The 121896-nt window shown below is 45.4% G+C and overlaps 15 protein-coding genes across 15 annotated transcripts; 8 read left to right on the forward strand and 7 right to left on the reverse strand.

Moving 5' to 3' along the window:
• Positions 1–12929: 12929 nt before the first annotated feature.
• Positions 12930–15758, forward strand: LOC128310673 (synembryn). The gene is made up of 4 exons (XM_053047372.1): positions 12930–13180; positions 13258–13619; positions 13692–13866; positions 13942–15758. Exons 1-4 carry the CDS (start codon positions 13100–13102, stop codon positions 14956–14958), a joined length of 1635 nt encoding a protein of 544 aa, XP_052903332.1. The 5' UTR covers positions 12930–13099; the 3' UTR covers positions 14959–15758.
• Positions 15759–15927: 169 nt separating this feature from the next.
• On the reverse strand, positions 15928–17596 carry LOC128310435 (NADH dehydrogenase [ubiquinone] 1 alpha subcomplex subunit 9, mitochondrial). The gene is made up of 3 exons (XM_053047079.1): positions 17478–17596; positions 16280–17349; positions 15928–16209 (listed from the first exon to the last, which is right to left on the reverse strand). Exons 1-3 carry the CDS (start codon positions 17515–17517, stop codon positions 16114–16116), a joined length of 1206 nt encoding a protein of 401 aa, XP_052903039.1. The 5' UTR covers positions 17518–17596; the 3' UTR covers positions 15928–16113.
• Positions 17597–17987: 391 nt separating this feature from the next.
• LOC128299267 (polyribonucleotide nucleotidyltransferase 1, mitochondrial) lies at positions 17988–20667 on the forward strand. The gene is made up of 3 exons (XM_053035171.1): positions 17988–18157; positions 18227–20219; positions 20284–20667. The coding sequence occupies exons 1-3, from the start codon at positions 18018–18020 to the stop codon at positions 20500–20502; spliced, it is 2352 nt and encodes a 783-aa protein (XP_052891131.1). The 5' UTR covers positions 17988–18017; the 3' UTR covers positions 20503–20667.
• LOC128299266 (cytoplasmic dynein 2 heavy chain 1) lies at positions 20517–34555 on the reverse strand. The gene is made up of 15 exons (XM_053035170.1): positions 34519–34555; positions 33928–34426; positions 33733–33863; positions 33433–33665; positions 33260–33359; positions 32662–33187; positions 31068–32577; positions 30912–30994; positions 26442–30853; positions 24430–26059; positions 24194–24364; positions 22181–24129; positions 21832–22112; positions 21025–21768; positions 20517–20958 (listed from the first exon to the last, which is right to left on the reverse strand). The coding sequence occupies exons 1-15, from the start codon at positions 34553–34555 to the stop codon at positions 20668–20670; spliced, it is 12597 nt and encodes a 4198-aa protein (XP_052891130.1). The 3' UTR covers positions 20517–20667.
• Positions 34556–34958: 403 nt separating this feature from the next.
• LOC128299270 (multiple epidermal growth factor-like domains protein 6) lies at positions 34959–36797 on the reverse strand. Its single transcript, XM_053035174.1, has 7 exons — positions 36676–36797; positions 36458–36597; positions 36237–36372; positions 35997–36140; positions 35601–35918; positions 35184–35324; positions 34959–35124 (listed from the first exon to the last, which is right to left on the reverse strand). The coding sequence occupies exons 1-7, from the start codon at positions 36734–36736 to the stop codon at positions 35042–35044; spliced, it is 1023 nt and encodes a 340-aa protein (XP_052891134.1). The 5' UTR covers positions 36737–36797; the 3' UTR covers positions 34959–35041.
• A 745-nt stretch (positions 36798–37542) lies between these two features.
• LOC128299791 (fatty acyl-CoA reductase wat-like) lies at positions 37543–39352 on the forward strand. Its single transcript, XM_053035876.1, has 5 exons — positions 37543–37773; positions 37862–37996; positions 38055–38761; positions 38829–38945; positions 39019–39352. Exons 1-5 carry the CDS (start codon positions 37543–37545, stop codon positions 39293–39295), a joined length of 1467 nt encoding a protein of 488 aa, XP_052891836.1. The 3' UTR covers positions 39296–39352.
• Positions 39353–39982: 630 nt separating this feature from the next.
• LOC128299269 (fatty acyl-CoA reductase wat-like) lies at positions 39983–42013 on the forward strand. Its single transcript, XM_053035173.1, has 5 exons — positions 39983–40213; positions 40551–40685; positions 40758–41482; positions 41546–41662; positions 41746–42013. Exons 1-5 carry the CDS (start codon positions 39983–39985, stop codon positions 42011–42013), a joined length of 1476 nt encoding a protein of 491 aa, XP_052891133.1.
• Positions 42014–56233: 14220 nt separating this feature from the next.
• On the forward strand, positions 56234–64315 carry LOC128299268 (fatty acyl-CoA reductase wat-like). Its single transcript, XM_053035172.1, has 5 exons — positions 56234–56603; positions 57043–57562; positions 58513–58819; positions 58899–59018; positions 63416–64315. The coding sequence occupies exons 1-5, from the start codon at positions 56403–56405 to the stop codon at positions 63786–63788; spliced, it is 1521 nt and encodes a 506-aa protein (XP_052891132.1). The 5' UTR covers positions 56234–56402; the 3' UTR covers positions 63789–64315.
• A 1145-nt stretch (positions 64316–65460) lies between these two features.
• Positions 65461–70772, forward strand: LOC128310262 (protein timeless homolog). Its single transcript, XM_053046861.1, has 15 exons — positions 65461–65957; positions 66035–66807; positions 66867–66990; positions 67097–67260; positions 67337–67493; positions 67557–67687; positions 67762–67842; positions 67917–68030; positions 68114–68169; positions 68240–68291; positions 68374–68515; positions 68590–68819; positions 68892–68989; positions 69052–69737; positions 69811–70772. Exons 1-15 carry the CDS (start codon positions 65532–65534, stop codon positions 70537–70539), a joined length of 3963 nt encoding a protein of 1320 aa, XP_052902821.1. The 5' UTR covers positions 65461–65531; the 3' UTR covers positions 70540–70772.
• Positions 70773–71116: 344 nt separating this feature from the next.
• On the forward strand, positions 71117–72652 carry LOC128298292 (sperm-associated antigen 1). Its single transcript, XM_053034037.1, has 3 exons — positions 71117–71870; positions 72063–72190; positions 72255–72652. The coding sequence occupies exons 1-3, from the start codon at positions 71117–71119 to the stop codon at positions 72600–72602; spliced, it is 1230 nt and encodes a 409-aa protein (XP_052889997.1). The 3' UTR covers positions 72603–72652.
• A 73-nt stretch (positions 72653–72725) lies between these two features.
• Positions 72726–74544, reverse strand: LOC128299800 (fatty acyl-CoA reductase wat-like). The gene is made up of 6 exons (XM_053035887.1): positions 74311–74544; positions 74088–74225; positions 73439–74010; positions 73238–73375; positions 73053–73169; positions 72726–72981 (listed from the first exon to the last, which is right to left on the reverse strand). Exons 1-6 carry the CDS (start codon positions 74542–74544, stop codon positions 72726–72728), a joined length of 1455 nt encoding a protein of 484 aa, XP_052891847.1.
• Positions 74545–75703: 1159 nt separating this feature from the next.
• Positions 75704–79097, reverse strand: LOC128299636 (protein O-mannosyltransferase 1). The gene is made up of 4 exons (XM_053035651.1): positions 78757–79097; positions 78514–78679; positions 77815–77950; positions 75704–77448 (listed from the first exon to the last, which is right to left on the reverse strand). Exons 1-4 carry the CDS (start codon positions 79095–79097, stop codon positions 75704–75706), a joined length of 2388 nt encoding a protein of 795 aa, XP_052891611.1.
• An 11687-nt stretch (positions 79098–90784) lies between these two features.
• On the reverse strand, positions 90785–91799 carry LOC128299808 (protein obstructor-E-like). The gene is made up of 2 exons (XM_053035903.1): positions 91719–91799; positions 90785–91360 (listed from the first exon to the last, which is right to left on the reverse strand). The coding sequence occupies exons 1-2, from the start codon at positions 91797–91799 to the stop codon at positions 90962–90964; spliced, it is 480 nt and encodes a 159-aa protein (XP_052891863.1). The 3' UTR covers positions 90785–90961.
• Positions 91800–105462: 13663 nt separating this feature from the next.
• On the forward strand, positions 105463–113898 carry LOC128299635 (ral guanine nucleotide dissociation stimulator-like 1). The gene is given in 7 exon segments (XM_053035650.1): positions 105463–105740; positions 108493–108594; positions 110717–110990; positions 111074–111200; positions 111202–111790; positions 111854–112452; positions 112529–113898. Coding segments are annotated over 7 exon segments (2421 nt in total). The 5' UTR covers positions 105463–105614; the 3' UTR covers positions 113133–113898.
• Positions 113899–115798: 1900 nt separating this feature from the next.
• Positions 115799–121164, reverse strand: LOC128299634 (proprotein convertase subtilisin/kexin type 5-like). Its single transcript, XM_053035649.1, has 13 exons — positions 121104–121164; positions 120908–121027; positions 120341–120829; positions 119802–120284; positions 119248–119739; positions 118674–119171; positions 118128–118610; positions 117812–118066; positions 117292–117753; positions 116747–117223; positions 116475–116684; positions 116151–116405; positions 115799–116085 (listed from the first exon to the last, which is right to left on the reverse strand). Exons 1-13 carry the CDS (start codon positions 121162–121164, stop codon positions 115892–115894), a joined length of 4479 nt encoding a protein of 1492 aa, XP_052891609.1. The 3' UTR covers positions 115799–115891.
• Between the last annotated feature and the right edge of the window lie 732 nt (positions 121165–121896).

The following is a 121896-nucleotide window of genomic DNA, read 5'->3' on the forward strand; positions in this document are numbered from 1 at the left end:
GTGTTGTTTGTATATTATTGTTTAAAAAACAAACTGCTACGTAAACGATATGTTGGAACCAAACATATGTGCTTAGGTAAACCAAATGTGGGCTTTAAATCTCGCTTCTTTAGGTACCCCAAAATACGGAAAGCCACTGTCAATGCTTAATGAAGTAACTAAATGACCAGAATACTTCTAGCCTCCCCTACAAGCACAACGTGACTTGCGTGTCGCCAAATAGGGGGGAGCAATATTTTTGACGAGCTCGCATAACGGATAACGGTCGTTAGCGCGGTTAAATTATCGACAATAAATAGGGTTCGTGCGTGTGTTTCTCTCTAGGGTCTATTCGTTAGCTTCAATACGGGGCCGGCACAATAGCTCAATTGAATAAATGCTTCCCTCACTTTGCGTACGGCCAGAACGGTAGGAAACCGTCCACCGAGCGCAATCCACTTTTGCTAATCGTGTGCGACATGCTCACCGGAGCGTAAACAAGCCGTTGATAAGCCATCGGAAGCGTTCACCAAGACAAATTTGACTTAACTGAGCGCCTAACTGGTGCGTGCTGAAGCATGGTGAAATTGTTCATCGAAGATGCCACATTTGCTTTAGCTCTGATACGGTTTGCAACAGGGTGTCAAGTAAGTAGGAAGATATAACTGAGACAAAGCGGTAAGATTGTGCTATAAAACATTATTTGCATAAATTAAATGTGTGTTCACAGCACCACACCGTTTTTTTTTCCTGGTGGCGTCGTGGTGTAAAAGTAGCACATTCACCATTATTTACAACCCCCCACCTGTGCATTAGCAACAGCAGCAACAAAAAGCCATGGCCTACTACGTGCTATCGCTTGATATTACTTTCAAAAGCTAACAAATTACCATCAATATACATTTCGCTTTGTTATCATTTTAACTGCCTCAACCACCGAGAGCACCCTGATGCATGCTGGATTAATTTATGATAGAAAATCAAATTCTGGCGGTTTGTAACCACCGGGAGACACCTCTTATCGCGCACGCTGCAATTGTACGCCGGTGGAACAACCAGCAGACAAGCCGTGGTACCGTGTGTTATGTTTACACCGGCACAACAGCGATAGAGGCCCATCTCGCACACGATAGAATTGCAGACAGCACACAATTGCGGGTCCTAATCTAAACGTAAAACCAGGCCATTAGCGCAAGATTAGCAAGTTCACGAGCGGGTTGCTCGTGGGAGTTTCGTTTTTTTTTTTGGTTTGCTCTGAAAAAGGTGGAAAACAAACCAGCTTCTTCGGTACGTACAACCTCGCGCCAATCTTTGTGCCATTGTTAGGTATTGACGTATCATTGATAAGACTCTACTATCATTTTGCTGTAATGGAACGAGCAGAGTGTTGCAAACCATACGATTTTGCTGAAATAAATCGCATCAACATCTGTAGCTATTGCTGATCTTTGATCTCTTTTAATGAATCTCTAAGTAGTGAATTAAGGTTTCAAATCCTCAAATCCACTTTTTCACTCTGATTCAAATCACTGAACAGAGTGATTATTCCCATCTATAATAGGGATCTCATTTCTTTATGGGGTGTATACCCAGCAGTGACTTTAAGCTCACTTAAAGCTGACAGAGATTTTTACTTTAAGTTATTACAAACATTTATAAGTATAAAAAATTCTAGAAGAATCCGAAATTTAAGATGCTCAGTAGGATATTGAGTTCATCGAGCAAAAGTTACTCATAACTTCGTAGAATAATTGATACAAGACATTGAGAGACAAAGACTTGACGAAACATACAATATTGATCCACATGTTTGGTGGGACCTTTTACGGGGTTTGTATTGTGAGTCGCTACACTACACTAAGCACTACATAAAAGATGCGAAAATATAGCTCGAAAGAGAAGATTACGTAGATTACGAAATATAGTTTTTTTTGCAATAAAAAAAGGAAATTTTTGCAATTAAAAATGAAATAAAAATGAAATGAAAAATGAAGCTTTAAAATACAATTCCTCGAGACTCGTGATACATGCCAGGACAGTATGTGGGAGTTCACAAATTTGGGCAGGGATTTGTTTTTTTTTAATCTAACCTCATTATTAGGAACCAAAAAAGCAGTCCGTGATTTAACACGAAATGAATTATGCACATAGTTAATCTATATCGTGCTCATAAAACATCACACCATTTCAGTCACTGCGGGTCCACATCTGCAGAACAAACAAATGTCGATTTAGCACCAAAAAAATGCCAACCTGTTGACATTGTAACTTATTGTTGGTCAGTGTTTTTTTTTTGTCGTCTTCTATGCAGATCACTATTACGCAACACACCCACTAGTGGTTGGCTTGTGCGCAGCCAAAAGATCATTCCACCGTATAAAATTCTGCAACAGTTATCTCCACTGCCCAACGAAACCTCACGCTGACAGGCATAAAACTCGTGCCACGTTTTGTGGAGCAATCGTACACACAGACGCGCAAAAAAAAAATCGATTAAACTCAAGCGACAATCAACCTTGTCCCAACCGTGTGTTGCGCTACCATCAACTGACCCTAATCGGAACTATTCTCCCACAATGATGCCACGATCATGTCCAATGGTGTTGACGTTCCGCAGTGAAAGAATCAATTTGCCAACATCAGCATCTGTTTTTTATTGTTTGCTGTGAGTCCGCATATCTGCAGCGATGTGTGCTGTACTGGCACTTTAAGCTTGTTTTGTACGAGCGATCGCTACTGCAACTGTTCAACCGATTTGTGCGATCGATTTAGTGGATATAATGTCATGTAAAAGAATACACATATTCGCGTGCTGTGAACAGTTGCCTTTAAACTAGCGCGTGCTAAATTTATTCGCCCGGAATAATACTTCCAGCACGACCGGTACGTACGACGGTGGTTAAATTTTCATTCAAATAAGTCCCCAACAAACGTCTGAAATGGTAATTTTCCACACTTAGCACCCCCTTTTTCAAGTTGAACAGCTGATCCACAGCTTAAGCGATTGTAGCGATTGAGCATGATTGTAGCAGATTTAAGCGAAAAAATGCGACTCAAACTACTGCTGAAGTGAAAAAAAACGGCTAAAAAACTAGTTTTATCTGACGAAAGAAAGTGCTCTTTGTTCACAGTGCTCATTGTAAAAAAGAGATTTTGTACGTCAACACACGGCGGGGAATCGGGTGTCCCCATTCAAGCTTTACCATAAATAAAGAGTCATCTTTATTTTATTTCTTAATATGACATCACAATGCTATAATAATAACGTTAAAAATGCAGCAAGAAATATGCCATTGATTTCTTCACTCCCCCAATAAACGATTTATTGTCCATTATTGAATTTCCATATTCGGTTCTAATGGCTCGCGTTGTACTTAGGCTTCTGCCTTGCTAGTGATGTGCTATAAAACGTACAACAATGTATTGCATAAATCACATTCGTTGTTGCAATCTCATCACGCACTACGCGAAGGTCGGCAGTGAAAAGATACGTGCGCACTTTCGCTCTTACAGTGAAGTTCGAGCCGACATTAAAGTGGACATTCAAACGCTAAGCGCCTCGCGTTGGCTCTGTCCCGCGAATCGGGTCAATCGATGAGCTTAACCGGTTCAATATGGTTGATGACATAATTCGCCCAAGGTTACAACTGCATATTTGTGCATTCACCCGGCGTCATCGAGACCCCAAATTGGAGTACACACCAACCCCCCAAAACAACCCGTCACGTCACACCCTTCCCCGCTTTCCCTGCGTAGTGTCAATGACTTTTGCCATAAACGTGATAAAGCGCACCATGTGCGATTCACGTTTCATGCGCGGTTAGACTAATGTTGATCCATCCAACATCACTTAGTCCCATACGCGTAGGTAAATTTGGACACAGTTCGATAAGCGCCGAGCCGAAGGTGTTAGCGGGTTACGTGGACAAACAAAACACATCATTCATGGTGGACAACATCACTGGGAAGGGAATTTTATATGCAGCAAAACCCACCAAACGAGAGACGAGGTTAAGGTGAAGTGCTTTTTGGAGGCCTTTTTTGACTTTCAGGAGAACTCGTCTTCTTTTCTCGCTTTCCAAATCACCTTGAGGCTTGACCGTGTCGTACGAACCAAACCCAATGTTAGGCATCATCGCACCCAGCTTTTAAGGTGGGTTGGAATTAATAGTTATATTGATGTGGTTCTTGTGATGTTGCCTTTTTCGAGACCGTACCTAACGAAAGCCTTCATCTTTGTTTGACATGATCCATAGTTTGTCACTTATTCCGTCAAGTTAGCTGACATGTGATTGACGGCTAATGACCTATTAGACATATTTGTGTAAGATTATAACTTCAACGTGTTACGCCATGCAAGAATTGAGTGTCAAGACCAGCGTAGAATAAATTAGAATACATTGGACAACAAAATAGTCTCAACATTTTTTAAATTCACTCGTCTGTCATTTGATATTTTAATAACATGATCGTAGTGATTACTGATATTTAAAATATATACCTTATTTTTAGTAATTGATCTCATCAAGTACTTGTAAATGATGTTGATTACGACAATTGATTCAAATTTCAAGTATATCAAATCACATGTTTAGGGGATATTCTGAGTATGACTTTACTCATGGTGCTATAAATTCGCTAGTTGGTTGGGTATTCGTGAGATCTTGAGGTCCAAGATATTGAACCCGAATATCTATATTAACGACACTTGCTACCTGTGTATCTAACCCTTTATAGCATCTCTTGATGATCTCTTGGAACTATAAAATTATACAAACAATTTATTCCACCTTCAGATCGGGCGAAATATGATATTTTTAAATAATTAAAAACTACTAATTAATAATAGCAATACTGAACACTACCATCGCACACTAATTTCACCCATACCGTTCGCGTACAACGCGTAATCCATTCCAACCGCTAACCACACGCCAGTCGAATTCGCAACTTAATTAGCGAGATGATTTATCGCCATCGTCGCCAGCCACATTAACCTGTTGATAGGGAAATCAAACCCTTCACGGTCAGATTAGAGGCGTGGGATAGTGAGATAAGTGTGCCCGCACCAAGTGCTCTCAATTCGCACGCGGCAATAGTGCTACTAACTGGGTAGTACAGTAGCGCACAAAGCTGTCGGATTGTAATTGCGATAAAAGCCGGGACCACCGATGGCCGCAACGAAAGGATGCACAAACCCCGGAAGGGATTGTGGAGCTTTTCCATCTCTCCCCTCTGGTTTAGCAATATGTTCTGTGCCGCTGAATTGCGGTCAACAATCTGCGGTGGCGCGCACGTGCCGAAAATTTGACCATTCAACGAATGCGCCGGAAAAAAAAACAAAAACGCACTTCACAGGCACAAATTTGGGGCAGCGTGGTTGTAAAGGGGAAAATAGATAAATATATTTAATACATAAAAAATTACTAAGCGGTCATGACCAACTTATTTTTAAAAAATACTAAGCAATTTCAATACCAAATCATTATCTATTAAATTTTGACATAATTTGCATTTCTTTTCCAACCTAAATCAAAAATCCCGCTCACAATCTACGTGACAGTACGGGGCGTGCTTTGCAATAAATCGCACCCCCAAAAGCCAGTCCACCCGCCATCGACCGGAACCGGGCTTACGGCTTTCCACCGAACATATCACTCGACCGTACTTAATCGACGAACAATAAACCATTTTTTCACATTCTACAACTGTATAACTCTTATCGTTAATCTTAGCCTATGATGGAAGGGGAAACCTTTCGGGTGATGTTTTAGATTAAAACAAGGAAACCTCTTTTTTGATTGTTCACACACAACGATCACGCATGGATGGCACCGTAATGCTGCAGACACAATATCTACTGGTTGATTTACGAGCTACTCTGACACACCGGAATCGGTTGAAGGAAGTGGTTGCCGATTGGATTTAAAAATGTTGCATTAAGAACAATTTAACGAGAACACTTTTCACAATATAAACTATGAACAATCGAATGGAAATGCCGGTCACAAGCGTGTTTTTCTCCGACGGTTTTTTTTTTTGTTTTGCACAGCGCAGGTCATTCCTCTTTACATCCGGAGCATTTACAACAAAACCTGCACTTGATTTTAGTCAACAAACATCTAAACCGTTTATTTTCCCTTCCCTCCGGTGAACCAGTTGAAGTTCTAAAAATACTAACGCGCGACTTCGATGAAACACACGAAAAAAAAAACAGGCCCAAGCCCTAAAACACGGTCAAGTTGCAAAACACTGGCCCACACCGAAACAGTCGCGTGGGTTGGATTTTTTCTTTGTGTGGTGGTGGTTCGTGTATGTGCGCCCGATCATCGGTGGGTGTCCGCCGGGTCGATCATCCGCTTCCGTCACTTGTTGAATGCGAACTGAGCCGCGGTTACGGTGCGCGTTATCGCCAGAGCATAGCCGGCAGGCAAACCGGCCGCGTGTGAAGCTAGACGGGCGAATCCGCACACCAATGCACGGTTGTGTTCGGGCACCCCCTGTATACCAACCACCCCAAAAACACCCTTCGCTTGAAGTGTGTATGAATTTTGATTTCCGAGTCTGATACCTGATCCCCCCAGATGCGAGGGTGATGTACGTGTACGTGCAAGAGGATTTTAATTATTTTATGAGAATAAAATGGTAAACACATCATTAATTGTTATAGTATGGCAGAGTTTTTATACAATGTTTAATTAAAATTAAAAAGTTTGATTTAGGAAATTGATCAAGAATAAGGTGTTTCTTATCGTCCAATCACAAGAGCGCTACCATCATATCGCGTCTAGGGGTCCGAACTACTGCATTGAAGGTCAGTGATCGAATCTCTTCTGGATCGTCTAATTCATCAAATGAAGATGTAGATCTCAGGGATTATCAGTAGCCCTTACATGTGGGGATCAATTTGATGCAAATTCTCGGTCAAAACAGTAAATTCAAGTACAATGTCGGTCCTAAGAGAATCAAATCGTTGAGTTGATAATACATGATTCAACAGTAACGAGATCTAATGGACCGTGAACGATTACAGTAGAATTCTGAAGAGATTGTAACTAAGTCCATGTTTTGAAAGGTTTCGATAATAAATAATTAACACAAATTAAATTCTAACATGTTGCTGTTGTAGTGAAATAGACATTTTTAGGTTCTTCTCAACTTGCAGGTGAAATGATATACACTTGCAGATATAGTAGATATAGAATATTTTATATCTTGTAAAGCTTTTTCAACGTGAAATTGATAGCTTTGCAAAGAATTCTGACATTCACAATGTGTTACTTTCAAAAAACTTTGTGTAAAAGTTCAATTTAGACAGCACATCCTGTCGAAACACATCCTGACAGGCAGCGGCGGATCAAACGGTAGGCGGTCGCCCAGGGCCTCGCCGTGTTGGAGGCCCATAAAAATTTGTGCCGATTGTGCGATTTTTGGAAATTTAACAGCAGAGTTAATTTATACCCCAAAATTTAATCAAAAAGGTAAAACATTGATCAAAAACATCTTCCTTGGTAATATAAAACATTTGCTTCTATGTGATAAATTAAACGCAGAGAAGAATATCGACTTTGTGCCTTAAAAGTATAAACGAAATTGCACCAGGACCAAGAACGCTAATTTTCCCGTTAGTCGAGAAAAATTTCTTTTAAAACTACCAGTTTCCGAACGTATAATACCAGGAGAGCATCCACGGAAGAGGTAGCACCTAGTACAGCAATTTTGCTCGAAAACCGCCAAAAGGTATGCAATGTTTACACACCAACTTTGCATACAAACCAGCTGTTTTCAGATTTTCGATACCAGAAGAGCATGTTTTTCAAGAGGTAACACCTGGTACCAGCCGAGTACCAGGATGTTGCACAACACATGTTGCGCAACATGTGTTGCACACCACCTGGTATACAACATATGTCGCGCAACATATGTTGCGCAACATCTGGCATGCAACATCTTACATGCAACAACTTGGGATTGCAACTTTGGTCGAAAACCGCCGAAAGGTATGCAATGTTTATACACTAGCTTTCCCGTTGATCGAGAAAAATTTCTTCGAAAAGTACCAGTTTCCGAATGTATAATACCAGGCGAGCATGCACGGAAGAGGTAGCTCCTGGTACTGCGCCGTAAGGTATGCAATGTTTATACACCAACTTTGCAACCAACTTACAATGCGCCGTAAGGTATGCAATGTTTATACACTAACTTTGCAACCAACTTGCAATGTAAGTTGGGTGCATGCAAGAAACTTGCATGTACCAGCCGAGCAAGATGGCGCCCAACTTCGTACTTGCATGCAACAAACTTGCATGCAAACTTGTATGCAATATTGCATGCAAGTTTTGGCATGCCATTTCTTGCATGCAAACTTGCATGCAAGTTTGCATGCAATATTGCATACAAGAACTTGCATGCAATATTGCATGCAAGTTTGCATGCAAGAAATTGCATGCCAAAACTTGCATGCAATATTGCATGCAAGTTTGCATGCAAGTTTGTTGCATGCAAGTACGAAGTTGGCCGCCATCTTGTCCGCCATCTTGGCCGCCATCTTGGACGCCATGGTAGGGGAAGGGGGGGGGGAGCGGGAAGGAAGATGTCACCTCTTGAAAAACATGCTCTCCTGGTATCGGAAATCTGAAAACAGCTGGTTTGTATGAAAAGTTAGTGTATAAACATTGCATACCTTACGGCGGAAATTTGGTTGAAAATTTAGTGTATAAACATTGCATACTTTACGGCGCATTGCAAGTTGGTTGCAAAGTTGGTGTATAAACATTGCATACCTTACGGCGCAGTACCAGGAGCTACCTCTTCCGTGCATGCTCGCCTGGTATTATACATTCGGAAACTGGTACTTTTCGAAGAAATTTTTCTCGATCAACGGGAAAGTTAGTGTTTAAACACTGCATACCTTTCGGCGGTTTTCGACCAAAATTGCTGTACTAGGAGCTACCTCTTCCGTGGATGCTTTCCTGGTATCGGCAATCTGAAAATAGCTGGTTTGTATGGAATTTCGTACCAGCCGACGGGAAGTTTGAGCGAGAGATGAGGGATACTTTCCGTTTCATCCATCTTCCTTACACTCACGGGTTTGATAGTATGCAATGCAATAGTGATGGGCAAATTTATTCCACACTGCAGGTATCACCTCTTGAAAACATGCTTTCCTGGTTTCGCAAATCTGAAAACAATTGTGTTGTTCATCGCCTAAAACATCAACATGAGCAAACCAGGTTTCTAAGAAATTTCTCTGATTGTTACCGTAAAGTAAACCGATTGAAAACTGTACCTGTATCGTAAATGTACGTAAATCGTATAAAATGTGATCCAAGTAGTGGCGTTATGGTTCTGCTTAGCGCATACAAACGTTTATATATAGATAAGCTTACTAGGCCCGTTTACAGGGCTACGCAACAGAACTCTGAGATGTACGCAAGGGAGCTTTCTTTCCGAGACTTTGCTGGTGTTGTTAAATCATGTTTGAAGTACACCTCCTTAACACCGATAATGTCGTAGCAAAATTATAGGCCCCCTTAAAAAATTCCGCCCTGGGCCTCCAAGGGGATTGATCCTCCACTGCTGACAGGATATCGACAACAATCCATATCTGCTTCTACATATTCTACATCAGTATGAAAAGAGATCACAATTACTGGAAACACTACGAATTCCTCTTACGCACCTTGAAATACTATATTACAACTAATTAGATGCTTAACGTTAACGTGCTTTCTCTGCGGATCTGATCCCAAGACTCTTCCCGTGACATCTCACCGGTCACAGCTGTTCCCTTTTAATTGTGGGGAGGAGGGGTGGAAAACACATGGCCGAAACAATATGCGAAAACTAAAACAGTGAGATCTTTTTCAAATGCTTTCGTATAACAAATAAACGTATACCAATACTAACACAAGTCCAGAGGGGAGGGAAAAACTAACGGCATCCTGCGTCGCCGAGGCTACGCTAGCTCCTATCGCAACATCGCAGCATCGCACGTGTAGAAGGAAACATACTCTACACCGTGCGCAAATATTCTACAGCTGACCGGACGCTTACGCACACACAAACTCCACAACCCAGCCAAACTGCTAGAGCCGGTTTGCCAAATTCCCTATTTTGATCTAGCATAATTAATGCTCTATGCTATTCGGGAGAAGCATAATAACAAAAACTCTAATGGATTCACAAATTTCCATAAATGATGGGACTAAAACGATCAATCTTCTCGCGTGGCTCTACCTTTATCGTGGAAACACGTTACAACTGCTGCTTATCATCGGTGGTAGAAGGTTGCAAGGAATGTTCAAGGCGTGTTGATCGCGGTCATTGTACTACAATAGGATGAATGTGGCTTTATCGTTGATTCACAGCTGAGTGCGTTGCTGATCACGTGCAGATCGTGACCGTTATTAGAATGCTGCAGTGACGAATGCTACTAACATGTTCTGTTACCTTTTACGCTAAATACCTAGCCAACATTGTATTCATCGGCGTTGATCTTGACGTGTGGAAACCTCAATTGCTTCATGCATCTTTTTAATGTAATTTCTAAAAGCTAGATCTTCTAACGAACTCCAACAAAATATCGTAACGTAACCGGGCACTCAACATTACCATCAACACGCTTGATGTTCTATATTTTACACTGTCTTGTTACAAAATGTTTCACTTTTCAGCTATTCAAGTTCAGCACTCTCAGCTCGAGTGATCACTTTTAACTGCATTCCGTCTATTGTTTTATTTTCGTTTATGCAAGCGTCCTTCTTTTGCGTGCTCCTTCGTCTTCCTTTTCCTTTGCTTTACGCTTCCCACTTCGAGGACTATGTATTCAAAGGAGTATGGGTGCGATAGGATATATCCATCACACATACAACCCCGATAGGATGCCGAAACAAGGATTGTCTGACTCATGCGGGTGTACGGGTTTTATGGGAACTCATTTCCGCTTATCTTACTTCTTGCTTATCACCCGTCACGCATCGACTTGTTTCTGATGCGGATTATACATGTCAACATCATCATATCTTGCGTATATTCGCTAATCTCGGGATTCCAGAATATGTTGCGAACAAAGCATGAGAAACTCGATAACAAAACAAAACTCGTTCTGACTCTCTGCACTCTGACGCAGGTTGTGCCTTACTTGAAAGAAACCTGTTTCCCTATAGGTTCGATAGTTTCGGGAAGTTTTTTCTCTGGAACAACTGCTAGCATTATGACGTACTTGGCACCTGGAAATAAACGAAGTTTTGCAGAAGGAACAGCAACAATTCTTGACCAACTTATGTACATTTTTGTTGTTGCAGAGGTTTGACATGGTCCAGAGGAAATTCTCCAAGGTTTGCAATACGACATCTCAGTTGGACTGATAAAACCCAGCTCCGAAGTTTACATTCACGTTTTTAGTTTTGGAAACATTAGGAAATATATCCAAAAATGTACAGGCATTCTTTATTGGTAGTCTGATGTAATTAAACATTGATGCGTTAGCTATTTTAGAGAAAATAGAATTTCTCTGTTCCTCGTCACGACTTGTAGGATGCTTTCTATAATTTGTTTAAAAGTTTCACGATTTCGAAGTAAACGTTCAAAGCACGTTCATGTTTCATTTTCATGTTTTAGCGCATGTTTCATGTACAGCCCTTTATTCATGTTTTAGCGCATATTTCAAATTGGTTGAATTTAAATGCCATGTTTGCCACTCCTGGCTACATGTTGACATGTCGATGCGTTGTCATTTTGACAGTTGACACCACAATCGCTTGTTGTGCTTTTTTGTTTTGACAGCAATCCATTGGCCTCATAAAAGATTACTTTTTCATCTATTTTATCATTACAATGAACCCAACGCCTAGGAGTGTAAGCCAACCTTAGGTCACAATTACCCTGGTGGTCTCAGCCGATCGCCTCTATTTATACCATCGCGAGTAACATGGTTAAAACTAACCAATTGAATCCGGCTGATGATGAGGTTGTTACTGTGATTCCGCCCAAGGGGACGGACTCTCCTGTCTACTGTTCAATATCGCCTTGGAAGGTGTAATACGAAGCACGGGGCTAGATAACGACATCCGTGGCAAGATATTTTTCCGGTCTCTCCAACTTTTTGACTTCGCGGATGACATCATTGGAAAGACGACAGTGAAGGTGTGTGAGGCGTACACCAGATTGAAACACGAAGCAGCAAGAATTGGATTGAGAATCAATGCGACGAAGACGAAGTACCTGCCTATTCAGCCCGTAATAGGGCCCAATTGGGAGGTAGCGTATCAGTCAACGGCGACAACCTCGAGGTAGCAGAGAAATTCTGTTATCTTGAGGCGGTCGTTACTTCGGGCAACGACATCAACAGCGAAATCCGAAGACGCATTGTACAGGGGAATCGTGCTTACTACGGGCTTCACCATCTGCTGAGATCTAGAAGACTTCGAGACCGCTTGAAATGTGAGATACATCGCACATTGATTCGCCCGGTGTTCCTCTATGGACACGGGTTGAAAAATTTTCTTTTGAAAATTTGAGTTTTGTTCGGACCGGAAGCAAGAGCCTCTGGGCACTAGTACATCTTTTTGAATTAGTGTTCAAATGACGCTCTTTATTTCTAATCCAAATGCTGGTTGAATAATGAACTACAGGAACACTGAGGATCACGAACAAATGAGGAACACTGCTAGAAAAAAATTTGCTTTTTGCACAGCAAAATACATGGTAGTAAAAAAGTCAAAGCTTAAAGAGCAACAAAAAGGAAAAGAAAATAATAGCAGACTGGACGACCCACAGAAAAAACAAAATACAGATAAGAAAATAGATAGACTGGATAAAAAGGAACTAAACAACCAACGGCAAATTTAAATACAAACAAAAACAATAGACTGACAGGTCTACTCTACAGAGTCAGTCAAACTCTGATTGTGATCCAACCTGACATCATCGGAGGAAAACACTGTCGACAGAAGAAGTTTTGCTCAGAACCAAATTCTACAACACCCCTCGCGAATAATCCAATTTATTCATAAAGGTGCGAGCGGGCCGTGGTTTCGGTTAGGCGGTGTCGTGAGTTAACCTAGAATAGTGCATCCTATACGCTAAGGGTGAAACGTTTGCTTGTACGATAGTCGTGATGGATGCGGAAAGTTTGAACTGTTTGCTCAGCGGCGAGTACGGACGGGTGAAGGATGCGTTGGGGAAATTCAACAAACAGGTAAATTGCACAATTCCCATAGCGCGCCAATCGCTTGTACTTATTTGTTCCCTCTTTTCCTGGGGGAATGGTTTCAGAATTCCCAAGTGTTTAACTTCACGCACTTTACCAGCACGGGCCAGTGGGTGCTCATATGGAACAAATTGTTCGACTATCTGGCGGACCCGTCCATGCCACACCGCGTCGATTGTTTGATGGCTATCAAAGTGCTTGCCCGCGATAAGACGTATCTGAATGAAACGGTTAGCGTGGAACAGCTCGATGGGTTGCTGCTGTTGGCCGGCATTGGACCCGCGGATGGATGTGACGCGCCCGAGGAGGTCCAGGTGGAAGCCCTCAAATGTCTCAGCAATATGATATTCCAAAGCACCAAGTGTCAGGAAATGTGTCTCAACAATGCTTCCACCGAGGGTATCATTAGGCGCGTGAAGATGTACAAGTAAGTACGAGGACGGTTGGATATATTAAGTGTGGGCATTCATTTACTTATTATCTCACTCTCAAATCGTAGGGAGGCGCCGTACGGATACGATATCAAATATTTCGACATGAAGCTGCTGTTTCTGCTGACAGCGATCAATTGTGATATACGAGCCAAAGTACGCGATCAACTGCACGGACTGGTGTACCTGGTGGAAACGCTTGATCTGTTCATGAGCCAAGCGGCAATATTTAAAGAATTCAATGTATGTATCCTTTGCTGCTGTGTTTGGGAGACTTTTAGGCTAAGCTTTATGTTTTCCCTCCTTCGCACCAAATAGGACAAAGACCTAGATCTAATCAATGAAGTGCTGAAGGTGTTATTCAATCTGACCGTGCGCTCATCGAACAATCTCGTGCCGGAGGAGGAAGAAGCAACCCAATTCCATCGTTTGGTAACCGTACTGCACGATCTTTTCTTTTACCGTACACTGAACCGGGACAAGATCGTACTGCTGCACTCGAACATCGTTAACCTGCTCACAAGCGTCCCGGTAAGCTGCTACATTGAGCTTGTTTTATCGCTGACGGCAAAACACGACTGTTCGGGTGCTGGTGATGGTAGCGACCCTTCCACCGTCGTACCGTTCGAAGGAAACAATGTATACGTACTGCACGTGCTGGTAGAATTTATGCGCAAAAACTTCCAAAAGGCGGAAAAGAAATCTGACCAATATGAGATGCTGTCGCCGATACTGACCGTGCTGATAAAGGCGGTTAGAGCGGATGGTGGACATCGCCGGTATGTGAGATCGATCATTTTGCCACCGTTGCGTGATGTCCGCGATCGGCCGGAGGTGGGCAAGGAGTTACGGAACTACCTGTGCTCGTTGCTGACCAGTCCGTGCACTCAAATTGCCGATCTGTCGGCGGAGCTGTTGTTCGTTCTGTGTAAGGAGAACGTTGGCCGAATGATCAAGTACACCGGGTACGGGAATGCGGCAGGCCTTTTTGCCAACCGTGGACTGCTCGGTGGACGCACGGGTAATGGAGGCGAACAGTACTCATCGGACAGCGAGGACAGCGATACGGAGGAGTACAAGCAGATACAGCACGCTATCAATCCGGTGATCGGATGCTACGAACCACCGAAACCGAACCCACTGGAAGGTATGTCCGAGGAGCAGAAAGAGTACGAAGCGATGGAGCTGGTGAAGTTGATGGAGAAACTGCAGCGTCAGGGTTTGATACAGCCGTGCAAAATCGGTGAAGATGGGCGACCACAACCGGTGGACCATATAATGGAGCTGCAGGATGAAATACCGGAACAGCAGCGAGATCACAAGCGAAAAACTTAAGCACACCTGAACCGAAGGCGGTATTGCATTCCAGCAGAGAGAAGTATTTATCCACTATACCCGGAACCTTCATATTCTTGTGTACCAGAATCAACCACGGCGAAACCATCGGGTTCGTGTGCATGCATTGGTTTCAACAAAACCCCAGCAGTATTTAACCGTTCGATCTACGTAAAGCTGCAAACATACAAAACGGCTAAAACGGGATGCCAAAAAACACTATTTAGCTCAAATATTGTACACCGCAGACGGGCACAGTTAACATTCCGGCCCGGTCAAGCCATTGTCTCTTCTCTTTCTCTTCTCTCTCTCTTTCTCACTGCACCATTTTGCCAAACAACAAAAAATCATTCGGGAAACCGGCTTACCGGTTCGACCAGGATGGACACACGTGTAGAATTAATGTTCCACCTTCTTTCCGCCCGCCGTAGTCGTATTCGCAATTTGTGTTCCAAGCAGCGGGAAGGCAATATTAATTCCCCCGGCAAGGGGTATTTTTTAAATAGGTACCACTTCCAACGAGGGAAAAGTTTTTAACGATCGAACTTCATCGCATAACTGAATGCGATCAATAATTCCAAAACGGGACGCGCGTTTGATAAAGGGATAAGGCGACAAAAACGTTAACATGGGCTTCACAACGGCACCGGATAGATATATAGAGATATATATATAGGTATATACATGCATCCATGTTTAACCATATTTTCATTCGCATCACCAACCCAACCGCGTTTCCGCTGCTGTAAACGCCTCGCTAAACGCGCCATGGCCATTCGATGTTGTTATTTATTGTGTTTTTTTTTGTGGGGAACTTTCGAGGTGGCCCATTTTTGTTTTTATCTCGTAACTCCTGAATGTTGTAGTCTGTTGTATTTATATCGAATCATGGATCTCCAGCCAACTTCAGCCAATAATAAAACATACCTAAATTATGTGACGCTACATACGTTGTTGATTTTTACGGACTGTTTTTTTATTTACTTTCTTGTTTGAATTATTTATTTTAACGTTTTTACATGTGGTACGATTAAACTGCTCACCATCAGAACGTAACAGCCAACCACTCACATTCGTGCACTCGCTCGCTCTACACTAGAACACACGCACGGATCTCTTTCGTTATCCGGGCAGCTGGGTGAAAGCCAAGCTCTCCTACTGGATGTACTGTGGTGGTGTTGGTTTTTCGAATTCATCCAGCTCAGCATCGTAGTACAGGGCAGCACGGTACGGTCTCAGCTCCCATGGGACCTGTTTTTGAAGGTGAACATGCACGATTAATCCGTGGTTTACCACTCGCACCATTCGCCGATACACTTACCTGATCTTCCATGTACGTCAAGTTGACACCCAAATCTTCCAGCGTCGGTACCCCTTTCTGCACTTCGTCGTTAACGTACTCGCGCTCGACACGCTCCGTGTGCACATCACCGATCGGGAACGATGGCGTCAGCATTTCCGTCAGCAACACCTTCACGCGGAACGTCGGATCGTAGCGTAGATCGTACCGATAATAACCCCACCATTTCTCGTCCTTACGCATCACCTGATGGAACCAATCGACCAGGGCCGACAATTTGTACCGACGCGGACCGACCGCCTGATACGTCTGGCCCTGGCTGTCCGGATCCTTGATCGCGTTCACAATACCCTGCGCCAAATCCGAACAGTACACCGGCTGCTTGATGGTGCGTTCACCCTTGTACCACAGCGGCATGGCACGGAACTGTCGGCGCCAGATGTGCGCATAGTAACGCAGGAACCGATCCTCCTGTCCGTAAATGTCCGACGGACGGAACACGATCGCGTCAGGGAACTCTTCACGCACCGCCAGCTCACCGTAGTACTTGCTCTGCAGGAATTTGCTACCTTCCTTCGTGAAGAACGGTTGTGGATGCGGCGTTGCATTCAAGCTGGAAACGTGAACAAACTTCTCCACACCAGCTTGGCGCGCAATACGAGCCAACCGACGCGCACCGTCCACATGCACATCCTTGAAGGTAAAGTTCTTAGTCTCCCAGTCGCGACCCACCAAATTGATCACGACGTTCGAGTGTTTAACCGCCTTGTAAATCGCTTCCTCATCCCGCAGATCGTACGGATGGAACAGTACCTGGCCGAGATCACCGACCAGCTTCAGTCGCAACGCTTCGTAGTGATCGGCACGGTACGGGATGATGACCTGACTGCCAATTTTGCCCAGCTTGTTGCACACGTAGCGACCCAGGAACCCGGTGCTGCCAAACACCGTCGCTACGATTCCGTTGAAACTCGAACGGCCACCAGTACCACGCTTCAGTGCTGCCAGGTTGGTGGTTTTCAGCTTGTGCGGTGCATCGCTGCTATAGTTTGCCTTCAGGCACACGATACCCAACAGTCCGGTTTGTTGTTCTGCAAAAGGATAAGATTTACCGTGAGCCGATACCCAAAACAAATTACATAACAAAACGGATAGATTGGGTCGGCACAGTGAGGCAACCATTGGCTACAATGATTGCAGAGTGTGCCCTGATACTTACTTGCCAGTTGCACCCCGTTTACGAGAATTAGAGATGCCATTTTCGGGACGAAAATCCGAATTTACGGGGCCTCTCGATTCAGTATCTTCGTTCGGATTCCTTCCCTGCTGTGTTTTTTGTTGGGAAGAAAAACCATTTCCCTGCTGTCAGTGTACCGTCGTTTTGTGATGACGTTTGCGAAACGTCAATATCATAAAATTAGTCTAATTTATTCTGAATAACCTACTGCATCAATCTGTAAATGTAGAAATAATTTGTGTTATTTGAGGGCAACAATATTAGCAAACTATTTGTAATTAAAGGCAGACAAATTGTTCGCTAGATTAGCCATCGATTGTCAACGGTTGATGCTATCAGACGTTTGATTGCGGGCTGTCAAGTAGTCGCCATCAGACGTTAGATATCATAATATTTACATTTTTTTTTATTAACCTCCGCCTGACAGCCGGCTTTCGTGAAGAATGCGGCGGCGAATAAATTTGTGCTAAACAGTTTTGTTTGTGATCAACCTTTATCTGGACAAGGCTTTTCTAGCTCAAAATGTTACACAATATAGTTAAGCTTGGCCACTGTCGAAGGAAAGTGTTTCATTTCTTACCGCACGTACGATGGACTACTCGGAGAAGGTTCATTACATCTGCAACGGAAAGTCCTGAAGTTGATGTAGCCCTCAGTACCGGGTATGTGGGTGGGATATTACGGAAAATTTGTAATGAGACCTTTACTAATTGTTCTGCTGTCATTTTTAGGAGAATTTTAAAGATTTCGTCCGGGAAGTATGCACGTTTCGCCGATGGATGTTCTGTCGTAACGATAGGCGATACGGCCGTAATGGTGACGGCTGTAGCTAAACAGAAATCACAAAATGCATCTTTTCTACCGTTGGTGGTCGATTATCGGCAAAAGTCGGCGGCAGCCGGTCGCATACCGACCAACTTCCTTCGCCGTGAACTTGGCCCATCGGAGAAAGAAATACTATCGGCAAGACTAGTCGATCGTTCAATAAGGCCCTTGTTTCCCGCAGAGTTCCGGTACGACACACAGATCGTTTGCAATATGCTGGCGATCGATTCCGCAAACCCACCGGATGTTCAAGCGATTAATGGTGCATCGGCCGCGCTTGCTTTGAGTGATATTCCGTGGAATGGTCCTGTTGGAGCCGTTCGTGTAGGTCTCGTCGACAATGAGGTGATCATCAACCCGACACGCAAAGAAATGCAACTAAGCATGCTCGATCTTGTCGTCACGGCAACTCGACAAAATCTAGTCGTTATGCTTGAAGGACGCGGTAACGTAGTAAACGAAAACGAGCTTCGAATGGCCATCAAAAAGGGCACGAAAGAAGCTCAGCTCATTATTAACGGCATCGAGCGGCTGCAAAAAACTTACGGAAAACCCAAGCGACCTCTCGAACCACTTCCAGTGGTGGATGAAGAAATTCAAAACGCCGTCCAGACGATGTCGGAGATGAGATTGAGGGAAATATTTCGCGACTTTTCGCACGACAAGTTTAGCCGCGACCAGGCAGTCAGCAAGACGCGCACGGATACGATCGATAAGGTTTGGTCGAGCTATCCAACCGCAGATCCCAGCGTTATCTCCGAAACTTTCAACAAGTTCGTAAAGGGTGTGTTCCGGGAGATGTTGCTCGAGGAGAACCGTCGCTGCGATGGCCGAGGGCTTGATGATTTGCGCAAAATTAGCTGCTCGGTAAACCTACACAAACCACTGCACGGTTCGGCATTGTTCCAGCGCGGTCAGACGCAGGTGTTTTGTACAGTAGCTCTGGATTCTCCCGAAAGTGCGTTGCGTTTGGACCCGATCGCGTCACTCGACAGCGGTATGAAGTCGAAAAATTTCTTCCTACATTATGAATTTCCACCGTACGCCACGGGGGAGACCGGGAAAATCGGACCAATAGGACGGCGAGAGATAGGGCACGGAGCGCTTGCTGAGAAAGGTCTCTTACCAATTATTCCGAACGAACATCCGTTCACGATACGTCTTACCTCGGAGGTGCTGGAATCGAACGGTTCCAGCTCGATGGCAACGGTGTGTGCCGGTTCGATGGCACTGATGGACGCGGGAGTTCCGGTGCAAGAAGCAGCTGCCGGTGTAGCGATAGGTTTGATTACCAAGTACGAAAACAACGACACGAAACATTTGGAGGACTATCGCATACTTACGGATCTGCTCGGCATTGAAGACTACATGGGTGATATGGACATGAAGGTGGCTGGTACTCGGCGCGGCATGACAGCAATACAGGCCGACATAAAGGTGCCAGGCATACCATTGAAGGTGGTAATGGAATCGCTACAAAAAGCGATGGAGGCTCGCTTTAAGATTCTTGACCTAATGGACGAGACGATCGGTACGACACGTACCGTACGGAAAGATTGCTGGCCCGTAACGGATCGATTGGTGATCGAAACTCACCAACGCTCGAAGCTGCTCGGTCCCGGTGGCACCAATTTACGAAGATTGTACCTTGAAACTGGCGTACAGTTAACATCCGACGATGATACTAGCTTCCGGATATTCGCTCCATCCGAGGCAGCAATGCACGAAGCCAAGGAGTATCTTGAGAATCTGCTGAAAGCGGAAAAGATACCGGATCTTGAATTTGGAGCCATCTATACGGCCCGGATAGTGGAGCTACGAGACACGGGCGTGATGGTCACGCTGTATCCTTCGATGCCACCGACACTTCTTCACAACTCGCAACTCGATCAACGCAAGGTAAGTTTTTGTGTTTGGACAATATCTTGATTTCTCCAGGCTCAACTACTAACCGTTATTTCAGATCGCTCATCCATCAGCGTTGGGATTGCAAGTAGGTACTGAAATACAGGTTAAATACTTTGGACGTGATCCGGTATCGGGATATATGCGTCTATCGCGTAAAGTATTGCAAGGTCCTGCTACTGCCATGATTCGGAATCTCGATCGTGCTGCTGCGGCAACCGGTGGAACTGCCGCCACGAATCAAACAAACAACGGTGCGGATGATGTGAAAAGTTAGTCTTTATCATTCGGTTTCGTGTGCGACTAAACTATGAAGGAACCCCGTACCGGATGGTAGGTAGGTCAAGACTAATAGTGAAATAAGAAATAAATGTGTACATATTGTATCCTTAAGGGTTAATCTAGCATGCACAGTGCACAGGCAGGAATTACTTTGCTTCTACTACTGATAGCTTTCCGGGACGATCAACGCTATGCCGGCGGAAATGAGTTGTGTTTTGCTCAAACCCGGTGCAATATCCATCGTTATCGTGCAGAGCAGTACGTCACGCGAGATATTATTATATAGCGGCACCGGCAATACATCATCCCGCGTGGATGTTTTGCTAATTGTTGGCGATTCACGTGGCTCGTAGTTAAGTTCAAACGCGCCGGTCGTATTAACATCCGGTCCTTGCTGCAACGCTGATTGTTGGATAGCTAATTTATTCTGCTTCAGAGTACCTCCATCAATCTGGGTAAAGTCGATAAACAAGTTTAGCGCAATAATTATCATCAGTTTCTGAAAGGAAATTCTTACCAATAATGATGCCACTAATATTCCCTTTCTTGCCGAAACGCCAACACCAAACGTGGCGCACAGCGATAGTTCCGTGGTGGAAATTGCCGCCTGTTTAGATCGGCTTAGCTTCAGCGCCGTCAGCATCGCTTCCACGTTGAACAGCTGGTTGAAATCGATGCGATCAATGCTAGCCCGTTCGAGTAGCATTCCATACATTCGCTCTGTATGGTTCGTTTTGAACGAAACCGCTCTCAGATACTCGATAACCGACTTCGGTCCGCTCCAAACACGGCGCCACCGGATCGGCACAAGATTGTCGCAAATTGTCGTCAACAGTGAGCGATCCTTGGCGTTCAGTAGACCGGCATCTTTCAACACAACCTTCAGTGCCTGGAATGTTTCGCTGATCGTGGTGTAAAGATTTCTAGCAACCGTCAATTCCGATACGATGAAAATCATCCACGGATCGGTACTGTCTCGTGAACGTTCGATATGGGCATTGAGTTTGGCAACCACTGACGTAACAGTTCCGGACGAGGACGAACTGTTGGACGTTGTGATCAGCTTGTTCCACAAACTCACAATGGGCCGAAGTCGTTTGTCGAAGTTCTGGACAGTTCCGGAGGAGAAATACTGCGAACGCAATATTTTCAGCGTATTACGACAGAATATCAGATCCCGCGAGGCATTCGTTGAGGCTGGAATACCATAAAGCGTTGGACTGTCTGTATCCGGGAGCTGATCAAACGCTTTCACATAATCCTGTTGATAACCGAAAGGGAAAGATTTTAGCATGATGCGGTTTGCTAGATAATTTCCACTAACCTCCACGTGGCTGGAATTGGGTACATTGATATTGAGAAACATTGGCTGCCAGCGACTGGTCATAATCTTTTCATCGACAAATTCTCGTATGAGACATTCTAAACGGTTAAAATCTTGATCATTATCAATTCTCCCACCGTAGCTTAGCTTTTCGCTTAAGCCTTGTACCAAAGGCCATGGGATTTTTTGGGTACTTCCGGTAGCAGAATTTTCCACGTACTGAATCATGTCCATGGCGGTGCGTAGATCCGCATCAGAGAAATCATATCGCTTGCTCCATCCTGCAAAAAAATAATAGAATTAAACCCAAAACAGCTCGGCAAATCCTTGAATGCCCGTCAGTATTTACCCTGCGGAATATAGGATCTCCTTTCCTGGACGATGGAATGCAGCAGGAACAGTCCCACGTACAGTTTGATAGTTTTGTAATCTCTCTTTTTGGTGCCAATGCTGTGAGCGTGTTGCTCGAGCAGTAATTTCAGCTTGTGCTTCAAACCAGCAGGCGGTTCGTACAGCACCTTGTTGCACTTCTTCTGGAACGCTTCGCCAATGTCGCGATCCGTCTCCGAGGTCAACCAAAGCCGAAATCCATCCGCCAGCGAAACCGTTTTGAGTGCATCATCCAAAGTGGTCGTCAGGAATTGTGGTACCGTGTGAACGTTTTTGATACAGATCCAACTGCCCGTGTTGGCCGCATCCTTCACCAACTTTAGCGCTTCCATTTCCTGTCCCTTGCCGATGGAGAACTCACTGTACTTCATCAACCCGACACCGGGGGTCTGCCGCGCATGATCGCGAATTTCTTCCGAAGGATCCATCCCGGAAGAAGTTACCAGCAGCAGGGGTTCCGCTGCAGACGACTCCTCCGCAAGGCTTTTAATCGACGGCCGTGTACTGTGCAGACCCTTCACACCCAGTATGTTGCGGACGGATCGATGGATAGTTTTTGTGAGCAAATCTGGGCGGAGTATTTGTGCGACCAGTATCTGTTGGAACTCGGTCAAAGAAACGGGAGCAACAGCTTCGTCCGCTTCGATGTACTTCTTCCAGGCCGTTTCATTCGTCAGCTCAAGACGGCCGCAAAGTTCCGGGTGCAAAGTTTGCAGGGCTAACACTTTACCGCTCAATTCTGATCTTATCCAACCCGGACATTGACCATCGGCGGTCGAAGCGTCAACGTTGGTGAAGTTGTGCACAAACGATTCCCATTCGCGCTCGGGAAGCAGCTCGGGAAAGGCTTGCTTGCATACGTTCAGCCCTAGGATGATCTGTTCGTCCTTGGGAATACTTCGACTCAGCAGCGAGAACACTCTTCGAACCAGTATCCGGTACAGCTCATCTTGGGCTGCGTGCTTGTCGTTATCAATCACGCTCAGAAATATCGCAACATATTTGGCAACGTTCATCGCATAAAACCGACGGAGGCCCATGTACAGCCTGGCGGCCAGCTCGCTGAGCGCGGTCCGTTGCGTGTAGTGCTCCATTATCGTGTCACGCACATGCGTAAATTCTTCCAGCGCTTTCTCAATCGCACTCGCGCTACCCTTGATGCTGTTTAGCGTGTTGAGCAGTGGTTCGTTCTTGAGGATATCGCCCTGCGCTGAGGAAAGTTCCTGCAGTAGCTTATCCTGCAGGTTGAGCTTTTCCTTCATGAGCTTACCCTCTTCCTGCAGCAACTCGGTGCGCTTCCGTTCGATTTCCGGCTGCTTCGTGTGTACCCATTTGTACGTCAGCACATCCGTCAGTCCGGCGGTGGTGGTAGTAAACTTCAGCATCATCAGCTGCGCACGCACCTCCTCCTCTAGCGCCAGCGTTTCGTTTTGTGTGATCAGAATCAGCTTGAAGTCATCGTGCAGATCGACCGTTTTGTTGCCGACGTGCAGTAGCTTCTTGTTGAAATGGCTCTGCACGGCCGTGCAGAACAGTGACAGCAGCGGTGTCTGTATGGTATTCACATTTTTAACGATCAATATTTTACCGAACCGTACCGCCAGCTCCAGGCTGTAGGCGAACCGATCCGCACCTTGGCTCGTGAGCTCGTACGTCCGGTTCAGGTACGTCAGATAGTTGGTCAACCACTGCTGCCCATATTCGGACGGATCGACCAGCAATGGAATGGGCGTGGAAAAGTACGAAAGCGAAAGGAACTTTACGAGCATTGCGGCATTTTCGCGATACTGTTGATCCGCACTTAAACCCATACTTTCCCAAATGATCTTGTCTTGGTTGGTGATCAACTGTTGGTCTATATTGAACTCGGGGGTATTCGTTATTTCGGCCAGTTTTGCCATGCAGGACCTTAAACGATAGAGGATTGAACGTTGTTTGTTGAATGTTGACGACTTCACGCTACAAAACTTACCTTCTTTCATCAAGACTCATCTGCGAAAGTTGAGTCATGTTTAGCGCAGTCATGAAACACCGTCCATCGAGATGTGCAATTGCATCGTTCAATTCATCCAGCTCCTTGCTCCAGCTTGTATACTCGCTGTTCAGATTTTGCACTAGTATCTCTGCCGTGTGCAGTGTGTTTCTGCAATGAAAAGCGTATTAAATATAGTTGCCCACATATCCGCGATCGAGTCGGTTTGGCTTTACTTCGCTTCGTCCAGTTTAATCTCCAGCATGGCTGCCTCCTGCGTGTACACATTTAGCTGCTCGGACAGACTGCGCACGGTATCGTTCACATTGTCCAACCCACTAGACAGCGATTGCATGTCCGATTCGGCTTTGTCAAGGTTTTCCTTCAGCTGATTTTGTTCGCGTTCGAGGGGTTTGATGCTCTGCATCACCTTCGCGTACTTGACGTTCGCTATAACCCAGGCAGCCAGTGGAGCTGCCGCTGCTGAGGCACGCTTCGCATTGCGCTGCTCGTACGATTCCGACTTGGCCTGCAGCAGCTTCTCAACGGACGCACAATTTTCCGGACTTATGCGCGATGGATCCAGCGACCGGATGTCCTCCTTTACACCACGCTTGGCCAGAAACGTTTTCATACTGTTCCAGGAAGTGTCCCGGATGCCCATCAGGCGCAGCACCCCTTCCAGGATATCGCGTACTATTTCTGGCGGAGCGCGCAGTGAGCGTATCTCGGACAGGGCCTCGGTTTTGATCTGTCCCACAGCAGCGCTTGCCTCACGCAGCGTTGGTTCCACCAGGCTGAGTTCCTCTTCGATGGCGCGCTTCCGCACGATAAGCTTCTCGCTGCTCTCCTGTGCCTGGCGCTGCAGCTCAAGCAGCTCCGTTTTCTTATCGTTCGCCGAACTCATCGTGTTGGAGATCATGTCGAGCGATTGGTTCGCCAGTTTGCGCTTTTCCGCCAAAGCCTGTTGCTTTTCTTGTGCCACAAGCTTCAGCTGCTCCACCACGCGATGCGTTTCCGACAGCTTATCGACACCGATCTGGATCTTTGCCTTGTACTGCTCTTTCTGGGTCTTTTCCTGCCCGTACAGATAGAAGTACGTGCGGATTAAATAGATACGCCGCAACGGGCAAGAGCTCCAGTCGGAGAGTTTCAAATCAATTAAATCGTTAAAGTACACCGGCAGTGGAACGATCGCCGTTTGTTCTTGTTGGGTGTTTTGCACTGCATCTCCAGCCTTTCCAATTACCGTAAGGTAAGTCCGCAAACCTTCCGCACTGGATACGGCTTCCGGCAGCGTCCATATCATTTCCGATTTCTGATGCAATGCGGGGTAGTGTTCGAAGAACGATCGTACGGCGGGCGATCCCGACTCCAAGATCACCACCAGATGGAAGTTCGAACGTAAGCGCTGAATAAAATACGCCGCCAGTGACATCTGGTACGATTCCAGTGCGGCTTGAGGTTTCAAAGGTGCCGCAATATTCTCCAAATCATCGCCGAAAAAGTCAGCCAAATCCCCGCCGGCCAGTATAGCCTCGCAGGTTTTCATTGCATCCGGTAGATAGCTGGCAACGGCGTGGTGCAGAAAGAAGGCGACGGGCTCATTCTCGAGAGCGCAGTTTTGCATAACTATCTTCAGGTCGTTGTTAAACTCGCCCATGGAGTAGTGGCGTGACATCTGAGGAAATGCTACGCGTACGTTCAGCATCGTGCAAGCCGTATACAGAGCCTGCAGTCGGCCTGATCCCGCTCTGCCAACCACTACCAAATTCACGCAGGGTCGTGACAAAGCACGGCAAATAGCTGCTATTGTTTCGCAGAAAGCGTTACTCATTGGCACGTCTATCAGGACATTCTCGGCATCTGGAAAGAACAGCAGAAGATTAATGTGAAGTTGCAATATTTTTAAGACAAAACTAGTGTTGTGCATATGAATCATTGGCGAGGAGTCACTGAAATCAGGAGTAGGTTCTCAAAAGAATCGTGATTCTTGAAAGTATAATGAATCCTCAAATGTTCATGAACCCGCCAGATTATATACATAACATAATTTGAAAGTGCATCTTAAGGAGTCATTCATCGTGACGTTTGAAGGATCTTGAAGATTCGAGGATCTTTGACTATTCATGAATCTTTAAAATAGAGAGTCAGATTCATACATGCAGTACAAAGATTCATTCACATTCATGCATCTGAATCAACATTTACCCAACACAACACAAAATGACTTTTCAAGGATACTTACTACAAATTGCAATACTGTGGTCAATCATACTGCGCCATTGTTCGAACGATATCATCTGCATGTCTCCGCGCCGTTGAGCACCGTCTTTTGGCACAAACAGCTCACCACGTTCCATCCGCTCCAGCATATGGAATTCTTCGCGAATAATTTCCCCAAACTGGTTCCGATCATCTGCCGACACTAGACGATCGTGAAAAATGCGACAGCACTCGTGCTGCAGAGCCTTCCCGAAGTTCTCCTCCGTGTAGTACAGCAGACCCGATATCCACTTCTCGAGCATCTTCGGTGTGAAACGGTAGTGTGTTGTCTCGCTGTGACGGAACCGTTTGTTGATCCGCATGTACACGTTGATGATGGAGCGTACCAGCTCGTGCAGCTTCAGCCGTGAAGTTCCCTTCACCAGCTGATTGTACACTGGCAGCAGAATGCTTCGAACGATGCTTTCCATGTCCTGCTCGGTCGGTTGACCGAAACGGACCAGGCGGCAGATGGAGAGGAATCGTGGCGAAAGCATCGTCTTCTCGAGATCCGTCACCGAGGCACACACCTGCACACCGCTCACACTTATCCATTCGACACCATCCGAGTAGAAGCCGTGGCGATTGATGAGCTGTAACAGTAGCTCAACAACTTCACACGTACCCCACGTGTCCACCGTGCACAGATCGATGTTCTTCAGGTATAGCACGATGCGGGAGAAGTTTGGGCGATATTCTTTCCCTTTCACGGTAGTGACGATCAGTGAGTTTTGTTTGAGCGTGTAGAGAATGTTGGCGGTGGTCAGTTGGGCACTGCAATTGATCGTAACCAGCTGATAGCCACTAAACTCGCTTACGATGGTTTGAAGTAAGAGACTCTTCCCATTACCGCTTGGACCGACAAGCAGCGTCACGTGACGTTCTTTGGAAGCAACGATATGCTTCAGCAAATCACTATTCAACTTCATCAGCGGTGTCCTGACAAGTACGTTGGCGTAGCTTCCGTTTTCGATGGTAGCTCCGGTAATGTCATCCGTGCTGTACATCTCGATCATGTCCCTGAAGCTGTTGTAATAGTGATACTCGGCCACCGCACTGTCCGTAATCGCTATATCCGCCCAGGCGTATACCTGATTCGAGAGCGCATTCTTCGCCGACTTGTCCAGTACTCCGTTCAGTCCGCACAGCAAATCGGCACAAAACTGGTCCGCGTTTTTAGCGCTCCCGATCGCAACGAGGGCAGACTGCGCAAGACTCCCCAGTGCATAACCTGACGGTCTTTCCTGATGTTCTTCAATCCAATCGATGGCTCGGTAAAGATGTTGATCGAAGTACGACTTCAGCATATCGTCTTGCGCGTGTCTGGCCAGCCAACCGGACACAACCAGCTGGTAAGGTAGATCCTCTGCATTCAGATTGATAATACCCATGCGGGAAATCGTTGCTGGCGATGCCGTGGAGAGGTCGTGTGTTTCGAAAAGGAAGTTCACATTGCTGCCGAACTGAATGCGCCAGCCGGAGGGCAGTGTTAGGAGTCGATTATCATCCAGCACCGAGTTGAGTGCTTCGATCCACTCCGGATCGACATCACCATCGCAGATGATCCACGACGTAACGTTGCGGCTTTCCGCATTAACAGCAACAGCCATTGACGTCAGCACACCGTCGGTCCATTGGCGCGTGTCAGGATCGAGCTTCCCGAGCAGTTGCACACGGTTCATCGATTTGGGCGAGATGGTATGGATGCGTATAATCTGTCCCTGCGCTATCAGTGCCTCCTTCAGCAGCGCGATGATGGTCGTTTTGCCCGACTGTGGAGGACCTATGACGACCACTCCCATACGCTTCTGAAGCTGCGCGTGAAGCTCCAAACATTTTTCCACCTGCCGATCGTTCTGCTGCTGGCCCAAGGTAGAGAAAGCATCCACAATTTTCGCACGCAGTTCAGCATTTGCGCTGGTTGCAATGGGTATGCCCGGGAACACGTTCGTTAGCAGCACATCGAACCGCTTGGCATCCGATATTGTGAGTCGACACATCAAATTTGCTCGAATAACATTCACCACCACTGCCGCTTCTTGTGGGAATTCACGCGAATCGGCCTCTACACATTTGAGAGCTCCACCACATGCCAGCAGAACGGCTTTGAGTTCTCTCAGACCCCAGTCGTAGTGTCTTTGCCGGGAAAGGATTTTGTGCGACAACTCGAACAATTCCACTATTTGAGCTCCGAGCTGATCGGCATGTTTGAAACCCTCCACAAACAGTGTGACCCGGGCAATCTGCTGGGGTCGTGGCGCTTGCATCGCAATCGGGCGAAACAGTGCCTGCAGATTGAGCGGTAGTTGCTGCCGACCTCCGTACTCTTCGCCGGCCGGATTAAGCGTGACGAACACGCAGCAGTGCTGATCGAGTGGAATCGTTTCGCCGCCCATAGTAACCTCCGTTTGCTTGTCTTTGAGAGCCCGCTGGAGCGGCTGTATCAGCATTGAAATGGAGGATAGCGTTGCCTCCTGGAGGCGGTTGAACTCATCGAAACATCCCCATGCGCCGCAGCGTGCCAAACCGGAGAGTATTAGTGCCATCGCGGCCGTGTCGATGTTTTCGTCGCAGTTAAACACCAGCACCAACCGACCGAGCATGGCACCGAGCGATTTAACGCACTCCGTCTTGCCCGTACCGGCCGGTCCGAATGGGTTACCACCCAGCCCCAGCTGCATGGCCTGCGTTAGAATCAAATAGCAGTTGTGCGCTAGGGAGGTGTACACCAGCTTGCTGTAGTTGCCCAGAAACTCGTACGAGTAGCGGAACTCGGCGTACACCATGCGCACCGTAACGTTTGCCTTGGGATCGGCGTAGAACTTGAGCTGCTGCAACCAATACCAGTCGCTCACGTTTGTCACGTTGTGGGCGAGCAGGTAGTCGACCGTGGTCTGCTGGTACACCAGATCGATCAGTAGCGATCGCAGCTTGATGCCGGTAAGCTGACATTCGCTGTGCTGCAGTAGCGCCGAGTACTTTGCAACTTCATTCTGCACATGCTGTTTCAGGTTTGCCAACTGCATCCCAATGATTGCCTTTTCCGTGCGTTTGGTGAAAGCGATGGAATTGGCCAAGCAAATGATCTGCATCGGAAAGCGCTCGATCGTGCTGGTATCGAAGGAGTCCGTCACTTGCAGGCACTGCACAAGTAAGGTGCTTAACGTATCCTTAATCTTCTCCACCAATACATTTAACCAATCCTCAACGGGTATACCCTGGATCGCGATGGGATCGTTCAGCCGAAGTTCGTCTCCTTCCTCGCTAGCGAAACCAACCACCCTGCCAGAGTTGTCCTCCACCAGTAGACGATAAACACCGGGGAACAGCTTTCGAATGTGCTTCTGCACAATGCTCTCCTTGGAAGACTGCCCGAGCAGCTCCAGCAGATCATCGTCCGACAGGAAATAAAAGCGCGAGAAAGCGTTACGTTTCGATTTGATGTACGCGCTGAGTGCGTTTTGACACCGTGTTATCTGTCCCTGCAACGTTTCGATGATCGACAGCACATTGTTGATCTTGTTCACCGAAACTACCCGCGCATCGTCGGCAATTTCCTTCATGATGTAGCGAAAGTTTTTGTCGATGCTTCGAAACACCGCTTCTTCCTTTTTCAACGTGCCCACGCCAAAGATGGGCTCCAGGTAGATCCAACGCTTCTGTATCTGGTTCAGATGCGTCACGATGTAGTCGAGATTGTTAAGCTTCTCTTCCCACACGTCCGCCTGATCGGAAAACGACTCGAAAGATGCGGAATTCTTCGCCGACTGTAGCAGAAACTGATTGTCGCCTATCTTGTTCAGTGTCTCCACGTAGTCTTTTATCAGCTTCATCGCATTACCCTTCGAGTCGGTGTAGTCTATCAGCTTCAACATGGCGGTAGCACTCCACTGTTCCAGCTCCACAATAGCCTGCCGTATGACGTGCTCCGATGCTGCACTGCGTACGATGGCCTGTATATCCGCGGCCTGCTCGTGCAATCGGTCACTAGCTCCCAGTACATCACCCAAGCACAGATCGTGCTGTGACTTGGAATCGATCGATAGCATCATGCATAGCTTTGCCCAATGCTTCTCAATCAGCGCATCCGACTGCAGTGTGGTCAGTACGGGCAGGGCGCCCTTATATCGTTCGATCGTGGAGTTGATGCGAGCACTCGCAACACTGACCGGTTGCCCAACGGGTGCCTTTTCCCACCGACCGATAAAATCCGTCAACAGATGCGGGCGCCGCCGATAGATTGTCCATTCTTCGTTCGCCACAGTATCGTAGTCGTTCAGGAATTCGTTGAAAATGTCCCAATTTTTGCCCTGCTCCGTAATGTCGTGCTCCAATTTGGCAAAGATTTCGCTAAACTCCTTCGGAACGGTTATGTTGAACTTTTCCGTTTGTTTGCTAAATAATGATAAATGTGAGTAAAATACGCATTTCTTAAACTCGAGGATCGACTTACTTTAATGTTTCTCGTTTACCGAGTATCTGCTTCCATTGGCTTTGTCGTTCACGGAACAGTGCCATGTCGGCATTTTCATTTGTCTAGAAAATGTGAAGGAAAACGGCTGTTGTCTAAGTCATGCTTTACATAATTTAACTTAATCCTTAATCCTACCTCTAAATCTCGAATAGTTGATTCCCACCGGATGGAGAACTTTTCTGCCTCATCGTTTAGTTCATTGATCTGCCGCAGAATGTTCTCCTTTATAATGTCCAGTCTGCCTTGCAGTAGCGTCTGATGATTATCAATCAGCGGTTGCAGCTGGTTCCACTGTAACAGAATGCCTCCCAAGGCGGATACCCGTTCCTTACACCAACCAGCTAAACAAGAATCTTTTCCTTGTAGTGACTTCATCAGCTCACCCATTTTCGGCAGGTCGTGAACGATCTTTTCATACTTTGCACTCGATTCAGCTATTCCCAGCTCATCCTGCGGTATGTTTTGCAACACGTTGAACGAGTACGCCAGATACTCCTGGATCTCTGCTATACTGTCCAAAATGGACGTCCGCAGGCTACCAGCCAAGGCTTCCCAGTAGCGCCGGCTTAGTGCTTCAATGTCACTGCACAGTGGGGCGTAATTGACAATTAAACAATCGATCTCCTTCTCGCGCTCCTGTATTCTGGCCAGCTGTTGACTGAACCGCTTGCAGGCACGGAAATTGTTATCCCAGTGTTGCCAGCTCGTACAGTGCACCGTGCAAAGTTGCTCCAAGTCCACCATGCCTAGCGCCACAAATGGTAGCCAGCTGTCGCGAAATTCCAGCAACTGACGGAACACAATTTCTGCCTTCTCGTATATGACGCCAAAGTGCTGATAGTTCCGGTCGATCATCACGCGAAACAATGCACCGCTCTGATCCGATAGACCCTTAAAATTGACCGGTTTTTCTATGAATCGTCGCACCTGCGAATAGTACTTGGAACGGATCTCTTCCAGCGTGGGTCGAAATTGGATCCGCTGCTGGCGAAATATTAGATCGACGTGTATTTCCGGCAGCTTCTGATGTACATCTAGCAATCCTGCAATGTACTGGTACTCCAGCACCTTGTACAGTTGATGGTCCCAATGTAGCTTGAAGGGGTTTAAATTGCCGTATCCCTGACGCTCCATGTGCACAACGATATCACGTAAATTGCGCATCTCTTCCTTCCACACGTTCGCCTGCCGGATGAGATCCGTGTCCATCAGCTTCAGAATAGCCTTACGCGCTTGCTCGTGATGTCCGGTCAGCAGATTGTTGTCCTTCAGCAACCGCTTGACCGCCTCCTGCAGCGCCTCGATGTAGCGCTCCACCGATTCTTCCTCGCCCCAGGAAACGGACTCACTTTTCACCAGTTTCGAAAACTCTATCGCATTTTTCAACATGATCGGCCGGATGCAGGGCACCATAACGCCACCGATGGTATTGTGAAACGTTGCTACCTGCTGCAGCCGCCGGGCATGGGCAACAAACCGCATCGAATGGGACACGTTGCGCAGAATTTCAGGCGAATGCTTCAGTCCCAGATTCTGCAAATGGCGCGCCTCGTCGATGAAGGTGACCAGTTTCGGTCCGAACGTCACCTTCATGAGCTGATTGTCCGACTTGTCAAACACCACGACGGGTTGGTTTTCTCGCAAGCTGCAATGTCGTCACAAAGGTTTGATTAATGATCGACCATCAGTTTATTGTATGTGCGCGCGCGAATGCAATTGCCTACCGTACCTCAATACACCATCCCGTATGGCCATCATGGAGTTTTCTGTCCACGTTTCAAAGTTACCGCGGATGAGAGCCTGCATTTCCTCCTTGAACTCGGCAATACGCTTCAGCGCTCCCGCTTGTCCGTCCCGGTCACGGCACAGGCTGCTCACGATCGATTCAAGCTGTACCAGCTCATCCTCCACCACCCGGTAGCAGCGCGTTTCGGCGACGATCGGGGTCACGTTGCTCTCGGTGAAGTTCGTCGAGCTAAGCATCTCGCGCAACTCACGAATCATCGAATCGATGCCACGAAACACTTGATTGCGCTCGGAGGCAAGCGTTTCCATGATCAGCGGCCGTGTTAGAATCTCTTTATAGCGATTAAACACCATCACCGTGTGGCGAGGATTGTCACCGGTTTCGAGGATTTTCTGCTGCAGTATGAATGCCGCACTTTCGTCAATCTTTGCGAGCGCGTGCTCCATTTTGGCCTTTGCCGTCTCCCAACGCTTGTTCCCGAGCGGTGTAAGATCGTAAATGTTTATACCTATCAACCAAAAGGGAAAAGTGGATTGTGTGCATTAAATGGCATTAAATGGGATGTCTGAACAATTCTTACCATGAAATGGTAAGGCAACTTCGTTTGCCAGTGGAAAGTATTTTTCACTTTCGAAGAACAACGCGTACAGCAGGTCCTTCACATGGCGTATCTCTAATATCTGCAACAAAACAATAAAAGAATTTTAGTTAATGTATTGTAAGTAGCTCTAAAGGAATAGGGAAAGCACGTACCTCCTTGTATCGTGTTTGAAATTTAGTCAACAACTTCGATCGGTACGGTTCCCCCAACCAAGGATGAGCCTCACAGTTGGGCCAAAACAAACGCGTCAACGAATCGAAGGTTTGCATCCAGGAGTCGAGTGTTTCCTTCACATGCCCAATCGCGTCATCCAACGAAACCGTTCCAATGTCCCAAACATCCAGCTCGGTCAGGTGCTCCGTACAGGAATTGACGACCCGCACGGCTAAAAGACAAAACGCTCAATTTAGTTTGGAGTTTACTCCAGCAAAACCACCAGCACAAACACCTACAGATCATGTCGAAGATGCTGCACATTCGGTTCTGCGGGTAATGATTCGGCAAGCGCCATATCTCGTCCAGCGCCGACTGACAAATGTCGATCATTTCATCCAGCTTGTTCAAACTCATGGCCTCATTATCGCTGCAATGAACGAAGGTGGTTCAATGTTTCCATTCTATCGTTAGCAGCACATCAATACCATTACCCGAACTGTTGACTAATCCGTTCCAAAATGGTTGCAAACGAACGTGCCGCTTCCCGGTCCGCCTTGACCGGCAGTGCCTTCGTTTTGTGCATCCAAAAGCTAACCTCATCGTGCAGCGAAAGAATGCCGGACTCGGTAAGCCCCAACGAGAGTCCCAGGCTGGAGTGCAGATTCTGCAGCAAGGTACGTATCTCCGCCGGATATTCACATTTCCGCAGTATGTACGGTGAAAACACGCGCTGCAGTGAGTTGTAGATGGACTTGGCCAGTCCCCCTTCCAGCGTGAGCAGCCCAATCTTGGCCGCACCGGTGTGACCGCTGAAGTCGAGGTTCGGTATCTTGTAAAACAGCAGTCCGTACTGGTTCTCCACCGGCACACTGTTTTGCAGCAACACTTCACCGTCCACGGAAACGGCCGCCAGCACGGTAACATCCTCGTTGTCAAGGAACTCCTTTATGACGTCACCGTTTTCCAGTGTCGTCACACCGAAGAACTCAACTGTGAGTGAATTGGTGGACGGACAAACAGTTTCAGTTTTTAAACGCTCCTACTAAGCGTGGCCCCACCAACGGCGGACAAACGACACTTACCGCACGCGTTGTAGACGAATTTGTACCGGTTGGACATTATTGACTTTTGACATCAGTTTCAATCTGCAAAGGACACTTATTTTTCGGCAGCGTAATGCCCGTGCGTCCAGCTCGGACCGCTGCCTTGAAGAAAACTGTTTCTGTTGTCCCTAGCAGATCGCCATGGAAACCAATGCCAGGAGCGTTGGCCAGGACGCAGTTTCGGAGGTTAAGGTTCACAGCAATGGTGGAATAGCGAGGAGTTTGTTTACATACGTGTTTGGGGTCGTCAGCAACCGGGCCCGAATAACCAACAGGTGGTTGACATGTGAAGGGAGTATATCGGTTGCCCTGGGCAACGGAATAATATTGCAATGTGTGCTGTGAAGCATGAAGCTGTTGCGATCAAGAGAAAAATGTGAGGAAAACGTACTTTTAAAGCTTTATTTACATAAGCAACAAATAATACGAAATAACTAATAACAGATTCGAGTATCGACGAGATACGGATAAACGTTTCACTTTAAGATGTATGTCCTCTTCTTTAGGACAAAGCAATTTGAGATGAAACACTCAGTAACACAGTGATCATGAGAAAAACAGATGGGACTAAGCTCGTGCCGGAATCTGAAATATAAACAGAGTTTTTAATAAACCTGTTTTGTAATAATACACATATAACTTACTGGCTTTGTAGCATATGTTGTTCTTCTCGACGAACCCGCTTAGACATACGCAAGCGTTCATGAAACATTCCATCGTCTGCTCGTGCGGTCCTACGTGAAATTGATAGCAGTTTTGATCGTCGTTACAACTATCTCCGTGTACTGCAAGGGTCAAGACATAAGAGGTTTGATCATTAGAATGACTTGTTACTGCATCGCATGTTAATCAGTTCATCAGCGCGCAAGGTGCGATTACTTCACATAACGTCATTGCATCATATTAGCAGTCTAACTTTGTTACGCATTCATCTCAATCCCTCGCATAACTTAGAATGCTTCAAATTGGCTCCAAACCATTAGGTGCAGGCAATAACTTTAGCATCGCTGGATGGTAATTAAATATCACCAGACCAACACCCACCTGCACAACAAACCTACCGATTTTCCGCTCGCAAACATTCTGTACCCGGTGCTGACCGGACGTTTCGTTGGTGCGGTGGAGCGGAAACTGGAAGTGATTGCTATCGCAGACGCACTTCTGCTGATAGCAGATCGAACCGACCCCGAGCGTGGCAATGCACTGGTTCGAATCGCTGCAAGGTTGATCGAGCTCGGCCACCGCCAGACAGCTGCTGTTGGTTGCGTCCGTCACGTACCCGACGCCACAGATGCACTGGCCGGTGTGGCAAATCGCGTTAGCCGTCCCGTTCGCACAATCGCCATCGGTGTCACAAGGCTTCGTGAGGTTAGCTACCGCTGGAGAAAAGATAATAAAAGAACAAAAAACACACATCAACAGGATGCGCCGATAGATCGGGTCAGCTAGCGACGAACCTATTATCGAACGGCATGCTCCCTCGTAGATGATAAAGTGTTCCTGACACTGGCAAACCTGTTTGGCACTGTCACAATCGGCGAAATGGTCGTGGTTGGAGCACTGCTCGTTATTTTCACATTCGCCACCCAGCTGTACGGATTCTGTGTGAGTGGAAAGCACGAATGAGCGAAGGGACAATGTTCAAATGTGAGGTTAGGCGGTTCCATCAGCGGTGGCACGCGCGATGGCACACTTACTGTGGACGCACTTCTTCTCCACCCGGCTCGGGAGAAACCCGTCCTTGCAGACGCACCGGCCCGTCTGCTCGTGGCAAAACGAATTCGCAACCTGACACGGACATTGACCACCGATCTGGTTGGAAACTCGGTTAACCTTCAAAGGGAAAGAGATGAAGGTGAGGTATCGAACGATCCGTCAGCTAGGGGTAGGGATGGCACAGGAAGGTCACGCTACTTACCAGCGGCTTACACTCGGTGGCATTGCCGTCCTGTGCCAGGTCAATGCACCGGCAGTGCTCCTGTACGCACGTGGAATTCACTGACGCACTGCGAAACGGTTCACAGTCGTGATCGCTCGTGCACGCCAAGTCGACAAGATCTGTGTGTGGGTTTACAACAAGCTCATAAAGTAATTATCGGCCCTTTGGGGCGTAACGAAGGGTTACCATGTACTTACTGCTGGATCTTGCAATATCCGTAGCGAACACGATCGAAAGAAGTATGACAAATCGCTGCATTGTGGAGCGCGCGTCAGCAAAGTTCTGCGTGCCTGACCGGTATGCGTTAGCGACACTAGCGATGGACGACACTGATCGATTACGATCGAACAAAAACCGTTCGGGAGTTCAATGACCGATCAAACTCTTATCGTTTGATCGATACCGCTCTGTTTATGGGACATTATCGAATGATCGCTATCGACGATATGGGCTGGATGTGTCAAACAGATTTTAAAATCTAATTCAACATTTGTAAACATCAACACCTAAAAATTCTCCACAGCAGCTCACGATCATGTAGTAATTAGCTCCATTAAATGCTCCTCACCCATCTCGGATGGTAGGCAAATAACCAGTTGCAGCTACTACCTCGCTACATTTAGTGAGCAGTAGGGCTATAAATTACTCGTCTCGCAAACTATGCCGCCCATCGCTCATAAGCGGATCATGCGTGACCATGCGCCTGGACGGGACAACAATGACGAGCGTGAGAATAGGCAAAGGTGTAGGGCAACAACAAAAAAAAAACCTCAACAACAACCTCACACAGCTCATTCTTCTCCGAAGGAGCTGCTTGCGTACGGAGATCGATCTACAAACGCCCCACAAACCTAGTGCTGACTAGGTCGGGATGCGTTGCACGTGGGAAACACGTTCGCTTTTATTTCCGTATTTCTGACCGATATAAAGGTTCGCTACAGGACCGAGGCTCTGGTCAGTGCTTTTGTAGCCTCTGTTGGATGTCAGTGAATTTTTTTGGGGAAGAAGATTCCGTGCTAGTGATAGCGTGCCGTTAAGATAGCAAGTGTGTTCGCAAGTGCACAATGATGAACACTGAAACAATCGATACCGGACCAATGGTGGAAGGTACTCTGAATGTGGCCGAATTCTATCGCGATGCTACCGTGCTCATAACCGGCGGGACGGGTTTTATCGGAAAAGTGTTGGTGGAAAAGTTGCTCCGATGTTTCGAGGTGAAGAAAATCTTTTTGCTGATCCGTCGCAAAGAAAATGCTAGTGTTACGGATCGTTTGCAGCGGATGCTGGAGGGACCGGTCAGTGTGTTCAAGCTTCGTGAACTTCGTGAAGTTTGGTGGAGTTCCAACAAAACAAAACTGATCGTTTGCTCCTGGTCTATTGCAGATATTCGACAGGATACGTAGTACGGTACCGGATGCGAAGGAGCGCTTCGCAAAGGTGGTCGCCATGGACACTACATTTGAGCGGGAAGACATTGTCGACGATGTGGACAAGGCAAAACTGTGCAATGAAGTGCAGGTTAGTGTCTTCAATTCAATTGGTTCTTCAATTTCTAATTAAACTCAACTTTGGACAGATCGTTTTCCACGTGATGGCATCCATCCGGTTCAACGAGGTACTTGATGAGGCGATCGCCATTAATGTCACCTCCGCGCAACGTCTTTACGCGCTCGCCAGCTCAATGGCGGAACTACGCTCGATCGTACACGTGTCGACATTCTACGCGAATTGCGATCGTAAGTACATCGAGGAGCGCATATACGATGACGTACCGTACGGTGGTCTGGACCACATTCAACACTTCTTCAAGAGCCTCAATCAGGGTGAAAAGGAGCGCATCACACGGCTGGTTCTGGGCGACATGCCGAACTCGTACGTGTTCAGCAAGAAGTGTGCGGAGGCAATGATTGGGCGGGAGTTTGATAAGCTGCCGATCGGCATCTTTCGACCACCGATCGTAATATCGAGCTACCGGGAACCGGAACCGGGTTGGGTCGATTGCTTCCACGGTGCTACCGGGCTTTGTGTGCCGGTAGTGCTCGGTAAGACCATGTGGTACTATGGAGATCCGGACGTGAAACCGTTCATGTCACCTGTGGATCACACCGTTTCGGGAATGTTGGCAGCTGCGTGCGATATCTACCGAAGACAGTGTACGATCTTACCGGTCGAGAAGCCGGTCCCGGTGTACAACTTTACGTTCGACAAGAACAGATTCACCTTCGGTGATCTCGCGCAGCTCGTTAGTTCTGGCCTGAGAAATCCACTGGATCGATGGTTGAGGTAGAAACAACTTAACATATCTTGGATGGTTTGTAACATTCAGCACTGATTCTCATCTGCCTTACAGTCGCATTAAATATCGCATCAGTCCTTGGAAAATATTTCCCCAAATCTTACTGTGGCTGTTGACACTGCAAGCCCGTGCTGCCGATGAAATATTAGCCTGGTTCGGAAAGCGTGGCAGGTAAAGGATCTCTGCTAGATCGCATCAGGAATTCCCATTTTTAATCCGCCTGTTATTCATCCCCACCTTCTAGTAACCTGAAAATCGTTTCCGCCATCACCGCACTGGCCAATGCCGTCGAGTACTTCCGATTGCACATGTGGACGATGGATAACAGCAATGTGAAGCGGATGCTGTCGCTTCTCTCACGGGATGATGCGCAGCGGCTTGACTTTGATGGCGAACGGATCGATTGGAAAGATTACCACAAATCATACGCCAAGGGTATCGCCATGGAGCTGATGAGAAAAAATCACCGCAGACAGCAGTACCGGAAGTCGGCGCTGAAGTCGCCGGCCAAGCGCAACTGAGCACCATCGTACGGGTTGTGATTTTGTTGGATTGTTAAATATTTATTCAACTGATCAGCGTGTTTTTTGAGAACTAAATCATCTTAAGTCTACAAAATATCGTTTTATTGCATTCAGGCGACGCGCCTGCATTGGATTGAACATTCGAAATAGAAGAGTATCCTCAGTACTTCTGTGTGTTTAACAATTGTTAGAACATAACAGTTCCACCATTCGTTCGAAATGTATAGTTTTTAGATGCCCTACCAAAATCTATTGACTTTGCACAAGGGTAAAACACAGATGCGTAGACACAGATGGAAAAACACAGATGCGTAGACGCTTGACAGCACGGTTTATCAGTGTTCGTTGAATATTTCTCGGAAGCAGTACATCACTCCATTCGCAGTTTATGTTTAGTTTACGTAGCTAATCCTGTAACTCACCTCACAACGCCTTATAAATATCCGAACATGAACTTGAACTATGAAACGAAGGGTAACATGAGTAGCGAACACTTGCACAATTTCATATAGCTATATCGCTGCTTTTTGAGTGTTACCAGCATTAGTTGACTCCAGTTGCATTGCACAACCCATCGTTTCCAGTTCTGTTCTGTGCTCAGCACGGTGTGCCGTTGTGCTCCACCAGTGCATCAAGTTAACTTAAGCCTAAATATTACTGTTGCAAACAATCCAACCCATCCTAATGAATTCCAACGAAAATGGGCAAAATGCCAGTGGCAAAAATAAAACACTACACGTGTCGGACTTTTATCGCGATGCCGTTGTGCTGGTTACGGGTGGCACGGGATTTCTCGGCAAAGTGTTGGTGGAAAAATTGTTGCGCAGCTTTGCTGTGAAGAAAATCATTCTACTCATACGTGAAAAGCGGAGCGTTAGCCCCACACAACGATTGCAGCAAATGGTTTGTGATCCGGTTAGTATTGTTTCGGGATATTATAATTACCTGCTGGGCGCACTTGTTGATTGCCGTATGTGGAAATTGGGTGCTCATAAGCAGTGGTTCGTTTGCGTTCACTGGCGCACGGTTCGTTAGATGTGGCAAGGATATATGAAACAGGTTTGCGGTTCATGTGCAGGCGCTCTAGCGCAACCGTGTCTGTCGCGTCCTTGAGAGCGGTGAGATAAGTTCGTCTAACTGTGTTGAAAGTTTTGCGATCACGTGCTTCATAACTGATGTAATGAATAAGCGCGAAGTTGCAACAGATGCAATTATTTTAATTGCAGTGCGTGGTATTTGCTTTCTTCTGCAGATATTTGATACCATCCGAGCGTCTGTATCACAACCCAGTAAAATTTTCGACAAGCTGGTGGCAATCGAGACCGATTTTTCCTCACCGGATTTTGTGAAGGAACCTTACAAATCTGACATATTGAACGAAACTCAGGTAGGACGGTGATGCGATCTTCAAAGCGATAGGAAAAAAAGCATCTACAACTGATCTTCTTTATCACCAAAGGTTGTGTTCCACGTTATGGCTTCAATAAGATTTGATTTGGGAATTCAACATGTGATGGACACTAACGTCACGGGCACCGAAAGGTTGTACGGCTTGCTTCGGAACGCATCGCGCCTGCAGGCGATCGTGCATGTCTCCACATTCTACTCCAACTGCGACCGATCCCACATCGAAGAGTGCGTGTACGACGACATACGGTTCGGTGGATGGGACAACATTCGGCGCATCATTGCACCACTGACGGAGTCGGAAAAAGCCAAACTGATGCCGGCACTGATAGCTCCACTGCCGAACAATTACTCGTTTAGCAAAAAGTGCACCGAGGTGATGATACAGCAGCAGTTTGCGGATCTGCCGATCGGGATCTTTCGTCCACCGATCGTCACACCGAGCTACAAGGAACCGATCCCCGGTTGGGTGGACTGCATACAAGGTATCACAGGATTATGCATCCCCATACTGAAACAACGGTTGCTCTGGTACTACGGTGAGCCGTCCGCATGTCCAGCATTGACACCGGTGGATTATTGCATTGCCGGTATGATTACTGCTGCCTGCGATATTAGCGTGCGACACGAGGACAATCGTGTACTGGAGTCTTTCGGTCGGCACGCATCGAAACCGCCGGTGTATAACTATTTCTTCGACAAAACCCCTTTCTCCTGGCAACAGTTTATTGAGCTTGTTGGGTCCGGCCTTCCAACTCGAATGGGCCGCAAGCTCAGGTGCGTTTACTGACTATTGTTAAGTACTGCCAGCAGTCTGACATCCCTGATAACTCATTCCAGCACTCTTCGCACACGGGTAACGCGTTGGAAAATTCTATCGACGATCACATACTGGTGGATGTATTTCGTGGCTTACATCGGAGACATAATCCAGTCACTTTTCGGAAGGCCGAAAAGGTTTGTTTACCCTCCGCATAATCAGCATGATCCAAGGTCCTTTTTGTAGTTTATCTGATAACAATTTGTTTTTGCACCCGCAGCAATGTTCGGCTTGTTTCAGGACTCAAAACGCTTGCCGACGTCCTTGAATATTTCCGTTGCAACAGCTGGACGGCGCGTAATGACAACGTAAAACGGATGCGATCGCTACTTTCTAAAGAGGACGAAGCGCTGCTAGAGTTTGACGTTGATCGCATAGAGTTCAAAGACTATTTTATACAATACACTAAAGGGCTGTTGCTGGAGCTGGAAAGACGAGAGCTTAGAAGGCGACAGAAAACGCAAAAAGGAAGCAATGTAAACGTATAAATAATCTCCAGCATTCGTCTTGTGGTCATTGCGCCTAAAAGTATGCAATGTGTGTGTTTTTTTAGGGTAATCTTCATAACCATCTTTTGTGAAACCAAAAATGAATGAAGAAAAAGGACCCTTTAAGCGTATACAAATATTTTACCTGTATAACAACTGTAAATTATATCATAAGATCAATATATGAAAGATTAACAATTTTTTGTTCGTTAGAACCACCTGGCCCGTATCGATTTATTTTAAGATGTAGCCGGATGGTCAAGTCCTTGCTACGGGGGATTGGTCCGGGTGGGATTTTATTCCGGTCCGTTCGTGTGAATACCGGCACCGTTATCATCATGCCACCGGGTCGCCCCAGATTAACACTGATTGACAATAAAACTAAATCATCGTTATCATCTGTTCGATCTTTTTACGTTACTCTAGATGGGAATTGAATATACAGTAGAACGTCGAATTCCACGAATAACAGATCCTTTAGCATTGTACATGTAATAACTGAAGAGGAAGAAGAGAGGTGCTACTTCAAGAGAGTACTTCATAAACTTTTTATAGAAAAATCTTAATTTATTCTCGGCCCAACCGGATAGAGGGTAATAAAAGTCAAACCTATTTTACTAGCCTTCATTTCTTAGCTCACGGATAATCCGCCCACCGGTTAATCAGGCCCCGGATAATAGACGTTCTACTGTATTAGTTTACTGAGAGCACCACATGCACCGTAGCACAGTAGTACTTTAAATCATGCCTCAAATGTAATAAAACAATCACTCGCATATAATAATTCTTCACACAATAGTTACCGCTCTCGTATCTCGACATTCAAGAGCATTATTTATAATTAATTCCTTCCTCTTCCGCTTATCGAATAAAACGTAACGCCATTTAATCCCCCCAAACTGTTCCAACTTCACGTCACGTGTGCATCTTTCCTTCCTTCGTTAATGAACCCAAAATCCATCAAAAGCCCCAAACAAGGGTGTGTTCGGATGATAAGAGTTGGTATTTGTAGAGAAAAAAAAAACAGATAATACCAAATACCTACTGACATCATTTCAGAATATTATATCGCACGAGGTGTAGTCACTGCAGCTGGCCGGTGGTTAAAGTGTGTGTCAGCTTTTGGGATGGCTTTTACTGATAACCGATGTTGCCATCGTATCAATGACTAATCCATCGATCAAAAAGGGCGACGACAAGCACGGTTAACCACAAACAGACACATGAGACACGGTGAAGCCGATCTGTCGACCAACGCTTCGCACTGATAAGATAAATGGTTCCGATGTAGTTTAGTGTATTTCTGTCTAAACGATTTCTATCCAACACTTTCGATGAACATCGTTGGTTCAAGTGTAAGATATTGGTTAATTGCTTTAGTTTTAAAGTGCAAAATACAAGAATATTTCATAGCAGCGCGAAATATTTGAATCGTTTAGATTCTCCCACGAGTTCCATTATAAGCGCCTAAATGTATGCAAGGAGGTGAAATTTCGTAACGTCCGGCTAGGTTTGGTTGGTGTGTCTTGAAATGATTGTTAGGTTTCTTGCCACTCATTAGGTTCCCTTTTTCTTTGCTATTTCTTCTGTTGAATAAAAACATGAATACAAGAATTTACGGAACGGAATGTGTTTTACTTCTTAGCAACGATACTATTGATAATGACCTGGCTCTATTACAACACACCACAGTGTTACTACTGTTACGGAATAACCGTTACTATCTAATTATCGACACTAATTTTACACAAACAATGTGCAAACAATTTCGAACCATTACCAGGCTCACGAAAAAATTAAACCATCAGCTTGCGTGCATCGGTTAGCATTAATTGTACGGAACAATAAACATCTCGCGCACCGCCGCATCGCTTTGCGTTGGCCACTGTGTTCTTCTTACAGTGCACACGGTAGCTGCCTTTCTGCCGCGTCTATTTTGGTGTGGAGCCAGCAGCCGTTATACGGTCCCGGTCCCCATCTCAGCTGATTGTACGCGGTGACGCGTTTATTTATGTACGCATAACCGAAAGGAGAGCAAACATGTGCCGCTACTGGAGGACGCACGTGCGTCACACGCAACCGAGGCAGCGAGTGTGGCGCGGGTGAACCCCGCGGCTGGGGGAATATCTTAAAACACAAAAACAAAAGAGAGAAGCAATAGTAGGCCAACCCGTACGAAGAAAAGTGAAACCAAAAAGCAAACGATGATAAAGAAATAAAACAAAAATATCAAAATAGTAAGTAACATAAGTTACAAAGACACCACACACACACACACACTTAGGTGCGCCCGTACACCAAAAAGTCCCACCAACAAAAAAAAAACACAGCTTAACAGGGCGCCAGTGGGACAGGCAGCTAAATTCGCAACAATCGCACCCAGCTCATCTTGCATAACCGCGTTGTGGCCGCAGTTTTGGGGAGTTTTTTTTTTAATGTTTGGTTGCTGCTGCTGCGCGCTATAGATGTGGAAAAGTGAAATGAGAAAAAGCACATACTGGCATCATCATTTGCGCGATCATCCGATCGATCTCCGGGCTAGGCAGGGTACTATTGGTGAGCGTTGGTGGGGGTGGAGCCCACCACCGGTCAGCAAGCGCGCCTCAGATGTACGGGGGCCGGGCCCCCGATCTGTGTGTTTGTGTGACCCGTTATGGAGGCCAACCGTCAGACGACCGAGACGGAATCAGTGTCAGGTCGGTGTCAGGCGTGATCGCGAATCGAACAAATCCAAAGAGCCGTTGGAGACCGTTGGGAGGAGAGGGGGGGGGGGGGGGGAGCAAAACCATAATCGCCTTTTTGTAGGACACGGACAGGAGATTTCGGTTTTCCTGCAAGCCACCGGGACATTCCGGGACCGGGTATATCCGCCTGTTGGACAGCATTCCAATGCCTCATGATGAAAACAGTAAACAAAAGGCTTTGTAACAAACAAAAAAAAACAGAGGAGCCTGCCAGCAGGGAGTCCCGTACCGTGCCATAGCGCATGGTACACCTTCCCTGGCCGGTGTTGGTCGATTAGTGCGCGGAATATTGAAAACTAAAAGTATGATATTTTATTTTATCGTTTCAAGTTGCGGTTTGCGGTGTGGTGATCGCGAATTGTGTAATTTGTGTAATACTTCTCGATCACGCTCGCGTTGTTGGGAGATTGGGAGGCTTATAACCTTAAATAGGTTTATAGTTTAAACGGTAGGAATTTTTAATCCATTTTCTTTTGAAATGGGGGAATTTAGGGGGAAAACTTAATCATGGAATTGACATGAAACTGTCCATCTAGGAATATCCCGAAATAGGGGGAGGGCATAGGCATTATTTTCATGGTCGCATCCTCAGAAGGTGTCTAAATACAAATTCACGCATTTCTTATATACAGTTGATTTTTTTCAAATTTTATGTAAATCCATATTATTACTAGAGCTGGTACCTGTACCGATCGATCAGTTCTTTTAAGAGAACGAACGACCTTCATTCGTCGAATTAAAAGTTCATGAAAAATCCTCATAATAAGCAATCTGTACAGATAGATCTTTTTAGTTACACTATCAATATAAAAGTAACTAAGCGAACTGTACAAGCTGAACGACACATGATGAACGGCTCTTGCCGCTGATTGAACGGTATGTAACGCAGATTGAACGATATGTAACGCATATTGAACGGGTTGTAACGCAGGTTACAAATAGATGGAGTGAACTAGAACGACAGGTTAAGCGAACGACCCGTCGATAATAGGTGCAATAGGACGAGCGACCTTGAACGATAGGTTGAACGAACTGCCCATCGAATGTAGGAGCATTTATTTAACGATCTGGAGCGAACTTTATAGACTGGATAAAGTAAGACCCACATTTGACAAGAGACAAAAGAACGAACGAACGCTAGTTCGCTCAAGTTCTATTAACACTAATCATTTTTTCAACTCTAATTCTTACCGTTGTATATGAAGTGCATTAACAGCACTTCTAAATTAAATTAAAAATAAATCTTGGTAATGGTTTACGGCGGTCTATATTAAATTTGAAACAAATTTGTATAATGTTTGTTTGCGGCTTTAAAAATGTTGATCGAAAATCGACAAATTTATCATCAAGCACCTCACTTTATCAAATTGAATTTGACACACCGCTCGTCACACTAACAAACCGGTCTATACCGTCGCTAGAAAAGAATGAATTATTAACGATTTGCATACAAACTTCGGCTAAACAATCTTTCTGCTAACCTTTACGCTCGCACGCAAAGCAAAAAAATACAGTGCGTCACCGCATACGAAACGAAGCGCACGACAACACTTTAGCAGTGTCAGGGTTCGAAGGCGCATTGCGTAAAATGCCCAAAACACACCGTACAGTGGGAACACAGACTATACATACTCTATTTTTATGCCGCTGCCATATGCGATCATTCATATCGCGAGAAGCGGGTGCGGTGGGCCATTTAAACGGGGCGCGAGAGAATGTTTGCCTATTATGCTAGAATGTTAAAGCTATTTGTCAACGAACTATTTTGGCGTCAACTATTTGTGCTTTTTGCCTCGTGTATGTTTTTACATTTCATTATGGTGCAAATCACGACTACAATTCATTGTAAAACTTTTGTGGTCTTCATTCGTTTATGACACTCTTTCCGGCAATTGTCAGATTTGATTAGAATTTTAAGTTTTTTATGTTGTTCCCTTTGCGAGATGTACTATCCTCGAGTTTATTCTTCTTCTAAATAGTAAAAGACTCCTGGAGGTATGCAAATCATTTTCTTATCATCCTTAAAACTCGTCTACTGACTAACTATAGAATGTTCTTTGCATACTTTCAGGCGTTATCGCACTGTTAGCGTTTTATGCATACTTTCAGGCGTTATCGCACCGTTAGCGTTATGTGCATACTTTCAGGCGTTTGATGATTTGATAGAAGTAAACTATCTTTGCATCTTTTCCTCTGCAGTCAATTATGATAAATTACACAGAAACAAAAGGTATAATTTGCACCTCGGCTTTAGGCACGAAACTTCCTATTCTATCGCATCCATTTACACCTTACGGTCTGGGGACGTCACGAATTCGTAAAGCGATGGGACGAGATGAAACAGTGAACTAGTCTCATACGCTCCTTGACCGCCAGAATCGACCGGCAACCGGCAAGATCCGGCATCAATTGGCACACACGTGCGACAGGCCCGGAACTGCTCGATAGCTGGAGCGGCATAAACGCGCAGACGCGCTCAAATCCACGTCCCAAGCGTGTTATATCGTTTTCCGTCTTTCCCCCCAAACAATCTTTTCACGGAGACGCCGGAGACGTGACGTTTTCGTTACGTCATCGTGCCGCATACACACTCACGGGCATAGAGATCAGGACTCCCATCTGAATGAAAATACCGCGCAGAGTACTGGCGCTTTTCTCCGCTTCTCAACGGCCTTTATTTTGTTGTTTGTTATTAAATTTATTTTTAAGAATCTTTTCATGCCTTGTCACCAGCCGAAATCCCTTTGCCGAACCGAAGACGCGATTAATGCGTCTGTCATGTCTCACTCTAGCTGCTCCCGCTAGATGCCCTTTAGTTCTCTGGGACAACCCGGCGTTTCATTTACACCCTCGAAGACGATCCCAACGCTGGTTAATAATAATAAACGGTTCCACGAAAAAAAAAGTGCGTGCCATACCCCGGGGAGAGATGAGGACTCGCGGCGCGCACGCACGGGAAGGAAGGGGACCCGTGTGTTACGTAAATTCTAATGCCTTACACATCGCGAACCGGCCACAACGGCTACGCGAACACGTACGTTATTCGCGGTCGCGGTTCAGCTGGTTCGAAAATCTGCCCAAAAATATACACCCGCCCGATCGCCGCACCTACCCCCCTTCTTTGCCCCGGTGCGCACCGTTTTCGGTGCCGTAACCGATGGATGAGGCGGGGGCTTGGAAAGTGACCGCTGACCTGAATCTTCCGATGGTTCGAAGCCGTGCTCCACGATGGTGATGATTGGGTGGGGTGGTGGTGGTTCGGTTATTCGGTTACTTCATTCATGCGATTAATTCATCGATTTCGGGCGGGCTTCACGAATACGTTAAGCTGCGACGGGACTGCACGAAGCGAGGAAGCGTACGGTCGGTGATTGTTATTAAAAACAGAAAAAAAATCCCACCACCCACCCACCAAGATGTGATCGAACCCCTGTGAAACCTCCCATCCATGTTTTATCTCCCGCGTCAGGAGAAATATAAGGATGGCACACATTGTGGAACCGGCAGAGCAATAACTATTTTAAAACAAAACATAATAACAAAATATTTGAAAATCTCTAAATGCTCTCAGGAATGCTGGAACTATAATCAAAAAATCTTGAGGGAAATTCTGACAAAAATTAAGCAGACTTTTTCGCGAGTTTTTAAATGTTTTTAAGAGCATAAATGAACAGTTCTAAATAAAATGTAAAAAACATTCAAAAACATTAAATTGATATGTGTGCATTTTCTTAAAATTTCTTTAAAAATAACAGGATTGAAGATCGAAAATTAATTTTGAAGATCGCTGAGAGGATCTGATAAAAAGGTGATAAATAAATCATCGTATAATCAAATCACGATGTTAGAACGCAAAGAGTTAAATTATCTTGATAACGATTTAATTATTCTCAAAAGTGTATGTGTTTATACGAAAAAACATTTCGCACATCTTTGTCCAGAATTTTGGCAAAAATTCCTGAGTTCCTATACAGTTGAAGTCTTTGCTAGGTGTTGGTACTTAGAGTTCTTCTTTGAATAGTGTTTTAAAAGACAAAATACTCTAAAATATTTATGCAAACCTAGCTCTTTTTAACTTTAACCATCTTTTACGCCAATTTATAAAGTATAAACAAATTTATCATATTTTTTAAAAGTTCTTTCGTGAAAGCTCTAAAGAGTATCGGAAACTTATTTTCATTCACAACGTATCTAAGACTAAATGTGTTTACGAATGCAACATTTCTAGTATTTCCTTAAGAGCTTCTGAGTGTATTTTTCAATTAATTTATTTTTTATAAACACACAAGAACCGAAGCGTATATTTAAATTTTAAAATTTAAAACATGAAATAACTAAGTGATTTTTAAAACTCACTTTTCACACAAACCAATAAACAATTCGCAATTTTGCAGAATTTCGTAGCGAAATACACTAAACGCATTGCTAAGTCCAGCACTGTGCTTGCCGCTTCTTCACCAATGAGAGAGACATTTGATATCCTTAATCCTCTTCCTCGTTCTAAGCGAGCGATCCTAATCACCTTCTTCAATGCTTGTGCGTACCACCCCCTACTCTCACCCCAAAAAAACAGAAAAAAAATTGCCCAGAAAGAAGCTTTTCCCTGGAGCGCTTCCCAACTTCCTTCCCGATCGCGCCATTACGTAACACGTGCTCTGCTGCATGGGGGTTTTGTGTGTGACCCCCGCCACAGACCCGCCACAAACCGTGGTCCCGGGCTACGGGGATACGACAAAATAAATACAGGAAAAAAAAACAAATCCCCATGCAACACCGACCAGTTTCTTGTAGTGTGTGTGTGCCCGCGCGGGGTAGATCAAAACGGCGAAATGTGGCGTTCCTACCCGCTTGAAGCGCATTTTGTTTTGTTCACCACCGAATCCTTTTCCTTTCATCTTTTATCACCTGATACGTAGCTGTAAATTGTGCGTAGTTTTACTTCATGTGCCCAAGCGCTTTCGCCTTCTCCCGCGGATGTTTGGGCGAAGGAAAAAGCCGTCTGGAAGCTGTCGATCGTTCCCTTTTTGTGATTGCGCATATAAGGAAGGGATTCCGTGCAAATGGGGTGGGAATGGGGGATGGGGGAAGACGGACAGGGGGGTTGATATTTCATAATAATCACATTTCGGCGTATGCCGAACCACCCGATAATGATGGTTGTGGCTGTGCGCCCCTTGGTACGGGGAGCTGCTGCCGTCCGAATGGTGGACCAAAAGCGAGGAATCGTTCGTTCTCTTTCGGCAGACCGGAGGACCGAGAAGCTGTTTGGCCGGTGCAGTACACACTGTCAAAAGCCGCGAAGAATACCGCGGGATCACCGCTGCCTGCTGTTGTGTATACGCTTTCTCCTGAACCGGACCTACCGAACCACATTCGAGAAACCACCCATGGGGTCCCCTATTCCCCGGTGCTGGCGGTTGATGGCTTCGCATCGTCGCACGCTTTTTTTTCATGGCCGCAGCACCGCGGCTATTACCTTCATTCGGTGGTGCCCTTTCCCTTTCAATTTTTGTTGTTTTTGTTGTTGGTTCGGTTTTGAATCTCGTTCGTTTGTTTATCTTCTCGATTCCATTCACTTTCTCCCACGATCGGTTTGGGGGCAAGGTTTTTATGTTAGCGGTTGTACCTTTTTCCTCGATATTCTGCTGATAATACATTCCCCCGGAATGCATTCCTAGCATTGTTCCGGTGCACTAGTGCTGGCGGACACGCGTACTTTTATACTAAAAAGATGCTACTTATTTATTAAACTCACCACTGATTGAATTGATTAAATTATTCCATTCCCTTCCTCCAGGGGCCACACAAAAAGGGCAACGGGAGAAGAGATGCGCACCCGGAAGAATAAACTACCAACCGGCGGGGGCCCTTTAATTCTTTAAAAGGCGTCTAATAAAAGTGGAATAACAAAAAAAAGCATAACATCCTGCATCAGAAAGTACGGGCTAACCCCCCACGCCACCCATAATTGGGGCACATTATGCACACACCAAGGCAGCATTAAAGTTCAACGTCCCAGCTATGCGGTGTGCGTCTCGTGTTTGTAACCTTCGGGCTGCATTAAGGCTGTGTGTTAACGGTAGCATTATAATGCTGGGTGGATAATGCACACACCCCACACACACCCAAATCATCAATTGATTTTGGTAGTGTTTGTGTTTCGAAAAACAAACCCCTCCGCACCGTCTGTGTGTTGTTCCACGCTTCCCGACCATTTAAAACAGCGATGAAAAAGGTCCCTGCGTGCGTTATCCTTCGCGTAACAGGATAACGGAAGTGCAATTGCCGATAGTGCGTTGACAGCCCCTGTCTTTGACAATCTGCCACCTGAATGTATGACATTTAAATCGTCACACACACACACACACACGCAAACAGTTCCAGCTGCAATAGAAGTGAGACAGGAATGTGGCACCTTTCCCGGTTCGGAACATACGCAAAACGTGGGATGGCAAACAGTATGACCGCGTGTCGACGGCGGGATTTAAAATCTGCACCTGAAGAAAACTCAAACACCGTATGTTTTCCACCCCACGTTCGTGTGTGTGTGTGTGTGTTTGTGTGTGTGGGAAAGAGTGAGAGAGAGAGAGAACGCGTGCGAAGGAGAGTGAGTCAAGGGGAAACCAAACGAGCGCTGGGAGAGGAAAACATTATTACGCGGCCATAGCGAAAGTAGGACGAATCTCACGGTGAAAGTTTTCTCTACTCACTTGCGCGTCTCCTGCCTTTCGCGTGCGTTTGTTCATTCGTACGAAACCGTCTCACCGCCATCGAATGGGAGCGGATTCCGGTCCGAGTTGCAGTCGAAATGCTCTGCCTGGGTAAATTTGAATCCGTTGCACGTGTACATTTGTTTTGGGGGATTTATTGTACGCACCATATACAATCTTCCAAGGATAGCAGAACTCTTCGTTTGGATATTGTGCAAATGCTCTAAAAATATTCTTGATAATTTTTAGATTTTTCCAGATTCTGAGCTCTCCATTTGGTATGGCGGTGTATTGGTAGCGTCGTCGGTCTTCACACGACAGGACCGCGGATAAAATCCCATCCGGACCTAAACTGTGAGAATTTTCTACACATGATTTTAACGACTTTCCAGACTCCAGACTTTTCTACCACTGTCTACGGTAGTCGCTCGATGAGAAAATAACTTCTACGAGTTACTTAACGGTCATTGGCGGAAGAATCACTTTATCTACATTTTTCTTTTTATTTGCGAATTTAAACATATATTTATGACTCGTTATTACACGTCATTAATTCTTCTTCTAGGTGTAATGACCGATTAGGTCATGCCTTGCTATTTCTGGCTTTCTAGATTTATTTTACCATGCAGCGGGAGAGTCAGTCATTGTTACGGGGGATTGGTCCGGATGGGATTTTGATCCGGTCCGTTCGTGTGAAGACCGGCGCCGCTGCCCGCCGCTACCGTCGGGGTTATTAACTTTCAATACCAAATACTGAAATTAGTCTTAAATCACAACCTAGATCAGGAGTTTGTACATTATGATACAAGAGACTAAATGATCAGTACAATCAATTAAGTGAGGATCTTAAGTGAAAACCTAAGAATATCTTATGGATATTCTCAATAAAATTTCATTCATTCTTGTACCTTTTATATTTGAAATGCAGCGGCACAAGATAAGGAACTCTTTTCCGGTTTCCCGGAGAAAAAAATATCTCCCAATCTCCCAGATAAAGTTAACCATGCCTATAAGCATTGCAGAATGGCCGTTCTTGAGGTACAAACGACTACTACAACTCAACCATATCTGCACGCTATTAAAAAGCGGAGTGCGGTTTCAATTTTACGCACCCGCCCTTTGGATGACCACCGGGCTGGATAAACTTTCTCACCATCCCGGGAACTGCGCATTCTGAGAAGAGCGTTCACGGCTTCCCCCTGGATTCATTCAAACGTATTCATTTCGAATTAACACGCGAAACTGAGCGGACGTGCGTGCGTGCGTGCACCGTAGTTCTCTCCTGAAGATTGAAGAATCGTAAACAGAAAGATCAACCCCTCCATCATCCCTCGCAAAAGAAAATAAAAAACCACCCCCATCATAAGGATACCCCCGAAGTAATGGAGCTCTTAAACCTGTGTACCTTGTGTCGCCAGTGAACGGTTGTCAGCGAATTTCCATTCGTTTTTCCTTTGCCCGAGTGTTTGGACATCGAGTGAAATAAACCAGAGACCATCAGAGTGAGACGGTCTGCATAATCTACGATTTGTTTTTTTTTTAATTGGAAATTTTGAAGTGTGCGAACGGTGATTCATGTGATAGAGCGTGATGCAGCTCTACGTGATACAGCCGGCTTATAGATGGGATTTGCCTGACGCCGTCTGTTGGGCGGGTTAGAGACGAGCGTCCCCGGAGAGGCCCATGAGCAGCGTTAGCGAACATGTTTCCGAAGCGTAAAAGGGGTGGTGGTTTGTGCGCACCTGCATGGGCCCAAAACCATGCTAACGGTGCGGCGGGTGCCACCAGTGCCCCGACACCCGTGCGTTCAGTGATGTTTTGGATGTTGCGTGTGCGCTCGTGTCGTGCTTGGTACGGTCGGTCAGTTGGTCAGCAGTCGAGAGCGCACCAGTCGGTATCGGGAACTCCCACTAGCAACACCGTTCTTCCTAGGGACTACCTGACAGGTGGAACAGACGGCAAAAAGAAAACCCCTTTTTCCGAGACCGAGTGTTCTAAATCACGGCAGGTTCTGGCAGGTGTGTGTGTGTGCTGGTTGTCGTCTATGCAACGTGAAGAGTGATGAGTGGATTCGGTGTTGTGGATATATCGTGTTAATCACCAAACATTAGAGGAGTTCTTGGTGCGTTCTGTACCTTCCGAGACACATATCTGACGCAAGGACGATAGGTTAGAAGATGCAGCATTTTGAAAACGTGCTAATGGAGGCTCCTGTTCGCCTAACCGTAGCCTGCAATATTTCGCGTCCTGCGATGGAGTGTCGTTCGGTTACCTGCGAAAATTGGATGCAATTCCAGCGAACGGGTAGCCGAACATCCGTAGCCCTCCAGCAGAATGGGTGCGATGGCAGAACGCTAGAAAGGACCACACCGTACCGAGGGATAAAGTGTATTGAATGACCTTAAATAGCGATTAGACCGAAAACCGAACAGGAGAAAAAAAATGTTCCGGCGTCAATTGCCTGTCGGCACTGTGTTCCCTGATTGTAGTAGCACCAAAATAAAAATCAGAACAACAGTGCGACAAGACACAGCCGGAAGAACGGAGGAACACCCGCAAGTAGATTGTGTCAATCGACGTTCTTTCCCCGCAACAAAAAAAAAACATAAGGCAATACAACAAAAAAAAAGGAAAATATTAAAACAAAACCACCCCTTTCCACCCTGACGACGGGGTGACGTTCCCGGGGGGTGGTGTTGTTGCAGAGAGTTGCGCCCGCGCCCGCGAGTGTGCGCACAAAAGAAAGGGCGAACCGGAAAGGCACTTGGTGTCTTTCGATGGTCCTTTTTGGGAAGTTTTTGCCAAGGAAAATCTCGACCAGAAGGGATGCTGGTGAGGTTATACGAGTCCCCCTTATCCTCCCCCCTCTTTACCCTGTGGGACGGATCTCCATGGCCTTCCGTTTGTTGGACTGACTGCGATGACTTGTGGGGACTTTGCTACTCGGTTCGGTTCTTGAGCTCTTTATAGATTTTTGCATTCATTTGACAGATACATTGGGGAACAGGGGTTGTAGCAGGCTACGCAACAGCCACCACCAATACGCGGTGTTCCGAAAGCCCCAGGAGGAATTTAGACCGGGTTTAGTGGTGTGTCGCTGTGCTGTCCGGAGCTGACGGGCGAAAGGAAATTGGACACAAACCGGGGGACACACGAATTATCTTCCCTAGCGCATATCTTGCCCGCGAGGGAGACAGCGAAAGTGTATTTTCGAGTGTGTCTGTGTGTGTGTGTGCGCGAGTGTATGTGTGAGTGAGTTCTATCTTCCGCATGGCAAATTCTTTTTTTTTTCAACCATGACATAAACGATGATACAAGACCCACACCAAGTGCACGCTGCTATCGGGTGGCCGGCCCTCGGTATCCGGGCCCTTCGGCGACCCTAATCTGCCCTAATCGGTCGACACTCTAGGCGTGGTGTGATTGAAGTTTGCATGATGCAATTTAGGCATAGGAAGGAAGGCTGGAAGAAGGCGAGGCGGGCACTATGTTGGAGGCGCGTTACAGGGGGACACACCGAAAGGAGTAAGAGAGCGAGAGGTTTAGAGTAACCAATTACCAAAACCATTCCATTCCGTGCCGTAACGCGACTTCAACTACGAAGTCCCCGGTAGAGAAGATCCCGCATATGGTGGGGCACACACATGCGCACACACCAGCGTGCACGTGTTTCCAGTTGACAGAGGAGGCCTACCCGGTTTGACATTCCGCAAAAAAAAAAAAAAATGGTGCGCTCCCGCTATATACCCCCGGTGGCCCCTGCAGAACAAACCAAAAAAAAACCGGAAACGGGGTGTAAATTGATTAAATCTTTAAAGTGCAAAAATTGGAGCCGCGGCACGTCCATCGGCGTAGTGTCGGCGGCGGCAACCACGAACACTTCTGCGTCCAGGTCCAAGGGAGATGGGGGGACACACTGGAGACACTCGCGTCACCGTGTGCAAGGGCAGCATTTGTTTACATGTCGATGCACTTGCCACACACATCGTTGTCTCGTGGGAGGGGGTTGGAAAGGAAGTTGTCTCCTGGGGGGTGGTGGTGGTACCAGGTGGAAAGAATTGTTGATTGAAACCTTCCTTTCACCGACGGGGTTGTCCCCTTCTTCAGCCCATTGGCTGGTGGCGGCGCGTACTTCAGTCGGAAAAGAAGGGGACTCACTCTGCTGCTCTCACTGCAACGCGGACTACCACTTTGCAAACCCGCGCGCACACAACACGATAGTAGATAAGCAGCACTAGGCGTGTGAAGGTAGACGAAGTTTGCGCTAGGAGTTCTAGAATTATTGGGCAAATGTGTCAGAATGCTTGCGAGCTCCCACTAAACTATCTTCGCCTCTTCGCCCCACGGTATATTCTTGCAGGAAATACTTCGCTACTGTAACTTCCAAGTTGTGATCGAGTGTACAGAGTAAAGCAGTGCAATATATATATATTTTGTCCAGAAGGTGTTCCAAAAGTTACCAAAAAAAAACAAAAGAAACCGTGTGCTTCTTCATGTGTTAATCTTCTACACCAGGGTGAAGAATTTCGTGTGCATTCCTCATTTATGCATTTTCCTACGGTATCAATGATCGTTGGATAATACAAAGTGTCTGTTGTGTCCCAGCCGTGTGGTGACAGCGTGTGGTTTTTCCGAGGTTTTTCGTTCCAAGTGAGGTGTGAGAAGTGAGTGCCAGCCCAAAAGCGCCTGTAGGTGAGCGATCGCCGTGTGTGTGTGTGTGTGTGTGTGTGTGTGTGTGTGTGTCTGGGCCCTGAGGGTTTCGCACCAATTAGTGGGCCGCGCCACATTAGTCGCTATTCGTAATCGACGTCGGGCAGCTCTCGTGTGCATCCACCATCATCATCCACCATAGGGCCTATCAGGGTGCAGCAGCGGCAGGAAGCAGCAGCAGCAGCAGCGGTTCGTTCGCAACTTCACAACGGACACGGCGGCAACATGAGCGACACCTGCGGCTCGAAGGTGATCGAGTTCTACCAGGACTCGGTCGTCCTGATCACCGGTGCGAGCGGTTTCCTCGGCAAGGTACTGCTGGAAAAGCTGCTCCGATGTCTGGACGCGCGCAAGATATACGTGCTGATACGCCGAAAGCGTGACTACAGCGCACAGATACGATTAGAGCAGATCCTCAAGTCGATGGTAAGTGTATATATGTGTATGTTTGTGTTTGTGTGTCGATCAGAAATGGCGACGACGCCGTATGATTGGTGGCGTCGACGGATGTGGTTAAATGAGGCAAATGAGTAACGGGAAGAAATGCGCACAAGTGATCAAGATACACGGCCTGTCCCCGGCGGTGGCCCACTACGGGAGGCCTGGCGTCCAAGGTCGTTATGCTTAATTAAGCGTCTTAAAATGCGTTATTGCGCACTGGGGACATTAGGCAAACCTGGGACAGCTCCGTTCGGCCACAGTTGTTCCGTTGCCGTTTGGTTTACTTAATTTGATGAATAACCGCCTCTATCAGTCCCATTAAGATTCTTTCCTCCCAACCATCCAACCATGTACCTGACTCTGGACTCTATTTCTGTCTTCCTTGCGGCCCTACCCTCCTTTTGTTCTGGGATCGCCAAAACAGCTATTCGACCGTGTGCGGAACGAGACCAAGGCAGCGAAGGCCCTATTTGACAAGATCGAGGCGGTCGAGGTGAACTTCGAGCGGGATGATCTCGGCCTCGAGCCCGGGCTGCGCGATCGTATTCGGCACGAGGTGGAGGTCGCGTTCAATCTGCTCGCTTCGGTCAACTTCAACGAAGCGCTCGATCAGGCGCTGGAAACGAACGTCGAGTGTACGCGGCGCGTGCTCAACCTGCTCAGCGGTGCCCGCCGCATCAAGTCCATCATCCACGTGTCGACGTTCTACTCGAACTGCAACCGGACGCTGATCGAGGAGAAGATCTACGACGACATCGGGTTCGGCGGGTACGACAACATCAAGAGCACGTTCGCGAAGCTGCAGGACGATCACAAACAGTTCCTGTCACCGGTCGTCCTCGGCACGTTCCCGAACTCGTACACGTTCAGCAAAAAGTGTGCCGAGGTGGTGGTGCGCGACAAGTTCGGCCATCTGCCAATCGGCGTATTTAGACCACCGATAGGTAAGTGGTTATGCCGGGCTGGAGTTATTTCTATGACGTTGAACACTAAACGGGTGAAGCCATTACCAAGCGTCTAGACGAGGTATTTAGGGCATCCTAGCATGGAATTTGGCCAGAGCTTGTGTAATTGTGATAATTAATTGAAGATATATCCAATATCCATTAGCGTTAACTAGAGTTGTGCTTAATGAACCTTTTCCGAAGCGTCATTCTCATCTTTATCTTTCTGAAGATCTTTAGTGAGGGGAGTCATTGAAATTAGAAGTCGTCTCGGCGAAAGATTCATGAATCCTCAGAACTTGTGGCGGATCATGCATTTGGAACAGCTAAAGCGGAATGTTATTTGGGCCCTCTTATGGCAACCGGAGAAGGGTGTCAGGCAATGTTAAAAACAAGGCAAATAGGCAAAGGCAAAACTTAATAGGCTAGACATCAACTTAATAGGCAAAGTTCAAAATTTAGAACTGAAACCACTACTATAGAAAGAACAAGATTAGTAGTTTGAAATGAGATACGATCCCCATTTGATCGAAAAAGGATATGATCTTTTAGTGTTGCCCAAGATCTTCCATATAGGAATCTTTACATAAATATCTCTTCTCATAGTTGACCAGATATAACTCTCAATTATGTACTGATCACTTCTCAAGGTACTGGGATGCAGGTTGTAGTCACGTGAATTTAGTGAGAACTCTTTACAAAATTAATCAAGCTTGGAATTCTCCATGATAAGCGACTCCAACGTGTGGCAACTGTGGAGCACATGGTTCTTTTTAATTTCTTAAGAAGACATAGACATAGGTATTCTCACAAGATTAACTTAACAAACAGCGCGTTTAATACGTCACCTACATGAAACAGCATTAAAGACTACTTGCCAAACTCGCCAAATATTGACCAACAAATAAAACTCTGGGTGATTTTGCCCGGGTTTTCCTCCCAATCTCCAGTGACCTCCAGCTACCGGGAGCCCGTACCTGGATGGGTCGATAACTTTAACGGACCGAGCGGTATGGTGGTGCCACTCTCCCAGGGACTGTACAGTGCCGCCCTGCTCGATCCCAAAAAGAAGCCGTTCATCGTACCGGTCGACTTCTGCGTCAATGCGCTGCTCGTGTGCGCGTACGATGTGAGCAAATCGAGCGTCACCAAGAGCATTCCCGTCTACAACTACACCGACGACTGCAACCTCTGGACCTGGGATCAGGTGATCAATGGGTTCTTTAGCGGTCTCGGACCAATCCGGAAACTAGTGGCGTAAGTAGTCTACCTGTCTGCCGGTGTATAACAGGACTGGAGGTTAATGTTTGGTTTGGTTTATTTATCTTCTCCACAGAAAATACTTCACCGGCACAATCACGGTCAACCCGGTGCGGTACGCAATCTGCAAGCGAATCATGATGTTCCAGGCGTTCTGTCTGGATCTGATCCGGACCTTCAGTGGAAAGGAAAAAATGTAAGTTAGCCTTCCCCACCGTCCAAGCTTAGCAGGCATCAACGCACTACTATTAATTGCAAATATCTGCACTAGTGGAGTCGAACCGTGTGTGGAGTGCGGTCGCCATCCTGACATGGTTTGGTTTTCCAGTGTCCGTTACCGATTTATGGGTTACACATACACACTTCTTTCGTTCTTTTTTCGCAACGCTGGGGCATGAAAAGAAAAGCACCATAACGGACACACAGGTTCGCTTTCCCTAGTCGCGGCGCCGGGATGCTTACCGCTTCGTCGAACCCCATCATATCCACATGGCGGGGCAGTCTCCCATCAGCTGTGCTAGATAGCTGTGCAACGGTTGATGCCACTTCACGAGACCCCAAGTGTGCGGTAACGGTAACTCAGTTCCCTCTGGACTAGAGTACCTTGTGTGGTGTACACACGTGTGTGTAGGACTCTTTGTGTAATTTTCTTTCCACCCCGCATGAAATTCACTGACCGGCTGAGGCTTTCTTCTAGGGGGATAGATTATACCCCGTGGAAGATGGATGGTGGGCTTCGCGCAAAAGGAAAAATAGCACGCCAGATGGTGGTGGCGGAGTTGGTGGCTTCCACACACACACGCACATTGCAAAGGTTTCGCGAAATTCCGCAAGAGAGTTTGTTGCTCCGGTTTGGCTTCGGTGGGTTCCCGCTGCCGCTTTGCACTAACTGTGCGGTTTGCTAGTTCTTCCTGAACCACCTCTGAAAGTGTGTTTGTGCCTGTGACGGAAGGTTCACTGTTTAATCAATGGCAAAACTGGGTTAGCCGGCACGGATAGCGACCACGTCCAATGGCGGGAACTGCAACCTGTGGAGGGGAGGGTGGAAAAAATAAAGCGGATTGTAGCGCCACGCAACCGCGCGATGGGTCATTCGGATACATTCACTCCAAACCCGTGGTTTGCGGTACGGAAAAAAAATCAACACGGTCCATCATATAAATTGAAAACCTTCCAAACAGCTGCAACGATGGAGAAGGTTAAGATCCGGCGCAATCCGAATCCGAGGTGGATAGACACACATGAAACCGTCTTGAAGGTAGTTGGGAATGTATGGAACGCGTTTTATTTGCTTATTTTTCTCTCTCTTACGTTCGGTAATGCAAATTGCAGACCGCGCCAAAACCAGGTTTCATAAAGCTTTCACCCGTACGATTAAGCGCGTGCGCGATCGATGAACTCGATCCCGTTCCGCGTGACTCATCGGGGGCCACCGTAGCGGTAGTGGCAGGGGTTGCAATTTTTCCTTCCCGGCTTGCTTTATTGGATGCTTTTTGGAGCATCTTCGCTGCTCAGGTGAAGATAGGCGAGGGAGAAGAAAAAACAACAACCAAGATCGTTAAATCATTCCAGTAGTGGTGCCGTTTTTTTTGCTACGGAAAAGCCTCTGGTGTTTTATTATTATTATTATTATTTTTGACTTTTTATTAATTTTTTGTCCATCTGATGATGAGTTTTCATTTCGTTGACACAGAAAAGCTACACCCAGTACGAGTACGAGTGCGTAATCGGTGAGAAAGGTATGCTTTTGAGTTTTTGGGAACAGAGCTGTATTCGATTTGTACAAATGAAGCGATTATTTAATGATCCGATAACATATTTATGACGGTGAACGATGATCTATGAGCAGTAATTAATACAAAAGTAATATTCAATAGGACCCAATTACATGCATTGGGCCAACAGAGTCTCTGCAAGTAAAACACTTACGAGATTATTGAATGACTGCTTCATACCTTCATTAAATCGAACATTATAAAAGGCGTTTCTATCTCTACTCCCTGATGAATCGCTCGCTAGTGTAGTGATAGCTGTATCGGGATTTTACACGACAAGACCTGGGATCAAGTCCTAACCGAACCGTTAACCTCTCTCTCTTCGAACGGCAATCTAGCAAAATAAGTAATGGCAATCTATAATCATTCCTCCATTTCTTTATGGATTTAGTTGCTTAAAGGAAGATCCTCACCGTAGCCAATTAAACCAAGTGTTATACATACCTTCGCAACGAAAGAAGACAACTGTTTAGAATCAGAAGAAAATAATTTCCAGCGCGCGAGAATCCGCAATAATGACTTTTCACCGCAGTTTTGTTATGGCTTATTACAGCTTTTACACACGGCTTTCTAATTCCCGCTCTGGCAAAGGCAGACAGGGTGCTAGTAGGAAAATTACTGCTTATTAAGCTTTTCCCGTAACTGGAAAACACCACCTCTACTCCACTGTTCCACTGATTTTCGGATGAAACTAGCTCTCTTAATAAACTGCACACGCAAACGTGAAGAACTTGTGATGCCAAGTTGTGAAATGTTCCTTCCCCCAAAACTAAGCAGAACCACTAGAACAACATGAAATAGATTTCGAATTAACATATTCTTGTTAGGTTTTGGTTGCTTCGGCGACGACTCGCGGCCGATCGATCGTTTAGGAACCGTCCCGTTGCGGGTAACAGTAACCAAATGCTCGAGTTTCTTTCCACTTGATGCAGAATTCATTCTACTATAAGAGCTTCGAAACTGAGCTGAGGCTGAGGAAAGTTGTTTGTGCAAAATTAAAATGCATTAAAAATTGAGAGCAATCATGTTTGGCAATGGGATGAAATTCGAGCGGTGTTGGGATTTCCGCAAAAGAGTCACACGTCAAACACACATATGACGTCAATGAACATATCGAAAATTTGACTATAGTGTGTGAATTCCTGGAATCGATTTCCTTTCCTTGAGTCGCTTCAATGGAATAGACCTTGACGTATCGCTCGCAAAGAGACAGTATCGTGTAACATTGGACCTTCGGCATGGCGCAGAATGTTGAGCAATCGGGCAGCTAATGGCGCCAATCGGGTTCGTGCAACTTTAAATGCTGTCTCCGTAACAAATATGATGCTGGCGAAATCGGATGGCGACAAATCGCAACAACGCGTCTAATGCAGTGCGCGCGCGTAAGAACACGCGGGACACGATCGGGCTGTTCCATGGTCAACGGGTTGCCAAGATTTGCGGTGTGAATGAACTACGGTTCAGAAACGTTGGAGGGATTTTTTCTTCTCAACAAAACTGCTCTGCAATAGACAGCAGCTTCCCTTTCCCCCGGAAAGCATGATGATGATGCCCTCGGTCATATGCTCCGGCTGTGGGGATCGTTCGGAGGTGACTGGAGGGTTGGACATGGACCGTATCCTCCGAATTCGGACGCGGTTTCCGAAGGCGATCGAGAGGTGCATACAGCTGCAGGTGGGATCGAGATTGCATAATTAGTGCCGATCTTTCGTGCCCGATGCACTGGCCCACCTCAAGAATGGTTGGCAAGCGATTGCATCAGCTCTGCAATTGCGTTTATCGCGGGGTCCCTTGAAGGGTTCTTTACCGGTTTCCAAAACGATTGGGGCAATGTTCATAGCAAGTTGTTTACGCCGTCTCCTTCAATCAGCTGTTCCGTAACACATGTGGTCAACTTTGTTTGTGAGGTTCAGTGAAGAAACATTGGTTCTGCCAGCATCAGATGTAGTTATTTCTTTTGCTGCTGGAAGTAGTATACACTAATATAGACTCCTTAAACCCTTCTGATCCTGGTATTTACCTTCATCAGATTGAATAATGCGCAGCAATAACATAAATATTGAGCTATACGTTTACAACGCATATTCAACCCCAACCAATTGTTCCCACGCATTGTTTACGATTTCATACAAAACCCGATAGACGGATGGATGGTAAACGAAACCGTGTGGCCTCTTTCTAATGTCCATAAGGCACCCGCAACTGAGTCTCCGCCCCTGACCGCGGACGGTGTTTATGTAACCTGTGACCCAAAAATTCACACAGGGAAGGTCCCGACATGTGGGCTCAATCAACTGGCCGAATCATCACGGTTCCTTCCCCCCCATACTCATACCCACCCCTACTCCGTGCACTGCAATCCGGTTTTGCAAATGGTTGGACTCGCATGAGATGATGCTAATTTTTGGGAGCACGAAATCTCGCGACATACCTATTACATAGCACATCGCATTCAAATGGACCCGAATTCGGTTATGTCAGCCGTCGACCGATGGCCAACGCATGTCGCAGGCTTTACGTACTTTTTCCTTGCTTCAACGATCGTTTGTTTTCGTCTTGGCGGGGAAACCTTCACCGAGAGTACTAGTACGGTCAAAGTGCCTCTTGGAAGGTGCAATTATTTAATTTACTCTTCTTACGATCCATCCGTATGATCTGCGTGCCGCGTTAGTTCATGTTGATGAGGTAAATGAATGGCTATTGATGCTAGAGGTTTACCATCTACTTATCCTTCACAGTTTCCACTAACATTAATCTACAAAAGAGCGCACAGTTTATGGTTAATGTTTTCTTTCCGATTTTTACCTTACCTTTCCAGAATGCAACGATTGTTCTCCAAGATGGTGACGCTGAGCGAAGTGTTGCGCTTCTTCTGCCTGAACGACTGGAAGATGACTAACGCCAACATCCGCCGGATCAGCGACGAGATGTCACCGCTCGAGGCGGAACTGTTCCCGCTCGACATCAGGAAGATCGACTGGACCGAGTACTACCGGAACTTTGTGCCGGGCGTGATCAAGTACGCCGTCCAGCCGCGCAGCCCGCGCAGTCCGAGCATCAGCGAGCGGAAGCTGAAGGAGTCGAAGCTGCGGGAAACGAAAAAGCTCAACAGTGGCCTGTTCTACCTGCTGTGGAGCTCCGTGTTTATTATCGCGCTGAAGATATTCAAAAATCTCTTCAACAAGGTGTGAAGAACTTTCCAACTCCAAGTACGCTTCCAATTTATTTAGGTTGAATTTAAGACGGAAAATGGGACACGAACACAACAGCATCACACGGTACACATTTTCACAAAACCCCACACACACACACAACACACACACACACAGCCCACACTCAAACACTGTTTAAAATGCTGAAACGGGAACGGGATATATAGGGCAGGATGTATAGGTCCTGCAAACACGGCGCAACCACGCATCAACCAGCAAGCAGCCAGCAAAGCCAGCGAGCCGCTACAACTATTTACTACGAACGCATGTAATCACACGAACAAAACAACACCCACACACGTACACGTACACACTACACTTTGAAAACGGAAACGGAAACATCAACATCACGAAAAAACATCATTTAAAGTATAGCGTAATAATAACAAGAAAAAACAACAACTTTGCCACTAGCTACGTAGAGCTAAGATACCTGAAGTTCAGTGACAGATTTTTTCCACAAATGATAACGATTAAATTAATTAATGAATAAAATAAAACATTTTGTAGGCTTTTTTGTATCCGGTTCCGGGTTTTGCTTCTTGTTCAGCTTCGTAGTGACTGTATCACAATCCGGGGGAAATTGAAGGATGTTCTTACTAGTGATGTGCGGGTCGATCCGAACCTACCGGGTCGGAGCGCTCCATAAGCAACCCGAACCCTTTCGGGTCGACCCCTAGGTCGGAATCGAGTCCAAGTAGGTTCAGCAGGTGCAACGATCCCGGTAGGTGCAAGCGGCCATAAGCGACTCCGACCCGTGGGTGCAGCGAGTTCGGGTCGGAATCGAGTCCAAGTAGGTTCAGTAGGTGCAACGATTCCGGTAGGTGCAAGCGGCCATAAGCGATTCCGACCCGTGGGGGCAGCGAGTTCGAGTCGGAATCGAGTCCAAGTAGGTTCAGTAGGTGCAACGATTCCGGTAGGTGCAAGTGGCCATAAGCGACTCCGACCCGTGGATGCAGCGAGTTTGGGTCGGAATCGAGTCCAAGTAGGTTCAGTAGGCGCAACGATTCCGGTAGGTTCCGGAATCGCTTATGCTTGCTTGCACCTACCGGAATCGTTGCACCTACTGAACCTACTTGGACTCGATTCCGACCCGAACTCGCTGCACCCACGGATCGGAGTCGCTTATGGCTGCTTACACCCACGGGTCGAACTCCGACCTAGTGAACCCGTTGCACCCACGGGTCGGAATCGATTCCAATGAGCTTACACCTGACTCCGGGTCGGGTCGTAAAACCCACGGGTCGTATGACCCACCACTAATAGAGAGTCGGAGTAAAGATGTAGTTTTTTCCTTCAAACAGCGCCCATTTTCGCACCAATTGCTCACTAAGCAGCGTTGAAGATTTTAAAGAGTATTAAAGCAGTTCAGAACAGCTCTTAAACAGCTTCATTATGAATAGCCATTTTACGGTTATAAGTTTCCTACATTTTTCCAGTTTGTCTCAACGAACATTTACTTGATACTCTACTTTTCACATAAGTTTTTTCCTGGAGAATTTAATTCAGATTTGGTCCTGAAAAAACTCCTCTTTAGTGTAGCGGTGCCTTAACATTTCCCAACTGTCACCTCGCTGTCAAACGCGCTGACAGGACCAAACGTCAATTCAAAAACCCGCGCATTTCAAACAAATCTTCAAGGAAAACAAGAGCAGAGCTGTGCGTTGGTGTTGTTATAGTTTACATAATTTTAAGTTAAATATACAGTTTTTTGGAAGTGAAATGAGTGCATACTTTGCGGACATCGATGCCGTCTGTTCGACGCTCGGTTGGATGGATGGCGATGTGTACAAGATGGATCCCGAAGCTGTACAGGGCTTGAAGCACTTGATTTGGATACTGAAGCAGGATAGACCTTCGCACGAATGCCGTCGTTACATCGGTGGTAAACGCATCGTGCAGACCGATCTTATACCGATGGTTATCAGCAATTTCGACAAGCCGGATGTGGTCGATGTGCTGTTACGACTGCTCGTCAATTTATCCTTTCCGACGCTACTGCTGTACAACGGAAACTACCCGCGCGATGCAGTGGAGCAGAGAAAATACATCCGGCTCATAGAGATATGTGAGGAGTACAAGGAAGCGTTTTCGTTGAAAAGCTTCTGGTCGGTGTTGGGCGATCGGTTAGAAAAGATTCTCCATACGGTGTGTTGTTCATATCCACTGCTTCATTTATTTAAGTATTGTTTTAATGCTTAGATGCATTGTTATCTTCTTACTAGGATTGGGCACTACGGAGCGAAGCAGATGGGCTCATTATCGAACGTATCCTGGTACTGATTCGAAATGTGCTTCAAGTGCCGACGAATGTGGAAAGAGAGAAGCGCTTTGACAACGATGCCAGCCAGCATGACTGTTTGCTGTGGGCGCTACATCAAGCCGGCATACTGGACATCATTCTGTACATTCTTGGGTCGCCGCATGAAAACCGTTTCCTCATACATACGCTCGAGATCTTAAGTCTTGCCTACCGCGAACAAACGGCAGTTCACCTTGCCGATGCCACACTGCAGCGCACTAACATCGAGAAGAAGACGGATGAATTGTTGTTGATAAAAGCGAGGCAACCATCGGCGGCAGCGACCGCCGCACGCAGAAAACCTAACTCAATGCGCCATTCGTGGTTTCGCGGTACGTACACGTACAACAATCTGAAATCCATCTCAGACAGTGACGCGGTTTGTCATCAGTCGTTGGGCAAGATAATGCGAATGGAGTTCAGTGCGGAAAAGCATCGTCAGAAGGTGTCTTTCCGGCAGGCCAAGGAAAATGAAACGATCGAACGGAAGAGCATCTTCTCGGTGCGTCTGTTTCTGCGCGAGTACTGTATGGAGATACTGCGTGTGTACAACAATATGGTGCGACAAGCAAAGCGCCATCTAGACCAGCATGGTACGAGTATTTCGGAATTCCATGATGATTCTTATCTTCTGTGGGCCATACGGTTCTTTCTCGAATTTAATCGACACTGTGGATTTAAGATTGAGCTCGTTAGGTAAGGAGTTAGGAACGCATTGATCAAGCTTAATTTCATCGCAATCTCTTTTTTTTCAGCGAATCGCTAAGTATTGATGCTTTCCACTGGATCATAACGCGAATGGAAGCGTATAACGAAAACATTATTGCGGATAAAACGCGCAAATCGATCTGGGCACGACGACTTCATCTGACTGTGCAGGTAAATCATTACTATTTTTTAAAATAGATTTACCATGAAGCAGGTTGCTATCACAGCTTGTGTTTATTCAATATTTTACTCTTCTATTCCATAAATATATAATCAGACGTACCGAGAGCTGTTAAACAATATGCATGCACTGGAAAAGACCAAGGATACTTCCGCAACTGAGCTGCTGTCCGTACTGCAAAATAATATTTTTTACGTCATGGAATATCGCGAAATGACTATACATTTGTTAACAAACTTCAAAGAAACCATCCACACGAAGTAAGTGCCGACGAAACGGTTATTATACTCTTCAAAGCGGTGCAATTGTTGAACGTATTGCATTCTCTATTTCTAGGACGTTTGTTAGGGATGTTGTCGAAGTCGCCCATCTATTCTTTAGCATGTTGCAACGGTTCTGCAAGGGTACGGTGCGCGTACAGCAACGGGTCAAACCAAAGCGCAAGAAAACGGTCAAGAAACAAACCAGAAAGGAAAAATCTATCGAAGAACAGGTTTGTTATTTTCATTCTACCTCTGTAAATGGTTCTGCTGACGCATTGTTTGTTTTAAAATAGGAAAATGTGGAAACCTTATGGCTGCAAGAGGCACCAATTGTTGCAGCACTGTTGGAAAACAGCGAGCTGAAGCAAAGTGATCTTCCAACACCATTCGATGCGGCGTCATCCGTACCAGTTGACGAACAAAAGTATTTTGTGTTTCTTTTAAATTTTCATTAGCATGATTGAATATCTTTGTTTTTGGTGATACTTTCTCTTCCAGGGGGGAATGTGTGAAGCGCATCCATTCACTACTTCGCGATAACCAGTACGAGCAAGCAATTAAAATGTTGTACGCAGCAAGGTACGCTTTTCTGCAATCTTTCGGCTGGAATAGACGAAGATCTTCCAATAATGTGTTGTGTTTTACGTTCACAGATCGGTTTGGACGTTGGATGATTGCTTCGGCAGGGAGACTGCCAGTCCGGATGAGGATTTGATAACACTGCAAGACATATTCACCGCAAATCTGACCTCTGGTAATACCGTAATGCTCATTGCGGACTTTGGGAGTTCTCAGTGAATAAAAGATGTTCATATTTTTCTCTTTCTGAAGCTGATCCGGATGATAATAGTGGCGAGGACTTACCGATCGATTCAGAAGAAGAAGACGAAATTGAAGCATCAGAAAGTAAGCATATTTTAAATTTCTTCGTCATATTTTTAAAATACTTTAATATAATGTACTGATGATATTCCAGGACACGTACATAGTGCGGAAAAAGACTTCAAATTCGAAGACTTCTCCAAAAGGTGGGAATCATTGCACATACACTTACTAGTATATGATCTATTCTTTAAACAATTAAACAATTATTTATTCTATTCTTTGCAGACTCGTAGATCATAGAGTAGTGTACGCGTGTACAATCGTCTTACACGATTGGGAAAAGATTAAAACACCCTGCCTGAAGGCGGCCGTCACACTGCTATACCGGGTTTGTGTTGAGCATAAAATGCCTTCTTTGCTGTTCCAGGTGAGAAACGATTCCTATTTGAAATGCACGAAATTCCACCACAAACAAATAATAACAATAAATCCATTTGCCAGGTATCTCTTCTACGTGTATTCCAGGCTGTGTTGAATGCACCCGATGACGATCATGCACGTGAGCTACGACGGCTTGCGATCCACACAGTGCGCCAACTGCAGCAAAAGGTCCTAACCGGTGCGGCCGACGATGGGGGTTTGCTGTTTGCCGAACTGCTCTTTGCTAAATCGGGGCGAATAGCAACCGCCATGGAAATTGGTTATGATGAGGTGTTCCAGGATGCAGATAGGTAACAGCAACTTCATGACGAAACAAAAAGGAATCTCATTGTAACTTCCGAAACGTTGCGTTCCGTTTACAGGCGATCGGAAGCTTCCAAGAAGGCATGGACTGAAGAGCAAGAGGAAGAACTACGGCGGTTGTTTATGGAAAATCAAGAAAATCCTCACACAGATCAGGGTATGCAAATCGATTGCCTTGGAGCTCTGCGTAGCATTTACTGATCGTGTCTTTTTTCTCAGATGTAATCGATTGGCTGCTGGAAAACCTTATCGATCAAACGCGTACGCGTCGGGGCGTAATGAAAAAGCTAAAAGAACTGGGGCTTATCTTTAAGGCCCCAACAAAACGGAGCAACGCAAACCGACAGCAAAAGGGCAGCGGTTGGTCGGCGGAAGAAGATGCGAAACTTGGCGTGCTGTATGAGGAGCTACGTTTGGACAAAAATCCTCTCAAAAGTATTGCGGAAGGGTTCGATAAAAAGTTTACCAAACCCGCTATCGCACGTCGCATGGTTAGTCTCAGGCTGATTGCGGATGTGTCCGAGATAATGCCACCAAAGCGTAACAAAGAACGACGCGGCAGCTATGAAGAGAACAACAGCAGTGGTTCGCAGAGCGATGAAGGCAGTGAGGAGGGTGGAACGGATGAGGAGGAAGAAAACCGAGGAAAGGGGACACAACAATTAAACGAACATGACGTTAAGAAGCAGCTTATAGCGCTTGGTACCGACATGAAAGAGGCCGTCCAGTGGATCATCTCATGTTTCGGCGATGTGCTCAGTCTGTACGAGGATTCTGATCCTTCGGAGGACACCGAGGGCGGTATTCCGATTGTACCGATTGCACCGCATCAAACTGATGCTTTGAAAAATACCGAATTTAAGCGTTTGTTGCGATCGCTTGGGGTGATGGATAGTGGCAAACAGGTGAATATTGACCGTTCCAGAATAGATCAAGGCTAATTTATCATTATGCTAATGTTTACTTTGCCTATTTCAGTTTATGTATCATCGCATACCTTTCACAATGACGCCGGAAGCTATAAAAAGGCGAATTGAAATACTGACGGTATATTGTGAGGGTTCCGTAACGCTTACACCGGAAAAATCGGATAATGCAGTGCAGAAAAGAAGTTTGTTCTCGTCCATAGTAGATTCAGACGATGATTTGGATACTTCCGTTTCGGAAATGTCGTTAATGCAAAGTCGCAAAACAGACAGAAACGGGAAATTCAACAAACTCCTCGCAGAAAACAAACGGCGATCCATGTCGCCGCTAATGGTGTCGGAAGATGATCTTGAAAATGATCTCACTGCTGACCGACCTGAAAGCACACGAGGTGCTTCTGCACCATTAGCTGTGTCAGAGAACGAATCCAATGGGGCAGCTGCAGATCACGCCCTTTCCTCCAAACGTAACCGGTCCGACTCATCCGATTCTGGAGCGGATATGCCGGTGGTACATAGACGCAAAAAGGTCAATCGTTTAAAGGTTCAGAAAGTGCAACCAGAAAAGGAACGAATGCTCGCGATCTCTGAAGATGACAGCGATACGATGGCTCCAAAACAATCAACCTCACGACTGCTAATGTCGGACGATGAGTCTGATAAGGAGTCTTCACTGGGAGTAACCAACGAGATGCCCTCCCAATCGGAGTTACCGCCGGAAGAAAGAACTGTAGCACAGAAGGTGCGCAGAAGGGCCGTTATCAGCAGCGATGAGGAGTGATGTAGGTTACGCCCGGAGAGTGATATACAGTTGACCTGTTATCTATTGAAATGAAACCATTCTTGAGTTTTGTTTATGTATGTAATTCAATAAATTAACCAATTGTTATAATAACTGTGAGGAATATCAACAGGCAGGCGTGGTAAATTGTGGTCGTTCACCTACATACCTCATCAATTTCTCAAGCAACCTTTTCGATTTCTCAAGAATTCATCAATTTCTACAAAAGCAGTTTGACGGAAACATGGAAAAATAAGGTAACGAAGGTATACATTTTCTAGGACTCTTGAGAATATGGTTAGAACATAGAATCTTTACCAAACAAAACAAGTTCACCACATTTTTTTTTGTTTTGTTATATAATATTTAGCAACAATAATTCTTGGACTTGAAAACAATACATCTGACCTTGATATCGACAAAACTACATCGAAGAACCCATTCGTTCGCTCCAAAAATAACAACTAACAATCTCCATGGCAACGCATGCTACTGCACTTGGTTTGTTGAATAACTTGTCAACGCAGTCAGTGTTCTCCTGCACGGTCAGTATCCGTTGTGCGTTGGCTGGGACAAAATGTCGAATAAACCGCAGAGATTGTTGGAAAAGTATGAGCTGTTATTGGACCACTTGGATTTTGATTACATTCGCCAAAGCAACAATGGGCACGAGGTGGAAAACATCTTAAAGGTGCTCCGTTCCGGGGAAGAAGGACACTTCCCACAACTAACCGCATTTGCCGAAGAGCGGTTGAAATCGCTCCGTCCGGACAGCAAGCTGCTGCGCAAGGAACAACCGTTAGCCACGCAACACACCATGCCGGAGGAGCAATGGGAAAACATCACCACAAGGTTAAACGAATGGCAGACTATGATGAAAACAATTGAAGAGGATTTACGCTCGATGCAGGACGAAGTGGAAGATCCCACAGTACCGCGCATCCGGAGTGTTCCTGTGATTGATCTGGAGCAGGAGATTTGCGTTACAGCAAAGGCACCGTCTCAGTCAAAATACATCAAATATTGCGACTACGACAGATGGGACAAGTTTGATGCCGACGCAGTAGCGTTGAAGATGGACCTGGACGAGGAACGTCATCGGGAGATGGTGCGGATAAACAACCAGAAGAATAGCGAAATGCCGAAAATTGTTGAACTTCCACCGCAAGCAAAGCTGTCGCAACAGGAGAAGCAAGTGATTGCTGGAAAGTTACGGGAAAAGGGTAACGATAATTTCCGTGCCAAGGAGTTTAAGGAAGCTGTGGAGGAGTACGACCGGAGCCTGGATTTGTATCCTACCGCGGCCTGCTACAACAATCGAGCCATAGCGTGTAAGTAAAATATTTTTGATTAATTTATTCGTTTTTCTGCTCATAATGCTTAATATTAACCTCAACTGTTACCACAGAGGTATCCCAGTGGAAAGATATCCTTAAAGTAGGGTTAGTTTGTACTGTAGTTTGTGCCTTCATCTTTAGGAATTGACCATATTATTATCAATTACCCGATTGTTTCCATTGTAGACATAAAACTACAACGCTATAATGAAGCAATAGCGGATTGTGATCTCTGCTTGATGATCGAACCGACCAATCTAAAGGCACTGCTGAGAAAAGCGCAAGCATTTACATTGAGCGACAAAAAAAGAGAGGTACTTGGCTGGTACATTCATCACTGAATCGAACTATACTTAATCCATTGCTTTATTGTCACAGGCCTATCAGATCTACTGTGACGTGCTGCGTTTGGAACCATCAAATGCGATTGCACTGAGCCATACGGCCAACTTGCGGCGTCAACTCACTGACCTTCCGCCACCAAACGCCGTCCGGATGGCCATCGAAGAGGTAAGCAATGCCGAACCGGACATCGACTTCCGTCAGTTGGTACGTCCGAAGCATGTTATCAAAGACAGGCTGCCGGAGAGTATTAAACAGCTGAAGAATGATACCATCACCTTAGTACGCCAGCATGCAGAAACGTTGGCAAAACGCGATACGAAAGACATGACCTTATCTACCGAGCCACCTCGTCGAAGTACACCACTGATCGAAGAATTGTAGATTCGATCAGTACAGCGGCTATTGTAACAAAATCTCATGTAACCTCACACGGTATGTTGAACGGAAGAGCAAATAGAAGTAGTCAATAAATGGAGTTTAACCTGCAGGTGTTATATCGCACGTTTAAGACGTTTGCGCGCGCATACGTTGTCTCGCCGTAGATTGTCGCTTCAGTGCGGCAGCTACACCCGTTACGAAAAACCGAAAATAGTCCTTCCAATCGAGCGTTTCTACATCGAACGGCAGCAGTTGTCTATCGTCAGCCGGCAACCGATCCCACAGTGTACGAATGTTTTCATTCTCCACTGTCCATGAGTGGCAGCGAAAGTAGCTTGTAGAGTCTTCTAGGGCTACCACTCGCTTGATTGTATCATAATTTCTGCAATAGAACAAAGCAACAGAACAGAATTTAAGTATATCTAAAGAATGGTAATTGTTTGACGATCTTACTTAGCTTTTTTGCCATTAAGTTTATTAAAAATGTCAGCGACACAGGCCTGAAGTAGCAACCAGTTGATGAACAGTTTTCTCATGAAGGTTGAAGATGTGATGTGGATGGTGTAACGGCTTGAAGGCAAACGGAAGCGGACATTATACATGATGGTTAAACAATTGTAATTGACACTTGAACTCACCCAAATATTTTTCCCAACAGAGAATCGATTCCAAGGGCAAGCAATGCCCCAGCTTCACGATTTCGGAATACATTTTGCCGAAATGCGTAGTTGTACACCGGGACAACTTCACGCATTAAAGGCTGAGCCGTTCGCTTCCTACAACAATACAAATAGTACAAACTCTTGCTGCAGTTATCGCCAGTTCTAGATGGAACATACCGTTGGCTATTGTCCCATCCAACGGTCAACAGTGCGTTGACACAGTAGTCAACTGGAACCATGTGAACTGTAGCATCATCTGCCCCGTAACACCAGTACACCTGGCCACGTATAACCGGTACCACCATGCCAGCCGGTCCATTGAAATTGTTCACCCATCCAGGCATTGGTTCCCGGTAGGCCGACGTTACTATCGGTGGTCTAAAGATGGCGATCGGTAACTGTGCAAACTGTTGCTGAACCATCACCTCCGCACAGCGCTTGCTGAACGTGTAGCTGTTCGGCATTGGACCAAGAATGATTGGCTTCAAGCTGTCCTTCTCTTCCGGCGTTAGGTGGCGAAAGAGCCCGAGAATGTTTTCGAACCCACCGAACGGTAAGTCCTCGTAAATGCGTTCCTCAATGTGCGATCGGTGACAGTTGGAGTAGAACGTCGATACGTGCACGATCGTTCGGATGTGGGGAAGTTGCTGTGCTAGCAGGAACAACTTGCGCGAGGATAGCACATTCGTATCGATTGCCGTTTCGATGTCTTCGTTGAACTTTATCGACGCCATCACGTTAAAAACAACCTGGCGTTTGGTAATGATAGGAAGAAACGATGGTCATCATTCATCACAATAAGTATGTCTAATGTCGAAACACTAACCTCCACTTGGGCTGCTAGTAATCGATGGTAATCCACTGTTGATATGACCACTTCGGAGTGGAAATTCACCTCGATTGGGATCACTTTCGCTAAAAGCGACTTTCCACCTTGCGGCGCTGATTTGATGGAGTCGAATATCTGAATGCGAATACGGTGAAAATCATGTTAGAAATATTGGAAACATTCCACCACATCCACTCTCGCACTGTGCACATAAACAGACCACATCTTCAAACACCTCCTGAAGTCGTTCGTCCACCGTCTTGTTACGCTTTTGCCGTATCAGCAGGAACACCGTTTTCACCTCGAAACATCGCAACAGCTTTTCCAGCAACACTTTACCGATAAATCCTGTGCCACCGGTTAGTAAGATCGTTGAGTCTTTGTAAAACTCGCGAACACTCTGGGCTCGTCTATCGTCACCGGAAACCGCACTCACAACACTGATATCATCCATGGTTCTCTTCTTGGTCAGGTGTAATTCCCCGTTTCGAAGATGTTCACAACCTCCTGGTGTGGATTTTTAGCACATGATAAACATCCGGGCAGGATCACCAGTTCCTCTCTCGGATGCGATTGGAATACTAATGAAAGTTCTTCTGTTGGCGAACCGTGCTTATATCGTTCTTGAGCTCGCATCCCCCCAAAAAAAATCTCCATCCGTCCAGGTGCTTTACAAGTGGGCCTGTTTGTACTGTTTGAGGTGTTTTTTGCGCCATTTTTACGGTTTGCTGATGTGTGATTCTTCTTTCTGCTTCCTCATTCGATTGTTCCGGCCCCAAACGTTCGTAGACGTTGTGCCGAAAACCTAACTTCCGTGAAGTTGTTTCTTCTCGAGTGCTATCAAGGTATCATCAGGCTACTCATGCTACTGATTACGCTCGTTTATGAATGGGACGATCACGCGTACTGTTTCTAAGCTCCCGTGCGTTTCGCATTTGCAGCTAGAATAGCTTCAAAACAAAAATGAGCTTCCCCAACTTTTCGAGCACAGATCGTCCCGCCGGTAAACTGATCTTCGACAACTAACCGAATGGATGGAATCACACGCCGTGCAGGTAAGTGTTTACCAGTTTACCACCAGTTCAACACTCCACTAGACAAACGCCAACAAACAAAGCTCACGCGCATACCAGGTGCCTGAAGTCAGGTTACTGTTTTGGGGATTTGTTTTTTTTTGTTGGAGCTGCTTCTTCTTTTCCTTTCTTAGGGTGCTTCGAGAGATCGATCACCGTCATAGCCCACCGTGGATCACATACCGGAAAGTCAAGTGCCCGTTCAAGCATCCTTCCTCGCAGTGTCAACGATTCTTTGGTTCGTTTCACGCACTTCACCTTGAAGATTCCCTCGATCCGGTTTTCCCGTTCCCGGATTCCCGACATCACTATCACTCTGATGTTTGAGCAGATGGAGTGGATCACTTCCCAATTTCGCCCGCAAAAATTCGGATGGGAAGAGCTAACTCGTTGGGAGATTTCGGAATATCGGAAAATAACTTGGAATAAGACGCAGCTATAAAAGATGAAGGTAACAATGTATTTTCGTAGAGAAAACAGAGTATTTTCAGTAACTACCAACTAAACGCGTCTTTTCTAGCTAAGCTATTGCGAATACGCCTAAGGCTTGTGTACGATCAGATCCCAGGTATCCTTAAGGCGCAGCTCGAGCACGTCGTCGGAAGATAGAGCCGTCGTTCCGTAGCTAAGCACGCTATAGCGTTGGAAGAAGTACAGCACACCGGCAAACCATGCGACCACTATTGCCCGGAAGATGCCCACCACCACCATCGGCTGTTTGACGAACTTCCTTATGGCGAGCTGACAGTGATCAATCACAAAACACAGCAGCATCACCTTGAACAGGAGCGCCGGCAGATAGTTGTACAGGAAGAGTGTCCGCTCGACGAAGTAGTACGGCAGATAGTGGATCAGATATCCGGCTAGGAATATCTCACCACCCATCCGGAATCGATCCCATTCGACGGGATCCAGATCGTACACCTCCCGGCGCCGACGGATGAGGTAGAACACCAAGAACCCTACGTACATCAGGATGGCCATTGAAGCCGAGTACCAGATGACAAGGTTCCCTAGCAGATGCACCTGGGCATTTGATTCGCCTGCAATCCAGTAGGCAATACCCTTATCCATCAGTGGCCACTCATGCGGTTCCGAGGAGTACATGTGGCTTTCGAGTTTGTCGGCGTGTAGCAGCATCTTCAGCTGCAACTCAGAGAACTTATTCCAAAACGACAGCTTCGTTGGTTCCGTCGGTATCATCTCGGTCGCGAGCAGCTTGCTGAGTACTTCCTTCTTGTCCTTGTGTTGCGTATACCGATGCTCCTCCACGTTCCAAATAGTGTCGATAGTCTGCTGACGACGATCAGCTGCCACCTCAAATTGATTGAATCCCCAGTCCGGTAGCTGTTCGCCGGTGTACTTTAGGGCCGCCGTCGTGTTGACGTGCACCAATCGGACCTGGGACGTGATCGCATGCCACTTGTTCTTGGATTCCTTACCATTCAGTAGCTCCACGCGCCACAGTAAGTTGGCCTGCATCGAGATGTTGTAGTCGATGTAGCAGGACACCTCCTGACAGAGTGGGGACATCGGGGAGGCAACATCGTGCGAGTTTAGCGCACGGCTTGTCACACCGTGTACCAACTGGATAACATCTCCGTGCTCGATGTAATCCGGTTCGTCATCTACCATCAGGCTGTCCTTGTTGGGTCGCTTCACAATCCACCAGTTGTTGACGTCCTTAAATCCGTAGCACGTTACCTGCTGCTGATGGCTCGAACCACGTCCATCTTTGTACTTGATCGGGTACACGTGCGTGTGCGAGTGCAACCAACAAACGCGTCCGTGCGTGTGTTTGAGCGTGATCTGCGAACCATGCTGAACGCGCAACGGTTGACCCTTCGTGATCGATGCTAAGCCACCTTCAAGAGATGCCTGAAAAGCGCTAGTCATCACATTGTCATGGGGACCTGCCTTGTACAGCGTTGCAAAGTGCAGATAGAAACAACCGACATAAACAGCCAACGATACGCTCACTATCAAAACGGCTTTAGCGATCACTTTGAAGAGGATGTAAGCGTTCGATGTCCGCCGATCGGGTAACTCCATCCAGATGTGTCGCCCCATGATGTACATTGCCAGTAGGTAGCTGTAGAATCCGACAAACTTAACGCAAACAGCTGCAGTTAGCGAGGCGGATGCAATCGTCCCCAGTGTCCACCAGCGTACGGAGAATGGGTTTGCCTGAAGGAACCGGAGCACGGTCAGAATACCAACTGCTGCGAAGAACAGCAGCATCGATTCCATCAGGATAAAGCGCGAATGCGTCAGCAGAGCATTATCTGGAGGAAGGAAGGAATGTTTCAATGAGATTATGTTCCGGTAAGACTAATCTTAGGTGAATCTGATTCAAATTCATGGGTCTGATTGAATCTTTGCTTGCGGAAATAACTCTGAATCTATTCTGAAGATTAAGGGATACGAAAAGATTCCTAAATCTTCAAGGAATCGTGATTCTACGTCTTTTTAATATTTTTTAGCATCTATGAGACTTCTTGAATGTTTGTAATCTATTAATCCTTACTTCTTGGATTCATTAATCTTTGAAGGTTCAAGAACCGTTGAAGATCTTTTGGGAGTTTTTATGGCTCCTCTCTGAAGATATTCAGGAATAAATCTTTTCAACAGCTTCATGAAGTTTTACTTACCCAGAATGATGAGAAGTCCACCTAGAATGCTAACTCCTTGGCCGAGCTTCACCTGCCGTAGTATTGAATAGACGACAGGGGCCAGAAGGCTGCCACATAGAGCCGGAACGAAGCGCAACGCAAGTATGGGCACCGACTAGAAAAAGACACGAAAAATTATCCATTTAATATTATTGTTTTTTGCCGAGTTTGTATTTACTGCAGCACCTTTGGGAAGGCGTCATTTTTAGTCCAAACGCTCATAACATTCACATATCTTCCATTATGGATAGCTTTTCCGCACAAAAGAGTGACACTGACATTTACTTAATAATCAAAACGTATCAACCGAAACCTCAACCGTATTGAACTTTCATCTGAACTGCAAGCTTTGGGCAGACCCCAAGCTAGGCGTCTTGCAAGGTGAGCAAGATTCGTTAAACGCCACTGCAAACAGTATGCACGTAACGCGAGATGCTTCTTCACTTTCATCTTCATGCAACGGAAGGGAAGCAGTAGGATTAGCTCCCTACCGCCCATCGCAACCACGGCGAAGGTTACGGTTTCATATCCCTCAAACCCGTTCCACCGTAGCGCACGGTTCATTTGCGTCACCCATTGTGTGTGCGCTGCGCGGTGTCGCAAAACTGGTTCTCATTTGCGGTTTGAAGATTTCCCAATTGTGGACCACGTAGCCGCGCGCTATTCGCTATCACTTACCGCATCATATTCGCTACCGATTTTCGGAAACTCGAAGCTCCCACTATAGCCGACGGCACCTGCAGCGCCTGCGATCAGCAGCTTGCCGAGAGGGGGATGCTGATCGAAGTAGAAGGTATTTTTAAGGTACAGCGAAACGAACTTCCCGAAGTGTATCTCATCGAATCTGGAAGTAAAAAAAACGATCGGAAGAAGGTGTTAAACGAAAGGTTCATTCATTAAAGAACCGTTTTTCGCACTTACACAACGCCCCGTGGGTGTGTGATCCGATAGAAGCGGGTCAGGAATGACAGCAAAAACAGTCCCATCGTAGCTGCATTGAACTCTAGACGAATGGAAAAACTGAACCGATCGTCCACTTCCTCGCATTCCGCATTCCGATCAGTGCTCTCTTTGGGTTTGTCATCATCTGGCTTTGCACACTTTTCGGGTTCGTCGCTTGTTTGATGATGTCTTTCGTTTGCATCCGTCTCCATGGATGTCGATCGTGGATTTTTGCTATCTTCACTAACTTTCTGCTGCTTCTTCTGTGCCTTACGGCTGCGCACTGTGGCCGTGTCGGAGGCTTCACTCACTGGCTCCATTAGTTGCGCGTGTTAAGTGGCTTACCGTGCAGCGAACGCAAATGCCACGACATTTAAACACAACCACAAGCTCGTGAAGTGCGATCGTGAAGATGGCTGCGTTTACGCAACCAGTTGTTGTTCGTGCGTGTGATTTTTGGTAACTGAAGATGAGGATTTGTGCTGCGTTAATCTACCAGCCAACAGCAGAAACGCACACAAATACTAGCGCGATCGTACAGCTGAAAGTGAATGGCAGTGGTAGAAGGAATATGAAACTGGTTCCATCTGTCAAAGTGAAGCAAAAATGCGGAAGAAAACACGTTAAGGGTTGTGATGTTGTTTGAGAGCAACAGAAGCAAGTAAAGGTAATCATTTTGCGGTAGGTGTACACGTTTGTTAATGTAGAAGCATTTTATTATATGCTAAACATGTTGTTTTTATCGGAAATCTATTTGTAATTAAACAAACCGATATGATTTCGTGAAACTAATTTATTATTTTGTAAAAAAACAAAACAAAAAACCAAGTGAAGCGATGAAAATAATAAAATGGAAATGTTTGTAAGTGATTACAAATCAACCCTTATTTCTGAGCAGCATAATTGAGCATGTGTATGGGCGATTGCATACATTACGGCGTTTAACGAGAACATTGTTTATTCACCGTTTTTCTCTCTCAATTTTATGTTTATTACGGGATGTATCTTATTTTTCAGGATAATAATAAAATAAAGTACTAAAGAAGTTTGTAAATTATTTGCATCTTAATATGTAAAATAAGTAATTAAGCTTGATAGTGAAAGAACCGTTAGATTGCTGTTGTATATATTTTCAATACAAATGGATTATGATATCTTATAATTAAATTTCTTTTATGTACCAATTATATGCCATTCTTTTAAAGCCTAATTTTGTTTCTATTATATATCGAACAATTTCATGGAAAAGTTCGTAAAGCTCGATTATCCGTGGTTTAAAACAAAATTTAGGAATCCCGAACGAACGAGAGCGCATTATACGTTTACAACCCTTAACGATACACCCATACTTGTACCTGTAGATCGACGAGCGCACCTGAGCAGGGGTTGTGACTGCATATGGATGATCGAAAAATGTTTACTACATCGACAAATTAAATTATTTTATCACGTTGCGTGATGTACCGAAATTTAAACGTATAAGTGATAAGGTTAATTTGAGTGTAATAGATTTTAATTGTATAAATGTTCTATTTAATAAACTAAATTGTGTTTCTTTATCATCAAACCCTGCAACATCAACACCACCACTACCGAACTGCTTCTGTGTGCGGCTAGAAAGTTCAACTCCCTGCCAAACGATCAACACACCCCTACAGCAACAGAGGGTGGCGTGGTGGCTCCGATCGTAGTGATCGTTTGTTCCGTTTGTGTATCGGTCGCGTCCGGACAACTGCTGTGCCCCGTGTTCGCAGCCGATCATGTTTGGCTGTCGGAAATCTCGAACCGTTTTTAATTTTTCGAACCATTCCTCAACACCAGCAGTGCGGTGCAGCTTGGTGTTCGTGCATTGTGCAACCGTGGTTTAAAATAGCCCAGGACGTAAGTGCATCCGGTGACAGTGACGGTGGTGCTCGGTTGCGACCTGAAATCTGACTACGATTGCGCATGGTAAATGAGTTTGGTGTCGAATGGAAGCAAAAAGAACGGCAGAAGCAAACGAACGGGTGCGCGCGCGCGCTCGCGCACACACATAGGAACGGTGTGTGTTGCTCCATTGTTAAAACATAGGTCTGTGATTTGCAAGGCGATGAAGGTGAAAATATTTCGTGCGGTGGATTTTTAATGTGTGGCTCGCGCCGCTTCCATTCTCACCCAGCACTTGCACCCTCCATCCATCATTCCCTTTCAACGGGACATTTTTTTTATTTTTGCGGAAACGTCAAAATCGTTTGTCGCGAAAATCTGTATGCGTTCAACATCGCGCACAACGGTCCGCGAACGTGCGTGTGGGTGAGAAGGTGAGCACAATTTCGTGCGTGTGTGTGTTGGTTGTTTTTGTTTTTGCTGCTGAGCCGCGATCGGCATCAACCCTCCACGAACGTAGGTGGGTGGGCAAGGGAAGCGAAGATCGAATTTGAAGAATGTGAAATTTGTGAAAGGAATTTCCCTTTGGTACAGCACAATTGTTGTCCTCCGAGGGGTTGCTTTGGGGCGAACTGGCGACTGGTGCGTAAGTCTTTTGTCTCCTTGCAAGTGTGTGCTAACCTTATGCTAGCAGTGATTGGGAAGAGGTGGAATGGTCCGATCCGAATGCGAAGAATTGTGATGGTTCTGTCCCTGCGCGAACAATAGGCATGTGCTAAGACACGCCGTTGTAATTCGCCCTTCCATTCGTTTGCCCCACACACGGCCATTGCGCGTGTGTTTGTGCGCTGTGATTCAAGCTGCTAAAGAATGAAAATATGCAAATCGTTCAAGGCGCATTTTGCTAGCCATCGTCATCGTGGGTGCGTGTGGTGTGGTTTGTCGAAGAGCACGGTGCGCTAAAGGTTACCACAGTCGCTGCGATTCACAGCTCGCTCTTTCTATTCCACGTGTGCTTTTATCAATAGTTATGTCTCGGTTTTTTTTCTTTTCGTTGATTTAAGGAAATGCATTCGACTCGGCCTCTGTCTGGTACACGTTTAATAAGTCATTATCTAATGCGCACTGTAGGCAATTTGCGACTGTGTGCCCGTCTTCGCTGCATTATATCACAGCAGACGACGCACACACCCAGCCGTACGCTCCGAGTGTGGCCGCCTGTTTGAAGAAAAGAGTTGAGTGGCCGTAGTGGCTGGAAACCCGATATGAGATTTTATTTTTATTTTTTCACAAAGTATATTTTGTTTAATGGGTCAGTTTAATTAAATTAGTACTAAAGTCATAATAGTACTAATAAAGTAAATTTTGTAATGAATGGTCTAGTTATATTTCTGAAATTAGTTATAATTTGTTTCTATAATTTATCAATTCATTGAATATTACTAAATTAGACAAAATGAGCAGACAGTAAATAAATACTTTATTCACATTTTTTTTTAAATAATGGATTTTTATCCTCCTTTTAATAAAAAAATAATACATAAACTATTATTTTTTTTAAAATGAACTTCATCTAAATTTATGAAGCTAGATAGAAACGTTCCAACTGTTCTAAAATTAAACCACCCTCAGTGTCAGCCATGATGATGATGGCTAGAAGGCTAGCCCGAGAGTGTTCACCTGACCTCAATATGATTGCGTTCCTCCCCAGCATAGGGCGGCTGCAAAATACTGTTTGCTGCGGCGGGGCCCGCTCGCGGAGGATTATTGTCAGCAAACTGGGGCACGTTTCATCTCGACGATAGGGGACCGAAGTATCAACCGTGTTGAAACGAAACCGAAAAAAACAGCAACCTGGCAGGCAACGTTGTTTGAGATGTTGTTTTTTTTTCACGGTGTGGTCGCTTGTTAGTTTCAATATTGTTAAATCGTTTGGCCCCGTACGTACACCAATGCACCTGATAAACGAATAAAATTGCTTGCACGTAGAAGCCACCAGTTGAGCGATATTAATGTAAATGTTTAGCTAAGGTACGGTTAGGAAATGTTATTGCTGTTGCGATACAGGCACGTCACGTAATACGCCATTCTTCTTCTGGGTGTACCTCCCTTCAAAAAAACTGCAACTTCGAGGCAAAAAGAGACCCCTCTCGGGGCTGATTTAGTGCACAATTTGTCACTTACAATTACAGCCCCCGGTTGCATCAGTTTTGCCATCAGTCAGAAGGGATCATAGTTTGGCAAGTGATCGACCCCGGTGGTATGTTTGGGAACGGGGGCCCTGTGGGTAATTGAAGTTGTAATCATTCGGCCAAAACCGCACCTGGCTTAATCTAAAGATGGGTTAGTACATCGATCACGATTCGAACCATTCCCCCGCAGCAAGTTGTTTCGCGATGTCTTCCGTAGAAACAGAACAGGTTAACGGTGGACGGTGAGGTTGCAAATGAAACCCCATCGCTCCACGAATGGAATGCTGACATCATCACGCGGCCAAAAGATGCTCCCAACACCTGGTTCGGCGAGTTGGTGATGCAGCTTATCTGTGTTTAGCCCTCTGCATCCACTGCAATCCGTGCCGGGAGGTAAAACATTGTGATTCGGTAGCATTTGACACGTTGCTGGGCATGTTTTTCCACGGTGGCCTGAATCGAGAGGGACTTGAATGTTGTGCTACTATGTATGTTACAAGACATAGTTGTTGTTTCAAGACCATGTAACGTATAATGTGTGTCATTTGGAAGTTTTCCGTTGCTATTTACGACTATTTTGCTCTTAATCATAATGGGGTTAAGGGTTTGTTGACTCGCAAGTAAGAAAAGAGCATAAAAATACCTCACTTATTGTAATAATTCGTAGGTGTTTTGATCGAAAAGAAATAGTATTACTAAATTAGAGTTAGTTTTATCATCCGTGTTACGATTGAGGATATTTCCCCTCAGTAACTTCAATTTTAAGAGATTTATTTCTTTAAATCAGCCAATAATACAACAAAGCAACTCTTTGAAGTCTGTGGGCGCCCAATCTATAGAACCCACTCTAAATATATGTAGAGAAATCATCGATTTTTACTCCAACATTCAATTGATCAATGGTAGATCAATAAGAAGTTGTCTACTTTATCGGCACAATAACTTAAACAGCTCGAGGTCTCTCATTTCTAGCTTTTGTTGACATTATTTACTCGTAGCCGGATAGTCCTGCGTACGGGAGATTCATTCGGAAGGGTTTTTGAACCGGTCCTGTCGTGTGAAGACCGTTACCGCTATCATTACAACCAAAGGGCTACATTAAGTTCTTAGTTATTGATAAAAGGAAAGAGAAGATTAGTTGCGTACTTAAGACCAGCGGCGGAACAAACACCTTAGGGACCGTAAGTGGAATGGTAGTCTAGGTCTGGTAGGGGTAGATCTCACTTTAACTTCCCCGTTGACTGGCGAGTGAATTGCTTAAGACATAAAGTTCTTACGATCTTGATGTTATTCAAAAAATGAATTAGTTGATCTTAATACTCCTTTTGCCTTTTTAGTGTGAAGGTTTTTTTTTCAAACAACTCAACTGCCTTATAATAATTAAATTTCAATTTTACATACATTTTTGCTACAATCGTCAATCCTTAAACTATATACAATAAATTAAAAGCTATTGTATACAAAATAAATAATAAAATATTTAAAACTATTCTTTAACATGTAACAAAAAATATATTTCAACTTAGTACACCCCCAAAAAAATCTTAATTACAGTAAAGTGAAACTAAAAGGTTTAGAAATTATTCCTTTTTGTGTTTTGTTCTATTTTTCTCGCCAATTTTTGCTTATTACTTTTTTTGTTTTCAAGCAATAATCAATAAACCAGAATAAAACAATCAATGTGTGTGGTTAATTTGCATGATACTTTATGAAGCTTTCTTTTCTTTCTTTCTCTCACTGAATCTCTATTTACAGGTGCTTTTCCCTTAACTGGATGGTGCTAAGACCGACTCTTCCCTTGCGTTAAACATGTAAACACGAACAACTTGACGTAAACGAGACGAGTGTATGGTGCTGCCACACTGCCCCGCAGCTAGATAATGCAGAGTGTATCGATAAGGCCAAACAACCAGTAGGCAAAAACCATCAAACATTACAACAAGCATCACCGAAATAGGCGCTATGTGCTAACAAATCGCGTAGCCTTTACCTTTTTTACAAGTCGTGCTGCTGTTGTGGTGGCCGTTCCCCGTTCCGTGTGCAAAGCCCCGTTCCCGCAAACACGGCGGGAGAAATTTTCCCAACACCCGCCACTGATCGAAGGGTAGGAAAATCGCTATTACGCACCACAGATCGTGCAGGCTGTGCAGTAGAAAGGAATACGTATAACACAGAGTGAAAAAGGCAAAAGAATCAAGTACATATTTAGCTACAAAATCATCCGAGACAAAGCGCCAAAGCGAAAGCTTCGTCGTCGATCGAGCGTTGAAGTTTTTCGTTCGACTGTGACGCTTGTGTTGGTGGCGTGTACCAAGGTAGGGAAAAGGGAGGAAAGTAGACGGGGAGGGGTGGAGGGTGGATTGTATTTTCGGTGTGCCGGTGAAAAGTGAAAATTCGATATCGGAATAACGACGCCCGTGCTCGCCGAGATCGTGTTCCACCGTGCGCAAGTCAAACACGTGCACGTATATCGAGGCTCAGATGCAAGTGTGTTTCAAATGGTTGTTACTGTTTTTTTTTTATTTTTGTGTGTGCAGTGTTCAGTTTCGATTGGTGTGTGCGCGTCTGTGTACGTGACTGGGTGTGCCGTGTGAAGGAAAATTATTTAATGCATAGCAGCAGCACCACGGTGGGCCACGGTCGCATCTGATTGGGAAGGAAATGTGAAAGTGCAGCAGCCCGACGTTGCCGGATTTATTACGAATCACTTTAAAGTCTTCAACGCGTGTGCTGTTGAGTGGATGTGTGTGCGTTAGCAGTTTTAGAGTGAGTGTTGGGTTGAAAAAAAAAACACGCGGAGTTGATGGAAATTGTGCTCTCGCGGTGAAAATTGCATTCTACTGGGTGTGTGAGTGTGTCCTTGCACGAGATCAATTGAAAAAGTGAGCAACGCGAAGGCCCCGAACGATTCACCGTACAGCCATTCTGGGCTTCTGGGCCGGAGTATGGATAACCGTTCCGGCGTACCGTGCCGTCGACCCGAACGGATACAATGAGCAACGGCACGGCGGCGAGCGGCACTGGCGGCGATGCGGACAGTTTGGTATGATTTTTCATTTTTGCTACTTTACTGTGTCCTTCCTTTTAATTGTCCTTAGATCGAAGCTACGGCGTGGCATAGATGGATGGGAATGAGTAATTATTGTTTGAAAACATTTATTCTTCTTCGTCGCCATTTATTTGGAGGATCTTACTTGTTATGCAATAATCAATAATAGGCGCTTGCGTAACTGATTTCTTATTAAAAAGAAACATTACTGGAGCGCAAGGTATGCTGGAGTTGTATTCTTTTGCTACTTAAAATTCACAAAACCAATATAGACAAGGACAAAGTCAAATACAAAACAAAAAGAACAGAAAAAGGAAGAATCACAAGGTATTGCCAATTATTTTGGAGAAGTCGATATGAATTCGTTGTGGGAACTGTCCTGCAACGAAGATCATTTGAGATTTTCTTCAACTCCACTCTCAAGAAGATATAGCTTTCCAAAGGCAGATTGAGGGGCTCCCTTTGTCTGTACACATATAAAACCTTGATAATATTCTATGCTTCTTTTTGTAAAGATTTTAAATTTATAGATCGCTTGTGTAGCGCAATAAGTATTCTTAAAATTAAGAGGTATTATTTCGGATATTCCACTGAGGGTGATGTAGACATTTCAACTTCTTCGGAAAGTTTTAGTATAAAAATAATAAAAATAAAAAATACAAATAAAATAAAATAATAGAATAAAACATACAAAATAATATATAACAAATAAAAATTAAATAATTCAGGTGAAAGTCGCCTTAAGTTACCGAAACATCAAAGGTTGTTTTAGGTTTAGAATTTAGGGAATTCTTATTGCTTTTATGGATCTTTTTTTTATTTATTGTGTTTGATAAAAAATTTATAAATAAACGTTTCCTGCAAACCAATTTAGAACGAATAGCCCTTTCTTTTCCAAAAAAAAAAAACTCATTGGCGTAAAGAAAAGGAAAACAATGCGCCTCCCATCATTACTATTATTTGCGATGGTTAGAATTTGAAAATGACACCTGTAACCACCAAACAGAAGCAATTTACACGCCGCACGCAACCGTCAACAGCAAACATTCGCTCGGTGAACTTGTGAAAGAACAATCTTGAAAATAGAAGCCACTTCTAGCACCACCATCCGGTGTAACATCAAAAACCCCCCATCCTTGCCGGCAACAACGTGTCACTCCCGGGTCGTTGCGCTGCATTTCGACACCGCGTGTGAACTTTCCGCGGCGACCAACCGCTCCGGATTGTGTTACGCCGTGGGATGCGTTTTCGGGGTTTTTTTTTCTCGGAGTGTGTGGAGTGCGAAAGGTTTAACATTTTACGATGCCGATCCGTACGAGATCAGGTTCAGCGGGATGCTTCTTTGTCCGTGTTGAATGGCGTGGCGCATCTTCCCCCATTTTTTTTTCGCCCATTTCGCCTTCTTCGGACGACGGTGATGAAAGCTGACCGAGCAAAACCAGGGCAATGGTTTAGGGGTTGCCTATTTTTCTTGGGGGGTTGATTTTTTTTTGGTTTTGGGAGCCACTCAGATATGGAACAAACTTTTTGGAGATGAAAATGCTGCTCCGTCTCCCACAGTGACAGGACGCCCCAGTTGCGGTTGGGTATGAAAAATGAAAACGCTGCTGTAAGTTAAGGGTAGGAGAAATGATTCGTCCAAAGGGAAAGACTGACGGTTCTCATCGGTGGGGCCACGACGACACGAAACATTTCGAGCGAACAGTATTGTCCAACGGGGTGAGAACTTCCCCTTTATTTCACACCGGCTGAGTGAGGCCCGAAAAGTTGAGCATTTTTGTTCCCATGGCCTACTATCGAAATGTGAATAACCGATTTAAAGCGTTTTGTTGTGTTTACGGTGTTGAATTGAGCTGCGATTGAATTGTAAATCATGTTTATCTTCTGGTGTCAACGAATGTTTTGAGGCACTTTGGTAAATATTGGAAGTTTCTGGAAAAATAGCATGGGATTTGGTAAAGTGATGCGATTGTAGACACAAACTTAGTTCAGTAATTATATCTACTCAATTGGAAAATGAGTTTGTATGGTTGGCCATGCACTTAAGAAACTTTCTTCATAACAATTTCCCTTCAAAATCGGCAGTTCTCAGAATTTCTGCTTTAGTTTTTGCATACACACCTTCCCGTGCTTCGCCAACACCTTAAACTCGCCTTCAAATGGAGAGGTCCATCTATTGACCACCTTTTTGCGCGTGAACGCTTCGGCATTTCAACCCATACCATACCGTCGTGAATGGACCTCCACCGGGAGGTTATAAGCCGGGGTTCGGTGTGTACGTGCGTATCATCATTTTCGGCACCAGCAAAAGCGAGAAGTTTAGTGGCGATTGTGCCGGAGCAGAGGTTACCGCATTCCACACGCAGCTCAATCAGCTTGCAGTCTGTGGCAGCGAATATGAAAAAAAATGCTTAACTTAACCGAAGGTACCCCACCATGATTGCATTCGACCACATGATGACCTACATCGGAAGGCGAACGCAAACAAACCAACAAAAAAAAACAACGCCACTGAACGCTGGTGAAGCGTAAAGAAAGTCAAGGTGAGAAGTGTCTTCGCAGCGCGGTACGATGAGGTGCTAGCGCCATTCTGTACATTTGAATCCAGATTAAGTGTGTGCTGAGTAACTGTGCTTATTAATATTGTCCATTACACGTTTACTGATACCGCGTTTTTCGCCCTCTAATCGCCTCATCACCTTAATGCTGCTTTAGCGCTGCATAAGAGCTGCGCACATGCGTGGCAGTGACATTTCCATCAAAAAAACGCCTAACCAGAGGAAACAATTTGCCCGTGGGTTCATTGGCTTTTACGGTGTGTGTTGCCGCTCTGTGTGGGAATGCACACTTTAAAAACAGGCTGCATTTATTACACGGAATAGCTTGCCCAATCGCATTCGCTCGATGAATGAATCACAGAAACAACAAAACAGAAAAACCAAAATGATTGCAAAATGCCATCGGTTGTTGTGGGCGGTCTCGGTAGAATGGAGGGGTTACCTTTTTTTTTTGTGCCCTTCTTGCAACTTCAGTCAATGAAAACTGAAAGCTTCCAGCAGGTGACGATCGACGGGAGATTACTGCTAGTATGTAGCAGTACGTACATGCAAGTCAGTCGGACTTGTTAGCCTTCATCAATAGGGGTTTTTTTTGTTTCGTGTATGAATGTTGCAGGCAATCAAAAAATGTCTATTCGATACACTGGCCGACCGTGTCTTCGCGATCTTTTAATATCGAACACGCTTTTGAAAAATACCGAAGTACAACCTGGCTCACCTGCAAGACCCCGCTTATTACCAGCTGAATTAATCCACATCTCGCACTGCATTCGTTTCACTTTCTAATGCCAACCAGGTCCCTCCCAGGTACGGAGGGGCCCTATTATGGCCTTGGAATGTTTATGATCTCCACCAGCCCCAGGTTGCCCTCCCCTGTAACTTCCATTCCGTACAAAAATGGCCCTCCTAAAGAGAGGGCCCTCCATTGAATGGAATTGACGAAATTGTCGATTCGAATGCCGGGGGTGGCCGTGGAATCGTACGAGCATCAGCACGCACCATGTTTCGCCGGACATTTCATTTATCCAGCCCCCAGTGAAAGTGTTGGCAGTGTTTGGAATTGCCTCATGCTTCTATCAAACCGTCCACACGCTCACGATGTTTGCTATTTTGTTGCAATTTAAATGCTTTCTTTCAAACGCCTCCGGGAAAGTGCTTCTTTTCTTTCCTTCATTATGCAAATAATTATTATGTTGTTATTTAATGGAAGGCTTTCTGTTTTTTTTTTTTAATAAATTATGCACTCGCTGCTCATTATCAATTGATTGCAGCACGTGGGAACTGTACAATGGCTGCGAAGATATCCGAGCGCTGTGTTTGTGAAACAGTTTGGATTTCAAAGTTAATTTCAATAATTAATCAGCTTGAAGATTTTCGACAATCCATTCAGTCATTAATCCAAGCTGCAAGTAAAATCGTCAGAAGCACAAAAAAGAAAAATCCTATGGAATTTCTCTTCGTCGCAGGGAAAAATTAATCAGCCCTCCGGTTTATTTATTACGCCACACATCACAACAAGCATCAACCCATCTCCGCTTGCCACGCGGTGCCGTGTGTGAAGGCCACACTAACCCGAAAAACAGGTTCCAATAAACTTTCCAAAAGCCAAATTCCACACCACCGCATCGGGATGTTACGCAGGGACGGTGCCGTACGGGCGGCACCTACCGGTAAAAATAGTAATTAAACAAATGCCGTGCCACTGCCGGTCCAGTTTTCGAGCAGTGATAATACGGGGCGACACCGTATCTGACCATGAAACCAACTCTCCGGGGTATCGTTGTGGGATAGGGAATTCTTTCAAAGCTTCCTAACCTGCGCCCAATCGGTCGGAACTCGCTAACCCGAAACCTTTTTCTTATCATCAACTTCACATACGCTGCTAATGCTTTGGAGGACCGGTGGGACCGGTCGTTGGGCCGTTGGGAGGAAGAGGGCAAACTTCAAATGGGGGAAGTCAACGCGTGTGAGGCGTAAATAAGTAAACTAAACTCAAAGAGCGAAAGATACAGCTAAAGTAATGCGCCTGAACATCCAGTATGTCCCAAGAGACAGATCCGGTCTGTGGCGAAACTTCCAAACCTCTCCAAACCAGAGGACCGGAGGAGTTTGCGTGTTCGCATTGAAGGGAAAGTTCGGATCGTGTACGTATATGGCTGGTGTTTACCATTAGGAAGAAGGCCCCCCCTCTCCTCCCAAAAACCCACCACATCCGGTTGGAGAAACTCGGTGAAACGGTTTGCATGGAGTTTTAGACTCTAAAATTTTTATTCGCACCCAAAACACACTAAACACCTCCACCACCATTGACCACCATCAAGCACTAAGAATGTTATGCAGGAATGTCACATTTGATGTTTGCCACTGATTTGATATTTTGTTTTTGTTGTATGCAACGCTTGATCGTTTCTTCTGCCCGGGGGCCCTTGTTAGATATCCGCCATTGTCACACTAGATGGAACTGATACTGTCGGTGTTTCATATCGGGGGTTTTTTTTATCAGGATTTATCAGGATTTATCAGCAGACCACATTGCCGCTCAGATCACACTGGCGCAGTTTTTCGTTGAACAGCAATCCTGTCGGACATACGCGCTCGTTGGCCACACCCTGGAAGCACATAACGAACTTCTGGCAGGACGTCGGATGCGGCAGGTTGTAAATGCCGGACGATGGGCACGAGAAGCACTCGCTCACCGTCGACTGCAGGCAGGACTGACGACTCTCGTCGAACTGATGGCCTGCCCCACAGACGCCGTAGTACGGTTTGCCCTCGAAGCAGTAGTAGTACGAGCGACAATCTCTCGGGTTAGCCGTCAGATATTTACCAGTCGGACGGCACGTTGGTTCGGCCGTGGCCTGCTGAGCGAGGACGCTCACCAGAACCAAGATGGCGAACAAGATAGCTCCTGATCCTGCGAAGATATCCAAATTTGGGGAAGATCATGGGATATGGGTGAGTTTTTGCTGATAGGAAACTTCCGAATGTTCGGTGCACAATCTACGGTACCTTTCATCGTTACACCACTAGAATGGTACTAGTCCCATCCAACTGAACGTCGTCTGATTTTATAAGGTTCTTAGATATCTTTGCTATCGGGAAGTGCATGATAAGAGCACACGATAGTGGCACGCGTTTGCCGACTCACAGCCGAGCGTTGAAGGTTGACGTTGCACACATCCATCATCATGTTGCCCTGTCTGGTGCGGTCGGGTACAGTCAGACTGGTCACTGGGGCTCTCTCTGGGTCTGTTATCATCGGCGAATATCGGATACCAGCTTGTTCTCTTTGCGCTCATGCTCGGACGTCCACTCGGGACTATGCCGGATGATTGATGAAGTGTGGCTCATGTCCATGTCGGAAGGTCAAGCAACCGGTGTGTGCCACTCTTCTTCACCATCTCTTCCGGCTGGTATGCGCCACACCATTTGCTGCGATGCTAAAAATTCGTGAATGAATTCATTTTGGGCAGTGCAAAAATCAGCTCTACTATCATATAGAGCATTGTCTACTCCACATGGCGTTCTTCCGATAAAAGGGCAATGTGGTGGTGGTGTCTGTTCCCTACTCCGAACCAATGCTTTGGATACCTCTCGGTGCGATATATGGAGATGATAGGGTCGAGGTCCATTAGCAAATTCCAGACACTGTGAAGACTCACTAGTGATTTTAAAAATACTTTTGATTAGATAGTGCCAAAGTTTAGATAGTGCCGTTTGTTGTTTATGCTTTCTTTTTCGTGTGTGGTACCTTTGTGCGGTGTGAGAATTGGTCCCCGTACAGGGAAGGCCGATGAAGCGATTTTACTCGAGTGAGATTAAACGATAACTTTTTTGGGTAATTTTGGCGCTTATTTGAGATGATATTACTTAATAAGTTATATGCTCAATTAATACTTAACAATTACACAGTAGTTAGTAATTTTGGTAGTGAGTTGTGCAGAGTGAGGTAGTGAATTGTTGAGTGAGAAAACTAATTTTGGTTGTTTTGCTAGTGAGCGATTTTTTTAAATTGAAAACTGATAAAATATAACTCAATAATTATTCTTCAACAAAGCGTTAAATTAGCCAAAACAAATGAACCATTATATTGAATACAATATCAGCTAATGCCTTGCTGACCTACTGAATCACTGATGCTCTTCCCACACTAACAAGCCACTCGTTTGTAGCCAGTGCTCACAGTGATCATTGTAAATCTTCACAATTAACGTTAAATGATGAGAGATCTAATTTAGAGATCGTAATAATTTGTATTTACATTGATACAATCCGCCCAGGCAACTAATTCGTGGACAATAAGAGCTTTCCTCCTGGATCTCTTCATACTGAATCGACGGATAGTTGAATCGAACAAAGCGATAGCACCGTTCAACCGAGTATTGTACATAAAAGGCAACTACCCTCAACACGCTGTAACCGTTTTGTTCCTTCCCAACCCACTGCAACGCCATTCAACACCGCAGCGCACGATCGATGAGTAATTGTTGAACCAGCTGGTGCGTTCTAATTACAGCATCCAGACGGGTTAGTCTCGATCCCGTCCCGTTCCAATCCCCTTTTTCGGAGTTCAAATAAGCAAAATTAAAAACAATAACACTCGTTCAAGCCTCCATAGACAAAAAAAAAACATAACATATCGACTACACCGACTAACCAAACCGGGAGAGCATCGAATTGGGTCACAAATTTCCACCGGAGATGTTTTCACAGCATTTCGAGAGAAATAAATGGACCCTCCCCCCCACATCGCGCCGGATGTGCTACTGGATCGGTGCAGGTGTATGGGCGCGGGCATTGCGTTACGCTGGTGCGGAGGAAAATGATTCAGCATTCATTTTCCGGCCTACGTTCGATTATGTGTGTGCCGTTTTTGGTAATTTCATCAGTGAGCTAATTGCGCGCAATGTATGCGTGGAAGCGAGACGTTAGTGGCGTTTGGGGCGCTATAAACTGGAGACGCATTTTGTAGCTAATGTAGTTTTTTTTTTATGACAGTCGAAGGTCAGATGGGGATTAAATCGGAGTTGTATTCGTTACACGGTGACAGGGAGGAGCATCGGAAATAATCAACTAAACTTACAATATAGATGCAATGCAGTTTATAAAATATCCAAGTCTTATAAAGTCTAGTGCTTAATATATCATTTTCAGAGTTTTTTTTATAAATGTTAAAGGCTGATATCATATAAAATTCTTGAAGTTTAAAATCAATTGTTTAACAATAGATACTATTACGAATACGATACGACATGCAATTGAAGATAGATACGATTTTCTTATACATTATATTTCCTTGAAAACATCCTTATACTCAGACTTCAATATTCCAAAATGCTTATGCCTATTCCTGAGAGATAGGTCAGAATAACAAGTACCAGTAGTTCCAGAAAAATCTGGAAAAGTTGACAATTTTCGCATACTTAATTGAACTGTATGAAAACATTCAAAATTATTTGTTTCTCAACTTCAAAAACTTAATATCAAGTGATCAAATTTTAAAATCCACGAATCTCCGAAACTTGAAGACTTAACGAAAGCACCTAATCTGATTTAACTTAGGTTTTTGAGCTAAAAACTAAAACTTTCTAGTTTTGAAATTAGTTGCGATTACCTTCATTTTTACTTAACTGTAAGGTATTAAAAAGGCCACTTTTCATTCTCGTTTGTGGTTAAACTATTCCAAAACTTGTTAATTCACATTATACTTATAAACGGGCTTAAATTCATGTAAATCATACATGATCCAAAGGTTATCAATACTTTAGGGAAGAGTTTATCCCGGATTTATTTTTCCTTAAGAAATCCCCAAATGTTCAAAAGTTCGATCATATGATATAGTACAATTCCATCACTAGGAAAAAAAAAAAAACAACAAGTAAATAAGGGGTGGAATGTTATTTATTACCATGCAAACTTCGACAAACCAGCAGTTAAAATTAGTGGCGCCATCTATTGGCGGGCAATAAGACTACACAAAAGAAGCACCGTATAAACATCGTACCGTCAAAACATTCCACTTATCGTAGCTGGTACAACTGCGTTAAGCCTGTTGCAGTTGCACTTGCAGCATGCAGCACACTGGCGAACCCATTCGTGCGTGGAAGGTAAAATTGTCTACTTGCTTCACGCATCATCCCCAGGGAGGACAAAACAAGTTCATTGACAAAGGGCACGCCAGTTTCTCCCCATCGGTTGCACCTTTGGCTGCACTGCACCCATTTGCGTTGCACAGTTACAGGGCTCTTTCATTGAAACTCACCCAACCGTGACGTCACTGCATCGTCAAGCATAAACGGTGAGGGTTCACAGCGCCTAACGACAAGTGTACCGTCCAATGTTCCAGCGTACCACCCCGGCGTTGTGTTGGTTTTCTGATAGTTCTTTTTTGTACCATGAAAAAAGCCCTGTTTGTTTCGCAGCAGTGGTAATGGAGCTTATTATTGACCGTAAACATAATTCAACCGCCCACTACCGTTCCTCTTCGTGCCGGCAACGTCTGTGGTCAGATTTTCTAATTCTGATCTGATTCGGCACAGGATTCGCTGCTAGCGCCGTGTACCGATTGCGGTAGAGTTTCTCTATTTCTCACCTTCACATGGCTGACTACTTCCGCGGCATTTCCGCGGAGGGGCGTCCGTTCCACGTGGATGCACTGGAAAACAATATCAAAAGCAGTGGATTAACCGTGGGGTCATGTGGACGGGTGACGATCAACTCGTGGAAGATCGTGATGTCATACGGTAGATAGTAATTTTTGGCTTCCGTCTATCAAGTTTGTACGATTGCGAGCATCATTAAATCCAAATTAGATACGGAATGGGTTTGATTCTCGTGAGATTGGCATTAAAATGCGTCTGGGAGTGTTTGTGAATATCTAGATTAGGTTCAAAGCAATGGAAGAACTCGATAGCGATCATTTTAATGTTTAAATTTGAAGTCGTTAAGTGCGAAGGTTGTCTTACAATAATCTAATAATAACAAAGTTTTGTTGATTTTTTTAATAGAAATTTACACAAAATTATTCAATGTTTCACAAACATCCTGGTGTATTCGCCGTACTTTGCTAATTACCCCTAAGTTTTAGTTTTTCACTCAGCCCTTCTCATCTGTTCACCACATTATTCTCACTTTCTCACTACGCCGTGTCTCACCTTCTCACAAAGCAAATCCGCGTTCACATTTTCATCGCTTTACTCACCGCAAACAACGATGAGTGAAGAAGACAGCAGACTATACAATGTTGTTTTCTCTTTCGTTTCTTGCACGATGTTTATTTTTTCTAACGATGCAAAATAAATGAGAGAAAGAGAAAGAGAAATAATCGCGTTAGATGAGCTACCGTCCAATAGATGGCGCCACGCAAAACAACTCGCAGAGTTCGTCACGATAAAAATATTTATTTTGTAAATTGTTTTTAATATTATTTACATATGTAAATAATTATGTAACTCTAGCGAGCCTAATTGAAATATTGTAATGAGGTTAAATTATTCATATTAAATTGATTGTTTTGATGCTATTGATGTTCTGACAATCATAAAAAATGCTATACCATAAATAATAATTATTTAAATAACATAAAACAGTTGAGCTACCTTCTTAAATAAATTAAATTTAAATAAATTACCTTCTAAGCCGAAATAAAAAAAACATAGAACTGATACCGGTTTGACATTAAAAAAAGCATCTCAGCAGACATGTATGACCCATTCCCTGTCGGGTTGTACGCTGTACAGCGCCGAACACGACCGCGCAGAAGCTTGTCGTCCGCGAGACGATTCGGATCGTTTTTCCGTGCCGTGCGTTCAGAGGTGTGTAAAAGAGAATAACATTTCGAAGCGAACTTCTGTGCACCGTGTTGTTTTGCTTTCGATTTTTTTTCCATGTTCTTGAGCCGTGTGATTTGTGTTGCCGAATCATGTTCTATAAATGCTATTATTTCGAGGCACAATATACGAAAATGTTTACATTAAGTGGGCAGTGTACAAACTGCATTAAGTTGTGATGTGTGTTCGTTTCACAAAGCATGCTTTTCTGTGTTGTTTTATAAAGTGACACGAAAATATGAGCAAAGTTGTCTCTCACCGAGACACGAAAGGAAGCGTGGTGCGATCAAAGTGTATTAAATAATTACATATAACGCGTGTGCGTGTGTAAAATATTCGCTAAATATTACCTTTCACGCTGATTGGCAACGGTGTACGATGTGTTTTAAGTGTTCCTTCTCTTCAAACAAAACAAAATAGAAGGAAGAGACCGGTGAAAGTGTGATGCCCGTACGGACAAAAAGCATCATCGAAAGACAACAGCAAACGCAACACGAACGGGATATGGGAACGGGGGTTTTGCATGCCGAGATTAAATAATACTCTCTCCACACAAGTCACTTCCTCTCGATCACGAACCGATTACGGCAATTGAGATAGCGATGGTTTGGCATGTTATGGTTTTTCGTGATGTTACTGACGTTCGGTATCAGTGCGAATATTATGTACAGTTTCCATATGCGTTCTGGCGATTGACAAGTAGATAGAAAAGGTGTAATTATATAAATCCCCCCCCATACTACGGATCCGGCCGTGATGGCCGTGATAACGCAACGCTTTCCCGTGTGCTTCGTTTTGCCGTTGCTATGCGACCGCAACGGACGCGGCCGAGAGTTGGCTTTTGAGTCTCGCCTTTTATCGCGTGCTCTCTCTCTCTCTTTCTTTCTCTCTCCATCTCACACTCTGTTTGGTCCCGGGGCCCTTAAATAGGATTTATTTTTACCCAAGTTGTCCGCGTGCTGGCTTGCACTGTCGCTGTTGTAAGGCCAGCGCCACCCGAAAGGAAGCACCCAATGACATGTGAGGAAGTGTTTGTCACCCCAACCGCGCGCGACGCATTCGAAAACGGTGTGGGCACCGTTTTGAAGCAGGAAGCACGAATGCAATGCGGAAATCGTGAGGACCTTCTCGACGACAGAAGCGCGAGTAGGGAATCCGAGACACCAACACACAAACATAATCAAATGCTCAATCGGAGGAAACCACGTGACAAGTGAAATGGAAAGCCTCCGCTGGGCCCAAGTGGGGCAAGAAAGCATGAAATGAAATCAAAGCCCATGCCGAGGGTCGAAAAAAAAAGGAAAAAATTAAAGTACCGCTAAAAGTGGGCGAGCCAGAGGTGTGTGCGGTTGGGTATATGGTGGCAGTTTTCTCTTCCAATTATCATTAAAATCCCATTACGGGCTTGTGTTGCCTCGCACACATTTCCTGAGGACGACCTCGCGCTAACCAATTTCACGGGGTTTTCGTCTCGATTATGTTGTTTTGGAAGTTTTTTGTTCCTAAAGGGCCTCTGTTACGGCTAAAAACACACAGGTTAAATGTCGGTAGTTCTCCTCTGCAAAGACGCTAGACAACAGAAGTAGCGGGTACGATGCACATTTCCGTGTTACTGCGAGCAGTTTTCTAGCCTGTCTATATACAAACGGTTGATTCAGGTACGGTACCATCGTCACCAGCGTCACCGAACGGCTCAATCACATTACATTGCATCAGGTCTTTCACTTCGATCGCTTCCGAGCTGACCGATAGCTTGAAGGCAAATTTTATGCTATAAATACTTTCTGCTCACTTCGGAAACCCTTCTTGCGACAACCCTTTCCGTGGCCCTTAAATACCGTATAAATAAGGGGGGATGCGGGGTATTTGAATCTTTTGCTGGGTTGCTGTGGTTTCACCCGAGCATCCCGAGTGGGTTTCGCAGCCGGAAATTGCCTGGAGTTGGGAAAGTCCTTCAATCGGGATTACAAGAGGGTTTATTATGGCGATTGTGTTGGGTTTCGCATAAAAATAGCCAAAAGATTTTTTTCAATCACCGTGTTATGGTGCTTTTCGTCTGCCAATGCCTTGTTTAAGTACAAACAGAAGCTTTAATTAAGGTTCGAATGTAACTAAGCAGTATTAATTGCTGAACGCCTAGAAGTATGCAATAATTGTGTCATAATTAGAATAGATAATGCGGATTGCCTACATTTAGATTCTTCATTAAGCGAAAATACTTATGAAAGTTGGAGCTCATTGTACTGTTGGTCAATTTTGAAGTGTTTTAAATTACTCTTAAAATAAAAAAAAAGCGCAACAATTGTATTTTTCTATTGTTAGAATATTATCATACGTAAGCATGTTTGTTTAAGATGATTTTTTTTAATTAATTTAAACAATCCGTTATGATTAATGTTTGTATATTTGCGCGCCCCAGTGCATCCCACAAACTATTCAACCGGCAAACGTATGATAATGATTATTCGATTGGCAGAACTCTGGCCAACTCCTTTACCGCACCATTGACTGTTCAAACCAATTTACTTCCATTTGGGTGCATCATTAAGGAAAACAAACTTTGTACACCGACACCGGCGGTGCATGTGTTTCCTGTTCCACTGCGCGCGAATGGTAAATAATTCGCTCGGGCACTAACTCTAACTGACTGACAGCTGAAATGCGTGAAGTGAACAAAGCAACTGCAAACTGTCTCCGGCAGCGTGTGGCTCATCTCCATTCATTCGCCATTACGTGGAAGCTTCGAGTACCGGTTTGCATTGATTTGGTATGCCGAGATCACAATTTCCCGGCGCTGTTAGGCTCGTGAACGAATCGTTCGTTTACTTGCGTTTTTATACTCTTCGCATCCTGCAGGACAGGGCACGCGGGACAGCAACTCACTGTCATTCGGTAGGGAGGAAGTTTTCCTTCCATTTATCGCAAATGGGCACAACTCTTGCACAATGGGGCTGCTGCTATTGACGATGGATGGAATGATGTCCCAGATTCGTCCTTATCGTACTCGCACAAACGATGGAGTGGTGTTTGGAGTATATTTTTTTGTCGGAAGGAAATCTTTTCCACCGCATGCTTGAAGCGCTGTTGTTTCGCCCGGTTTCGGTCGAGGCCGTGTTGTGCACGTGCGAGCTCGTGAAACGTGAGCGTGTTGTCGATGCGAAAACCGGCTGGTTGGTTTGGCGAAACATGCCGCCTTTTGTTAAAGAACTCGAGTAGATTGCTGTTCTTCGCTAGGGAGAAGCTGTTTATGCTGTGCAAAGATTGGTTGGTTTGTTTTCCGGATTTGTTTTCCGATTTACTCCGAGTTGGATGGTTCGTCTAACAAAAAAAAAAAACATCTAGATGATATTATTTTTCATTACAAAAAATCGCATCATAATTATGATTAAACAAGCATTAGGTTGTCTAGTTTATGGCGTATCTGGTTGCTTCCCTTGACATGCGAGCATGACAATTAAAAGGGCTCTACACACGTTCGAAGGGCACAATCAATTACACGACAAACGATCATCGGGTCGAGCATGCATTCAATGTGCTTAGTAACTCCATGATGCTGTGCGTCCTCCACGATGTACGCAGCAGTGCATATTATGTCAATTGCATCATGCTGTCTCGTTTCCCGTTCTCGTTTCCCGTCGATGATGGCCCCGGTCGGCGGTTGTTGATAAATATAAACCATTTTTCCGCCACGTTGCACCCGAAGGACGCTGGCATTCGTGCAGCGGCATTGTTTGCGTATGCTGGATGCTGAAAATAGTACAGCGGAGGGTATTTGGTTTCGCGCAAATCAACAACCAGCAGCGAAATTTGTTTGATTTAATTTAATTTTGCTTCCATCTTTATACATGGCGAATGTACTTGCCTGACTCAAAGTTTCAGTAAAACAAATAACTTGATGTAAAATAGATATCGATAAGATTAGAAATGCTTCCATGCTCTTTGTGACAAAATGTTCAATAAAATTTTTGACTCCATTTTGAAGTGACATTAAGGTGAATAAATTCTTTAAAAGATTGGGTTATGAAAGTTGATTTGTGTATTTCTTTTGTTTGTTTCGTTATTCATGATTTAAACGAAACTCAACCTCATAAAGATGTTATATATGGTTCTTAAATTTAGTGTTTATTACTCTCAGGCAAGTTTCCATTCCCTTTCTAGGTTTGTTTATAAAAACTAAATTAATATTTTATGGCTGTTTTATGATGATTTTTATGATCATTTGCTATGAAAATATGATTTTTATACGCACTTCGAATTAACGTTTCGAAAAACAATTAAATTCATTCCCAAAAAACCTGCTGCACCCTCCGAATTTTGAAGGTTAAACCAGGTTTAAAATTAACAGCACTGGTCACAACAAAAAAAAACTAGCCAAAACCTGTTCTGCTCACACCATCTCACTTCCAGCAAATTTGCAAATTAAATACCATAAATTAAAAACATTCAATGTGATAGCAAAATCGAATGTATGCGAAAAGAGAAACCAACCATGTGGTGGTTGAGCATTTTTTTTTTATTTTGGCAATCTTTTATAATGGCAAAACGGCATGGAAACCTGTTCGAAATCGTCGGATGACTTTCGCCCTTTCCCAAAAATGGTTCCCCGTTCCGGGTATGTTCGGGTTATCATAAACCGGACCCGGGTATGGGAATTTCATCTTCAGCAGCAATCCCAAATTCCAAAAGACGGCAGACGACGCTGGAACCTGTTTCTTTTCGAACACAGAGACTCTTTAGACGAGAATTTAAATTAGCAAAATGTCAAACGAAGGAATAGAAGAACCCAACGCTACGGCACCCCAAAGAACGTCACGAAGACGAAGCGGTTTTTTGAAATTGAGAGGAATTTTATTAGCCCATCATAAGTACAGCATGTGGCTTCAATTGTAGTTCAAGATTGATAAGCATAGCTCCACGGTGAAAACATAAGCAAAAGGGGATCTCTTCTGTTTTGGATACAGCCGTACGGCCAATGTTGTGGATTCGAAACAAAGAACATCCGCCACACGTTGTCACTCGTGCGTGACTCCCAGCGGGGCTGTTCGGATGGTAACAAAACACCCAACGCGGAAAAGAGGCTTGCGCTCTTAGTGGGGGCTAATAACCGGGAGCCATATGTTCGCGACATGTTTTCGATTGGCGTTGGGTTGCCCGTATTGTGTGGTGGTGTAGTTGGGGTACCCCAACCCCGCAGCAACGCTCCAAAAACCCAAACACCGCAAAAGGTGTAGCGTTGCGATAGAAGCGAGCAGGAATTCTCAAACTAAAAAACACTTAGTTTCGTATTAGTTACGTTGTCGTCGAGCGAAACGAAAGAGATGCTTCCCTTATATGGGGTTGTTGTTGGGTGCTTTCCATTCCCTGTTTCCTGCTTGCATATCGAATCGATTTGAATTGCCAACATTGTACAATTCTTCTTGCTACCACTATTGCTATTGCTTTCCGTTTTGCAATGTAGCGAAACCTTCCAGTAACGTATGCTGAGCGGTTATATCGTTTTTCTCGTACAAAAGACACCCAACAGAACCTTTTTCCACCATTCTCTAAATGGCACACGGTTGTGAATGAAAAATTGGATTTGTTTTCCCCGTGTTTTTGCGAGCGTCATGCATTGGGAATTCGCCTCACCGATCCCTATCCCGCGTCCATTTATCTGCGGATCTGCACATTCCACAAAGAATGTTGGTGCTGCCCACCTCACCGGGGTCACCCCGGCGTGATCACCCCAAATCATTAGCAGTAGATGAAGGTCTCTATATATAGCGCATCACCTCCGTTCGGGTTCGGGAATCAATGATTCAACTGGCTTGGGATGAAAGGAAAACGCTGCTGCAGCGGCAAACGGTTTGCCAAAAATATCGACATAAAAGCGGCATGGCACGTGGGAAAACGCACGCCCACCTCGGAACGTAACGTCATCCCAATATTTCCCAAACCCCCTAATGGGGGAGTCCGCGAGGGTCGCTCTTTCCCTGAATCCCGGAGGTATGCGGCATTATTAATCATGACACATGCCTTCCGGTGAGGTTGAGGAGCACCTAGGCATCTGGTTGTTTTGGTTTTGTTTTTGCTTGCCGTAGCGTAGTGGGCAGCTCAGCGAATGGTTCTCGATGAGCTCTTGAGTCTGGCAGCGCTTAATAGTTGCTGATTGGAACGTCGTCTTAGATTACTCCCACGGCATAGCCGAGTGGCGTACGGTTGATTAACTCCGGCGAAGGTTTTGTTTCCGACTCGCAGCGGGTATAAATGTTTGTGTTGGGTTAAGTCACGTGGAAAAATGAAAATGTTCCACCATTTTTTTTTGCTTGTTGTTGCATTTCGGAAACCGAGGAATCGAGTGTGATCACTCTGCTCTTTTCATTGAGCGTTTGAATGGAGCAAACGATTAATAATGCAATGAAATGCATTGATAATTAATGTGTAATATAATTTTTATAGCAATATTTTATAGCAATTTTTAGAAAATTTAATATTTTATAGCAATAATATAATATTTTTTTACTCTGGACAACCGAATGTTTATTTTATCCCATCGCAATTTGACTACTAGGCGTAGATAAACGTAGAGGAATTATTAAGTCGGCAGTGGAACCCACCAAATGGCCCATTGCTTACATCCGCTTACAAAGCGACAACCACAACAAAAAGCTACCATTAAATAAACTAACAAACATGCTGGTTTGCATTTGCTTTGGGCACCATTAAGTATACAGTGCAGTCTTTTCTCATCGGTAGGAACTTCTGCCGCATCGGAAAAGAAAAGGGTTTGGTGCGACTCTGGCCGTTTTGCTAAACCCTCACCACCGTGCAATTGCAATAGCCGGTCGTTTTGGCAAACTTCACTTCCGACACAATAAATCTCCTTTGTCTGGCACCCGAACTCGCCGGAGTGTAGCATAACGCCATGTTATTGCAGCTCGTTTACACTGTACCGCGTCTGTGCGTCCCGCATATGTGTTGTTGTGTCGCTGCCAGTGGCGCACCAAGGTGGCGAGAAAGAGACCCTCCCGGCCAACAAAGGAAACGGTTGGCACCAACCGAGTGTACAAGATGTTGTCTACCGTCACAATGTCCACTGTACGCCGGGACGAATCCTGTGGACAACACCGCTAGGTGTTGTGATCGGCAGAGTACCACTGAGACCGTCAGTCGTGCTGGTGTCGTGCGCCGGCAAAGGATGTTTTACCGTGCCCCGTGAGCAGCTGTGCGTGTTCGGTAAACAGTGTGTGCAGTGGGGAGATAAACACACACCATATTGGCCCTTTTTTCCCCCTTGGCCCAAGCGGTACGGTACCGGGGGCTGGGGGAACTGTCTGTTACATCCGTGGCGGATATTGAAAAATTTAATTACGAATCTAGGACGAGACGATGCTCGATTTGCTCCGATGTTTGACTCGGAGCTTGGGTACCTTTACCAGCTTGCTTTCATCGACGGCCAATATCCGATATTTTATATGTTTGTGAAGGGAACTAAGAGTGTTCAGATGTGTGATAGTGTGTTAAAGGTGACAAAGAGCTACAACTACATCTAGTATTGTTTTTATAGATCGAAACGAGTAAAAACTCACAAAAAATAATGTGAATTCCACTTCAAGACAAGTAATGAAATTGATCTTTCTTTCGGTGTCCGATTTTCGGCATCATATGTCTACTGTCAATGGATCCAGTCCAATCCAAACGGTATTTTGTTTCTCTTTACTTTAAAAAAATAAACAATTCAACTCCAAAGTGTTGAAGGATTTATTTGTGTTTTGAATATAAATAAAACACTCCACTTTGAAGAGGTTAATTTAGAGTCGCTTTAGTGTTTTCTATCAAGATGAAAAGAAACCTAGAATCTTCTAGCCAGTGTGTAAGCTAAACAGTTGCATGCTGATTGGGTTCACGAAAATATGTACAAATATAAACAAACCACCCGTGAACAAGAACGAACTCCTCCCGTGTATCCTAATTAGGTCTATTTAGTGCACCAACTGTTTAGAAGATCCATTTCCGGGTCGCGTTAAATATTTACGCCAAACAGCGGCTCGTTGCGGTCCGATCGGGGTGGAGCAGTTCTAGTGCCCTATTAGCCGCAAGCATAAGCCAACGAAATCGGTCATTCCGTTCCGTAACAGTCACAATATGCTGTCGCGTGCTATTGCTCATAAGAATATTTCGATCGAAACGCTCACCCAAAACGATCGATAAATGTTAATTTGAGGCTCGTAAAGCATCATTATCCTTAGACCCGCTGGGAACTGGGAGGAGAGTAGTAGTCACTTTCTCACCCAAAAAACCTGCGTCTGAGTCATCCGTTCCGGGGGTGGACAAATTCGGTACGATGCTAAATGGCTGTAAATGAGCTAATATTCCGCACCCATTAGCACCACATATGCGCAGTTCCGATTACCACTGGAAAACGTGGACGTGAATCGTTTGTTCCGATGTCGTCGACTTTGCGGTTTCTACAATCGAGTGCATTGTGTTACGGCGCGAATGACGCGAGCAGTTCCAGAACACGTGCTTCCGGAGAATATGCTACCGATTAGCCGCTTCGCTACGGCTGACTGCTTGTTGGGGAAGTGACTGCTGTCTGTCAGCACGTGCGAACTGATTGTGTGCTTCGCGAGGAGTAGAATGTGACGAAGAACTTTACGACATTTCACTAACAAAACAGTTTCATCCCGCATGAATGTCTATGAAAGCGCTTCACGATCATTTGCGCCCTTCGTTGAATTGGGTGAAATTAAATCAATTACCAACGATGAGCGCGAGGAACTATTTCGGGAACGCTTCATCAAACACAACGATCTTACCCTTCCGAAACCGACGCGATCAATTTAGATGATTAACTTTGACGTTTTCTTCGCCAGCAGCAACAATAACAAAACCCCACCCACCCCGACAGTTTAAAACACTTTTAATCGAAGTGATCCACAACGAGCGTGGCGTGGCCGCCTCGCCAAGAACAGTCCAATTAGAGTGTGTTAAAAGTGCGTCCGCGTGGGTTGTTTTTTTTTTTATGCTGTGAGTGATCGATCGATTAGTGCCCTAGGAGGAGGTTAAGTGATCGAGTGAACAACCGCATCCAGCATCCCGTTCTCTGCGCGAATGTCGTACGCACGGTTGACAAATGTTTTGTCCGAGTAACGAAACGCTTCAGAGCCTTACGGAAAAGACGAAACTGCTGGCCCACAAGTGTACGCAGCAGATTCGCAACAATAGCAACGCAACAGCGTCGGCAAACACCGATGGTGGTGGTGCGACAGGTGTTCAGCAACAGTTCCCAACGCCGGTTGTTGATCCGCAGCGATCGTGCAGCAAGGATGGAGCGAACGCGAAGGAGGATCGACCCGTTGGAATGGCTGGTGGGACACTGCGTTGCTTCTGTCCGTGCAAGGGCACGATCAGCAAACTGATGGGCAGGAAGTATGCCGCTACCAGCAAGGAGGTTCAGAGTCAGCGCACCACCAAGTGGTATGTCAAGGTAATACAGATGGCAACGCGAAGGGAGGGCCGGCAACGTGGCCGTGTGTGGGAAGCGGAAGTGTATCATTTGGTACCAGTGGTCGCGATGGTGGTCTGATAAGACTTAATTCGATTAACTGATAGATTGGTTAAGTGGAATTGAGGTTATGTGTGTGTTTGATTAAAAGGGAGAATTTAGAATCGGAAGGTTTCGTGCTGGAGAGTGTCCAGAGGAATATACTTCTTCGGCGACGTAAATAGAACAGATGGTACGAAGTGACTCCTCAAATAGAACATCGTAGCATCATGGCCTACTTTTATTTCATCGGAAACAATCACTTACGACAAAGTATACCATTGCTTCATCATTGTAATGTTTCTTAAGCCATTCCCCAGAAAGCCCAGTCCCCCGACAGCCTGAAGGTAGGCAATACTCTTCAATAATTACTCTTATCAGCGGGAGATCTAGTAAGGGCTCTCTAGTGAGTCATTCTAACAGTTGTCTCTACTGGTAGTCATCCTTCAGAGATGATATTTATAGTGATGGCATACTTTCAGGCACTAAGAATCAGAATTCCGCACCAGCAGTACGTCAAGATTATTATAATCTCAATAAAATAATGAACCCGCCATAAAAAAACCCCCCCGGCAATTCAAGCAACTGTCTTATCACCAAACAATATTCACATTCACTTAAAGACAGCACAAAAATAAACACTCGCTCGCACGACTCACCACCCATCTGGTTCGTTCCCTTTATCTCGCTCGCCAAAGACCAGCTTGGGGGAATCAACGACCCGAATCAGTTTGAACTTTTGCCCCGTTTTGTGTGCACACGGTCGAAAAGCCGATGATGTCTTGGACGTGATGTGGAATCACTTTGTTCGCCGAGCGAATGACTCACGCGTAGGGTGTGCGCCTGTCAAAGGGTGTTTGGGAAGTCGTTGGTCGTTGTACTGAGGCGGCAACATTAGCAGTACCCGCTGCTGATTGCTTAACGCGCGTAGACTTTGTAGCAAACGCGTCCGTTACATATCGCGGGCCGTTCGCTTATCGGGCCGCGGAGAGGGGCTGTTTGTTTATCGGTCAGACAGGCTGGGTCCTGACATCCCGGGGAATTGTATAACAGCTATCCTAGGCACGATTGTGCCATCACTGTCTACAGCAGATGTAGTATCGTTCAATGTACCTTCTTGTTGCGCTTTATTGCGATCGAACGGTGTTCTATTAATGATGTAATGTGTGCAATTGCATAAATTCAGGCTCTAACTTCAACAGCTCTACCTACGACAAAGGAAACAAAGTGTAGCTTAACAGATGATCATTATTGATGATTAATTTTACGCCCAGAGTTACAAAGACACAAAGAGTTAATTATTGATACGCTTGGAGCGACTTCACAGCAACTCGTGCTGTTAAATTATTCTCGCTTCTGAGTCATGTAGCATAAACCGAAATTGAATGCTGTCAATTCAAATCTCCATATTCTACTTATAATGTTTTTTCTTTGATCTATGACCTTACCTTTTTTTACCTAAAATGGTGCTCTTTGTGAAAAAGAACTTCGTCCACCATTGTTGGAACACCCACCGTACGTAATTCTCCCCGGCCATTCCCGCACACAATAAAGCGACCCATGGAAACGACTTTCCATTCTTTCGGCACGAATTGTATTTTCGTTTCGTCCACTCACATTTCCTTCCTCCAGCACGTGTGCTCGCGGCACATTTGGCGAAGACTTGGCCGGCTTGGTGTGTGGAAGAAATTACCCGCCTGGACCGAACCCACCGCGATGTCATGGTTCGCTGGCAACATCCGGCGACGGAAAGGAGTGCACTCGCGCCAAACAATGAAGGCAGAAGCTACAGGAACAGCGTACGCAAATCGCGTTTCGGTGTAGAAAAAACACGTGGCCGCTTCCTTAGGCGAAGGTGTCACACCCGTAGAGGTGTCCTACGATGGGTCGCATATTCATGAGGGGTTTACCCGTGGTGCCGGCAATCATCATTTCGTAGCTTTAATGCGTGCCGCTAGCAGCGATGCGCTGCGAACCTAGTCAAGAAGTTCGTTTTTCCCACCCCAGGGGTTGTTTTTTCTAAGGGCGGATGGTGGATCTATTCATTGTTCTTTTATGGGATTTTATTTTTATTACTTAAACCAGAGAAGCAAACAAAAAATCTCGTGACTAGTTCTTACTTATTCTTCTGGCCGTCGAAGGCGGGTCCGCGTTTTTTTCAAACGACTGCTATTTAAAGTGTGACCACGTGCTGTGACGGATTCGATTCGAAGGAAGAAAACGGAGAAAAAACCAAATCGTAAAACGCTTGGACTTGGAATTTTATTCTCCTCATCGAGAGAAGCGTTTCATTCGCGCGGTCATGTCAGACACACGTACCCCATTGTTTTTAGCCCCAATTAACAGCTGTGGCGGAGGAGGAACGGCATGAAAACCCTCCAGCCAATGACAAAGATGCCTCTAATTGAGGGAATACTTACGAAGAGGTTGTGATCTTGAACTTGTGTCTTAGCACTATCTTTAATTATATCTTCCTTTTGATGACTCACGTAGTAGCTGGAACATCTTCATCCGAATGCCACGCCGTAGCGTATAAGTTGATTTTTTTTCCTCAAATCCCTTCAATATATTCCCACAGCATTCCCACAGAGTATGAAATAAGCAAAGCTTGCTGAAAAAAAACACACCGATTTAATGGAAACTGTTTTTTCTTGTCTTTTTTTTCATTCTATTCCAAACAATTTCTTACCAGCAGCCCACCTGGCGGTTATGGGGCGAAGAGCGCGAGGAGAACGCCATCTATACGGTTTACCTTAAGAAGGTCCGGTACCATCGACCAACACCCAGTGCCAGCAGCGTAAGTACGACCGTACGTAATGGATTTCTGGAACTGGAAACTCCAACACCGTCCTATTTACCCCAAAAGGGATAACACGAGAAAACAAAAAAAACCATACGAGAACCACAATCTTTCCTTTTTGGCAATCGATGCTGCTGCTGGTGGTGGTTGGGTTTTTGTGCTAATCAGGCCACCAGACATGGAGTGTATTTTTTATGTGCTTTTTTGCTTAAACCTACACGATCATCCTTGCCAAAAACCTTCTACCACACGTGAACAAATGAGGTTGTTGTGCTTGCACGACGTCAGAAACTTTATTCACCGCAGTGTTTTCTTTCCGAATCGATCTCAACCATTTTTGCATTAGCCCTTTCGTATGAAACCATATAAAGTTTTTTACGGAATGGAAAAAAAGGTAAACCTCCCCAGATGGGGTTTTTCATTTCTGCCCACCAGCAAACTGCATCCCAAAAACTGCAAACCAAGCCAATCGCTAGCGTGAATGGTGATTGACATGCAGCACATTTTGATTGCACTCAGCGTAATGTGAGATGTGCAGCGATCTGGGTGGAATTGTTGGACGGCATGATGGAACATTTCAATAGCGCTGATTGGTGGCTGGTACGCTCTCGAGGACGGAGCGCTCTATCGCAACGGTCAGGATGCGAATGATGCTCTTAATGGATGCTAATGACGTTCCAGTGTAGTGCTGCTCCCGGTTTGCGTTAATTTAAATTGCTTTTCTAATTTAATGTCGGACAATCGTGACCTTTGCTGCAGGAGAAAATTTCCTTGAGGTTTTACTGATATTAAACAATGTTTATAACATTTTAATATATTTGGTTTTGATATGTTTCGTTGTGAAATATAATTCCACAAAGTTCCTCTCAATTTAATACACTTCAAACAATTTAATTAGCTAATTGCGTGTTGTTTCTATCAATTGCAACACCGTTTAGCCTTTGGTACCTTCAATGCACTCTGCCAACTGCATCCCCAAGGGTGTTTGTCTCCCACCCCGATCGTAATTAAGATATAAACACAGATCGAATTAGTTCCCGTCGTTTTGCCGCACGGTGACACCTGACACTAAGCGAGCAAGACTACAAAACGGCCATTGTTGCATTTATCGAGCGCGTGGGAACCCTTCTATTAGTCCGAAAAACTCCGATTGCATAAGCGTTTCCTCATTTCAGCTGGCCAAAGTGGCCCTTGGAACGAGGGTTCGTACCAACACGGAACGGAACATTGTTGTTGCCTAATAGGTTGTAATGGTTTGCAAACATTTGATGCTTGTTTTTTTTTTTTCGTGTTGCTTCCTTCAAATCGACCTCCCCATTGGGGCATTAATGAATGAATTGTGCCGCTAGGGCTGGGTGACACATCGTTCTGTACGGTGTTGTAAAAATAGGGCTAATCATGGAAAATGGGAATGGGAGACATATCGCACCACCCGATGGAGGTCAGCATGGTCAGCACAATTACACCGGTACAGAGGCAACGGAGCCGATTTGTAGAGCAATAGAAATGATTGGAGAAGAACACGCAAACAGGAGCAAACAAATGTACTCTGGAGCAAAAATCGATTCGCTGGTCTAGCCCATATTTGCATACAAAATTGATTTGAGTACGATTGGAGTCGCACTACGTACGCTGAATGTGCACCGGGTCTATTGTGGTTGGGTTTTGAAATTCTAAGCTTACCCGTCCGGGACGACAGTTATGGTCACCTGTACGCGGTCGAAAGAAAAATCAATAAATCAACTTTAAAATATTTATCATCACCGCCCGTTACGCTTGGTGAGTCAACGGGGTTTTTCTTGCCAGACGCGTGATGACGTTAAGCTTGTTATATTGTGCAGGTCATGCTAGAATACATTTTTTTTTCTTTCGTTCTTTTCTACCCTATGCTACCAAAAAGATAGTTTTTGTACTGTTAAAGTAGAAAGAAAAATGCATTAGCTATGTATGAAAACATTCGCGTGAGATGTATTTTGCCTTGTGCGCCTAAATGTATACTATATGCATCACATTACTGCAAAAGCTTTGATTCGAATGGTTTTTAAAGCGGTTTAAAATGTTTTTCCCCGTTCCACGTGCTCTATTCTAACGCTTTCTCTTCCCGCTACATTTCCCACAGCAAGATTCCGACGATGAAATATCGCACCTGGAGTGGGAAACCGTACGGGTGCGGTTCGTCAAGGCGGCTACCTTATCGCGGCTGGTCGATGCCCTCGCGACCGACGACGGCGAGCTCGAGAGCACGTTCGTGAACGTGTTCCTGAACACCTACCGCACCTTTGCCCAGCCGGAAAAGGTGCTGGAGCTGCTGCTCGACCGGTACGAGAAGCTGCACGCCGAGCCGGCACTACTGCAGCCCGAGTCCCTATCGGACCAGCACAAGAAAACTCTAGGTAAGGTGCTATACCACGACGCAGTAATGATTATCGTTTTTGCAAAACCCGCTTAATTGGTACCTATTCGCGTCGTTTCGCAGTCTCTGTTCTTCACGTGTGGCTCGATGGGTTCCCCGAGGATTGGGACACGGACAACTTGCAACGATTGCTAGCATTCACCTCAAAGCGTTTGCCAAAATCGGAAATACATATGAAAGCTTTAAATAGGTAAGCGATTAGCGTCTTTTTTCCCTTTTGGAATTACTCGCCAACTTGGAACTTTTGCATCTCCCTTCCGCAGGTTTACACATAGGTTAGATAAGTACAGTAGAATACCACCACCGCTGCCATGGTCCAACGATTATCACGATTTCGCCGACCAGTTCGGTGGGCTCTGTCTGACACCCGCATTCCGTGGTCCACCGTCCCACCTGCTTAACTCGTACCGCTTCCCCAACATTCCGGTGAAACACTTTGCCGAGCAGCTGACCCGCATGGACATGGAGCTGTTCAAGCGGCTCATACCGCACCAGTGTCTCGGTGCGATCTGGTCTAACCGGGACAAGCACGAGAGCAGTTCGGTGCTGGCAACGGTCACCCAATTCAATGCGGTCTCGTTTCGCGTCATCTCGAGCATACTGATCGAGCCGCGGCTAAAGCCACAGGAACGGGCCCTGCTCATCTCGACGTGGATAGACATTGCGCAGGAGTTGCGATTGCTGAAGAACTTCTCCTCGCTGAAAGCGATCATCTCCGGTCTGCAATCGAACGCAGTCTACAGACTATCGAAGACGTGGGCCGTATTGCCACGGGATAAGGTAATTCTTCAACAACTCAGTGTACCCAGAGGGACCCGTAGCTAATCTCCAATTTCCTTTCAGTTGGAGCTTTATAACGAGCTGGCGCGGATATTCTCCGAAGACAATAATGCGTGGGCACAGCGGGAGGTGCTGATGCGCGAGGGAACGGCCAAGTTTGCGGATACCGTCGGCGAGAACGATCGGCACTTGCAGAAGGTGTTCCAGAAGCAGAACACGCTCATCAGCCACGGAACGATACCGTACCTTGGCACATTCTTAACCGATCTGACCATGATCCATGCTGCCATTCCGGACACGTTACAGGACGGATTGATTAATTTCGACAAGCGTCGGAAAGAGTTCGAGGTGTTGGCACAGATCAAGCTTCTACAAGGAGCCGCTAATACGTACCACTTGCCGGACGATCCACTGTTCGATCGATGGTTCGCGTCGTTGCTTGTGTTGGACGAACGAGAAGCACACACGCTGAGCTGTTCGCTAGAGCCGGCGCCTGAAATGACTAAGCGACCACCAGCACAACATCCTGGTGGTGGCGCAGGAGGAGGAGGAGGAGGTGGAGGAACTCCGGGACATAAGAAGAGCGATTCGATAGCGTCGAACTCAAGCAGCGGAGCAGGTTCCCAGTTCTACTGTGATATTAACAGCACATCAAACGCAAGGTTGGGAAGCAAACCGTGTGTTATACAAGACATCTCTTACCCTGAGACTCTCTATCTGTTCTCTTTACAGCTATAGTTCACGCAACAACTCCCTCGATCGTGATGCTACTCCACCGAATGCTTCGATCTTGTCAGCCGCTAGTAGCGTCTCGTCGCTATCGATGGACTCCACCACGTCCGGCAGTCAACGTTCGAACCATAATGGAGGTGTTGGCAGTGTGCGGACTCCACAGTCAAATCGATCGCAATCCAACGGTACGGTGGCGAACCGAAGCGCTAACGGTGGTGCCCGAGACCTCGAAACACCCATCATCAACGGGCAGCTGGTGCAAAACTCGCCGCTCAAGAGTAGCTCACCCGACTTCTACATCATCAAGGTGACGTACGAGACGGAACAGGTCGAGCTGGACGGAATCGTGCTGTACAAGAGCATCATGCTTGCGAACAACGAACGTACGCCGCAGGTCATCCGGAACGCGATGCTTAAGCTCGGCCTTGAAGGTGATCCAGATCGCTACACCCTGGCACAGGTGCTCCCCGACAAAGAATTGCTGCTTCCGAACAATGCAAACGTGTACTACGCAGTCAACACTGCGTACAACCTGAATTTCATCCTGCGACCGAAGAAGGACACTACGGGTAGTAGCTCCTCGGTGCCGAGTTCCACCGGTCGTCCCTAGGACGGTTATCGTCACGTAATCTCAACTCGCTCGCGCGAGATCCAGCAGCAATTGTACATTTATTTTAAGCCTAGTGAATATTATGGAATTGGACGTTTTGTTGCTTGTTTTTAACCCAACGATACCATTCTCTATATCGCGTACCATACGTATCCAGTTAGAGTATTCCTTCGTACACCCACACACTCACATACAAGCGTGCCGTTTTGTGGTGTGGTGTGGATATTTTATCTTAGATTCTATAAGACGCTAAGAAGTCGAACATTTAACACGTAAGTAAGCAGCGGTTCAGGTTTTGAAGCTGAATTGACCCAAAGGGAAAACATATGGTATGCATCAACACACATCCACAACAAGGAACGGTGCAGTATAACTGAAGGTATTAATTAGGGGTGAGAAAACGTCAACAAATTGTAACGAAACTTTTCAACATACAACTAACACAAGACTAGACAGGGATGGATACAGTAAGCCAAGAACCTCTACCTTCTACCAGGTGCCGTTGAGGATGAGATTTTTGAAGCGTTTATTTCTTCCGTGTTTTTCGCAAGATTTTTGAACCGATGTTAGTCCTCCGATAGCACGTCCTAGACTAGGTTGAGGTAATCGACCGTATTAGTGTTGAAGTTCCGTGCAACAGGGGGTACTATTTCTGGATCTATACAACAGAAAGCAAGTGGCATCGAACGTGTGCGTGTTTTATTCCTACCCATGCACGCAACAAGTATTTTACTAGGTTATTAATAAACTGAAAACACAACTATTCCAAACTCATTTAATTGAATCCACAGTTTCTCCGTATCGATGAGCATGCTGTAGAGCTATCCGAACGTTTTGGAGGAATACAATAAAAGGCAGTGCAAGAGTACCCAAACTTCTATTCCTCCAATGGAGCTACTGTTTCGTAAAGTGGTTTTAGAGATAGAGTTGCAGCCATCTTCGTAACATGTCCGACAATCGCTCCTTTTCCATCCTTCACAAGGATTCGTACCATTTCCCAAGTCCGAAATGCATCCTCGAATTACTAAAAAGGAAAAAGTATCTTAATATTCAAATACATTTGAATAATAGTGGCTATTTTACCCTCGTCTTGATAAGCTCTGATGAAGCATCCATCTTTATTGCGATGAAATCTGCACTTCAACTGCTCATCATTGCGCTGTTCAGCGTCGCAGTTTAAAGTGTACCCACTATTGCATTGATAGCAAGACAGTCTATTCGATGGATATACATACTTGTTACAGCTATTTCCATTACACATATCGCAGAGCAGTGAACTGTCAGCGTTACAGAGCGTTTCGTTAGTTAGATCTGACAAGCAACCACGCTGAAGACTCCCATCTGTATAAGTACGTATATAGCAACGATCGTCTTGTACATGGCGTCGACAGTACTGTACATTGTTATCGTCCTTCTGCTCCTGAGCACAGTTGAGTTGTAGCCGTGAATCACACTGCACACAGCTGAGCGTATTATTTGGAAGAAATCCAGCATTACATCCTGGCCCATCACAAATCAAGCAATTGACGCCATCTTTCTCACAGCGGGCCTTTAGCTCCTGGTCCGAAATGTCCGACAAACATCCACGCACAAGATATCCTTTCTCGTCTACTCTGGAGTAACATTTTCCCTCGGAAGGTGCTTTACACACCGTTGCTGTCCGCGTTCCGCTAGAGCAGTGCGTCATATTCGATGTACACTGCAGGCATCGATCATCCTGTCGGACTGTACCAGTGTTGCAGTTCCATCTGGAACAGGCATTACATTCTGCAGTCGGTTCCGATTCTGCACATTTTAGTAGATCCTCCTCACGAACAGAAGATAAACAATCCCGATAGGACACGTTAAAACCCTCGAACACGGTAATACAGCGATCACCTGCAACGAGTCTTATACAAGGTTTCTCAAACTGTCCAGGATAAGGTAACAGCTTGCACGAGTTGGATTGACTTGATTGGCAGATATTGCACCTTAGGCGATCGGATGGATATCGATCGATATTGCAGCCCGAGAAACTATCACACACTATACACTCCTTCCCCGCGGCGACACATTCCGGGTCTTGTGAACATCCACGATAGGTGTGACCGTTCGGTAGAATTACAGTGGCACAAGCACGATCGCCCACATCACAGTCCTTGGTAAGCGAGGTATACGGGCTCCAGACGCATTCCTTGTAGCTTGACGAATCACACGTATGACAATAGAATCCATCAACTGCAAGAAGATGCAGTAGTCACAGTCCTATAAAGTGTTTTTTTTACCTACCTCCAGTACATGTGACTACTATTAACGGAAGTAACAACAATAAAGGAACCATATTGCGATCGATTCACCTGAACAGTTCAGAAACTACTGATTAGTGGCTATCGCCTTTCCGGATTGTATTGTTTGAGAACTCTTATCGCACTCTCAAGAAAGCAATCGACTTGATCCTTTTATCGCAAGCTGATAATATTTCGACGCCGTTATTAAATCGAATGGGATTTATTGATTTTTTCTTATCTGAAGCATCTGATAATACGGATGTTTAACCATAGTTTATAAAGCATAAGGATTGTGAAAAGAAAAGAAATTATAATTCTTTCACAATCAAACACATTTGTTTACCTTCAGAACACTCACATTATTTATTTATATTTTGTTCGAAATACATTGAGATAAGCATTATGGGAGGACATTACACAGAGAAGCACAACATTGACTAGTTTCGACTGATGTCATACACGAGGAACAAACGATCATCTTGACGGGGCTGTTTAGTACCAGATGGCGAATCCATGGAGCAACACTAGAACGACTAATGTCAGCTTTTCTTGGGATGCTAAACGATCTACACCGTTTAGCGATTTAACATTGCAATGATCCGAGTTGCATGTGTAGCAGTTCTTTTTGTCCAATCCTTCACATGGATCTAGTTGGGTGCTGAAGTCTGATTGACATCCTCGCATGACTGGGAAAATAAGAACAACATTTATTTTTAAGGAAAATGAATTAAAAAGGAGATACAAATTGTACCTATTCCCTGTACTTCCTTTGCGAAGCACCGATCATTGCGTTGGAACCGTGGACAAAAGTGTGATTTTAACAGGCTTGTTTCCCTGGAACAGTACTGATCCAGTTCCAATGATCGACACTGTACACACTGAAGCCATGGATCGTGGTTGCACGAACTCTCGTTGCACAACATGCAGGAAGGATCCGTTTCGTTGAGGCAGGCGCTTTTGTAGCTTTCGTCGACCTTTGAAAAGCAACCTCGCTCGAGGATGCCATCTATGTTACACAGGTCATAAAAGGGGTATTGTAATTAATTGGCACATTTTAAGCAAATTGAATACATACCAGCACGAAGTAAGGTGTAGCAGAGTTCATCTAGATAATGACAGTACTGATCCATACTAGTGGCATTCGCACAGAAAGGGTCGGAGGATTCACAAACTAAACAACGAGCCGGTTCCAGAGTGCTTTCTGGCTGGCTGTTGCACGCATCCGAAGTACACTCCACACAGAGCTTCTTATTGGCACAATAGTGTCTACCACATCCTCGATGTACTACAAAAGACAAGTATTACAGCAAACTGGTAATAGAAAACACCCCTCATGCTTAAGCTTACTTTCCCCTTGGTTGTTATCTTCGTAGCAATCGTCGTCAATTTTTAAGCAAAACTCCAAGAACGAATTGTTCGTTTGCGCAAGCGCACACGATCCATCCACCAGGCTGCTGCACTTATAACAGCTTCGCCATTTGGGCGTATTGCAACCATTCGCATCGCACGTATGGCAGGCTACGCTGGTCGAACTCTGGCATATCCTTTGGTCGGTGGCAGTAAGCTCCGACAAACATCCACGATAGATGGCTTTCGTCGAGGCTCTCCGGTAGAAGCAAACATCGTCCGGATCTTCGCAGGCCACCGATGGTGCAGTCCCATTAATGCAACCGATATGCATGTCCGAGTGGCACCGCAAACAGTGGGCTGGATACAAGTAGCTTTTCAAAGAATTTCGATTGCAACCATCGCCTTTGCACGGAACGCAATCCTCTGAAACATCGCACGTCATATCAACCAGGTCTGATGAGCAACCTCGTCTAACTAGCGTTTGGAAATGAAGATAAGTCAAACCATAACGTAAGCCTCCCAAAAAAACACAACCCACTTACATTGCGTTGGATCGATCACGGTGTAACATTCTCCATGTCTCGCATACTGTTGACAGTACTTCAGATTGTCGTCGAATGTTTGTTTGTCGGAACACTTCTCACTGGTGCTATTACTGCACTGGAAACACTTTGCCCACGGGGCATTATTGCAGTTTTTATCAGGACAACTCAAACAATGCTCACTATTGTCGCACCCAACGGCATCAATGTCCGACAAACATCCCCGGTGGAGGATAAGCTGATCATCAACCCGTGTGTAGCAAAGATCGTAACGTTCACTGCATTCGTGTACGTACTCTTGCAGATGATCGCAGTCTTCAACATCCGAGCGACACTGATAACAGGTATGTACGCTACTCAATTCCTCTTTCGGCAGATCATTACATCCTACGTTCTTGCATGCCACACAACGGTTATTTCCATCGCAGATGTTTGCCGCCTCGTTCGTGCAGTCTCGTGTAACTGAAAGAATATGGCGAATAAGCAAGCAATGTGATCCGAATGTACCTATTTGACCTACCTGATCCTTCTTCGATCGCTGCATAGCACAAAGCACTCTCGTGATAAGATGGACAAAACTCCACCAAAGCAGGCATAAGTTTATGATCACAGCTGTCATCCGACGCTGAACTGTTGCAACGATAACACCTCGTCCATTGAAGCTCGTTACATCCATCCTCCGAACATACGATGCACGATTGATCCGATTCATCAGTGCATATTGCTTGCATGCCCTCACTCAGCATTGACAGACACCCTCTTTCAAGTAGTTTATCTAACATAAACAATTGGTTATAATCAACTCTCCTTAAAATAATTAAATGTATGTTTCTTACCACCGTTTACAGTAGTATAGCAACGATCATCTTGTAGAGGGCACGGTTTACTCTGGATCGTTCCATTCAAACACTCGTCATCAGTGGACGTACATTGTTGACATTTGACATGCACTAACGATGATTCGGGTGCTTTATTGCAGGAGTCTCCCTTGCAGGTGATGCAAGATTTCGCATCGACGCAAAGCTCCTCTTTCGTGCCTACATCCGACAGACATCCACGAGTAAGCTGGTTGTTTTGATCAAGCTTTGAGTAACATTCCTCGTCCGCATTGTAGTACTTGCACAACTCTGCATCACCCTCACTCTGTTCACTTTCGCACCTATCCGAGCTGGATTGATCACACTGATGACACTTGGTCCAACGATTTTGATTGCATCCAGGTGTTTCGCATACGATACAGGAAAGATCTTCAGGGTCGGTGCACTTCAGCTGTTCAGTAGCTTCCAAAAGCGAGAGACAGTTTCGTGTTAATATGCCATCTGAAAGAAAAATACCATAACTATCTCCAGAGGTTTGTTTGCTAATTCTTGGGCAATGCTTACCAAATACTCGGGTGAAACATTTATCACTCTTTTCTGGACATTTTGTTGACTCCGGGAGCTGATCATTACAATCATTGCTCACATCGCCCGATGTGCACTGAACGCATTTGCTGAAACTCATAAGAGATTCTTCCGATTGTACATTGCAGCTATCAGTAGTACAAGTCTCACAGGCTACAGTATCCTTGCAGACCTCACTCGGATTAGACAATTCCACAGAACAGCCCCTGTCGAGATCTTCTCCAGTAATTCTAGCATAACAAGCGGCATTTTCATCAAATTTAGTACAGAATGAGGCAAACTCTTGGTGCTCAGAAACAGAAACTGGATCGCTACAACCAGGATTGTCGGATTTTTTACAGTTTAAGCACTTTAACCATAGCTGATTGTTGCAGGAAGGGGATTGGCATGTAATACACGTAGTATCAGCCTCATCACGACAGTTGGTCTGCTCGTTTCCTACCAACGTCGAAAGACATCCTCTTTCCAGGTTCTCGTCTACGGATGACAGAACAGACAAGTGTAGTGGAGTTGTGGAGTTACCTTATTGTACTGATCGTTTCCCATTGCTTACCTATAACTCTCGTGAAGCATACGTCATCCAACCGATCACAGCGTTCCGCTTCTATTGCCGCTTTATCGCACTCTTCTCCATCTCTATCCGAACTACAGGTGATACATCTGGCCATGCTTTTCAGCTCACTCTCGTCTACATCATTGCAACCACTACTGTGACAAGCGAAGCACATCGGATCTCCTGCACAAACGTCTTCCCCGTTGTTGTGCAGGTCAACCTCACAGCCCCGCTCGACTTTTTGATCAACAATTCTTGCGTAACACCGATCATCTGGCAAGAAACTATCGCAAAATGTAGAACTAAGATCAGTTTCCTCCAGAGCAGCACAACGAGGATCCAGCACACTTGAACAACGAAAGCACCTAAGCCTTGGATACTGATTGCAACCATGACCACTGCAGCTGTAACAAGACGTATCTCCTTCGTTGAGACACTTTTGCTGATCTTCCTCAGCAAGAGTTGACAAACAGTTCCGCTCTAATATGTCTCCTTGAAATAGAATGAAGCTTTAGTGTTGCTCATATCAACTCTTACCATTCTATCCCCCTTACCTTGTACACGCGTGAAACAGCTATCCTCCAGTCGATCACACTCCTCTGCTGCAAGAAAAACTTCATCACAATCCACACTGTCACCATTGTTTGAGGTGCATCGAAAGCATGCCGCAACATTGTTTAGGTATGTTTCCGATTCCACGTTACAACCATCCGTATCACACGAAAGGCAACGATTGTTTCCTTCACATATAGCTGTGGAATCTGAGCTGCAGCCTCGCTCAAGATCATCTGCAAGAATCCTCGAAAAGCATCGTGCATCGGGTAGGAACTTTGGGCAAAACGTTGACTTCAAAGTGCTACTTATGACCAAATCAATACATTCAATATTGTCTGACTTCTTGCACTGGACACACTTGAGCAAGCGATCTATATTACAACCAGCATCGCTGCAAGTAATACAGGAACTATCTTCGCTGGTACAAACATCCTGCTCTGGTGGAGGAAGTGTTGATAGGCAGTTCCGTTCTAAAGTGTTTCCTATGGAAGGTAAAGGATATTGCAAAACAGCACCCAGAATTGAGAAAGCTGCTTACCTTTTATTCGTGTAAAACAAACATCCTCTTCCTGAGAACAGTTCTGAGCTGGTACAGTACCGTTAATACATTCTTCATTTGCATCATTTTCTGAGGAGCACACTAAGCACTGCACTGGTGTCTTCAGAGATATTTCAATACTACAGTTGCTGTTATCTCTTCCGATAATGTTGCATTGTTCTATCTGGTCGCAGGTCTTGTTTATAAGTGCTAACGTAGATTCACAACCCTTTGAGATTGTGTTAAATCCAGCACCTCCAACTGTCTCATAACACCGATCTGTGGATCGATATTGAGGACAAAAGGTAACGAGTTGCCTATCGGCACACTTATCCGGACCAGCATCATCACAGTGCGCACATTGAAGCCATCGCACAATGTTGCACCCATTTTCAGCACAGCTCACACATGCACGGCCTTCTTCCGCGGTACAGTCCTGCTGCCCTTCACTGCCAGTCACTTGTGATAAGCACCCCCGTAATAGCACTCCTTCACGCATTACGAACCGAGTAGAAAAGGCATGCTTTTAAAAATAAGCCATAAACGCAGCACTTGAGATTTGCTTACCATTGGTCACACTTGTAAAACAGGCATCACTTCCATCGGGACAGGTTCGAATGTACTGTTGCGAACCTTCGGCACATCCCACCTGGCTAGAGTCACAAACCAAACATTGATTTACGGAAGCTAAAACGATAAGACACACAATCAAGGAATAATTAGACTGAAGTGACTTAGTAAGACTTCCAGTCTGTTAGTGTACCTTGAGATGCGAACTGGAAAGAGATCAGTAAGCTCACAAGAGTTCCGGTTAGTATACTCATCTTCACGCTTCAACAGATACGAGCGGTATGAGCTGCAAACGCCAACTGAGTGGAGAATTCTAGTGCAGCGTGGCTATAGATAGCTCGAAACAGGCTCAAGTACCTACCTAGTAAAGAACAGTGCAAACAGTCCTCTTATCAACCGTGTTGCCAGTTTTTGTTTAATCACGTATATACTAGCGCACTTATGTACAGCAATAACATGCAGCATTAAATCAATCCAAAAGGACCACAAATAATGAATGAATATCCTCCATAACATTGGACAAGTCACAAAAAGACTTCTGGAAGATACGTTAAGAATAAGCATGTGATGGGCAATAACATCACCTCTGGGTCACCCTGTGTTGAACGGGCCACGAGCGACCAATTGTGTTTTAAGTGCATCACGCAGCAAGAGCCTCCCTAAATCCCTGCAGCAATTGAAACTGTAGTACGGTAGCGTCAAGCGGATTTATTGATTTCTGAAGGATTGATCATGCAATGGAGCTATTTAAATCATGCATCTGTGATGTTGACGTGATTGAGGCCTTGATTTCATGGCCTAATTCTCTTAATTCTCTTTATCTTCCAAATCCATCTATAAATAGAGTGTATAACGATTTAAACATTAATTTTGAATTGTTCAATCACACTCGACAACTCGCGCGATGTTTTTTTGTGGAAAACACATCGAAGTTGACGTTTCGGGCGATGTTTTTCCCGGTACGAATTTTCGACAAACGCTTTTCG

Source organism: Anopheles moucheti, chromosome 2, assembly GCF_943734755.1.
Source record: "Anopheles moucheti chromosome 2, idAnoMoucSN_F20_07, whole genome shotgun sequence".
In the NCBI taxonomy this organism is placed as follows: Eukaryota; Metazoa; Arthropoda; class Insecta; order Diptera; family Culicidae; genus Anopheles; species Anopheles moucheti.

What these genes read in the sequence shown, in the direction of transcription:
- LOC128299269 (XM_053035173.1), top strand. Translation starts at nt 39,983, where the DNA reads ATGAATTCCAACGAAAATGGGCAAAATGCCAGTGGCAAAAATAAAACA. An exon ending in AGCAAATGGTTTGTGATCCG is followed by an intron (nt 40,214 to 40,550) that starts GTTAGTATTGTT and finishes TTTCTTCTGCAG; the next exon opens with ATATTTGATACCATCCGAGC. An exon ending in CTTTTCGGAAGGCCGAAAAG is followed by an intron (nt 41,663 to 41,745) that starts GTTTGTTTACCC and finishes TTGCACCCGCAG; the next exon opens with CAATGTTCGGCTTGTTTCAG.
- LOC128299634 (XM_053035649.1), bottom strand. Translation starts at nt 121,164, where the DNA reads ATGAGTATACTAACCGGAACTCTTGTGAGCTTACTGATCTCTTTCCAG. An exon ending in TTTTACAAGTGTGACCAATG is followed by an intron (nt 120,830 to 120,907) that starts GTAAGCAAATCT and finishes TAATGCGTGAAG; the next exon opens with GAGTGCTATTACGGGGGTGC. An exon ending in CTATACTACTGTAAACGGTG is followed by an intron (nt 118,067 to 118,127) that starts GTAAGAAACATA and finishes TGTTTATGTTAG; the next exon opens with ATAAACTACTTGAAAGAGGG.
- LOC128299808 (XM_053035903.1), bottom strand. Translation starts at nt 91,799, where the DNA reads ATGGACATGAGCCACACTTCATCAATCATCCGGCATAGTCCCGAGTGG. An exon ending in AGCGCAAAGAGAACAAGCTG is followed by an intron (nt 91,361 to 91,718) that starts GTATCCGATATT and finishes TTGGATATCTTC; the next exon opens with GCAGGATCAGGAGCTATCTT.
- LOC128299791 (XM_053035876.1), top strand. Translation starts at nt 37,543, where the DNA reads ATGATGAACACTGAAACAATCGATACCGGACCAATGGTGGAAGGTACT. An exon ending in AGCGGATGCTGGAGGGACCG is followed by an intron (nt 37,774 to 37,861) that starts GTCAGTGTGTTC and finishes GGTCTATTGCAG; the next exon opens with ATATTCGACAGGATACGTAG. An exon ending in TGGTTCGGAAAGCGTGGCAG is followed by an intron (nt 38,946 to 39,018) that starts GTAAAGGATCTC and finishes CCCACCTTCTAG; the next exon opens with TAACCTGAAAATCGTTTCCG.
- LOC128299270 (XM_053035174.1), bottom strand. Translation starts at nt 36,736, where the DNA reads ATGCAGCGATTTGTCATACTTCTTTCGATCGTGTTCGCTACGGATATT. An exon ending in GGATATTGCAAGATCCAGCA is followed by an intron (nt 36,598 to 36,675) that starts GTAAGTACATGG and finishes ACCCACACACAG; the next exon opens with ATCTTGTCGACTTGGCGTGC. An exon ending in GGAGAAGAAGTGCGTCCACA is followed by an intron (nt 36,141 to 36,236) that starts GTAAGTGTGCCA and finishes CCACTCACACAG; the next exon opens with AATCCGTACAGCTGGGTGGC.
- LOC128299800 (XM_053035887.1), bottom strand. Translation starts at nt 74,544, where the DNA reads ATGGATGATATCAGTGTTGTGAGTGCGGTTTCCGGTGACGATAGACGA. An exon ending in AGGAGGTGTTTGAAGATGTG is followed by an intron (nt 74,226 to 74,310) that starts GTCTGTTTATGT and finishes ATTCGCATTCAG; the next exon opens with ATATTCGACTCCATCAAATC. An exon ending in GGATGGGACAATAGCCAACG is followed by an intron (nt 73,376 to 73,438) that starts GTATGTTCCATC and finishes GTATTGTTGTAG; the next exon opens with GAAGCGAACGGCTCAGCCTT.
- LOC128299267 (XM_053035171.1), top strand. Translation starts at nt 18,018, where the DNA reads ATGTTACACAATATAGTTAAGCTTGGCCACTGTCGAAGGAAAGTGTTT. An exon ending in GATGTAGCCCTCAGTACCGG is followed by an intron (nt 18,158 to 18,226) that starts GTATGTGGGTGG and finishes TGTCATTTTTAG; the next exon opens with GAGAATTTTAAAGATTTCGT. An exon ending in CGCAACTCGATCAACGCAAG is followed by an intron (nt 20,220 to 20,283) that starts GTAAGTTTTTGT and finishes CCGTTATTTCAG; the next exon opens with ATCGCTCATCCATCAGCGTT.
- LOC128310262 (XM_053046861.1), top strand. Translation starts at nt 65,532, where the DNA reads ATGAGTGCATACTTTGCGGACATCGATGCCGTCTGTTCGACGCTCGGT. An exon ending in GACTTCATCTGACTGTGCAG is followed by an intron (nt 66,991 to 67,096) that starts GTAAATCATTAC and finishes ATATATAATCAG; the next exon opens with ACGTACCGAGAGCTGTTAAA. An exon ending in ACCTCTGGTAATACCGTAAT is followed by an intron (nt 68,031 to 68,113) that starts GCTCATTGCGGA and finishes GGATGATAATAG; the next exon opens with TGGCGAGGACTTACCGATCG.
- LOC128299266 (XM_053035170.1), bottom strand. Translation starts at nt 34,555, where the DNA reads ATGTCCAACCGGTACAAATTCGTCTACAACGCGTGCG. An exon ending in AGTTGCCTTACCATTTCATG is followed by an intron (nt 33,188 to 33,259) that starts GTAAGAATTGTT and finishes TTTGGTTGATAG; the next exon opens with GTATAAACATTTACGATCTT. An exon ending in GAGATCCTATATTCCGCAGG is followed by an intron (nt 22,113 to 22,180) that starts GTAAATACTGAC and finishes ATTTTTTTGCAG; the next exon opens with GATGGAGCAAGCGATATGAT.
- LOC128310435 (XM_053047079.1), bottom strand. Translation starts at nt 17,517, where the DNA reads ATGGCATCTCTAATTCTCGTAAACGGGGTGCAACTGGCAA. An exon ending in AAACGGGGTGCAACTGGCAA is followed by an intron (nt 17,350 to 17,477) that starts GTAAGTATCAGG and finishes ATCCTTTTGCAG; the next exon opens with AACAACAAACCGGACTGTTG. An exon ending in TGACGTACATGGAAGATCAG is followed by an intron (nt 16,210 to 16,279) that starts GTAAGTGTATCG and finishes CTTCAAAAACAG; the next exon opens with GTCCCATGGGAGCTGAGACC.
- LOC128298292 (XM_053034037.1), top strand. Translation starts at nt 71,117, where the DNA reads ATGTCGAATAAACCGCAGAGATTGTTGGAAAAGTATGAGCTGTTATTG. An exon ending in CAACAATCGAGCCATAGCGT is followed by an intron (nt 71,871 to 72,062) that starts GTAAGTAAAATA and finishes TTTCCATTGTAG; the next exon opens with ACATAAAACTACAACGCTAT. An exon ending in TGAGCGACAAAAAAAGAGAG is followed by an intron (nt 72,191 to 72,254) that starts GTACTTGGCTGG and finishes TTATTGTCACAG; the next exon opens with GCCTATCAGATCTACTGTGA.
- LOC128299268 (XM_053035172.1), top strand. Translation starts at nt 56,403, where the DNA reads ATGAGCGACACCTGCGGCTCGAAGGTGATCGAGTTCTACCAGGACTCG. An exon ending in CGTATTTAGACCACCGATAG is followed by an intron (nt 57,563 to 58,512) that starts GTAAGTGGTTAT and finishes CCCAATCTCCAG; the next exon opens with TGACCTCCAGCTACCGGGAG. An exon ending in TTCAGTGGAAAGGAAAAAAT is followed by an intron (nt 59,019 to 63,415) that starts GTAAGTTAGCCT and finishes TTACCTTTCCAG; the next exon opens with AATGCAACGATTGTTCTCCA.
- LOC128299636 (XM_053035651.1), bottom strand. Translation starts at nt 79,097, where the DNA reads ATGGAGCCAGTGAGTGAAGCCTCCGACACGGCCACAGTGCGCAGCCGT. An exon ending in TCGGTAGCGAATATGATGCG is followed by an intron (nt 77,951 to 78,513) that starts GTAAGTGATAGC and finishes GTCTTTTTCTAG; the next exon opens with TCGGTGCCCATACTTGCGTT. An exon ending in TGGACTTCTCATCATTCTGG is followed by an intron (nt 77,449 to 77,814) that starts GTAAGTAAAACT and finishes TCCTTCCTCCAG; the next exon opens with ATAATGCTCTGCTGACGCAT.
- LOC128310673 (XM_053047372.1), top strand. Translation starts at nt 13,100, where the DNA reads ATGGATGCGGAAAGTTTGAACTGTTTGCTCAGCGGCGAGTACGGACGG. An exon ending in AGGCGCGTGAAGATGTACAA is followed by an intron (nt 13,620 to 13,691) that starts GTAAGTACGAGG and finishes CTCAAATCGTAG; the next exon opens with GGAGGCGCCGTACGGATACG. An exon ending in CAATATTTAAAGAATTCAAT is followed by an intron (nt 13,867 to 13,941) that starts GTATGTATCCTT and finishes CGCACCAAATAG; the next exon opens with GACAAAGACCTAGATCTAAT.